Source organism: Salvelinus fontinalis, chromosome 11 (assembly GCF_029448725.1).
Source record: "Salvelinus fontinalis isolate EN_2023a chromosome 11, ASM2944872v1, whole genome shotgun sequence".
In the NCBI taxonomy this organism is placed as follows: domain Eukaryota; kingdom Metazoa; phylum Chordata; class Actinopteri; order Salmoniformes; family Salmonidae; genus Salvelinus; species Salvelinus fontinalis.
Genome location: NC_074675.1, coordinates 33,282,474 through 33,404,369, shown reverse-complemented (window position 1 = coordinate 33,404,369; position 121,896 = coordinate 33,282,474). Strand labels below are relative to the sequence as shown.

General features: G+C 43.2%; 2 protein-coding genes and 1 non-coding gene across 4 annotated transcripts; all 3 read right to left on the bottom strand.

The window, feature by feature from the left end:
* Positions 1 to 24,449: 24,449 nt before the first annotated feature.
* ache (acetylcholinesterase) lies at positions 24,450 to 62,419 on the bottom strand. Of its 2 annotated transcripts, none has more exons than XM_055938474.1 (11): positions 62,058 to 62,419; positions 44,229 to 44,663; positions 39,706 to 39,810; positions 39,172 to 39,385; positions 38,818 to 39,081; positions 38,421 to 38,603; positions 38,100 to 38,198; positions 34,224 to 34,419; positions 33,759 to 33,951; positions 33,410 to 33,588; positions 24,450 to 28,063 (listed from the first exon to the last, which is right to left on the bottom strand). In XM_055938474.1, the coding sequence occupies exons 2-11, from the start codon at positions 44,564 to 44,566 to the stop codon at positions 27,942 to 27,944; spliced, it is 1,893 nt and encodes a 630-aa protein (XP_055794449.1). In that variant the 5' UTR covers positions 44,567 to 44,663; positions 62,058 to 62,419; the 3' UTR covers positions 24,450 to 27,941. The 2 variants fall into 2 exon arrangements, with proteins under 2 accessions (XP_055794449.1, XP_055794450.1); XM_055938475.1 differs by lacking the exon at positions 62,058 to 62,419 and adding an exon at positions 61,804 to 61,960.
* A 28,991-nt stretch (positions 62,420 to 91,410) lies between these two features.
* Positions 91,411 to 95,830, bottom strand: snapc2 (small nuclear RNA activating complex, polypeptide 2). Its single transcript, XM_055938476.1, has 6 exons — positions 95,713 to 95,830; positions 95,085 to 95,323; positions 94,561 to 94,734; positions 93,211 to 93,979; positions 92,652 to 92,740; positions 91,411 to 92,250 (listed from the first exon to the last, which is right to left on the bottom strand). Exons 2-6 carry the CDS (start codon positions 95,313 to 95,315, stop codon positions 91,642 to 91,644), a joined length of 1,872 nt encoding a protein of 623 aa, XP_055794451.1. The 5' UTR covers positions 95,316 to 95,323; positions 95,713 to 95,830; the 3' UTR covers positions 91,411 to 91,641.
* A 153-nt stretch (positions 95,831 to 95,983) lies between these two features.
* trnal-aag (transfer RNA leucine (anticodon AAG)) lies at positions 95,984 to 96,065 on the bottom strand. Its single transcript has one exon. It is a non-coding gene; the product is annotated as a tRNA-Leu (tRNA).
* Between the last annotated feature and the right edge of the window lie 25,831 nt (positions 96,066 to 121,896).

Below are 121,896 nucleotides of genomic sequence, written 5' to 3'. Positions count from 1 at the left end.
TCCGGTTGGAACATTATTGAAGATTTATGTTAAAAGCATCCTAAAGATTGATTCTATACTTACTTTGACATGTTTCTATGACCTGTAATATAACTTTTTGGACTTTTTGTCCGTACTTTCCGCTGGACTTGCACGCCCGTCGTGAGTTTGGATTTGTTTACCAAACGCGCTAACAAAAGGAGGTATTTGGATATAAATGATGAACTTTATGGAACAAATCAAACATTTATTGTGGAACTGGGATTCCTGGGAGTGCATTCTGAGGAAGATCATCAAAGGTAAGAGAATATTTATAATGCTATTTCTGACTTATGTTGACTCCAACATGGCGGATATCTTCTTGGGTCGTGTTGGTCTTTGAGCGCCGTACTCAGATTATTGCATGGTTTGCTTTTTCCGTAAAGTTTTTTTGAAATCTGACACAGCGGTTGCATTAAGGAGAAGCATATCTTTAACCTGTTGGGGATGGGGGCGCTGTTTAGACTATTTATGCTAATGTGGCTAATTTTTTAAACGGCTTCCCACAAAATCCTTGATCGTACAATATGCATATTATTATTATTATTGGATAGAAAACAGTCTATAGTTTCTATAGGAGTTGAAATTTTGTCTCTAAGTGGAACAGAGCCCATTCTACAGCAATTTCCCTGACATGGAGTCAGATTTGAGAAACGTTGGCCACTTTTCTGAAGTCATTTAAACGGGCACTGTCGTTGCTATGACTATACGGACACTTCTTACGTCTTCCCCTGGATGCCTTTACGTGATGACGATTCCAACGGGCTCGATTGCTCGTTCACAGGCCCTACAAATGAAAAAAACCTTTAGCTAGCAAGTCTTTTCTTGCTGCGTAACGCGCGTGGAAGACACCGACCCTCTCCTGTTCCAAGCATTAGTTTAGCCTGTTATATTTCTCCGGTCATCTTTTCACTCGTTATAGGAGTTACAAACATCACAAAGTAGTTAATTTAAAGCGTTTTATAGCAATTTATATCCGTTTAGTGCGATTTTGGGACATTTATTTTTGCAACGATGTGAAAAGTTGGTCACGCTTTTCAGTTCATCCCGAACGTAGTTGACATTTCCACATGGCAAGAGGACAGCTTTCCACCAAAAGACGATTTCTCCCAAGAAAGGATCCTTTGCCCAAGATACTGATGGAAGAACAGCTCAAGGTAGGACATTTTTATTATGATAAATCGTGTTTCTGTCGAAACATTTTAGTGGCTTAGGACGCCATGTTTTTTGACGTAGCTTCGCTTGGCGCAAACTGTATTGAAAAGTAAGGATAAATTAAAAAATGTAATAACGCAATTGTATTAAGAATTAAATTGTCTATCAATCCCTGTCCACCCTATATTTTTTAGTCACGTTTATGAGTATTTATGTATAAGAGTAGATCACTGTCTAAGTGGCGCAAGGACGTTTTCTTTACCAGCTTGTCTACATTTCACATTGTCTAACCATGATTTTGGTGGCTAAATATAAACATTTTCGATCAAACTGTATATGCATGTTGTAATGTGATGTTACAGGAGTGTCATCGGAAGAATTCTGAGAAGGTTAGTGAAAAAATTAATATCTTTTGGCGATGTTGACTTTTATCGCTCACTTTGGCTAGAATCAATGCTGGGCTGCTAATTGCTATGTGCTAAGCTAATATAACGATTTATTGTGTTTTCGCTGTAAGACACTTAGAAAATCTGAAATATTGTCTGTATTCACAGGATCTGTGTCTTTCGATTCGTGTATGCTGTGTATTTTTACGAAATGTTTGATGATTAGTAGTTAGGTAAACACGTTGCTCATTGTAATTATTCTAGTCCATTTGTGATGGTGGGTGCAATTGTAAACTATGCCATCTACCTGAAATATGCACTTTTTTCTAACAAAACCTATCCCATACCATAAATATGTTATCAGACTGTCATCTAATGAGTTTTTTTGTTGGTTAGGGGCTATAAATATCTTAGTTTAGCCGAATTGGTGATGGCTACTGGTGTTGGTGGACAAATAAAAGATGGTGGAATATGCTAATGTGTTTTTAGGTAATAGATGTACATCTTTACATATTGTGTCTTCCCTGTAAAACATTTTAAAAATCGGAAATGTTGACTGGATTCATAAGATCTGTGTCTTTCATTAGCTGTATTGGACTTTAATGTGTGAAAGTTAAATATTTTAAAAAAATATTTTTTTTGAATTTCGCGGCACTGGTTTTTCAGTGGGGGGGGGGGGGGAGTGCCGCTAGCGGCACGCTGATCCTAGACAGGTTAAATCTGTGAATAACACTTGTGTCTTTTATCAATGTTTATTATGAGTATTTCTGTGATTTGATGTGGCTCTGTGCAAATTCACAGGATATTTTTGAGGCAAAGGCAAATGTAAACTGAGGTTTTTGGATATAAATATGAACTTGATCGAACAAAACATACATGTATTGTGTAACATGTTGTCCCGGGAGTGTCATCTAATGAAGAATATCAAAGGTTAGTGATTCATTTTATAAATATTTCAACTTTTTGTGACTCCTCTCTTTGGTTGGAAAATCGCTGTATGCTTTCTGTGACTAGTTTCTGACCTAACATAATGATATGTTCTGCTTTCGCAGAAAAGCTTTTTTGAAATCGGACACTGTGGTTGGATTAACGAGAATGTTATCGTTAAAATGGTGTCTAATACTTGTATGTTTGAGAAAATGTAATTCTGAGATTTCTGTTGATTGAATTTGGCGCCCTGAAATTTCATTGGCGGTGGGCGAGGGGTTCCGCTAGCGGAACACACCAGTCCTAGACAGGTTAAGATTGAATATAATGCAATTACTACAACAAACGGCATGTTGCATACCTATGGCTATAACTGTCCAATGTGACTTTAAGTTCACAGGCACTATCACATGCTCAAAACCTCACCACTTATGAATCGTTCTAGGCGAATTTGGCATAACCTCTTTGCACTCAAAAAACAGACTGTAATTGCTGACTCGTAAAAGATGCAGAGCAATGATTGAAAGTGCTGCTGGGTATTTGAACCAAATCCCCATGAAATAACACCATATTGTAACGGCTTTCTTCCAGTGGTGAAGGAGAGGACCAAAGTGCAGCGCGGCTAGTGTTCAACATGTTTAATTAAAGAACAAGTGAAACACTACAAACAACATACAAAATAACAAATGTGAAAAAACCAAGACAGACCTATCTGGTGCAGACAAAAGACAGAGACAGGAAACAACCACCCTCAATCCCCAATACAAAACAAGCCACCTATATATGATTCTCAATCAGGGACAACGATTGACAGCTGTCTCTGATTGAGAACCGTATTAGGCTGAACACAGAAACAGACGAACTAGACACACAACATAGAATTCCCACCCAGCTCACGTCCTGACCAACACTAAACAAGCAAAACACATAAGAACTCTGGTCAGGACGTTACACATATATAGATTCTACAGACCCTACTGAGTAATCCCAACCCCACTTTTACTTTAGTACATATAAACGTTTTTTGTCTATAAGCCGATATGTAATTTATAGGCCTACGGTGTATTGCACTGGGAACAATGGATTAGGTGTAGCAGAAAGTTATATTAGGTATTTAGACCTCAGTCCACCATGAAATAACACCAATATATATATATATATATATATTGTGGCAAAGAAGGGGGTCGAGTGATAAATGGCAGATATGTGAGAGCAGAACTAATAAACGGGCTCTGCCCGATCACTAAAATGGCCACCCCGATCAGAACTACAGATCACAAAATGGCCGACTGCCAAAACTACAAGTCCCAGAAGCAAGTGGAACCCTCAGAAGGTGGAGCCAACACACGAATAAAGGGTCAAGAAAAACCAGGAAGAGGAAGTGAGGGCTGGAAAGATCTGTGAACCATAGAGAAAGAGACAATAGATATTGGCTGGATTTACTGTGTATGAGCTGGACTGTTTTGGACTTACCTGTTGGCGTTTGGACTTGGACCTACTGAGAACCCGATTCGTGTACCGAACCCTGCTATCCTTGACCTTGCCTACGACCTGGGTGGACCAGGACGGAGAGACAAACACACAGGTACTGTCCTGTTCGAAAGAACTCTCATTCTGGGGTAATTTGGTGACAGTTTCCCACTTAATTTGTGACAAATGCTCATAACCTTGAAGAGGTTTGCCACACGTGGTGGAGAATGTGGGCATATGGACTAACCATTCCGCTGGTTAGGTTAAAAAAAAAAAAATTTTTTTTTAAAAAACACTCCAAAGGGGAGTCAAGTTTTTTTTTTTTGTTGCTTGGTTTGATTAGGAAAGTTTCTCAGGAAAATGAGTATGGAGGGAGTCATACAGGCCTTGTTACAAGCGGCGGCCACCCAACAAGAGGCAACTAGAGCTCAACAAATAGCTCATCAGGATGCAATGCGAATATACCAGGACACGTTACAGGCCCAGCACCGCACCAACCAGCTGCTCAGAGAAGAGCAAGAGAGAAACACCCGGGAGTTAAGAGAAGGCCTAAAGGGGCTAGCGGACCAAATTGGGGCTCAATTACCAGCTGCAAATACCCAGAGGCGGGCCAATAATTTTCTTCAAAAAATGACAGCACAGGATGATGTGGAAGCATATCTCACCACCTTCGAAAGGACTGCAGAGAGGGAGAAGTGGCCGAAAGAAGAATGGGCAGGGCTTCTGGCACCATACCTGGCCGGGGACGCGCAAAAAGCGTATTTCGACCTGGAGTTGAAAGATGCACAGGATTACGATAAACTAAAGGGAGAGATTCTGACTAGACTGGGAGTGACCGATACCGTGAGGGCACACCGCTTCCACCAGTGGTCCTACCGATCTGGACAACCTCCCCGAACACAGATGTTCGACTTGATTCATCTGGCCCGGAAATGGTTGCAACCGGAGACCCGTTCCTCCGCCGAGATTGTCGAGACCATCGTACTCAACCAGTTTCAGAGAGGTCTACCCCAAGAAGTGCGACGATGGGTTGGCCAGAACGAGGTATTTTCCGCCGACCATCTCGTGGGCCTGGTTGAACGGTATTGTACGGCAGGAACAGCTGAGCAGGCACAGGAGGAAAGATTCCCATTCCCCAGGCCTGGGCGAACCAGCGGACAGGGTAAGACTGTCCCAACAGGTGGAGGGGGAAGAGAGCAGCGTGGGGCCATGAGGAAAGAATCAGAATCGGGCCGAGACACTAAGGGAAAAAACGGAAACCGGGACCGGGGGTCGAGGGGGTCTCCCCCCCGAATCCCTATTATCTGTTACAATTGTAATCGACCAGGACATATTGCAGCCTACTGCCCGATTAAAGAAGAGCCAATGCAATGTAACCTCGGTGAAAAAGAAGATGATATGTGGTATGCATGTCCTGTTGTAACCACTGTACTTGAAAGATCAAGAAACAAACATATGTGCAGGGTGACGATTGAAGGGAAAGAGGTTGAAGCACTGCTGGATTCCGGCAGTATGCTAACCCTGGTCGTTGCAAACCTAGTGCCAACTCATAAACTGGATACAAGTCAGGATATCAGTGTTACATGCATTCATGGTGATACCCGTCTGTACCCCACAGCCTTGGTGAGCATACAAACAGAGGACGGTCTGCTGGATTGTGAGGTCGGCGTGGTCCCAAAGATGCCATATGATGTAATATTGGGTAGATACTTTCCTAACTTTGCGCAGTTAGGCCAAAAGAATGGCATATTTGAGAAGCCAACAACCCTGACCAAGCAGGAAGAAGTATGGGGTCTTCAACCAAAGCCAAGAAAAGAGGTCTCTCAGGGGCCAACCTCACAGGTGCTAGTAGGGGAGGATGAGGATGAAGTAGCAACCCTCGTTGATAACGAACAGCCCGGTACTAGTGGGGCTAGGGTCGATCTGAATCCAGAGGATGACGATCTAGAACCAGCAGACCTGGCAGGGTCCTTGACTAATTTCGGGACGGCCCAAAACCAGGATCCAACCCTGCAGCAAGCCAGAGCAGACGTGCAGGTCGTCGATGGTACTCCCATAAATGATGGGATGAGGCCTAATAGTTTTCCCCACTTCATTATGAAAAAGGGTTTGGTGTACAGAGTCTCAAAAATAGGGGTTGATGTGGTTGAACAGTTGTTGGTCCCCACCCGGTACCGGAGGACAGTACTGGATCTAGCTCATGGGCACATTCTGGGTGGACACCTTGGTATCGATAAAACCCGAGACCGGATTGTAAGGAGGTTTTACTGGCCAGGAATTCAGGCTGAAGTGGCTCGTCATTGTGGAGAGTGCCCAGAGTGCCAGTTAACAGCTCCCCGACCAGCTGTTAGAAGCCCGTTAGTGCCACTCCCTATAATCGAAACGCCATTTGAGAGGATAGCGATGGATATAGTGGGCCCACTACCCAAGTCCGCCAGAGGACACCAATACATTCTGGTCATTCTAGATTATGCCACTCGCTACCCAGAAGCCATTCCTCTTCGGACGATGACTTCCAAAAATATTGCCAAGGAATTAGTGCTCTTGTTCACCAGGGTAGGGGTTCCAAAGGAGATCCTTACTGACCAGGGGACCCCCTTTATGTCCCGCCTTATGGCGGACCTTTGTAAATTGTGGCAGGTGAAACAGTTGAGGACATCGGTTTACCATCCTCAGACGGATGGGCTGGTTGAGAGATTCAAAAGGACCCTGAAGTCAATGCTCAGGAAGGTAATCGATAAGGATGGGAAAAACTGGGATTGCATGTTGCCGTATCTGATGTTTGCCATTAGAGAGGTTCCTCAAGCCTCGCTGGGGTTTTCTCCCTTTGAGCTGGTATATGGGAGGCACCCCTGGGGAATCTTAGACATCGCCCGGGAAACCTGGGAGCACCAATCCACCCCGTATACTAGTGTCATAGAGCACGTCACGGCAATGCAAGACAGGATAGCCACAGTCATGCCCATCGTCCGAGAGCACATGAGACAAGCACAAGAGCACCAGCGGCACACTTATAACCGGCAGGCTACCCTGAGGGAATTTCAACCGGGAGATAAGGTGTTAGTGCTGATCCCCACGGTAGAGTGCAAACTACTAGCCACATGGAAAGGACCATATGAAGTACTGGAGAAAATAGGAGAAGTGAATTATCGGATCCGACAGCCAGGTCGACGGCAACAGGAACAGATCTATCACATAAACCTGTTAAAAGCATGGAGAGAGAGAGAAACACTAATGGTCACATACCCTACACACACTCAGGAGGCAGCCGAAGTAAATATTTCACCTACTCTGTCCCCAGCACAAGTACAGGAAGTAAAGACCCTGATCCAGAAAAACAGAGATGTGTTTTCAGAGGTACCCGGCCGAACTGAGGTTACGGCTCACGATATCGTTTCCCTACCAGGGAGAAAAGTGAGCATGAGGCCATATCGGGTACCCGAGGCTCGACAGGCCGCGATTAGAGCAGAGACAGAGAAAATGTTGACAGCTGGAGTGATCGAGGAGTCACATAGTGAGTGGTCTAGCCCAATTGTGATGGTCTCCAAGCCCGATGGGTCTTTGCGGTTTTGTAACGACTTTCGGAAAGTAAATGAAATCTCCAAGTTTGATGCCTACCCCATGCCCCGAGTAGACGAACTACTGGAGAAAATTGGTAAAGCTCGGTACATTACGACCCTGGACCTGACAAAAGGGTACTGGCAAATTCACAGGCGGTGTTAGACGCCCTTAGAAAGGCAGGGCTCACGGCGAACCCTGCCAAGTGTTATGTGGGGTTAGGGGAAACAGAGTATCTGGGATACACCGTGGGAAGAGGGTTAATCAAACCCCAACAGAAGAAGGTGGAGGCAATTAGAGAATGGCCGAAACCAGTAAATAAGAAGCAAGTTCGAGCCTTCCTAGGGCTGACCGGTTACTACCGGAAGTTCATCCCAAGTTATGCCACAGTGGCCGCCCCACTCACCGACATGACTAGAGCCAGAGGGCCAAACATGGTCAAATGGGATGAAAGGGCCACCAAAGCATTTAGGACATTACAGGAGGCTCTCTGCTGTAATCCAGTGCTGGTGGTACCAGACTTTGAGAAAGAGTTTGTGGTTCAGACGGATGCCTCAGAGGTCGGCTTGGGAGCAGTGCTATCCCAAGAGGTAGAAGGGGTGGAACACCCCATCCTGTTTTTAAGCAGGAAGCTGGAACCACGGGAAACCAACTACGCAGTCGTTGAGAAAGAGGCGCTGGCAGTAAAGTGGGCTCTAGAAAGCCTGAAATACTACCTGCTGGGGCGCCACTTCACCCTCATCAGTGACCATGCCCCACTCACCTGGATGCATAGGGCTAAAGAGAAGAACGCTCGGGTGATGCGGTGGTTTTTGAGTCTCCAACCGTTTCACTTTGACTTGAAACACAAAGCAGGGAAGGAAATGGGAAATGTGGATGGGTTATCCCGCATGCACGCATATTTTGCTGCGGTAGCCCGACCTAGGGGGTCGGATCTAGGGGGGGAGATATGTGGCAAAGAAGGGGGTCGAGTGATAAATGGCAGATATGTGAGAGCAGAACTAATAAACGGGCTCTGCCCGATCACTAAAATGGCCACCCCAATCAGAACTACAGATCACAAAATGGCCGACTGCCAAAACTACAAGTCCCAGAAGCAAGTGGAACCCTCAGAAGGTGGAGCCAACACACGAATAAAGGGTCAAGAAAAACCAGGAAGAGGAAGTGAGGGCTGGAAAGATCTGTGAACCATAGAGAAAGAGACAATAGATATTGGCTGGATTTACTGTGTATGAGCTGGACTGTTTTGGACTTACCTGTTGGCGTTTGGACTTGGACCTACTGAGAACCCGATTCGTGTACCGAACCCTGCTATCCTTGACCTTGCCTACGACCTGGGTGGACCAGGACGGAGAGACAAACACACAGGTACTGTCCTGTTCGAAAGAACTCTCATTCTGGGGTAATTTGGTGACAGTTTCCCACTTAATTTGTGACAAATGCTCATAACCTTGAAGAGGTTTGCCACAATATATATATATATATATATATATATATATATATATATATATATATATATATATATATATATATTCTACAGACCCGACTGAATAATCGCAACCCCAACTTTTATGGAGCGGGCGGAGTGAAAAGCCAGAAGCAGGCCGTTCGACACAGTCCCCTTCCAAAACAAACCATATTTGGTTAGTAGAGACCCTACTGAGTATTTGCCACCCCACGTTAGCTGAGACAGGTAGAAACGTTTTCCCTCTACAAGCCAATATGTATCCCATGTACAGCACAGGAGGTTGGTGGCACCTTAATTGGGGAGAACGGGCTGGTGGTAATGACTGGAATGAGTAGGCGGGATGGTAACAAATACATCAAACACATGGTTTCCAGGCGTTTGATGCCATTCCATTTGCTACATTCCGGCCATTATTATGGGCCGTTCTCCCCTCAGCATCCTCCTGTGATGTACAGTCTATTACAGGGTATTGCATTGGGGGACAATGGAGGGTGTGGGGAACAAAGGGGCCCTGTGAAAAGCCAGCAGCAGGCTGTGCGACACAGTCCCTCTCAAAAACGAACCATATTTGGTTCGTAGAGACCATACTGAGTATTTTCCATCCCACTAAGCTGAGACAGGTAAAAAAGTTCTCTCTACAGCCCAATATTCTCAACATACCAGTGTCAACATAGTTTTTTGTCATTATTGGTCTCCCCCCCCCCCCCCCCCAAAAAAAATCTTAACCATATTTTACATTTGTTTTCATACATTACTTATTGCCTTTTCTTATTGACACATTAAAAGTAACCACTTATTAAAATAATATTTATTTTGAATGAGTTATCCACGTTGCAATGTTTTTATTTTGAAGGTTTCTTCATTACCATACAAACATGATGTCATAATTTGTGCTGGTGGCAGAATACTAATCAAGAAGTCACGCCAGAAAGTCCAACAAATTGATAATATGTATTTATTTAACTAGGCAAGTCAGTTAAGAGCAAATTCTTATTTACAATGACAGCATACTCCAGCCATACCACACTAGGCCAATTGTGCGCCGCCCTATGGGACTCCCAATCACAGCCAGATGTAATACAGCCTGGATTTGAACCAGGTACTGTAGTGTCACGTTCCTGACCTTATTTCCTTTGTTTTGTCTTTGTTTAGTATGGTCAGGGCGTGAGTTGGGGTGGGCAGTCTATGTTATTTGTTTCTATGTTTAGGGTTGTTAACTAGCCTGATATGGTTCTCAATCAGGGGCAGGTGTTTTACGTTTCCTCTGATTGAGAACCATATTTAGGTAGGCTGTTCACACTGTTTGTTTGTGGGTGATTGTTCCTGTGTCAGTGTTTGTGCCACACGGGACTGTTTCGTTCGTTCATTCGTGTGTACGTTCCTGTTCGTGCGTTCTTGTTTTATGTTCTCAAGTACAGGTCTGTTCACGTCGTTTTGTTATTTTGTATTTTGTCAAGTGTTCTTCGTGTTCGTCTTTCTTTAATAAATCATTATGTATTCAACCTATGCTGCTTTTTGGTCCGATCTTTGCTCATCCTCAGACGAGGAGGAAGACGAGCATTACATGTAGTGATGACTCTTGCACTGAGATGCAGTGCCTTAGACTGCTGCGCCACTCAATATATGGCAGAGGTACTCCACAACACATTCAGAAAAAATTATTGAAAGCTACAGCTATGGCCTAGGCCTACTGTAGCCCCAAAATAGTTTGACATTTTAGGTAAGCTATTTACTGTAGGCCTACTATTAACAATTACATGCATTGTGAAAGTTTGCCTCCATCTAGTTTTTGAAATTAACCTTCGACCTGCTATGAGTACTCCTTCGAGTCGCTATGCGTTGATACTACAAACATTTTAATTCTTAAGCCCTTACCATGTACAGTGCCTTGCAAAAGTATTCATCCCCTTGGCGTTTTTCCTATTTTGTTGCATTACAACCTGTAATTTAAATCGATATTATTTGGATTTCATGTAATGAACATACACAAAATAGTCCAAATTGGTGAAATGAAAAAAAAAAAATGTTTCCAAAAAATTTAAACAAATTTAAAAACGGAAAAGTGGTGCATGCATATGTATTCACCCCCTTTGCTATGAAGCCCCTACATCAGAGAGGCAACAAAGAGACCAAAGATAACCCTGAAGGAGCTGCAAAGCTCCACAGTGGAGATTGAAGTATCTGTCCATAGGACCACTTTAAGCTCCACAGAGCTGGGCTTTACAGAAGAGTGGTCAGAAAAAAGCCACTGCTTAAAGAAAACAATAAGCAAACGTGTTTGGTGTTTGCCAAAAGGCATGTGGGAGACTCCCCAAACATATGGTCAGATGAGACTAAAATTTAGCTTTTTGGCCATCAAGGAAAATGCTATGTCTGGCGCAAACCCAACAACTCTCATCACCCCGAGAACCCCATCCCCCACAGTGAAGCATGGTGGTGGCAGCATCATGCTGTGGGGATGTTTTATCAGCAGGAACTGGGAAACTGGTCAGAGTTGAAGGAATGATGGATGGCTCTAAATACAGGGAAATTCTTGAGGGAAACCTGTTTCAGTCTTCCAGAGATTTGAGACTGGTACGAAGGTTCACCTTCCAGCAGGACAATGACCCTAAGCATACTGCTAAAGCAACACTCGAGTGGTTTAAGGGGAAACATGTAAATGTCTTGGAATGGCCTAGTCCAGGGGTGTCAAACTCATTCCACGGAGGGCCTAGTGTCTGCAGGTTTTTGGTTTTTCCTTTCAATAAAGCCCTAGACAACCAGGTGTGGGGAGTTCCTAACTAATTAGTGATGTTAATTCATCAATCAAGTACAAGGGAGGAGCGAAAACCCGCAGACACTCGGCCCTCCGTGGAATGAGTTTGACACCTGTGGCCTAGTCAAAGCCCAGACCTTAATCCAATTGAGAATCTGTGGTATGACTTAAAGATTGCTGTACACCAGCGGAACTCATCCAACTTGAAGGAGCTGGAGCAGTTTTGCCTTAAAGAATGTGCAAAAATCCCAGTAGCTAGATGTGCCAAGCTTATAGAGAAATACCCCAAGAGACTTGCAGCTGTAACTGTTGCAAAAGGTGGCTCTGCAAAGTATTGACTTTGGGGGGTGAGAAGTTATGCACGCTCAAGTTTTCAGTTTTTTCCCTTATTTCTTGTTTGTTTCACAATAAAAAATATTTTGCATCTTCAAAGTGGTAGTCATGTGGTGTAAGTCAAACGATACAAACCCCCCAAAAATCCATTCTAATTCCAGGTTGTAAGTCAACAAAATAGGAAAAATGCCAAGGGGAGTGTATACTTTCGCAAGCCACTGTACCTATGTTTGTCCCCCATTGTTGCGTACCTTTCTTTGTTTGCTGAAAAACCATACTTTTTGATAAAACGTTAATCAAATACAACCACCTACTGTTTCCTCATTGCTTTCGCTCTAAGATGGGAATTCAGCGCAAATGCCCCTGTGACAATTGAATCTCAACAAGGAATCAGTCCATGGTTGTATTTGATTAACGTTTTATTAAAAAGTATCCCACTGGGCAAAAACTTCCGTTCAACTTCTAGTTTTGATTTATATTCGGTTGAGTTGTCAACTAACGTGAATTCTACATGAAATCAACAACAAATGTCACCATTTCATTTGATTTAGGTTAAAAGCTGGGTGAGCATTTTTTTAAATGCCCTTATGTTGATTACTTTTTGCAAATCCAATCAGTTGATTTACATCATCGGATAGATTTATTTGGTTGAAATGACGTGGAAACAACGTTGATTCAACCAGTTTTTTCCAGGTGGGATGAATTTCAGAAAACAATTGGGTCAAAATCGAATTAGCATTAAAAAAGATATATAAAAAAAAAGTAAAATAATCTGTCTGTTATATGCCACGTTCACGTGCTCGTAAAAATGTGGGAAATTCAGGGCCTCCCGGGTGGCGCATCACTACAGCCCTGGGTTCAATTCCAGGCTGTGTCACAGCCGACTGTGACTGGGAGACCCATGAAGTGGGTTAGGGAAGCGTTTGGCAGGCCAGGATTTCCTTGTCCCATTGCACTCTAGTGACTCCTTGTGGCAGGCTGGGCACCTGCAATCTGACACCGGTCTCCAGTTGGATGGTGTTTTCTCTGACATTGGATTAAGCAAGCAGTGTGTTAAGAAGCAGTGCGGCTTGGCAGGGTTGTGTTTCGGAGGACACATGGCTCTCGACCTTCGCCTCTCCCGACTCCGTAGGTGAGTTGCAACGATGGGACAAGACTCTTACTACCAATTGGGGAGAAAAAGGGGTAAAAGTATAAAAAATACATTCTGAAATTTCCGACATGCTAACTGGTATGTGGCATGTGTATAACTACAACCAGTTAGAAAGTGTTTCCTAGTTCCGACTAGCACGTGAACACTGCATAAGCTAGAGATATCTGTGTTTTTGCATGGGCTGCATCTCAATCCACTGCATCTGTCAATGTCAAGGTGACAGAGCTACAGCGGTGTTTGTCAGACCAGGAGTCCTCCCGAAAATCGGACTTCTCACAAAAACGTCTGAACGGTTTGGGCTACACACTAATATGACCCATATATGGAAAGATGAGACTCTCACAAACACGATGGTGTTCTGTGTTTTTTTTTCTCCCAAAATTAATTGAGGTGAATAGTGCATTTCTACATCAAAGGTATACGGGGAGTTTTCTTATATCTCTCAGATATAGGACAGACACTTCAAAACATACTTCCTTTTGATACATTTTTTGACTATCTGTTTTTCCACATATGAATCTGTTATTCAAAGCTTTTATATGGGCTTATAGCAGTAAGGCCAAATTCATTGTTTCATCAAATAAATGTGTATATCTGTCCACTAATTAGGACTAGTAAAGCCCCAATGTACTACTTTTTTTGTTGAAATCACGAAAAATAATGAATTGCCTGTGTTATAGACTGCTATATAGGTCACTAATACAGGATTAGTAAAGGCCCAGTGCACTAGCATTGTGAAAGAATTATACAAACTTAAAAATATATATTTTTCAGAGTGTGTTGCACCTCTACTTTCCGTGTATATGGTAGTGGAGATGATTTACGATGATTGGTGTGTGTGTGCACCCACACATGGCACGAGAGGAACACACACAGTGCTGCCCATTTATATGCCTAAAGATATGGGCAATTCCCGAAGTCATATTCAATTCTGTGTGCTTACACTCCACTCTTGTGGCCAAACCAATACACCACAACCTCCTTTAACATTTACTTGTTCTTTTCTCCCGATAAATTATCCTCTGTAAATATATCAATTATTCAATAGAATAGTTAATATAATATACATATAATATGATATGACTCTGTAAGACAGGTAAGAGGGAAAGAGACATAAAGAGAGAGGAGAGAGAGTGAAAGTACGGAAAGGGAGAGAGAGAAGAGAGAGATAAAGGAACACAGAGAGAGAGAGCAACAGAGGGAGAGTGAGTATTATGAATTCCCTTTACCTCACAACCCTTTCAAGTTGCACACTCCAATCCCCATCCCCCAGAAACGGAGCCTGAGATTTTAGGCCAGGGGTACCATAAACCGTCCTCATGTAACGGATGTGAAATGGCTAGCTAGTTAGCGGGTACGCGCCAGTAGCATTTCAATCAGTTACGTCACTTGCTCTGAGACTTAAGTAGTGTTGCCCCTTGCTCTGCAAGGGCCTCGGCCTTTGTGGAGCGATGGGTAACGACCGTGCTTCGTGGGCAACCGTTGTTGATGTGTGCAGAGGGTCCCTGGTTCGCGCCCGTGTCGGGGCGAGGGGACGGTTTAAAGTTATACTGTTACATTGATGCTGTTGACCCGGATCACTGGTTGCTGCGGAAAAGGAGGAGGTTGAAAGGGGGGTGAGTGTAACGGATGTGAAATGGCTAGCTAGTTAGCGGGTACGCGCTAGTAGCATTTCAATCAGTTACGTCACTTGCTCTGAGACTTAAGTAGTGTTGCCCCTTGCTCTGCAAGGGCCGTGGCTTTTGTGGAGCGATGGGTAACGACGCTTCGTGGGTGTCAGTTGCTGATGTGTGCAGAAGGTCCCTGGTTCGCGCCCGTGTCGGGGTGAGGGGACGGTTTAAAGTTATACTGTTACACTCACAATCTGACTTGTGTGAATTTGCTCAAATTGGTTGCTAGGGCAGTTGCTAGGTAAGTTGTTCGGGAGTGTACACCCTACCCGACCTCCCAGGTCACACACTTTTCTGTCTCCTTCAAGCAGTGACAGAGAAAGCTGCAAGCTCCTAAACCTCTGCACTGCCCATCACATCTGGATTTGTATCTCTGGACTAGGATGTTGTGTATGGAAGCATTTTGCTGCCGAAACTCAATTGGAAATCCAAGTGGCCAAATCAAATATCAATAGCATGTTTGCAAATCCTTTCACTAAATGGGAATGCATTTTTTGTGGCAAAATTCTAAATTAAATGCAAAAAATATATAATTTTCATAATTGAATATGCATAAATGTCTGCCAATTTGAAAAATAAATAACTAAGTGTGTTTGATATTTCATTTAAAAATGAAAAACAACTTGATTTCTCAGTTATTGTGTCAAAATTGGAAATGGAATAATGGAAAACAAATAACAACCCCTCATTTAATATTCAAATCAAATCAAAGTTTATTTGTCACGTGCGCCGAATACAACAGGTGTAGTAGACCTTACAGTGAAATGCTTACTTACTTACTAACCAATAGTGCAACAAAGTTATTAGGTGAACAATAGGTAAGTAAAGAAATAAAACAACAGTTAAAAAAACAGTCTGTATACCGTAGCGAGGCTATAAAAGTAGCGAGGCTACATACAGAGGTAGTATGTCCACGTAGATATGGTTAAAGTGACTATGCATATATGATGAATAGAGAGTAGCAGTAGCGTACAAGAGGGGTTGGCTGGTTGTGGGACACAATGCAGATAGCCCGGTTAGCCAATGTGCGGGAGCACTGGTTGGTCGGCCCAATTGAGGTAGTATGTACATTAATGTACTGGGCTTAGGAGTGTGTTTACAGGCTAGGTTGGCAGCTCATAGAAAGGATTAGTCTGTGTGTGACAGGAAGATACAAATACCCATGTTAGCTAAGATGCAGAACTTAATATTGAAGTTAGCATGCCAATAGAACAAACTCAACAACAACTGAATGAAGTTGGCTTGCACTAGCTAGCACTACTAGCTGGCTAGCTAGCACTACTAGCTATTATGGCTAATTGGCTATTATATGTATCTAGCTACCGGTAGGTTAGTAGTTATCTGGCTAGCTGGCGAAGAGGCACTACTGGCTAACATTACTGGCTAACGTTAGCAGTACCAACTGGTACTGTTAGCAGTACCAGCGTTAGCAGTACCAACTGGTACTGGCTAGCATAGCTAGCTAGCTACCTTAGCTAGTTAGCTACCTTCACAACAAGACACCATCGTGGAACACCTTCTTGTAATTTCACATTTGGAAATAACTAACAATTAGCTGGATTACTAGCTTGCATGGTTATAGATAAGCTTGCAAAAAATGATGCTCTAAAGTTACTCTAGTGGGGATCACTAATGGTATGTAGCTATTCAAAAACAAAGGACTTATCTGAAAGCATTTCATCAGACTATATAGTGTAACATCACATGTACAATATAATATTTTGTTTCTTATTTTGGCCAGCTCTCACACTGTGTGTGCATTTCCCCTAAACAATGAGCAAATGTAGGACATGTACAATCCCATATTACTTGGATAGGTAAAGAGGTAACAGTATGCTTGCAACTAACAGTATTCAGTCAAGGAACAGCTTTACTGCTCAAGAAAATATGGTGTCACAGTACTGAAGGGGAAGAGCAGGCAGGTGTGTTTCCTATCTCTTGTGGGGATACCCTGATGGTGCCATGACAAACAGTTGAAATTGAAAGTTTACATGCACTCAGGTTGGAGTCATTAAAACTCGTTTTTCAACCACTCCACAAATGTCTTGTTAACACACTATAGCTTTGGCAAGTCGGTTAGGACATCTACTTTGCGCATGACACAAACTTTTTCCCCAACAATTGTTTACAGACAGATTATTTCACTTATAATTCACTGTATCACAATTCCAGTGGGTCAGAAGTTTACATACACTAAGTTGACTGGGCCTTTAAACAGCTTGGAAAATTCCAGTAAATGATGCCATGGCTTTAGAAGCTTCTGATAGGCTAATTGACATAATTTGAGTCAATTGGGGGTGTACCTGTGGATGTATTTCAAGGCCTACCTTCAAACTCAGTGCCTCTTTGCTTAACATCATGAGAAAATCAAAAGAATCAGCCCAAGATTTGGCCAAGGTGTATGTAAACTTCCGACAACAACTGTATATGACAACCAACAGTTTATATAAAGGCTGTTGGCCAAAGGGTTCCCTCTCCCTCCACACTGTCAAAGGTTGCGTCAATCAAATCTGGTATCAGGATAAAATGTGATTCAAAGTCACCAAATATACTTTAAGTATTTTTATTTAACATAAGCTCAGAATGGTAAATGCAATTTTCGTATATACGGGTTCACTGTATCACCACGCAGGGTAAAGCAGAGAACTGACTGAAATAGTACAGACATCTTCTTTTATACTGTGACAGAGGTAGTTCCAACTTTAGAGTTGGCCTGTCACAGTAGAGGCTTAGCGTGGTTTAAACTTGCTAGCCTATCGGTGGTGCCCAGACACAGCACTCAGGATTCAAATGTCCGGAATGATGTTTGTGAAGATTGAACTGATTTGTTGGTTTCTACACATTCCTCAGTTCCTGTTTTCTTGTTATTCAGCATTTTCCCTACACATTCCTCAATTCCTATTTTCTTGTTATTCAGCATTTTTCCATCTTGTCTCAACCTTGTGGTTTGCACAGTCGACACCCTAGATTAACAACAGCTTTTCTGCAGTCACACTATAAGGCATATATTTATGTTAAAAAAGAACAAAACCATCCTTCACAACACACACAGTCACTGTCATAATAAATATACACTGAATTAGGGCTGGGCGATGAATTAATATCAATAATTATCGAGGTAATTTCTTCCCTCAATAACGATATAAAAACGTGTATATAAATTTTCGATAATGTCGATATGAATAATTAGGTACAGCAGTCTATTTCACCACTGTGACGCAGCAGGAACGCGCGGAGAAGTGACAATATGCACGTGGAGAGGTATATGCCCACTAAAAAACACTTAGCACCTCGAGTGATGGAGTAGCCACTATTAAGCACAAAAATGTGTGATGTAGGCGAAAACAGTGGCAGTGATAGACATGGAGAAGGAGCAGCTTCCAACGAAGAAATTAATGATAAAAATGGTTCAACTGTTTCAGTTATTTGAAGTCCGACAAAGAGCAGAGCAATGTTTGGTGCAAATTATGCCGTAGACAGGTGGCTACCAAGTCTGGTAATACGACAAACTTTTTTCACCATCTGAAGCAAAATCACTCTTTGGAACGTGCAGAATTTTTTAGTTTGCGCCACGGTATTGATAAACGCCCGTCAAGCACCAGCCAATCTAGGGATGTTCGCCCGAAGCAGTCAACACTGACAGCGTTTATTTCCTACAAGCAAACATCAAAAAGACACAAAGACATCATAAATGCTTTGCTAAGGCCATGCTACGACTTAGCACAGTCGAAAAGGAAGGTTTCAAGAGGCTTATCAATTTAATTGACCTCAGGTACTTACTCCCTGGCCACAAACATTTCTCTCACACCGCACTGCCTAAACTCTACACCGAGTGTAGGGGAAAAGTTGAGGAATGGCTCAAGACAGATTTGACGTATTTTGCTACTACTACCGATCTGTGGTCTAGTCGCACATCAGAGCCTTATCAACTATCAGAGCCTCACTATCAACTATATTGACAAAGAGTGGTATCTTCTAAATAAATGCCTTCAAACATCATACTTTCCCGACAACCACACGAGTGAAGCTATAGCAGAGGGGCTCATTGACTCTCTCGCCTCCTGGGGACGCAGTCAAAACAGACACGTCGGCATTACAACAGATAGTGGTGCGAACGTGTTTTGGACATCGTCTGCACTTGGCCAATGGTAAGTAACCTTGTATATTGAAGTGATTGGTTAGATTAAACTAAATGTGCATTTTCTTTCATCAACTGATTAAGTTAAATATTACATTTGTACATAACTAAAGGGATAATTGTTATTTTAACATTTTATTAAAATCTCTTGATTTCTCTTAGAGAGAGTAGGTAGAGACAAACGGGTGGATCGAGCAATTGGAGTGTGTAAGAAAGTGGTAGGTGCCTTTTCCTATTCGTGGAAAAAGATGAGAAACCTGGCAGTTGCTCAAAAAGAACACACAACCTATCCCAGCACAATTTGGTGACAGTCGCCTACCAGGTGAGGATCACGTCAAAAGATGGTGCGAAGAGTAATGGAGCAGGAGATAGCCATTTCACAGGTCTTGTCCAGTGACAAGAAGACCCGGCACTTAGCTCCCGCCTATACTGATATAGATGTTCTTGAGTCCATCAACCAGGCATTGACCCCACTCCTAGAATTCACAGATGCTCTGTCTGCTGAGTCTTATGTCAGTGTGTCTTACCTGAAGCCAGTAATACACCGGTTCAATAGAGGTCATGAAACCTGATGATGGTGAAACAGAGCTCACCCAAACCATCAAAACGGTAGTCATGGACTATCTGAATGAGAAATATGATGACCTAGCCACAGATGACCTGGACATAGCATCGTTGGTCGACACTGGGTTTAAAACACATTACATCATAGAGGAGAAGGTGGGCCACATAAAAGCAAGAGTTGTCTCAGAGGTGGTCAATGAGGGACATGAAAACCCAAGCCCAGCACAGGGAGACGTTGCTGCTGCTTCACCACAACTGCCAGCTAAAAAGAGAAAGTCACTGGGCAGTTTTTTGAAAAGCCATACTCCACCACCACAGGTCTTACTGAAATCCAGCTGGTAGAAAAGGGACTCAGCTGCTACCTTCAGTCTCCTGATGCTGACAGTGAAACCAATCCACTGGACTGGTGGAAGAGCCACCAAAAAAACTTTCCCGAAGTCAGCCACCTGGCAAAGCGCTACCTGTGCATTTCTGCGACCAGCTCCCCCTCAGAGCGTGTTTTTAGCACAGGTGGCAACATAGTGACCTGCCATGGGGCAGCTTTAAAGCCAGAGACCGTAGACAGACTTGTCTTTCTTGCTTGTAACTTGTAAGACAACTACCCCAACATAAACTGTGATGTGCCATTTAGGCTAACATTTATAATGCATATTGACTTGCACTACTTCATTTTTTTTAATTTCTTGCTCATGACTTGTAAGGCTTTACCTTTTAAACATTTGATTAATATCGTGATAATTATCGTTATCGAATGAAAAAATATATACACTGCTCAAAAAAATAAAGGGAACACTTAAACAACACAATGTAACTCCAACTCAATCACACTTCTGTGAAATCAAACTGTCCACTTAGGATGCAACACTGATTGACAATAAATTTCACATGCTGTTGTGCAAATGGAATAGACAAAAGGTGGAAATTATAGGCAATTAGCAAGACACCCCCCAAAACAGGAGTGATTCTGCAGGTGGTGACCACAGACCACTTCTCAGTTCCTATGCTTCCTGGCTGATGTTTTGGTCACTTTTGAAAGCTGGCGGTGCTCTCACTCTAGTGGTAGCATGAGACGGAGTCTACAACCCACACACGTGGCTCAGGTAGTGCAGTTCATCCAGGATGGCACATCAATGCGAACTGTGGCAAAAAGGTTTGCTGTGTCTGTCAGCGTAGTGTCCAGAGCATGGAGGCGCTACCAGGAGACAGGCCAGTACATCAGGAGACGTGGAGGAGGCCGTAGGAGGGCAACAACCCAGCAGCAGGACCGGTACCTTCGCCTTAGTGCAAGGAGGTGCACTGCCAGAGCACTGCAAAATGACCTCCAGCAGGCCACAAATGTGCATGTGTCTGCTCAAACGGTCAGAAACAGACTCCATGAGGGTGGTATGAGGGCCACCCCCAGGTGGTAAGTGTAGGCAACAACACGTCTGCCAAGCTGATCCTTAACACTGGGGCCCCTCAGGGATGTGTACTTAGTCCCCTCCTTTATTCTCTGTTCACCCACGACTGCGTGGCCAAACACGACTCCAACACCATCATTAAGTTTGCTGACAACACAACAGTGGTAGGCCTGATCACCGAGAACGATGAGATGGCCTATAGGGAGGAGGTCAGAGAACTGGCAGTGTGGTGCCAGGACAACAACCTCTCCCTCAATGTGAGCAAGACAAAGGAGCTGATTGTGGACTACAGGAAAAGGCGGGCCGAACAGGCCCCCATTAACATCGATGGGGCTGTAGTGGAGTGGGTCTAGAGTTTCAAGTCCCTTGGTGTCCACATCACCAACGAACTCTCATGGTACAAACATACCAAGACAGTCGTGAAGAGGGCACGACAACACCTTTACCCCCTCAGAAGACTGAAAAGATTTGGCATGGGTCCCCAGATCCTCAAAAGGTTTTGGCGCTCCGGTACCGCTTGTCGTGCGGTAGCAGAGAAAACTGCCCTCTGATTACAATTAAGAGAAAGACGTGCCACTCTGTTCTGGGCTAGCTGCAGCTTAACTAGGTCCTTCCTTGCAGCACTGGACCACACAACTGGACAATAATCAAGATTAGACAAAACTAGAGCCAGTCAGATGTGCAGCCAGACTTATTAGCCACTCCTTTTGCCCCATCTCTTTCAACCATACAGTTTTTCAATTCCTCATAAATCCATGGAGCCTTAACAGTTCTAACAGTCAGTTTCTTAACAGGTGCATGTTTATCAATAATTGGAAGAAGTCATTTCATAAATGCATCAAGTGCAGCGTCTGGATGCTTCTCATTAATCACACCCGACCAACAAATATTTTTAACATCATCCACATAAGTCACATCAAAATCTTTTGTATGATCTCTTATAAGCTATTTTAGGCCCAGCTGTTGGAACTTTGGCTTTCCTGGATATAGCCACTATGTTGTGATCACTGCATCCAATGGGTACAGATACGGCTTTAAAACAAAGTTCTACAGTATTAGTACAAATGTGATCGATACATGTGGATGATCTTGCTCCTGTAGTGTTTGTAAACACCCTGGTAGGTTGAATAATAACCTGAACCAGATTACAGGCACTGGTTACAGTAAGAAGATTCATCTTGAGCAAACAGCTTGATGCAAACCAGTCAATATTCAGGTCCCCAAGAAAGGAGAACTCTCTGTTTACATCACATACACTATCAAGCATTTTGCACCTATTATTTAGATACTGACTGTTAGCATTTGGTGGCCTATAGCAGCACCCCAAAAGAAAAGGCTTTAGTTGTGCCAAGTGAACTTGCAACCACAACACTTCAATACCATGGAGTGCTGCATCAGATGACCTGGCCTCCACATTCACCCGACCTTAACCCAATTGAGATGGTTTGTGATGAGTTGGACCGCAGAGTGAATGAAAAGAAGAAAACAAGTGCTCAGCATATGTGGGAACTCCTTCAAGACTGTTGAAAAGCATTCCAGGTGAAGCTGGTTGAGAGAATCCCGAGTGTGCAATGCGGTCATCAAGGCAAACGGTGGCTACTTTGAAGAATCTCAAATCTAAAATGTATTTTCATTTGTTGGAACACTTTTTTGGTTACAACATGATTCCATATGTGTTATTTCATAGTTTTGATGTTTCACTATTATTCTACAATGTAGAAAATAGTAAAAAATAAAGAAATCCTTGAATGAGTAGGTGTGTCCAAACTTTTGACTGGTACTGTGTGCCATTCAGAGGGTGAATGGGCAAGACAAAAGATGTATGTGCTTTTGAACAGGGTATGGTAGTAGGCGTCAGGCACACCGGGTTGCGTGTGTCAAAAACTTCAAAGCTGCTGTATTTTTCACGCACAACAGTTTCCCGTTTATCAAGAATGGTCCACCACTCAGAGGACATCCAGCCAACTTGACACAACTGTGGGAAGCATTGGAGTAAACATGGGCCAGCATCCCTGTGGAACGCTATAGACACCTTGTAGAGTCCATGCCCCAATGAATTGAGACTGTTCTGAGGGCAAAAGGGGGTGCAACGCAATATTAAGAAAGTGAGGTCAATGGTGACTTGTAAAATATATATTTTTGTATTTCATTTTCAATACATTTGCCAAAATATGTCATTATGGTGTATTATGTGTAGATTTGTGAGAGGATAAAATCTATTTGGTCAATTTTAAATTCAGGCTGTAACACAACAAAATGTGGAATAAGTCAAGGGGTATGAATACTTTCTGAAGGCACTGTAGTACAGCTTCGCCTCTTTCTCTCTGATCCAGATATACTTAAAGAAATTAAGAGTACCGATATTTCTGTCTGAGCATAGCTAGCAAGCCCAGGCAACCTCTTCCGCCTCATGTTACCAAAACCCGGTCCACTGTGTTTGATTGCATTTTCGATATGCTAGACCTGTCAACGGAACAATACATTTTTTAAAAATAGCAAAATGAGGCATTGCGATTGATTTATCTAATTTTAATGAAAAATTGGAATTTCGCCAGTCTTAAGTATGAAAAGCATTGTCAATTGCTAATTGAGAATTATCTTTAGTTTTGTAATAATTCATGCCATTAGAACAAGCAAAGGATTTGGCAAACATTTAAGTCATTTAGCAGACGCTCTTATCCAGAGCGACTTACAAATTGGAAAGTTCATACATATTCATCCTGGTCCCCCCATGGGAATTGAACCCTGGTCCCCCCGTGGGAATTGAACCCACAACCCTGGCGTTGCAAGCGCCATGCTCTACCAACTGAGCCACACGGGACCACAAACATGAGAAGTGATTCTTTCATTTAAGCATTTACTTTTGATTATACACTTTACTATTTATTTTTCAACGTGGCAGACATTATGCATACTCAATCATGAAAATCATAATGCAATATCTTTTTTTGCATTTCAATTCAAATGTTGTCACAAAAATGCATACCCATTTAGGAAAAGGAATTGCAAACATGCTGTTGATTCACCATTTGCCCATTTGCTTTTCCGATTGAAATGTGTATATTGTTCTTCGTACTTTGTTACTATTGCCTATTGTATGTTGCCTCTGTGTTTGCGGTGTTGTGTAATGTGCAGGTAGCATATACATTCATACAGTCCTTCCCTTGTTAATAGCCTTGTTGCTCTACTTGTGCCATCAGTTATTGTATTGTGTACAGTGTATTCTATTACCCGTTTTCTGTTCATTAAGAATCACTAGCATTCCACGTCCTTTCCACATACATCTCCATGCACTGTTCCTGTGTGTGTGAATATAGTTCCCTGTGCGTTGACTCTTGGGCTGCCTTATTCACCTCTAACCGTGGGCGGTGTCAGTGGGTCACAGACCAGCAAACACGTAACCCGTGTTGCGCTTTCAGTAAGGAAAGGAAGAGAGAGAGCAATAGACTCGGTATTAGAGGTAAGCAAGCAAGGTGTCTTTATTTTGTTGCAATTTGACAAACAACAAGCTGGCATTCATGAATACATACTTCTACAAAAGCCATTCTAATGTATTATTTAAAGTACTAGCGACTGTAACAAATGATGCATAAGTAGTAGTACTGTAATAGTACAGTAGTGTTACTAGTATAAACTGTATATACTATATACAGTAGATACTATGCTATATATACCCATAATACTGTACATACTCTATATACTGTTTAGACTAGTATACTGTAGTAATACTGTTGGATTGAAAAAGGAAAAATAAAAATAATAATATAACAATTCAAATAAAAATATGGCACTCTTTATATATATTATATTGCTTTGTCAATCTTCATCGTCATCATCATACAATAAATGTCATATATTTAGTTATCAATGTGTTATATTATTGCTAACATCAACTGCAATTTCAAAGCTATAATAATTGTAATAATAATCAAAATACATATCAGGACATCAGGGGTATTATATTGTTACGGAAAATAACTCATAAATTTGGAGTAGAATACAGAGAGGGGGGAGGGGGGTTGTTGCTCTGAACATGCATAAAGGGATATCATTGGAGGAGCGAGGGTAAGCAGGCCCTCTTATTGGAAAAGAGGTGCTTGAGCAGCTGTCACTCAGTCATCATCGGAACACTCACGCAGCCAATCCATTCATACACACATGCATTCTGTTCATTCAAACAAAGTGGATGCGTCCCAAATGGCAACCCATTCCCTATATAGTGCACAACTTTTGACCAGAGCCCTTTGGGCCCTGATCAAAATTAATGCACTATGTAGGGAATAGTGTGCCATTTGGGACTTAACCAGTATCTAAATAATTACAGATAGTCTTTGACTTTTTTATTTTATATATATATTTTTTTAAAGCTAGACTACTCTACTCCAGTCGTCAAATAGGAGTTGTACATGCCGGTGAATAAACCAACCATAATGATTCGCTGAAAGACCCACTGATCAATCACAAGGCTGATCCTGATCCCTTCCACAATGTCAACAAACGCAAGTTCAAATAAATATGACATTACACATATGACATCACAAAAGTATGACATCATGCAAAAACTGTATAGAGATGGGCAAATGGACACACAGACAAGTAGAGAAACACAAGTAGACAGAGAGACAGAGGTGGACACCGATGGACAAACAAGCCAATAAACGGTAGAATCACAGTGACAGACAATTAGACACACATACAGAGAACACACAAAGACAGATAGACAGACGGACGGATTGATCATGTCAAAGTCCCTACGAGAGCAGCCAAACTCGGAACAATCTCAACAGATACGGAAGTGATCGATAAACACTCCAGACTCCAAACACTTATACTCTGACATCTGTAGTTGGTTTAAACCTGAAGAATGCAACTGCAAAATAAAACACTGAAAAAGAGTAATAGATACCCACACATATTGTACGTATATGTCACATTAATGATAAATAACCTTAGTATAGACAAGATTGGAGTACTTAACCCTGTTTTCTTATTTCCCTCCATCTTCCCCTCTCTTTTTATCTTTACCCTCTCTCTCCTCATTTCCCACTCACCCTTGCTCCATCTCTCATTCCCCTCCCTCTCCATCTCTCCTACCCATGCTCTCCATCTCTCACCCTCCTCCCTCTCTCTCCATCAGCCACTGCAGCAGTGCAGTACAGCCCAGCCAGGCCTGTCAGTCTCATAGCCAGCGAATGGCTGACGCAGCATCCTGTCATTTCACTGGAACACTGAATTACACACACACCGACAGACACACACTGAGTGAATTACTTCAGTCTCCATTAGACTAACGAGAACTGTTCGTCCTCTGGGGACATGGAGAGATGGAGGAGAGAGAGATGGAGGGGAAGGTGGAGAGAGAGATGGATAGGACAAGAGAGAGAGATGGAGGGGAGCGAGACACATCGACCCGTTGGCACGGAGATAATATTAGTAGTATGCACACACACACACCCTCACGCCCACAAAATATAATACTTTACTGCATTCTGACGCTAGAACAAACAACAGTGGGTGTGACTGACATTCACAAGTGCTTGGCTACATATAGGTGATTGACAGAGGTATGTGGATATATACTGACAAGTGCATACAAACACTATCTCTCTCTCACAAGCCGAAACACACACACACACACACACACCGAAACACACAGAGTGGATTGAGAAACGTGCACAGAGTTCAGCGATGAAGTTCAGCGATGAACAAGATAGACATGTGTGACATATAACATGACTACATGTCTATCTTGTTGATCGCTGGACTTGTGAGTATTGGTCCTCCGTGCACGTTTTTCAATCCACTCTGTGTGTTTCGGTGGGTGTGTGTGTTTTGGTGTGTGAGAGAGCGATAGAGTGTTTGTATGAACTTTGTATGCACTTGTCTGTTTATATCCATGTAGTGTAACAGACACACACACACACACACACACAGTCTAATAGTTTTTTTTCAGTGTAGTTCTTTTCTAACCCAGCACACAGGGATTTACATGGCTCCAGATTCCTATAATAAATGATCTGAGGTTTTAGGTTTGGACCCACCCAGAATACATCCCAAATCCCACCCTATTCCATGTACTACTTTCGACCAGAGCTTAGTAGTGCACTATGTAGGGAATAGGGTGTAATTTGAGATGCAAAAGAAGACGCTACACAGACACAGATTGTATTTCTGAATCCCACCCTTTTCCACATGGAGTGCACTACTTTCAACCAGAGCTTAGTAGTGCACTATACAGGGAATAGGGTGTCATTTGAGACACAGGAGAAGACACTACACAGATACAACAACAGATCACCTAACCAATACAGTCAGAGAGAAAGAAAGAAGGATAGAAGAACGGGGGGGAAGGACCGATATACGAGATAGACAAACGACAAGTGAACGGATACATGGTTAGACAGTGGAACAGTGGTCATAATAGCTATTTTAAATAAAGATCATTCAAAATAAGCAGATAGCGAGATTTGTATCAACTGGAAAATAATAAAGTGAAGTAAAAAAAAAAATAAGAGTGATGTGGAACACAGACGTTCAGTCGTACCACACTTCCGCGCACACACATACACGCATGCCCACGGATGCATGCATGCATACACACACACACACTCACACAGTCTTCAGAGGTACTGTAATGACACACCTTTGAAATGTTCACCTTTTCACAGCCTTCATCAATGACCACCTCCTTCCATAATACATTTGATGCTGATAAATTGTCAGCTTATGGATGTGTTTTAGGCAGCCAAACATCTGCAATGGAAACAACAAAAAACCACACAGAAAATATGATTTGTGATACAGTAAATGTGATTTTGTGGGGGAAAGGAATTCACTGTTTGGCCTTCATTGAGTTAAATTGCAAGCCTTTAACAAATCATATCACATGAAGAAATGTAGGAAACTATGGAAGGACAAGGTGTTCATCATCTCTTTCTCTCTCTCCTCAGAGGTCAGTGCAGCGCTCCTGCTTGCTGTAATGGTCGAACTGGCTCTTCCAGTGCATCATGTAGGAGGACCAACGATGGAACTCCACCTTCCACTGACGTTCCGCCTCATCTATGTTATCTGGGGAGGAGAGAGAGAGAAAGAGAGAGAGATTACCACAAGTGAAAGACAGGGTCACCACTGTCACCTACAGATGGAATCACACAATATCACACAAAATCCGAAAGGAACCCGAGAGACAGTGGGGAAGACCCAGGAAGCGACATTATCCCTGTTTATCTGACCAGGGGTCATAGGTCAGGAAACTAACCAGACATGTTTCACACAGACCTCTAACAGTAAAACACAGTGGCTTTTGGGGTTTGGAACATTTCCAATGAAAAGTTGGCATTATACTCATGTTTGGGTTTTTGGTATACAAAGATGGATCACACACACACACACACACACACACACACACACACACACACACACACACACACACACACACACACACACACACACACACACACACACAGTGTCGAGTGGCTATTGACATATGTTCAGTTTCTCACAGCAAAGGCCTTCTGGGAATACTGACAAAGGAGGAGGGAAAGAAGGAGGGATGAAATAGAAGTTTTGTACATAATTATATATATATTTTTTTATATGCAAAATAAAAGGATAAGAAAGTAGAGAGAAAGGGAGTTTTAGAGGCTTCTCACTGCGCCAGCCAAGATTGAGAATGATTTAAAATACCAAAGAGAGGATTGTTTTGTATAAAATAAAATAAAAAATATATATAAATAAAAAAAGTTGTGAGATAAAATGATATTAGCAAAAAGAAGGGAATTCAGATTGAAAGGAGAGTGGATGGTGAAGTCAAAAATAGAAAAAAGGTCTAAGTTTGGAGAGAACAGAGAAAAAGCACGAGGCCCTAGAATGAGCTAAATAAGGCCTGGACAGCGGTGATGTCATAGAAGAGAAATAGAACTAGAGATGGTGTGGAAGGACCAGAGGGGTTCCGTGATTCCCTTCATCCTGCTAACCTTTCTGGCTAAGTCTAACATTTTCTGATCTGATAGTCTACGTATTGATAATTAGCCTGTATTGTACACATTCACAGCTTAAAGCTGAATTGCAGTAAAACGGCAAAATTAGAAAAGGTGATAAAAGTTAGTTCAAGAAGGAAAAAAGTATGGAGAGTGAAGTCTTGACAGGTTCGGATGGTGCCTGTGTGGCCGATGTGAAATGGCTAGCTAGTTAGCGGTGGTGCGCGCGAATAGTGTTTCAATCGGTGACGTCACTCGCTCTGAGACCGAGAAGTAGTTGTTCCGCGGCTTTTGTGGAGCGATGGGTAACGATGCTTCGTGGGTGACTGTTGTTGATGTGTGCAGAGGGTCGGGGCGAGGGGACGGACGTAAAGTTATACTGTTACATTGATGCTGTTGACCCGGATCATTGGTTGCTGTGGAAAAGGAGGAGGTCAAAAGGGGAGTGAGTGTGGCCGATGTGAAATGGCTAGCTAGTTAGCAGTGGTGCGCGCGAATAGTGTTTCAATCGGTGACGTCACTCGCTCTGAGACCTAGAAGTAGTTGTTCCCCTTGCTCTGCAAGGGTCGCTGCTTTTATGGCGCAATGGGTAACGATGCTTCGTGAGTGACTGTGGTTGATGTGTGCAGAGGGTCCCTGGTTCGAGCCCAGGTTGGGGCGAGGAGAGGGACGAAAGCTATACTGTTACACCTGCTCTTCTTGCTGAAGGCCTCTATTCTTGTAGTCGAGTTGAATGGTACTAGGGAGGGACAGGTTTGATAATGGTGATCGTGGTGCTGGAGTTGACTAGATGGTCCTGGCGTTCTCAATCCTCAGCTCTCTGTGGAAACTGGACGACTCCTCCACTAGCAATGTGTAGCACCCACTTGGGTGATGCTTCTTCTGCTGCCGAAAGGGCTCACCACACATCAGTCCAGTGTATAAAGTCACCCTCACTAAGAGGGAGCCTTCTGCCATCTCCACACTTCAGTCCTCTCACTTTGGGTGGTTGAAACTAGAAGCCGGTGCTGAATGATTTTATGCAAGGTGAAGCTTACTGTCTGGCTGCCGCCTTGAGAGTGCCGACCCAACTTTGCTATTTTGTGACTATTTTGGCGTTTATCGTTATCGTCTTGCACTAAATGTATCTGCTATCATTTCATATGATCGACAAAAACTTTTGAACATCAGATCGGAAGTTACTAACCTCAATTTCGGCTTCAACTTTGACTCATCCGCCCTGGGCTCTTTATGTCCCTCCGATCCAATCTTTGGGCTACCCAAGAGGAAACACCAGCGAAAAAGAGGCAAGAGATCGGGTGTCCTGTTGAGACTAAGGGAAAACCGGCCACCACTTCCCTCTATTCTATTGGCCACTTAATAATGAGATGACATCCGATCGTGGATTTGCTATCAACGGGACTCTCGTAACTGCAATATTCTCTGTTTTTCTGAAACATGGCTTTCGGATAAGATACCCCGCATGGCTATCCAACTCGATGGATTCTCCATTCTTCGAGCAGACAGGTCATTGGATTCAGGGAAATCCAGAGGTGGAGGGGTATGTCTCTTCATCAACAACAGATGGTGTGCAGACTCTAGTGCAGTGGAAGTCTACCTATTGTTCACCCATCTTGGTATACCTGATGGTCAAATGCCGACCATTCTACCTCGTAAGAGAGTTATCTGTTATCGTGACTAATGTACATATTCCACCTCAGGACAACAACAACAACAAGCTGGCACTTAATAAACTGTACGAGGCTATAAACAAGCAGGAAACAATGCACCCGGAGGCTGCTTTTCTTGTTGCCAGCGATTTTATTCCACGTCAATGCATTTTATGCACGTGAACTCAATGCATTTTATGCACGCATTGACAAAAACAACACCGATCCGTGCACGAGGGTCCCCGCCGTCCCAGAGGACTGGGCGATTTCGCTCTCCGAGGCTGACGTGAGTAAGGTTTCTGATTCTGATCAACACTTGCAAGGCTGCAGGGCCGAAAGAGATTCCAGGACGAATTCTCAGAGCATGCGCAGACCACCTGGTAGGCACCTTCACGTTTATTTTCGACCTCTTCTTGTCCCAGCCTGTAATCCCCACGTCTCAAGCTGACCACCATCATTCCTGTTCCCAAGAACTCTAAGGCTACCTGCCAATTTGCATACCACCCCAACAGATCTACAGACGATGCAATCTCAATTGAACTTCACACTGCCCTCTACCACCTGCACAAGAGGAATACCTATGTGAGAATTTTTCCACATTTTGTTACGTTACAGCCTTATTCTAATATTGATTTTAATTCCCCTCATCAATCTACACACAATACCCCATAATGACAAAGCGAAAACAGGTTTTATAAATAAATAAATAACTGAACTACCGTATGTACATAAGTATTCAGACGCTTTGCTATGAGATTTGACATTGAGCTCAGGTGCATCCTGTTTCCATTGGTTATCCTTGAGATGCTCCTACAACTTTATTGGAGTCCACCTGTGGTAAATTCAATTGATCGGACATGATTTGGAAAAGCACACACCTGTCTGTATAAGGTCCCAAAGTTGACAGTGCATGTCAGCAAAAACCAAGCCATGAAGTCGAAGGATTTGTCCGTGATCTAGTGAAGGGTACCAAAAAATGTATGCAGCATCGAAGGTCTCCAAGAACATAGTGGCCTCCATCATTCTTAAATGGAAGAAGTTTGGAACCACCAAGACTCTTTCTAGAGCTGGCTGCCCGACCAAACTGAGCAATCAGGGGAGAAGGGCCTTGGTCAGGGAGGTGATCAAGAACTTGATGGTCACTCTGACAGAGCTCCAGAGTTACTCTGTGGAGATGGGAGAACCTTCCAGAAGGACAACCATCTCTGCAGCACTCCACCAATCAGGCCTTTATGGTAGAGTGGCCAGACGAAAGGCACTCCTCAGTAAAAGACACATGAAAACCTGCTTGGAGTATGCCAAAAGGCACCTAAAGGACTCTCAGACCATGAGAAACAAGATTCTCTAGTCTGATGAAACCAAGATTGAACTCTTTGGCCTGAATGTCAAGCGTCACATCTGGAGGAAACCTGGCACCATCCCTACGGTGAAAGCATGGTGGTGCCAGCATTATGCTGTGGAAATGTTTTTCAGAGGCAGGGACTGGGAGTCAGAATCAATGGTAAGATGAATGGAGCAAATTACAGAGATCCTTGATGAAAACCTGCTCCAGAGCGCTCAGGACATCAGACTGGGGCGAAGGTTCACCTTCCAACAGAACAATGACTCTAAGCACACAGCCAAGATAATGCAGGAGTGGCTTCGGGACAAGTCTCTGAATGTCCTTGAGTGGCTCAGCCAGAGCCTGGACTTGAACCCGATCAAACATCTCTGGAGAGACCTGAAAATAGCTTTACAACGACACTCCCCATCCAACCTGACAGAGCTTGAGAGGATCTGCAGAGAAGAATGGGAAAAACTCCCCAAATACAGGTGTGCCAAGCTTGTAGCGTCATACCCAAGAAGACTCAAGGCTGTATTCACTGCCAAAGGTGTTTCAACAAAGTACTGAGTAAAGGGTCTGAATACTTATTTAAATGTGATATCAGTTTTTATTTGAAATAAAATTGCTACATTTACTAAAAACCTGTTTTTGCTTTGTCATTATGGGGTATTGTGTGTAGATTGATGAATAAAAAAACTATTAGCTAGCTAGCTAGTTTAGCAAACTAAACAAATCGATCTGGCATCAATTCTGCCACTCTGTTGGCCAAGGCAACTAGATACTGTATATTAGATAAAAATGTAACGCGCTATCAAACACACCCCAAACAACAACAACACGTAAATCAACTAAATATGCACAATATTTTTCCAGAAGCTCTCAGATAACTCCGCCATTACAGCGCCATGGCTACGGGCCCATGGGCTGTGGTCAAAAGTAAAGCACTATATAAGGAATAGGGTGCCATTTGGGAAGCAACAGTCCTATCCTTCTCCATCCAATCTGACCCTGGGTCAGTTTAGCAGGGACGTGTTGTAGCTACTGTAGTGTGTGCTATGCGCTTTACTGACCATGCACAACTTTCCATTGCAAAACCAAACAAACCACACCATCTCTCTCTCTCTCTCTGTTATTTTTTAAAGTTCAGTCGGTTGATTGAGCCTTTTTCCCTGTAAAAGACTGTAAGCCGCAGCTAACTCTCTCTGAATATTTCCAGCCATTAACCCTCTGTATAAATCATTTAATGTCCAAATAATGAGTAATAATGAATCTCCCTTACAAATAATTGTGATTACAATAACCATATTTGGTTGTAAAATCTAAGCGGAGGGAAGAATATGAGGAAATGATGTTGACAGTATGTTTTTACAGTCACGAGCATTGCTTTGATGTCCTTAATGTGCTGTTAAAGGTCCAGATTGTGTCATTGTAGTGTGTGTGTGTGTGTGTGTAACACTATTACCGGTGATGTTGAGGAGGCGTGGCAGGAAGCGGTTCCAGAATGCACACAGCTGATTCCGCAGGCCCTTGTGGATCTTCAGGGATTCCGTGTTCAGACCCACGTGTTTTTGTTCACTGTTGGTGAACTGGGGCCACTTCCGCCTGCTATCCACACTGCCATCAAAGTTGATATTGGGGTTACTGGAGAGAGAGAGGTGGGAGAGGGTGGGAGACAGAAAGAGAGAGAATAGATTTAATTAGGGTTGGACAGCTTTCAGTGTGCTTCGATAGACACACACACCAACCCATACCCTTTTACAACTCCCCATTTCTCTATCTCCCTCACTCCCCCCTCTCCCCCTCTGTCTTACCCGGTGCGTGCGAAGTTGGCCCAGTATCTCATCATGCGTCGGCTCAGTTTCTCCTCCTCGGCTGTGTAGTTCAGTCTCTTCTCAAGCGGCATGCCGAAGACAAACTCTATCTCGTAACCATGGATAACGCCCATCCACTCCGGCCACGCCAGGTTAGACGCACGGTGGTCAAACAGGTACAGGTACACTCCACCTAGAGAGTTTGGAATAGAGCATAGAATGAAATAGAACATATATCCCCACTCTAGTGGTGTATATATCTCAAACAGGTACACTCCACCTGGGAACAACAGGAGAGACATTGACATGGAACATTGACACAGGACTTTGAGTTAGACTATTTGTTTGAACTACTTGAAACTGGAGTTATTCCTTTGAGCACCTAGTGGAGCAAAGGGCCTTAAGAACCAACCATTGTATGACATGAAATAACATCTTTGAAAAACATTTGTGAACCATTCTTACCTTGTGAGTTCCCATCCTTCGTCGTGGCCCCTGCGTTGCCCGCTTGTTGCCCATTGTTGGCACCCTGGTTAGAGTGAAACTGGGCATAGCTCCTGGCGAAGTGCTGCAGGGGGCAGATGACATTATGGTCTCCGACCACATCGTCCAGGGCATCACGGTTCTTTACCCCGTTGTTCTCATCAAACCAGTCAGTATACTGCAACACAATACAACTGTATTAATCAATCAATCAATCATATTTATTATATACAATCCCTTGTACATCCACGGTTGTCACAAAGTACTGTAGCACAATACATGGTCAGACATTAGCGGTTACCCGATTGCCATCAAGAGGGCATGTAAACTGAACTGCCATGCAAGTGGAGTGTGCTCTGTGCTGTGGTTGCCCTGATTCATAGGCGGAAATCCCAGGGGGGACGGGGGGGACAAGACCCCCCCATCTTGGGAAAAATATGATTTGTCCCCCCCAATATATCACTGTAAACATAACTATGTAATTTCAATAATATTAATAATACGCAATGAAAGCACTTGTGCTGATTATAGACACTTAATAGCGCATATAAATTTCAAAAGATTGCGACCCCCCCCGCCCTTTGCCTCACAATGGTTTGATCCACTGCCAGTTCTTTAGCTGGCAAGGTAATAGAGAGTTCGTATCTACTGTCCGAAAGGGACATGTACGTAACTGACGTGAGGTTAATCCAGTCAATCCATAGCAGGTCCATAGCAATGTTATTTATTTATTTTTATGTTGGCAGGGTTCACACACTAGTTGAATTTGCAGAGCTAGCGCGCAAACTAAAGCAAACATTAACTATCAAGCTAGCTAGTACCTATTCCATTTATGTGGCGTCGTCAAAGATGGAATCTTTGCTATCGTCAGTTTATTCCAAGATCAGCATGCAGCTGTAGTGCTTCGACGTCCCTGTGATAAGGTTAGCAATAAACTGAAGTCCAAACTGAACAGAACAGAACTACACTCTCTTCTACCATTGTCTTAAATATATATAATGGTCTCGTTGCAAAAGATAAATTGTCGATAGTGAACTTTTTTTATTTTATTTTATTTCACCTTTATTTAACCAGGTAGCAAAGATTATAGCAAACACACAGAAACGGAATTGGTGCTCGCTAGCTTTACAAATTCAGCTATTGTTGGAAGCCAGCCAATATGAAACAAACTATTTAAATTACAAAAGGTTGCAGCATGTGTTGTGTAAATGTGTGTGTGTGCAGCTAGGCCAGCCAGCCAGCCAGGTAGAAAAATGGCAGAAAAAAGTAAGAAGACGGACATCAGAGTATTTGTCAGTACACCAAAACGCATAGTAAGAACTCTAGTATCCTAATATCTCAACGACTAGTTGATAAAATGTTCATAAGAAAGAAGTGAAATGCGAATGGAAATGTTTCACAATGATGTCATTAAGCAGAGCAGGCAACAGATGGCACACAGACAGCAGAGTTGGGGACAGATATGCAGGGACAGACTGGCAGACCGGGAGTCTCAGGTAAGTTTGTTGAGTCTTTGTTTGGCAACATTATGAAAGGTTCTCAATTTTTTTGACTTGTAAAATAGGGACATAATTGGAAAATGCCATGGATACCCCCACTCTCAACTTAAACTGGTGACTAAACTAAGATTTGTTTACGGCAATGGTATTGCTGTTGTGATTAATTGTGTAGTTTTGGGTACCGGTAGTTAGGAGTACGGCAAACACCTTATTTATTTTCTAGGAGACAGACTGAGTCAGTTAGGGTGGTAAAAGGGAAAGAGCCAGGGAGAGAGACTTCAGAGGACAGTGTCACAGCCACGGCAGGACCAAGTGTCACCCTTGTTGCCAGCAGCACCAGTATAGGGGACAGTGGCACAGCATTGTCCAGTTACCACAGTGATGGCACAAAACCATATCAGCCACACCCACAATTTATAGAACCGCAAACTCTTGCCAACAGAGTGTTGACGTTTCAAGAGAGATGGTTTCGCGATTTCCCCTGGCTACATTATAATCCATCAATAAAAGGAGTGTTGTGTTTTCACTGTAGCCAAGGGTTTTCAAGCCAGCCATCTTTTGGCCAAAGAGCTGATGCTGCCTTCATTAGTGCAGGATTTAGGAACTGGAGAAAAGGCATTGAAAAATTCACAGCACATCAAAATTGCCAAACCCACCGCTACTTTGTAATTGTAACAGCACACCAGCTAAATCCAATCAGTGTCCAGTTATGTCCAGCGCGTGGGGTAAACAGCTGGATGACGCAAGGCATTGCTTGATGAAAATTGTTAGTTCGGTGCGGCATGTAGTAAGACAGGGACAAGCCTTTAGAGGCCACACGGATGACAGTGGGAATTTATACCAGATTTTGAAACTTAGGGCAGAAGAGGATGATCCCATTTTACTGAAGTGGTTAACAGAGCGTACCACAATGTACACAGGCCCCAAAGCACAGAATGAAATTCTGAACATCATGGCCAATAGTCATTCGAGGCATTGCAGCTGAGATTAGGTCTCTTCCGATTGTACAATTTTCATTAATTGTTGATGGTACTCAAGATGTCTCTGGTGCTGAACAGGAGAATGTCTGTCTGCGTTATGTTGACCATGACCATGTCCCTCACAAGGAGTTTATTGGGCTATACAGGGTGTCGGAGACAACAGGCGAGGGCATTGCGAAAGTGCCAACTGATGTGTTGTTGAGGAAACCCGCAAACATATGCTCGGTTCTTTTGTTCAGTAGTGTGTATAGCAGTGGTTCTCAACCTTTTTGGGGTACTGGAACCCCTGCATATTTTGAGGCAAGGCAGGCAAGGTTTTGAGCGGTCCTCAGGGACCTCCACCCCCTCTATATTATATGTAAACTTACTGGAAACCTTGTGGTACTGACTACATTCATTACACTTTTTTATTTCACGGACCCCTTGCAATTAGTCCATGGACCCCTGTTTGAGAACCCATGGTGTAATTGATAGTTGTTCTTTTGTTTAGTAGTTTTCAGTACACTTACAAATGATTTATTTCATGTTATTTTATTTAAAATTGCATACTTTGTGCGACATACTTGTCCATAGCTGCTGTTTGAAGAGTTGAGACACTGACTGAAGGATATTTTGGTTGATTTATTTGGGTTTTTCATTGAAGTAGTTATTTTGCTTTTAGAACTGTACTTATTTTAAGCTTTTTGTTCTTGCAAAGATATTGTAATAGACTCAGGCCAGGTGGACATATTTAATGACTATATAAATGTATCAGAAAAAGTCAAATTAAAAGGTCAATTCAATACGGAGACCAACTTTGTGATGGTTCTCAATGGAGATTCTTTTAGATGTGATCACACCATGTTCATTGTATTTATGAAAACTACACCCATACAGTGTACAGTACCATTGTCACCTACTGACCTTTCTTGATATTGCTGGTTGTAAGTACGAATACCTGCATACATACTGGACTGGTAAGGAGCACTGCTATAACTATTATTAGTAGTAGAATTATAATGATTTAAACATTTGAACAAGTTGGGAAAACCCTTCAGTTAACTACTGTACCTATCAATTATCCAGTTGTAGGAATTATGGTTCCTCAATATACATTTAACAACGTATGCTATGTGTTACAGCACTACTTTTGGTGTCCCCCTCAGGAATTGCTCTTGAGAAAATTTTATGTAATTGTCCCCTCCAAGGTTGATCTCAGATTTTCGCCCCTGCCCTGATTGATACAACTTTTTTAGTCTATATCACAGCAAACAACTAAAATCTGTCTTCTAGCTTGCCATATCAATTCCCCTTTTCTTTCCAGCAAATGGCCCAACCGGGATTCGAACTGGCCACCTTTCGGCTACAGGTCCACCTCCTTAACCGGCTGGGCTACTTACCTGCAGAACGACAGCCTCCTGGCCGATCTCATTGGCATGCGGAACGCTCAGTTTCACGCTTTCCAGGAAGTCCTCGCGCGAGATCAGTGACTCATTGTCCTATGGGGAGTCAATGGAAGGTTTGTGTGAAATTGTATCAGTGACAGTGGAACACACACACACACACACACACAGGCATGAACGTACAAACACACACACCCATGCTACAAATGCACACACAGAGAAACACACACCAGGCACACACACACAAATGCACATATGTAGCCGCTCCTCCCCGCACCCCCCCCCAAAACACTCCATCCCCTCTCTCTCCTCACGTACCTTGCTGAAGCCGGGGGCTCCATAGAGGAGGAAGAAGGACCCCTCGTCCTGGTTGACCCCCAGCAGGATTTGGGTGTCCTTGAAGTTGCCTGAGCTGAGCATGGCCTCGGGGTTGTCTGGAAGGACCACGCCGTCGATGACGGGCACAAAGGAGAAACGGAAGATGGCAGACCACGGCATGACCTGAGAAGACAAAACAAAATGTATTTATTTCACCTTCATTTAACCAGGTAAATAATTGAAAACACATTCCTTACATTACATGTAAATGCATACGTTAAATGTGAACGTAAAACACAAATGTAAACGGAAATGCTATGGAAATGCACATTTAAATGTCAAACGTAACTATAAAAGTAAACTTAAACCTAAACATAAATGTAATAAATGAATGTACCTGCCACTCCTGGTCAATGAGCTCCTGCGGGGGCTTGTTGCGAAGACAGTCCACCAGCTCCGTATCGTTACCCCCAGAGGGGCAGCCGACGAGCTTCCCCAACATGACGGCCCTCCGGTGGGCTTCAGTTGGCGTAACAGTGGCCCAGGGGCAGTTGGGGGCTCCACTCTGGAGGATGGCTCGGGTGAAGGTGGGTCGACTGTCGGGAGACAGGAGGTGCATCCCAACAGAGACTGCTCCGGCACTCTCCCCAAAGATGGTCACCTACGAGTAGTAGTAGTTAATAACAATAATATTTAATTTATAGAGCGCACAAGCTTGCTGACACACACATTTCCTCTTTATTATCATTACCTGTTTGGGGTTGCCCCCGAAGAAGTGTATGTTATCCTGGACCCACTGGAGGGCCATGCGTTGGTCTAAGAGCCCTACGTTCCCAGGGGCCTCTGAGGAGCCGTGGAGAGCCAGGAACCCAAAGGCCCCGATACGGTAGTTCATGGAGACCACCACCACCTTCTCCGAGTGAGCCAGGTAGCGCCCGTCGTACACGTCCAGGGACGATGATCCGCTGAAGAACAATAGAATACAATACAACTTTATTGTTCATATGTTACAGAGACAATGAAAATGCGTTTTCTGCTCAATACCCCCAGATAGCACCTTCATGCGTACACACAAACTTGAAAGGAGCACAGGGTCCTAGCCGCAGTGCAGCATCCCTGGACGGAGAGCATGTTGTACGGTTAAGTGCTTGTGAAATGCTGCTGGGATGTGAAAGCCTTTCACTTTTCAGATCAATTCCCTCCTTTCTTCCAGCGCCCTGCCTCCATTTCGAACTGGTAACCTTCCGGCTACAGGCCAAGCTCCTTAGCACACTGGACTACCTACCTGTAGAACCCTCCTCCGTAGATCCATACCATCACGGTGAGGTTGTGAGGTCTGGTGGAGGTGGGGACCCAGATATTGAGGTAGAGGCAGTCCTCGCTCATCTCCCTGTTGGAATGAAATCAAACGTTATTTAGTAAACATCTAGCTACCACCTGGTATAACAAAACTTTATTTCAAATGAAATCAAACTTTATTTAACCCCTCTGTGGTGTTCGGGTCTGTGGGACCCATTTTCAATGTTTACTAAACCTGAGACTCATTGGCCTTGGCTTATTAACACATTTTCATTGAGTGCACACTATGCAGCCCCCTACACATTTATAATACATATGTGGTGTTCGGGTCCACTGGACCCGAGGGTAATAAAAGTGTGTGTGTGTGTGAAAACAAGTAAAAATGAAATAAAAAGGTTTGCTGTGTGCCTTCACTCTGTCTTCCTCCTCCCTGGGCCTGCTGTTTCAGCATAGCACCAAGAACCTGTCTGTCTCCTGCTTTTCTTGGACTCTTTACCCTTTGTAGTGTGTGAAACTACACAATATCTTGCGGGAACCTGCACAATGTTATTACAATACATTATTTCAATACATTGTAAAAAAATAAATAAAATAAAAATCCGTATTTTCCCACACTCTACCCCAGCCAGGTGCAAATTGGGGGAGGGACACAACAAATAAATAGCTTTGCATGTGTGGCTCATTACCACAATCAATCAGTATGACAAAAAAGATCTCTGCTCAACTAGTGTGGAAGGAGCGTCTTCCACTTTGGAAGATGAAGAATTTTCAGAATATGAGGATCATGTCTCTGTCAATTCGGAGTCTGACAGTGAGTTGGAAGAAGAGGATGAGATTGACCCTCAGCCAGCCCCAGGACCAGCCCGTCAGCAGCCAGCTCATCAGCAGCCTGCAGGAGGAGAAATATGGATGTTCAAAAAAATCTTGCCCAAGGAATGAGCCACCCCGCATGGCTGCAAATGTGATAAGGATGCAACCAGGGCCGACGCAGATGGCGGTTACTCATGTGCAGGACGTAAAGTCTTCTTTTGAACTATTCATCTCAGACACCATCCAGAAAATAATTCTGGACTGCACTAATTTGGAGGGAAGGCGTGTTTTTGGAAAGAGATGGACCAAATTAATTTACATGTATAGTTTGGGGTTCTTATCCTTGCTGGTATTTTCAGATCCAATGGGGAATCCACAGAATCCCTGTGGGATGCAGAAACTGGCAGAGAACTTTTCCTGGCAACAATGTCTCTGGAAAACCAAATTATTTCCGGTATTATCCGCTTCGATAACCGTGACACCAGACCAGCTCGGCAGCAGAGAGACAAGCTAGGTGCAATCAGGTCAGTGTGGGACAAGTGGGTGGACCGCCTTCCCCTGTCTTACAATCCTGGGCCCAACATTTCTGTTGATGAGCAGTTTATGCCATTTAGGGGCCGTTGCCCATTCAGGCAGTACATACCATCTAAACCTGCAAAATATGGAATCAAGATCTGGGCTGCCTGTGATGCTGCTTCATCATATGCGTGGAACTTGCAAGTGTATACGGGGAAGCCAGATGGAGAAGCCCCTGAGAATAACCAAGGGATGCGGGTTGTCCTGGACGTAACACAGGGACTCCGTGGCCACAACATCAAATGCAATAACTTTTTTACTTGGCACAAGCTGGGACAGGAGCTCCTCAAGAGGAAGCTGACGATGGTAGGAACAGTACGAAAAAACAAGCCAGAGCTCCCACCTCAGCTGTTGAATACACTGAACAGGCCTATCAATTCCTCTAAGTTTGTGTTCACGGCCGACATGTCCCTAGTGTCCTATGTGCCAAAGAAAGACAAAAATGTGGTACTCATGAGTACGCTGCATAGGGGTGGGAGAATCTGTGGCCAGGAACATCAAAAACCAAAAATGATAATGGATTACAATGCCACAAAAGGAGGGGTGGAGAATTATTTTTTTAAATTGATTTATTTTTCCCTTTTTCTCCCCAATTTCATGGTATCCAATTGGTAGTGTCTACTGTCTTGTCTCGTCGCTGCAACTCCCGTATGGACTCAGGAGAGGCGAAGGTCGAGAGCCATGCGTCCTTCGAAACACAACCCAACCTAGCCGCACTGCTTCTTAACACGGAAGCCAGCCGCACCAATGTGTCAGAGGAAACACCGTACACCTAGCGACCTGGTCAGCGTGCACTGCACCCGGCCCGCCACAGGAGTCGCTAGTGCACGATGAGACAAGGATATCCCTGCCGGCCAAACCCTCCCTAACCCGGATGACGCTGGGCCAATTGTGCGCCACCCCATGCGCCTCCCGGTCGAGGCCGGCTGCGGCAGAGCCTGGGCTCAAACCGAGAATCTCTGGTGGCACAACTAGCACTGCGATGCAGTGCCTTAGAACACTGCGCCACCCAGGAGGCCCTCGGGCGTGGAGAATTTAGACAAGCTGGTGACTGACTTCAGCTGCAAAAGAAGAACCATATGCTGGCCACTTACGATATTATTCAACATCTTGTACATCTTGGAGTACAATGCGTTTGTCATCTGGATGGCGTTGAACCCAGATTGGAACAGAGGGAAGCTCCAGAGGAGACGGCTCTTTCTCGAGGAAGGAATTGGTAAGACCTCAAATCCAGAGGGGGCAACATATCCCAAGGACCCCAGCTTCTGCAGCCACTGTGAGGATTCAGGAGGAGGATGCTGGTGCCCCATCCGCCCGACCCACAGTACTAACAACTCCAATACCGGAAGTAAGTGTGAGTGATGTTATTGCATGTGTGTGGGTCTGACTCTCCTACCTGGCCTGCTGTAACTATACATGTGAGTGAGTGAGATGTTAGCAAAATTCTTGAACTAAGTGTTTCCATCATTGTAGATTGCAGCCGGTAGCAACAAGAAGAAGCGCTGCAATGTGTGTGGACCCAAGAAGGACAGGAAGACGCAGTACACATGCATCAAGTGCAAGAGATACATTTGCAACACACACACAGTAAAACTCTGCCCCTCATGTGGTGTGTAGACCGGCCTTCATTTGTGTTGAATAGGACTCATTTATCATTCCATACAATAATGTATGGAAAATGTGTCTTTTCAATTTGTTTCAATAGTCATGAAAACCTTGTTTCATTTATATTTGTTCAAGATAAACATGATTTATTCCACCCATAACACTTTTATTGATAACTGTGATCTAGCAGAGGTAAATGGCAAATATTAACCATGTATGCTCTCTATATTGCTTGTAATTTGGTATAAGTCAACATCTAAGTATTTTTACGTAAATAGTTATGGCTGTATTGTTTTAAAAACCCTATAATGTTGTGGGTCCATCAGACCCGCGAACATTGGGTGAATAACAAAAACATGAACACCCCACAAGGGTTAAAGTGCATTTAAGGGATAAAGTGCATTTAAAATCGCAAACATACTTTAAAGTAAAATAAGGAAACTAAGTAAGAGCAAACAAGTAGCAATAAAATAGAATAATAATGCAACATTTAAATAAAATGCATCCTAAATGGCACCCTATTCCCTATTTAGTGCACTACTTTTGACCAGAGGATTATACTACAAATCAGGTTTGAGGAGTTAGCAAGGTAACTTTAGTCAACTCTGAGTTTAATTTAGGATAACCCGTACCACGAAAGTGACTCACCTTTTAGCGAGGTCGTTTTCAACGGCAACAAATCCTTCTGAACTAACCTGCTCCAGGGCAGGCTAACTCAGGGCTAACTTAATTTATCCCGAATGAAGTAACTGAGCCACGAATTGAGGACCAATGAAATCAGGTTTCCTCCCTCTCGCAAAGATTGCATCATCATCCCCTTCATTTGAGAAAGATGACTAATTCAATATTGTATTCATCAAAGGTTTTTTTGTGTGTAAAAAATTGGCATGAATCACATTGCACGTTTTGTAATGACAGAATGCTTTTGAAACGTCACGCATGACTTAATACAGTAAATGTATAATAGGTGGGGGAAAAAAGATTCTAGTGTATTGAGAAGCACACCAAATACGGCCTTAACAATAGGTTATAACAGAAAGACAGCACTTATAAAAGTCTATTTCACACCGTAGCCTGCGGAATAACTTTTCTTTCATTTTGATTTTGGCACAAATGAATGTGTCCCTCACTCGCCCGTGGATTGATGTTTCAGCATTTTCTCAATTGAAGAGTTGGGCTTTCGATTAGCCAACTGTGACATGAAAGCACAGTTACAAACCTAGCTTGAGCAGGCTCAAGTAAGCAGTGGGTTGCGCCATCAATATCCACCTTCGTCGTAAGGATATAGCCTGATCTTTAATGTGACGCTAACGGAAGCTGGCTAGCTTTATAAAAACCTGACTAGATCTAGCTTGCTTCAGAGTGTCCCCCTCATTTGGAATCTGGTTGAAAGTAGTGCACCTTGTAGGGAATAGAGCGCAATTTGGAACTCAAACAAAGGATGTCTAAAACAATAGATCTCTTAAGAGTTTCGCATCTCGGAAACCTGGAAAATGTAAACGTAAAATAAATGTAAACCTGTTGGGGTTCCACATCTCGGTTCCCTGGAACCCGGGGAAAGAGGTGTCAATGAACTGGTAGCAGGCGTTGGGGTAGGAGCTAGCTTCGAACAAGTCCGACCATGGCTTCTTGGGCTCCGCCTTTCGGAAGCGCTTCTTGCCCAGTGGGGGCTCCGCGAATGGGATTCCGAGGAAAGCGGTCACGTGACTCCGGTCCGGCGTCGGTAGGCGGACACCGCGGACACGTCCTGCCCGCATGGTGACAATGAGTTCCGGAGAGTCACTCTGGGAAGAAGAAGAGGAGGCGAGGAGAGAGAGGAGGAAGAAGGGGAGGAGGAAGACGATGGAGGTATGCATGGCGCTGTTGTTGTTGTTTGCTGATTGTTTACTTCTTGGTTCTGACGTTAGGTAGTCGGAGGTGTGTGTTCTCTGTTCTGTCTGGAGTCCCTCAGATCTGTAGGAGAGAGGAGCAGAGGGAGAGAGAGGAAACGTGATTAGGAGAAAGAGAGTGACAGAGAACAGATGACACAAAGGAGAGAGGGAGATCGAGAGAGAGGAAAAGGGATATAAATACAAGCAGATATATATGGAGAAAGGGAGTTGCGTGTTTTTAAGAGGGAGAGCTTGGGAAAAAAACAGTGGGGCTTGATAGTATTTACTAAGCAGGTATTTACTAAGCAGGTATTTACTAAGCAACGGCGCGAGGTCGGGTTTAGAGAAAGAGGACAAGAGGCGAAGGAAAGGAAAGAACTTAAGCAATATTAAATATTGAAGGAAACTCTACACCACAAGGCACCCTATAGTCGGAGGAATCTGATAAATCAAACCAACTGTGTTGATATGACTGTAAGGATCTCTAAAACGCACACACGCAGCCATGCAAGCGCTAACATGCAATCACGCACACACAAACCTGTGAGGTTGTAAGTTGTTGTTTTTGTTTTGCCGATGCGTGGTTGCCATAGCGACGGGATTAGTTTGGGAGTCACAGTTGGGGATAGGGGGTACATGACTTTCACTGCAGCTGTGTGTGTGTGTGTGTGTGTGTGTGTGTGTGTGTGTGTGTGTGTGTTTGTGTGTGTGTGTGTGTGTACTATTTCGGTTCTCTTTCTCTTCGCTGTATGTTGTTCTATTTTTGGTGGTGTCACATCTCTCCCGATCCCATCACACACACACACACACACACACACACAGTCACAGACACACACACTGCATCCTCTTCTCATGCAGGCCAACTGTACGCTTATATGGCATCATCAGATACAGTCAGGTCCAAAATGATTGGCACCCTTGATAAAGATGAGCAAAAAAAGACTGTATAAAGTAAATAATACAAGTACTGAGCTATATTTTGCACTCAAAACATTGGGAAATGGTATACTTTTTTACTAATACATTTAATCAGAGAAATAGATTTTGTTTAATTAAGTAAAAATGATATACACTACCGTTCAAAAGTTTGGGGTCACTTAGAAATGTCCTTGTTTTTTGAAAGACAGGCACATTTTTTTGTCCATTAAAATAACATCAAATTGATCAGAAATACAGTGTAGACATTGTTAATGTTGTAAATGACTATTGCAGCTGGAAATGGGAGATTTTTAATGGAATATCTACATAGGCGTATGGACGCCCATTATCAGCAACCATCACTCCTGTGTTCCAATGGCACGTTGTGTTAGCTAACCCAAGTTTATTATTTTAAAAGGCTAATTGATCATTAGAAAACACTTTTGCAATTATGTTAGCACAGCTGAAAAATGTTGTTCTGATTAAAGAAGCAATAAAACTGGCCTTCTTTAGACTAGTTGAGTATCTGGAGCATCAGCATTTGTGGGTTTGATTACAGGCTCAAAATGGACAGAAACAAATCATTTTCTTCTGAAACTCGTCAGTCTATTCTTGTTCTGAGAAATGAAGGCTATTCCATGCGAGAAATTGCCAAGAAACTGAAGATCTCGTACAACGCTGTGTACTACTCCTTTCACAGAACAGCGCAAACTAGCTCTAACCAGAATGGAAAGAGGAGTGGGAGGCCCCGGTGCACAACTGAGCAAGAGGACAAGTACATTAAAGTGTCAAGTTTGAGAAACAGACGCCTCACAAGTCCTCAACTGGCAGCTTCCATAAATAGTACCCACAAAACACCAGTCTCAACGTCAACAGTGAAGAGGCGACCCCGGGATGCTGGCCTTCTAGGCAAAGTTCCTCTGTCCTGTGTCAGTGTTCTTTTGCCCATCTTAATCTTTTCTTTTTATTGGCCAGTCTGAGATATGGCTTTTTCTTTGCAACTCTGCCTAGAAGGCCAGCATCCCGGAGTCGCCTCTTCACTGTTGACAATTTTATGTTATTTAATGGACGGAAAATGTGCTTTTCTTTCAAAAACAAGGACATTTCTAAGTCACCCCAAACTTTTGAACAGTAGTGTATATTACAAAAATAGCAGTCAAAATTATTGCCACCCCTGCTTTCAATAATCTAGCACCCTTTCATTGTGAGGATAACGACTTTTATGAGGTTGGAGAACACGTTGGGAGGGATCCTAGACCATTCCTCCATACAGAATCTTTCCAAACCACAGGTTTTCAATGGGGTTCAAGTCTGGAGACTGAGATGGCCATTGCAAAAATGTAGATTTTTGTGATCAATTAACCATTTCTTTGTGAATTTTGATTAGTACTTGGTTCTTTCTCTAAAATGTCCAGGTACTTTAACAAGGACCCCAGGATCAGTGGAAGCAAATTAGCCCCATAACATCAAAGATCCACCACTATATTTTACGGTAGGTATGAGCTACTTTTCGGCTTATGCTTTTGTTTTCCAACGCCAAACCCACCACTAGTGTGCATGGCCAAAAAGCTCTATTTTCATGTCATATGACCATATCACTGGTTACAATCCAACGCCCAATGCAGTTTATCAAACGACCTGTCTGCAACTGCCTGCCAATGGCAGAGATGAAAAGACAGGAAAGGACCCACTCCCCTTCCCCACCACGTTCAGGAATTTAAAAATGACACTCCCTATCGCCACTAAACGGCGGGACATTGGAAATAATCAATTTCAAGGGACTCCCGCCAACCTGCAACAAACAGAGCTGGGACTTTATGACTAACGAGAACACTTTTCGGAAGTATAATCATTACATGAGTATCTAGTGTGGAAGGCGAGAACATGGACTGATGCTATGCTTATTGTGTTGTAGAAATGTTTAAATGATGCGTGTATCCATTGATCTCAGTGGATGAAAACTGATTGTCACGTTCGTCGTTTGGATGAAGAGAGGAGGACCAAGGCGCAGCGTAAAAAGAATACATTCTTCTATTTATTTAACGAAACGAAGAACACTTAAACAAACTATGCAAAACAACAAACGAACGTGAAGCTATATATTAAACAAGTGCAGACACAGGCAACTTACATATAGACAATAACCCACGAAATACCCAACGGAATATGGCTGCCTAAATATGGTTCCCAATCAGAGACAACGATAAACAGCTGCTTCTAATTGAGAATAAATCTAGGCAACCATAGACATACAAACACCTAGACTAGTAAACACCCCATAAACATACAAAACCCCTAGACAAGACAAAACACATACATCCCCCATGCCACACCTTGACCTAACCAAAATAATAAAGAAAACAAAGATGCGTGACACAGGGCGTGACACTGATATTCCCTTGTGCATTATTACATTTACATTTACATTTAAGTCATTTAGCAGACGCTCTTATCCAGAGCGACTTACAAATTGGTGCATTCACCTTATGATATCCAGTGGAACAACCACTTTACAATAGTGCATCTAACTCTTTTAAGGGGGGGGGGGGGGTTAGAAGGATTACTTTATCCTATCCTAGGTATTCCTTAAAGAGGTGGGGTTTCAGGTGTCTCCGGAAGGTGGTGATTGACTCCGCTGACCTGGCGTCGTGAGGGAGTTTGTTCCACCATTGGGGTGCCAGAGCAGCGAACAGTTTTGACTGGGCTGAGCGGGAACTGTACTTCCTCAGAGGTAGGGAGGCGAGCAGGCCAGAGGTGGATGAACGCAGTGCCCTTGTTTGGGTGTAGGGCCTGATCAGAGCCTGAAGGTACGGAGGTGCCGTTCCCCTCACAGCTCCGTAGGCAAGCACCATGGTCTTGTAGCGGATGCGAGCTTCAACTGGAAGCCAGTAGAGAGAGCGGAGGAGCGGGGTGACGTGAGAGAACTTGGGAAAGTTGAACACCAGACGGGCTGCGGCGTTCTGGATGAGTTGTAGGGGTTTAATGGCACAGGCAGGGAGCCCAGCCAACAGCGAGTTGCAGTAATCCAGACGGGAGATGACAAGTGCCTGGATTAGGACCTGCGCCGCTTCCTGCGTGAGGCAGGGTCGTACTCTGCGAATGTTGTAGAGCATGAACCTACAGGAACGGGTCACCGCCTTGATGTTAGTTGAGAACGACAGGGTGTTGTCCAGGATCACGCCAAGGTTCTTAGCACTCTAGGAGGAGGACACAATGGAGTTGTCAACCGTGATGGCGAGATCATGGAACGGGCAGTCCTTCCCCGGGAGGAAGAGCAGCTCCGTCTTGCCGAGGTTCAGCTTGAGGTGGTGATCCGTCATCCACACTGATATGTCTGCCAGACATGCAGAGATGCGATTCACCACCTGGTTATCAGAGGGGGGAAAGGAGAAGATTAATTGTGTGTCGTCTGCATAGCAATGATAGGAGAGACCATGTGAGGATATGACAGAGCCAAGTGACTTGGTGTATAGCGAGAATAGGAGAGGGCCTAGAACAGAGCCCTGGGGGACACCAGTGGTGAGAGCACGTGGTGCGGAGACAGATTCTCGCCACGCCACCTGGTAGGAGCGACCTGTCAGGTAGGACGCAATCCAAGCGTGGGCCGCGCCGGAGATGCCCAGCTCGGAGAGGGTGGAGAGGAGGATCTGATGGTTCACAGTATCAAAGGCAGCCGATAGGTCTAGAAGGATGAGAGCAGAGGAGAGAGAGTTAGCTTTAGCAGTGCGGAGCGCCTCCGTGACACAGAGAAGAGCAGTCTCAGTTGAATGACTAGTCTTGAAACCTGACTGATTTGGATCAAGAAGGTCATTCTGAGAGAGATAGCAGGAGAGCTGGCCAAGGACGGCACGTTCAAGAGTTTTGGAGAGAAAAGAAAGAAGGGATACTGGTCTGTAGTTGTTGACATCGGAGGGATCGAGTGTAGGTTTTTTCAGAAGGGGTGCAACTCTCGCTCTCTTGAAGACGGAAGGGACGTAGCCAGCGGTCAAGGATGAATTTATTATGATTATTGGATATTATTAGTGCACGAAAGGACATTTTAGGACCTCGACCCGGAGCCACTGCAGAATTTACATAAGCTGCATTCACTGTTGTCTTTTTCATCCCTAGAATCAATGCTTGGTTTGAGTGTGTAAATCTGTGTGTACTTCCGTAGATAGATTTCAGATAGGAAGTTAAGTGGAACAACTGCACATTTTGGGAGGAAGGAGAGATAATTGGGACATAGCCCATGTTCAGTCTTGAAGGAAACTCAACTACCTCAATATATACATTACAGTATATACAGTACACTGAGTATACCAAACATTAGGAACACCTTCCCTTCCCCTGTTGACCTCAGAACAGCCTCAATTCATCGGGGCATAGTCTCTGCAAGGTGTCGAAGGCGGTCCTCAGGCCCATGTCGACTCCAATGCTTCCCACAGATGTGTCAACTTGGCTGGATGTCCTTTGGTAAGTGGACCATTCTTGATACATACGGGAAACTGTTGAGCATGAAAACCCAGCACCGTTGCAGTTCTTGACACAAACCGGTGCTCCTGGCACCTGGTACCATACCCCGTTCAAATACACTTAAATATTTTGTCTTGCATGGCACACAGACACAATCCATGTCTCAATTGACTCGAGGCTTAAAAATCCTTCCTTAACCTTGTCTCCTCCCCTTCAACTACACTGATTGAATTGGATTTAACAAGAGACATCAATCAGGGATCATAGCTTTCACCTGGTCAGTCTGTCATTGAAAGGGCAAGTGTTCTTAATGTTTTGTATACTCAGTGTATAATACTGTAGTAGGCCATAGGAGAACCACGTTGAGGGAATCCATTGTTACGCACGTAACCATTTCATGATATTGACATTAGAATGAGACCACACACAGCAAACAATACAGGCCTTAGTGACTGTGCGTGCGTGCATGCGTGTGTCAGGGATGGGCATTTGACATTAATATCATGAAAAAAAATTGATATTCAGATAGTTAAAATATTAAAGAAATCTTGACTCTTGACCAATCGGTAGTTTTGGCTAAAAGCAACAGTGATATATTTGAAATGTCATGGTGTTTTGAATGTCATGGTGTGTCCTTGTAGGTAACAATGTCACAAGGATCATCTAATTCAATTTATAAACAACGCTTTTTCATCGTCAAAATAGACACCGACTCAAGTAATCGAATGCCAATGTCCGTTCGGATATTAGATGAACCGTGTCCCTCCCTAGTGTGTGTGTGTGTGTGTGTGTGTGTGTGTGTGTGTGTGTGTGTGTGTGTGTGTGGTCACTGGTCAGGCTACAGTACACTCATGATGTCTAGTCAGTAGACTGGACACCCTATACTCTTCTCAAATGTAGGATGAGCTAAGTGAGGACTGACTTAAGGGGGGGGGGGGGGGGGTGAAGGAGTGAGAGAGAGAGAGTGTGTGTGTGTGTGTGTTTGATTTATGTGTGTGTAAGACTGTGTGTGTGTGTGTGTGTTTGAGAATGCATCTGTGTCTGGGTAGATACTAGGGAGTGCCAAAGAAAGACTACAGGATGCAGGTTGGCTAGTCTGGGGCTGCTTCCCCAATTGCATCATATTCCCTATTTTTGCGCTAGTTGTACCTGCACCAAAACGTTTCCTTCATAGCTTGTTCTCCATCTTTTTTAAAAAATAGGGAGCCCATTTTTTTCCCAGCACTTTTATTTCCATGACTGATCAAAACTAATTTTATCATGGCTCCCTCTTTTCTCTGCAGCAGACAAATGATGAGCAATATGTTTGGAACATCGAATCGCGATAAAAACCCAGTATCGAATCGCAATACATATAGAATCGTGAGACTCGCAATAATTATCGTATCGGCACCCAAGTATCATGATAATATCGTGAGGTCCCTGGCAATTCCCAGCCCTTCTATTTAGTACACTATGTTTCATTAGAACTCAATAGGGCTCTAGTGAAAAGTAGGGGAATAGGGTGCTATTTGGGATACAACCTGGGTGTCTCAATTGAGTTATTAATATCTGAAAGGACAGCTGAGGGGCGGAAGTGGGGGAGGGAGGGGTGAGGAGGAGGAGGGGGGAGTGAAGGGGGAGAGGGGACTGAGAGGGGTGTCCGTTCTAGAATTAGCTCCTGGAATCTGTGTATGAAGTTCACAGGGGGATATGTTTCAGTGTGGGGTTTTACACCGCCGTCATATATACGTTATGCGTACGCGCTCTTCTCTCTCAGGCGTCTGTCTATCTCTTTCTCTCCTTCCGTCTCTCCGTCACTCCCTTTCTCTCGCTCTCTCGCTCTTGCCATCTCTCTCCCTCTCGTTCTCTGCCTGAGCCTCAGTGTGAACTCTGGCTTGGTTGCTGTGGAAACGCTGGGCCCACACCACCTACTGCATCCTCTCTGTCCATCTCTTTACCTCCTCCTCCTCTCTTCCTCCCTTTTTCTCCCTCTCGCCCTCCTCTGCCGCGGCCTCTTTCTCTTTTCACTCACCATCTCTTCACCTCCTCCCTCTCTCTCTTTCTCTCTTCCCTCACCATGTCCATCTCTCACTCTCTCTCTCATCTCTGATTCTCTCTTCATCTCCCACTAGCACTCTCTCTTCCTTACTATCTTCTCCTTTTTCTCGCTGTCCATCGCTCTTTCTGCTAATGCAAACTCCCTGTTTGACCTATGAATCCTCTCTCCATTCTATACCGACACTTCTGTCTCTCCAACTTTCTCTTTCCTCCCCCCGTCTCTCCTTTATCTCTATCCATCTCTTTCTGCTCCATTATGTGTTCTTAGAGCTTTTCCTGTATGTCTTCCTTCATGCGATCTTAATTCAACCCCACACACACACTGTCACAGTATATATCCCTAAGGGACTGAATACATTCCAATTCCATCCATCCATCCTCCCGACACACACACACACACACACACACACACACACACACACACACACACACACACACACACACACACACACACACACACGAGAGATCAAGTGCCACTAGCAGCAATGGCACTGGTGACATAACCGTACAGTCATCGTACAGTTCCACTGTCTTGCTTTTGAGAGACGGTGGATAGGCCCATATTGGCCTACTAGTATACTATCCTGTAAAGTACAAGTTAGGCAATAGAGCTACTGTATAAGCCTTATAGCGAGAGACAGTGGCCTAGTACTTCTGTACTGTAATGTAGATCTAGGATCATTTCAGCTTTGTTCATTTGTAATGAATGACCATGCTGATGTTGATCTATATCAGGGATGGGTAACTTTGACGGGGGCCACTAAAATCTGAACTCCACATGATGGGCTGCAATTGCTCGCGGGTCTGCGTACTCACACACACACACATACTCAAACGCACGCACACACTCGCTCACGCACACACAAACACACACACAGTCATCTTTGCCTTTCGTGAGGAACACGCCCCAATCTGTCACTCTGGGTGACATGGAAGATGAGCGGCACAGGAATCGCTGGAATTTTCCATTTCGTGATTCGCACGGCTAATATTTCACCCACCAGACTCTTTACACACAGACACACACACAAACACAAACCGGTATTGGAGGTAGGCAACCATGCATTATACTGTACAAAGAGTCTATTGGCTATCCAATATAGGCCTATTTCGTTGAAGATAAAACTGGTTATGGGATCAGATGGATCAGAGTAGAGAGAGTAGAGTAGATTAGAATAAAATAGAATCTGAATATGAGCTTGCCTACTCATCACAACAATACTAGACTACTAGACATGGGCAGCAGGGTCCTGGGCGGCGCACAATCAGGAAAATACCATTAGGCCCAACCACCTCTCCAGGGAGTACAGTGGTTGCTACAGCAAATGACAGAGTGGGCTTATCTAGATTGTATCAACATGTAGTAGAATGATTGAAGATAGATTTGGGTCTGTGGGGGCCTGGGGAACAGAACCAGCGTGATGTTCTACAAATAAGCATGCTTCCCAAAACAAACTAACGACAACTGTTGACCCTGGGGCTATAAAATAGTTCCGTTTTAGCCCAATGGATGATGTCATCTTTTGATGACAATTTCCAATATGAAACTGTAGGCCTGTAAGCGATTAAACAATGTAAAGACTATTCAAGTTTAGTTAAAATTTTTACGCCCAGTAAAGTTGAATAGTCTATACCACAGCCAACCGCGCTAACTAACATTGGGATATTTTCAGTTTTCACGTTAGTCTGTGATGTTTTCTGGGGTGTGACTTTTAGAGATTCTAGGGGAAATACATGGACAGTTGTTGCGCGCGACCCCCTCACGCTTTTAATCAAAAGTATAGATATATCTATCAATCAATCTAGGCCTATCTATCGATCAATCTGTCTGTCTTTCTCAATGGAGTAGCCTACGGGCATTTCCATGTAAAAGGACCCATGAGCACCAACATGTGAAGTTCATATGAGCATGTCAAATTGGGTGTCAAATGAAAGATAAGAGTCTATGTTTTGGGCATAGATACATTTTTCAACCTTTTTCCATCTTAAAAGTGCGGCATAAGTAAAGGCTTTGATTTCTGGGTAAACAGATAGAAAAGGGGTCTTCGGAAACATCTACTAGAAAAAGCCTTCAAACGTATCAGAAATACATCAAAACAATCACGTTAAATGTAAAGACCCCTGCCAACTAATATCAACGCATATTTAGTTCGGGAGAAATTGTTTACCTTCTGTAAGTCTAAGAAATATTGGCTTGTAATTCTGTTACCAAAAACCCACGTATCTTTATGTGGAGGGAGGATAATGAAAGTTTAGAGTAGTAACAAGTAATGGTAGACCTAACAATTAATTATAGTGATTTTACTTATATAAATTTTGTTTATAAATTATTAAGTGATTAAAACTTGTAATTATGTTACAAAATTGGTAATGGAATTACGTAAAAATCAGTAACGGAATTACTGCAGCTGAATTTGGCTACAATGGGAAATCTTAATAGTCACAAACCACAAGTTGGGTCACCTGCTACTGTCCTCCGTTCCACTGGCATACTGTTATGTTCAGCACATAACTGTTTTCTTTCTCTTTCTGTCGTCTTGTGGTTAAACCAAGAGTGCTAAAACAGTCTGAGTCTGGACAACCCCTCCCTCTCTATCTCTGCCTTTCTCTCTCATTCTCCAGTGAAGGTCACCTCTCCCAGCTCTTACTGCCACCTACCCATGAACCCCCTCTCTTTCCATTTACTGTAACCAGCATCCTCACCCACCGAGCACCGACCGACGCCGGACGTCCATGGACGTTGAAAATTTGTTGAAATTTGGTCAGTCAACCCTGGACTTGATGTTAACATCCACAGACAAACTGGACTGGACCAAATCTGAACCTATCATAGACGTACAGAACCAGTCAAAAGTTTGGACACACATACAGTGCCTTGCAAAAATATTAATCTCCCTTGGTGTTTTTCCTATTTTGTTGCATTACAACCTGTAATTTAAATTGATATTTTGGGGATTTCATGTAACGGACATAAACAAAATAGTCCAAATTGGTGAAGTGAAATGAAAAAAATAACTTGTTTCAAAAACTTCTAAAAGATTTAAAACGGAAAAGTGGTGCGTGCATATGTATTCACCCCCTTTGCTATGAAGCCCCTAAATAAGATCTGGTGCAACCAATTACCTTCAGAAGTCACATAATTAGTTAAATAAAGTCCACCTGTGTGCAATCTAAGTGTCACATGATCTGTCACATGATCTCAGTATATATACACCTGTTCTGAAAGGCCAAAGAGTCTGCAACACCACTAAGCAAGGGGCACCACCAAGCAAGCGGCACTATGAAGACCAAGCAGCTCTCCAAACAGGTCAGGGACAAAGTTGCAGAGAAGTACAGATCAGGGTTGGGTTATAAAAAATATCCAAAACTTTGAACATCCCACGGAGCACCATTAAATCAATGATTAAAAAATGTAAAGAATATGACACCACAACAAACCTGCCAAGAGACTAAAACTCATAGACCAGGCAAGGAAAGACAACAAACAAAGAGGCTGCAAAGCTCCACACGGGAGATTGGAGTATCTGTCCATAGGACCACTTTAAGCCGTCCACTCCACAGAGCTGGGCTTTACGGGAGAGTAGCCAGAAAAAGCCATTGCTTAAAGACAAAAATAAGCAAACACGTTTGGTGTTTGCCAAAAGGCACGTGGGAGACTCCCCAAACATATGGAAGATGGTACTCTGGTCAGATGAGACTAAAATGTAGCGTTTTGGCCATCAAGGAAAATGCTATGTCTGGCGCAAACCCAACACCTCTCATCACCCTGAGAACACCATGCCCAGTGAAGCATGGTGTTGGCAGCATCATGCTGTGGGGATGTTTTTCCATCGGCAGGGACTGGGAAACTGGTCAGAATTGAAGGAATGATGGAGGGTGCTAAATACAGAGAAATTCTTGAGGGAAACCTGTTTCAGTCTTCCAGAGATTTGAGACTGGGACGGAGGTTCACCTTCCAGCAGGACAATGACCCTAAGCATACTGCTAAAGCAACAATCGAGTGGTTTAAGGGGAAACATTTAAATGTCTTAGAATGGCCTAGTCAAAGCCCAGACATCAATCCAATTGAGAATCTGTGGTATGACTTAAAGATTGCTCTACACCAGATCAAATCAAATTTTATTGGTCACATACACAAGGTTAGCAGATGTTAATGCGAGTGTAAATGCTTGTGCTTCTAGTTCCGACCGTGCAGGAATATCTAACAAGTAATCTAACAATTTCACAATAGCTACCTTATACACACAAGTGTAAAGGAATGAATAAGAATATGTACATATAAATATATGGATGAGTGATGGCTGTGCGGCATAGGCAAGATGCAGTAGATGGTATAGAGTACAGTATATACATCTGAGATAAGTCTTTTAAGGTATGTAAACATTATACACTGCTCAAAAAAATAAAGGGAACACTAAAATAACACATCCTAGATCTGAATGAATGAAATATTCTTATTAAATACTTTTTTCTTTACATAGTTGAATGTGCTGACAACAAAATCACGCAAAAATTATCAATGGAAATCAAATTTATCAACCCATGGAGGTCTGGATTTGGAGTCACACTCAAAATGAAAGTGGAAAACCACAGGCTGATCCAAACCACAGGCTGATCCAACTTTGATGTAATGTTGGTGGATGGAGCGAGACATGATGTCCCAGATGTGCTCAATTGGATTCAGGTCTGGGGAACGGGCGGTCCATAGCATCAATGCCTTCCTCTTGCAGGAACTGCTGACACACTCCAGCCACATGAGGTCTAGCATTGTCTTGCATTAGGAGGTACCCAGGGCTAACCGCACCAGCATATGCTCTCACAAGGGGTCTGAGGATCTCATCTCGGTACCTAATGGCAGTCAGGCTACCTCTGGTGAGCACATGGAGGGCTGTGCGGCCCCCCAAAGAAATGCCACCCCACACCATGACTGACCCACCGCCAAACCGGTCATGCTGGAGGATGTTGCAGGCAGCAGACGTTCTCCACGGCGTCTCCAGACTCTGTCACGTCTGTCACATGTGCTCAGTGTGAACCTGCTTTCATCTGTGACGAGCACAGGGTGCCAGTGACGAATTTGCCAATCTTGGTGTTCTCTGGCAAATGCCAAACGTACTGCACGGTGTTGGGCTGTAAGCACAACCCCCACCTGTGGACGTTGGGCCCTCATACCACCCTCATGGAGTCTGTTTCTGACCGTTTGAGCAGACACATGCACATTTGTGGCCTGCTGGAGGTCATTTTGCAGGGCTCTGGCAGTGCTCCTCCTGCTCCTCCTTGCACAAAGGCGGAGGTAGCGGTCCTGCTGCTGGGTTGTTGCCCTCCTACGGCCTCCTCCATGTCTCCTGATGTACTGGCCTGTCTCCTGGTAGCGCCTCCATGCTCTGGACACTACGCTGACAGACACAGCAAACCTTCTTGCCACAGCTCGCATTGATGTGCCATCCTGGATGAGCTGCACTACCTGAGCCACTTGTGTGGGTCGTAGACTCCGTCTCATGCTACCACTAGAGTGAGAGCACCGCCAGCATTCAAAAGTGACCAAACATCAGCCAGGAAGCATAGGAACTGAGAAGTGGTCTGTGGTCACCACCTGCAGAACCACTCCTTTATTGGGGGTGTCTTGCTAATTGCCTATAATTTCCACCTGTTGTCTATTCCATTTGCACAACAGCATGTGAAATTTATTGTCAATCAGTGTTGCTTCCTAAGTGGACAGTTTGATTTCATAGAAGTGTGATTGACTTGGAGTTACATTGTGTTGTTTAAGTGTTCCCTTTATTTTTTTGAGCAGTGTATAAAGTGGCATTGTTTAAAGTGACTAGTAATACATTTATTACATCCAATTTTTTATTATTAAAGTGGCTAGAGATTTGAGTCAGTATGTTGGCAGCAGCCACTCAATGTTAGTGATGGCTGTTTAACAGTCTGATGGCCTTGAGATAGAAGCTGTTTTTCAGTCTCTCGGTCCCTGCTTTGATGCACCTGTACTGACCTCGCCTTCTGGATGATAGCGGGTTGAACAGGCAGTGGCTGTTCACCAGTGGAACCCATCCAGCTTGAAGGAGCTGGAGCAGTTTTGCCTTGAAGAATGGGCAAAAATCCCCATGGCTAGATGTGCCAAGCTTGTAGAGACATACCCCAAGAGACTTGCAGCTGTAATTGCTGCAAAAGATGGCTCTACAAAGTATTAATTTTGGGGGGTGAATAGTTACGCAAGCTCAAGTTTCAGTTTTTTGTCTTACTTCTTGTTTGTTTCACAATAAAAAAGATTTTGCATCTTCAAAGTGGTAGGCATGTTGTGTAAATCAAATTATACAAATCTATTTTAATTCCAGGTTGTAAGGCAACAAAATAGGAAAAATGCCAAGGGGCGTGAATACTTTCGCAAGTCACTATACTAATTCAAGGGTTTTTCTTTACTTTACTATTTTCTACATTGTAGACAAATAGTGAAGGCATCAAAACTATGGAATAACACATATGGAATCATGTAGTAACGAGAAAAGTGTGAAGCAAATAGAAAATTAGATTTTAGATTCTTCAAAGTAGCCACCATTTGCCTTGATGACAGCTTTGCACACTCTCAACCAGCTTCATGAGGTAGTCACTTGGAATACATTTCAATTAACAGGTGTGCCTTGTTAAAAATGAATTTGTGGAATTCCTTTCCTTAATGCATATGAGCCAATCAGTTGTGTTGTGACAAGGTAGGGGTGGTATACAGAAGATATCCCTATTTGGTAAAAGACCAAATCCATATTATGGCAGCTCAAATAAGCAAAGAGAAACAACAGTCCATCATTACTTTAAGACATGAAGGTCAGTCAATCCGGGAAAACTTCTAAAACGTTGAAAGTTTCTTCAAGTGCAGTCACAAAAACCATCAAGCGCTGATGAAACTGGCTCTCATGAGGACCGCCACAGGAATGGAAGACCCAGAGTTACCTCTGCTACAGAGTACAAGTTCATTGGAGTTAACTGCACCTCAGACGGCAGCCCAAATAAATGCTTCACAGAGTTCAAGTTACAGACACATCTCAACATCAACTGTTCAGAGGAGACTGCGTGAATCAGGCCTTCGTGTTTGAATTACTGCAAAGAAACCACTACCAAAGGACACCAATAAGATGAAGAGACTTGCTTGGGCCAAGAAACACGAGCAATGGACATTAGACCGCTGGAAATCTATCCTTTGGTCTGATGAGTTCAAATTTGAGATTTTTGTTTCCAACCAACGTATCTTTGTGAGACGCATAGTAGGTGAATGGATGACCTCTGCATGTGTGGTTCCCACTGTGAAGCATGGAAGAGGAGGTGTGATGGTGCGGGGGTGCTTTGCTGGTGACACCGTCAGTGATTTATTTAGAATTCAAGGCACACTTAACCAGCATGGCTACCACAGCATTCTGCAGCGATACGCCATCCCATCTGGTTTGTGCTTAGTGGGACTATTATTTGTTTTTCAACAGGAGAATGACCCAAAACACACCTCCAGGCTGTGTAAGGGCTATTTGACCAAGAAGGAGAGTGATGGTGCTGCATCAGATGACCTGGCCTTCACAATCACCCGACCTCAACTCAATTGAGATGGTTTGGGTTGAGTTGGACCACAGAGTGAAGGAAAAGCAGCCAACAAGTACTTAGCATATGTGCGAACTCCTTCAAGACTGTTGGAAAAGCATTCCTCATGAAGCTGGTTGAGAGAATACCAAGAATGTGCAAAGCTGTCATCAAGGCAAAGGGTGGCGACTTTGTGAATCTCAAATATAAAATAGATTTTGATTTGTTAAACACTTTTTTGGTTACAACTTTATTCCATGTGTTATTTCATCGTTTTGATGTCTTAACTATTATTATACAATGTAGAAAATATTAAAAATAAAGAAAAATCCTTGAATGAGTAGGTGTGTCCAAACTTTTGACTGGTACTGTAAGTTTGGATAGCACAGTACAGTACAGTGAGTAGAGCTCAGTCAAGAACAGTACAAGACAATACAGTGGTACAGTAACAGTACAATAAAGTAGAGTAAAGAAAATGTAGCAAAGTACAGTAGAGTACAGTATATTGTATTGTACTCTACTTATACTGCTATACTCTACTATACTGTACTCTTCTACTGCACTGAACTCTACCCTACTCTGCTGTGCTGTATTGTACTGCACTGTACTCTGCTGTGCTGTATTGTACTGCACTGTACTCTGCTGTGCTGTATTGTACTGCACTGTACTCTGCTGTGCTGTATTGTACTGCACTGTACTCTGCTGTGCTGTATTGTACTGCACTGTGATGTCCAAACGTGTGAAACATGATTATGCATTTCTGTTTAGTACAGATCCGGGACCCATGATGTAAACCATTTCCATAATTCTGTCACCGGGTGTAAAGCCACTTCACTTACTATAGTTCAGTAACCAAATTATATTTTTTTAAAGTCAAGGTGCCGTGTCATAGCTGACATCCCATTCTTTCTGCAGACATCTTTGAATTGGGGCGACATGTAGCCTAGTGGTTTGAGTGTTGGGCCAGTAACCGAAAGGTTGCTAGATCAAATCCCTGAGCTGAAAAGGTAAAAATCTGTCGTTCTACCCCTGAACAAGGCAGTTAACCCACAATTCCTAGACCGTCATTGTAAATAAGAATTTGTTCGTAATTATCTGACTTGCCTAGTTAAATAAAATAATTTAAAAAAACATATTTGAATCTTAATTCGGAGCAGATATTTAACAGTTTTTGAAAAATGTGGTCGCATAGAATCCTAAGGGAGATTTCACCGTAATTCCGTTACCGAAGTTTGCATCTGCACAGTTCTTCCACTAAATTTGTTTGTGCAAATGTTTCAGTGGAAATGTTTAAAAGTAGTCCTTGTGCATAGAGTTGTAAGGTTTGTTCTACTTTGAAATCAATGGTTTTTGTTTGGCATACATTTTAAAGTGAAAAAACTGAGTCAAAGCATAATTCCGTTACCGTGGAATTGCCCAATACATTATCTGGTAATAAGGCTATAACATGATTCCGGCACATAGGTAGACTAGATGTATAGTCTAGTCTGAAGATGATATGGCATTGTGGCAGGAAACCATGTCATCTTATTTTGACAGCAGTGCCACAGACAGTCGTTATGCAACATCAAGGAGCATCTCTCTCTCACACACACAAGCACACACACACACACACACACACACAGGATGGCTCTGGTAACGGTTATCAAGCTAACCCAACCAGCCAGCTGAAGTAAACAGACCTCAGACATTTGTGACATGGCCAGTTCAGGAAATCTCTCTCTCGCTATCTGTGAGTGTTGATCCGTCCAACATGGCACAAGATCACAGCGATTAAGCTATTAGGTCTAGGATATGAAATTGGCTGCCATAGTCGCGTAATAATGCAAGTACAATAATAACAATAACAATAATACATTATAATTAATAATAATAATAGACCTATAATAAACACTGATTAGGCCTACAAATGCCATGTTTCTCATCAAACTGGTTTCATCCGATTTGCAACAATTGGCATTTGGACCATAATAATAACGCTGGCTCATAATTTGTTGCGTTTCCAATGCAGCGTCGATGTTCGTGTAAACACCACGTCGTCCACTGTACTGTCTATGAAATCTATTAAAAACACGATATACGAGACATCCGCTACCTTCTGCGGTCCCCAACCAAACAGATGTGCGCGAGGCGAGGAACACCAACAAACACACATGCGTCTCGCTCAGTGGTCTCGCCATGGAAGGCGCGTCACACACGCAACAGCATCAGCACAGTAGTCTACACCCCACCACCACAGATATACGCACCGTCAACCACTATACCTCACCATGTCCAATTGCATGGTCATGATGCCTGGGTGAATTTAATTCATATCCCGATTCGAATGTTCCAATTCAATTTCACTCACTGACGGGACTGACAGAGGCGCGAGACTAAATCGAGACATTTCGAGCAAAATTTCTATAAAAGGACAGACACACCAGCCTGCTGATGCACGCACGGACGGAGCTCGAGAGGAGCGGAGCGCGTGGCTGGGTTCATGCTGTGCGTTTTACCTTACCCAGCTAGTTACTGGTGGGTCCTCCAGTGGTCAAAACCAAATCAACCCTGCTTCAGCTGCTGCTTCGCTGAATCCCCCGGAAGGCAACCTTCCCTCCTCGCCCTGTCACCGTCTTTAGAGGACGTTAAACCCCGTGTCACCGGCACCGTTCATGGGGTGAGGAGGGTTTCTAGTTGGGGAGCGAAGACGCGCGGTTTAAATTACGGTCTTCGCTGCCTCGATGTCAGACACAGATGCCTTCTGTTTATTGTGCCCCTCTCTCTCTCGGTATTGAGTGTAGGTAGTGTCAGAGCCGTATTATGCTGTTATGACGACAGGGGGAGACTGCCACTGATAAAGCTCTTCCACGAATGGGGGAAAAAAGGAAAAGGGGTGGGCTACTCAAAGAAACTCTCGCGAGAAGAAACGCAGCTATCCCATACGCATCTATTCTTCATGGATCAACAAGGGTTTGCTTGCCAATACACTTGCCAGTACACTGACCACACTTGGTATGTAGGCTGATATGATGTTCTGATATTTGTATTTCATTTTTTTTTTTTTTATCTGTCTCTCTTTCAAAATCGAATTGCTTTATTCACATGACATACTATTAGTAGTAATAAGTGGGCAGTAGGCCTGATAAATGATGATGAAACAGCCTATAGGGAGGAGTTCAGAGACAACAACCTCTCCCTCAATGTCAGCAAGACAGAGGAGCTGATCATGGACTACAGGAAACGGAGGGCCCGAGTACGCCCCGATACACATCAACAGGGCTGTAGTGGAGGGGGTCGAGAGCTTCAAAGTTCCTCGGTTTCCAGTCACTAAGGATCTATCATGGTCAACACACACCAACACAGTCGCGAAGAGGGCACAACAACGCCTCTTCCCCCTCAGAAGGCTGAAAAGATTTGGCACGTGCCCTCAGATGCTCAAAAAGTTCCACAGCTGCACCATTGTGCGCATCTTGACTGGCTGCATCGCCGCTTGGCATGGCAACTGCTTGGCATCCGACCGGAAAGCCCTACAGAGGATAGTGCGTACAGCCCCAGTACATCACTGGGGCAGAGCTGCTTGCCATTCAGGACCTCTACACCAGGCGGTGTCAGAGGAATGCTCTAAAAATTGTCCGACTCCAGCCACCCAAGTCATAGACTGTTCTTTCTGCCACCGCAAGGCAAGCGGTACCTTTGCACCAACTTTGGAAACAACAGGGCCCTGAACAACTTCTACCACCAAGCCATAAGACTGCTAAATAGTTAGCAAAATAACTACCCGGACTATCTGCATTGACCCATTTTGCACTGTTTTGACTTCATCACACACGCTGCTGCTACTGTTTATTATCTGTTACTTTATTCCTAGTTATATGTATATATGCTACCTCAATTACCTCATACCCCTGCACATCAACTTGGTACTGGTACCGTTACTCATTGTGTATTTATTAATACGTGTTTTACTTTTCTAGTATTTCTCTATTTTCTTTCTCTCAGCATCGTTGGGAAGGGCCCGTGAGTAAGCGTTTCACTGTTAGTCTACACCTGTTGTTTACGAAGCATGTGACGAATAAAATTAGATTTGATTGAAATATTGTCAAAGTATCAATGGTACTGTAGGCCTACAGCTGCAACTGAGTCATACTATACAGTACCAGTCAAAAGTTTGGACACACCTACTCATTCAAGGGTTTTTCTTTATTTCGACTGTTTTCTACATTCTAGAATAATAGTGAAGACATCAAAACGATGAAAAAACACATATGGAATCATGTAGTAACCAAAAAAGTGTTAAACAAATCAAAGTCAACAGGAGTGGTATGATGCTGATTTCGTGTGTGTCAACAGCGCAAAGGGAGAAAGCTCTTTGGCCCAGCAAGATTTCCACATATGAGGTGGAAAGCTATGACTTTCAGAGTAGGGCACCGGTTAAAGGTGTCATCTCTGGCGTTTCGTTGGACATTATGACTGTGTGGCTTAGGGATAACATTCCAGCAGTGGTAGACGCACGTCGATCGAATCGAATGATAGACAGAAGGAATCGTTTTTTTACTGTCGTTAGGTGACGCGGTTCTCCCAACTTATGTAAAACTTGTGTAGGTGAGATATGCGGTGAGATCGTATGTACAGAACCCGTTGCATTGTTACAATTGTAAAAAGTTTGGGACACGAGGCAAGTGTTTGTCGAAGGAATAAATATGTAGTAGTTGAAGAGTCAGATGAAGCATGTTGTTGTAATTGTGACGGGAATCACGTTCCCAAGTTCCCGGAGTGCTCTGTATGGATGAAGGAGGTCGCGGTAGCTAGGAGCAGGGCTATCCAGCAGGTCTCCAATGTGGAGACAGTGAGAATAGCTGAAGAGTGAGTAGAGATGAGCTGGTAGTGGATGTCCCCACAGTCTGCAGTGAATGACACGCGGGAGAAGTACCCTGACATACTGATAGTGAAGAAGGTGGCGTTTATAGTGCAAGTGATTACATTCCACTAGTCAAACGAATAAAAAAACAAAAGAAGCTAGACATCATTGTGAAGGCGGCAAATACATTTCTGGATCTCCAGAACTTTACAGCTGAAATGTTACAGGGAGTACTGAATGAAGAGGTCCCCTCCCTCCCAGGTTGGAAATTCAGGGTAGTGGCATGAATTTTATTGATGTGTTAATAGATTTTTTTCATCCAAACCATTTTTTGTGTGTGTGTGGGGGGGGGGGGGGGGGGGGGTGTAGTCTGCCAATAAACCTCAGAGAAGAAGAACTCTGGGGTGGCTACTGGAGGAGGAAGATTGCCGCCATTGCCATCACCAGGACCACGGCACACCCAGCCACTGGTGACCTGCAGCCAGAGGAGGGCCAAGCATGTGTAAGTGTGGTCCAATACTTTTGTTCAGAATGGCTCCTTGCTCATGCATGTTTTCCTCTCCGCCCTCTGTGGCCTGCACTAGACTGTTACTGATTGTTACTGTCAGTAAGAATAGGAGTAGTATCTCTCACAATCTCTTCCCACACACACTCACACTCACACTCACACTCACACTCACACTCACACTCACACACACACACACACACACACACACACACACACACACACACACACACACACACTCACACTCACACTCACACTCACACTCACACTCACACTCACACACACACACACACACACACACACACACACACAAAGACACATTCTCGCCTGCCCAGCCTCTCCTTTCTCCTGAGGGCACATCGTGAAACACGTCGCTAAAACACTTTGACATTCTTGTCCTTCAGAGACACACACACATGCACACACACCCTTGCACGGGCTCAGACACACACACACACACACACACACAAGCACAAACACACATCTCACACCAACTGGCTAGATACACATTATAAACATGGCAAGAGAGGGCTATAACTGGTCCTCAATACATTTCCTTTCAGCCAAATCACCAACTGAAAAGGCTACATTTTAATATCATTATTTTATTTTACTGACTCTGCGCTCTCTCTTATTTCACACTGCTTTGCTCTGCCCTTACTGTACAGTATTGTATGACATCATCAGTATGGGACTGAGCCTGCACCAAGGCTGAATCCTCAATGGTACCCTATCCCGCATAGGGCTCTGGTCAAAAGCAGTGCACTAAAAGGGAATAGGGTGCCATTTGGGAGGTAACCTATAAATGCCAGCGGCGGCACCAGTGGAGATAATTTATTCCCGGTCGGATCAATTGTGTAATAAAACATTACTGGCTGTTTGTCTGTTTAATGGACACGAGGGGAAATTAAACCCTGCCTTTCCTCTCATACTGCAGAAATGCTACTGCTACTAGGGCCAGGAGTTTTACCTGACAATGCTGTGACCTGAACAGGAAAAACTCCTCTGGACAAAGGCTTTACACTTGTTGTATTTGGCGCATGTGACAAATAATAATAATATTAATATATTTATGTATATATTTTTTTTAACACTTGGTAATCCACATTCCAGAACTTTGTAATCTGGAAGGTTCTGTTGGGACATTGAAGGTTTGATGTGGCTGCTGGCAATGATAGAGACGTAGAGGTTTGTGCAGAAGGATAACAGCGCAAGGTGGATGACTGCGTGTGTGTGTGTGTGTGTGTAATATGTACTACACTCACTGACCAGTTGATTAGGTACACCACCCTGTTCACAAAAATGGATCGAGGCATTCGGTTACTGTTCGGTTAAACGTTAGAAGGGCAAAACGAGTGACCTAAACGACTTTGAGCATGGTGTGGTTGTCAGTGCCAGGCGCGCTGCATCCAGTATCCCAGAAACGGCTGCCCTCCTGGGCTTTTCACACACAACAGTGTCTAGGGTTTACCGAGAATGGTGCGACAAACAAAAAACATCCAGTCAGCGGCAGTTCTTTGGGCGAAAACAGTTTGTTGATGAGAGAAGTCGAAGGAGAATGGCAAAAACCGTGCAAGCTAACATGCTGGCAACAAACAGGCAAATAATGGTGCAGTACAACAGTGGTGTGTAGAAGTGCATCTCGGAACGCGCAACTCGTCGGTCCTTGTCACGGATGGCCTGTTGCAGCAGACGACCACACCGGGTTCCACTCCTATCAGCTAAAAAGTGGCTCCAGTGTGCACTCGATCACCAACACTGGACAAGATTGAAGATTGGAAAAACATCACCTGGTCCAACGAATCCCGGTTCCTGTTGCGTCATGCTGATGGCAGAGTCAGGAGTTGGCGTAAACAGCATGAGTCCATGGACCCATCCTGCATGTTACAGACTGGTAGCGGTGGTGTACTGGTGTGGGGAATGCTTTCCTGGCACACGTTAGGTCCCTTGATACCAATTGAACAATGAACGTTTCCGACACTTTGTAGAATCCATACCCCGAAATATTCAGGCTGTTCTGGAGGCAAAGGGGTCTGGCCCAGTACTAGATGGGTGTACTTAATAAACTGGCCGGTGTGTATGTCTATGCGTGTAAGCGGTAGAGCAAAAGGGAAGCCGTGCAAGGTGAACGGCCGTCAATGCTTCCTGGGTTTTTCTAATGCAGTTGTCATTGATTATCTGTCTCCTTGGAGGCTGAAATATACAGCCTCTCCCACAGCCCAGCTATTAATTCAGCCTAACTCAATCACAACTATTACCCATTACACAAACACAGACAGAGAGGAGGAGACATTCAGGTTGGAGAGGAATAGGCAACAGAGATGGAGTCTGTACAGATAAAGAAAGGGGGAGAGGCAGAATGGAAGGGAGGAGAGAGAGAGAGAGAGAGAGAGAGAGAGAGAGAGAGAGAGAGAGAGAGAGAGAGAGAGAGAGAGATTCAGGTTGGTGAGAAGTATACGTAATGCATTAGAGGTGGAGAGGGCAGGGATAAAAGGAGGGAGGGAAAAGTGCGGAAAAGAGGGAAGGGAAAAGAGAGCAGTGAAAGTGGGAGGGAGAGGTTGGAGAGGAGTAGGAAACAGAAATTGAGAAATTGAGGGTAGAGAAAGGGAAAGAGGGGAAAAAGTGAGAGAAATTATAAGATGAGTGTCCATGCATGTGTGTGTCCTCACATCCTACTGTGTGTGTGTGTGTGTGTGTGTGTGTGTGTGTGTGTGTGTGTGTGTGTGTGTGTGTGTGTGTGTGTGTGTGTGTGTGTGTGTGTGTGTGTGTGTGTGTGTGTGTGTGTGTGTGTGTGTGTGTGTGTGTGTGTGTGTGTGTGAGAGAGAGAGAGTGTGTGATTTTGGAAATGACCATCCTCCATCCTACTCTCCAGCCGTCTGGCTTTGTACTGCTGACCTAGGCGGGCTGTTTTGTATCCCACGGAAGGACACACTGACCATGTCACACAGCTGTTAGTATTCAGCTCCACAGAACACACAACAGAAGGTCCTGTTACACTGTCTGTAATGTCATTGTCATTGTGACTAGCTGCATTGCCTGGCTACACACAGTAACAGTGCAACTGAGATGAGAAACGAAATAATGAAAATGGACCTTAGAAACCACCAACAAAACTCTATGCATACTCTCTCATACAAGACAGGCTACATACAGTAACAGGACAAACGAGCCAAGGTAAATCAACAATAAAACGGACCGTCAAATAATCATTTTCTACGATTAGTAGAGCTGGAGATGGGACCACCTCGGCCACCGCTCACCTTAAACACCATCAAAAGGTCTACTAAAAAAACATAATACCCGAAGCCAATTTCACCCATGTATGGAATCAGTAGGTTAGGCTCTGTAGCCCCACATGAACCCACAAGGAGGCCCTATTACTGCTCTCTCTCTCCCAGGGAGAGAAAAACCCTGGCTTAGAAAGAGGAAGGGAAGGCATTATTTGGATAAAGAGGCCCTATTTCTGCCCTCTGTGTCCCAGGGAGAGAACTACTCTGGCTGAACGTTGAGTGGTTCTGTCCTAATAAGCGAGCTTCCCCATGGCCCCATCAGCACCATGGGATCCATATATCTACAGCCCTTAGCTAGCTCTTAGAGTGGTGGCCTGGAGCGAGAGAGTGAGGGATGGAGGGAGAGAGTAGGGAAAGAGACAGAAAAAGAGCTCCTTTAGGCTGAAGAGGGAAAGAGAGAACAAGGCTGGGAGAGAAAGAGCCTTACCAGAGGCAGGGAGAGAGGAAGAGGAAGGGATGGAAGGATGGAGGGTGGGAGGGAGGGAGAGGAGGGGGAGAGAGAGAAAGGCCGGGAGAGAAAGAGCCTTACCAGAGGCAGGGAGAGAGGAAGAGGAAGGGATGGAAGGATGGAGGGTGGGAAGTAGAGGAGGGGGAGAGAGAGAAAGAGCTTTCTCAGGCTAATCTATAATGGGGCGGTTAAAAGCATCAGTGTGCTGATTCAGAGCTATTATCTAATTGCTGCTGCATTGCTGATTGGCTGAACACATCAATCTCTCTCGCTGGCTCCTGCTGGCTGGCTCACCCATCTCCCGATGTTGCACTCTCTCTCTCTCGCGCTCTCTCTCTCTCTCTCTCTCTCTAAAAGATATGGGAGTTTATCGAAATTGGATTTGTTTTTGAATTATTTCTGGGTCTGTGTAATCTGAGGAACATATGGGTCTTCGTGGCCACCCAGTTTTCCCTCCCCTTCTCACTGCTACAGCACCACTTGTCTTCCTGTCTCCTCTTTGTTTGTTCTTGACAAAACTACTGCAAATGAAGGATGATGATGTTGCCTTGTTATGGGGGACCTGGGAATCTTATGGCATAAAATCACTATAGCGAGTCAGAAGGAGGAGAGATAGGTGGGTAAATGAACAGCACCCGGTGTCACAGGAAGGCCAAGAAGATCATCAAGGAACTCAGCCATCTGAGCCACGGCCTGTTCACCCCGCTACCATCTAGAAGGCCTGGAGACAGTACAGGTGCATCAAAACTGGGACTCAAGAGACTGAAAAACAGCTTCTATCTCCAGGCCATCAGACTGTTAAACAGTCACCACTAGCCGGCCTCCGCCCAGTACCCCGCCCTGAACTTTAGTCATTGTTACTATCCGGCTACCACCCGGTACTCAACCCTGCACCTTAGACTGTTGCCCTACATATGTAGTCATTGAACACTGGTCACTTTAATAATGTTTGCATGCTGTTTTACCCACTTCATATGTGTATATACGGTATTCAAGGCTCATCCTATATAACTACTGCTGTACATACAGTGGCAAGACAAAGTATGTGAACCCTTTGGAATTACCTGGATTTCTGCATAAATAGGTCATAACATTTGTTCTGATCTTCATCTAAGTCACAACTATAGACAAACACAGTCTTCTTAAACTAATAACACACAAACAATTATACGTTTTCATGTCTTTATTGAACACACTGTTTAAACATTCACAGTACAGGTTGGAAAAAGTATGTGAACCCTTGAATTTAATAACTGGTTGACCCTCCTTTGGCAGCAATAACCCCAACCAAACGTTTTCTGTAGTTGCGGATCAGACCTGCACAACGGTCAGAAGGAATTTTGGACCATTCCTCTTTACAAAACTGTTTCAGTTCAGCAATATTGTTGGGATGTCTGGTGTGAACTGCTCTCTTGAGTTTATGCCACAGCATCTCAATCGGGTTGAGGTCAGGACTCTGATTGAGCCACTCCAGAAGGCATATTTTCTTCTGTTGAAGCCATTCTGTTGTTGATTTACTTCTGTGTTTTGGGTTGTTGTCCTGTTGCATCACCCAACTTCTGTTGAGCTTCAATTGGCGGACAGATAGCCTAACATTCTCCTGCAAAATGTCTTGAAAAACTTGGGAATTCATTTTTTGGTCGATGATAGCAAGCTGTCCAGGCCCTGAGGCAGCAAAGCAGCCCCAAACCATGATGCTTCCTTCATCATACTTTACAGTTGGGATGAGGTTTTGATGTGCTGTGCCTTTTTTTTCTCCACACATAGTGTTGTGTGTTCCTTCCAAACAACTCAATTGTAGTTTAATCTGTCCACAGAATATTTAGCCAGTGGCGCAGGTGCTCTTTTGCTAACTTCAGACGTGCAGCGATGTTTTTTTTGGACAGCAATGGGTTCTTCCGTGGTGTCCTCCCATGAACACCATTCTTGTTTAGTGTTTTTCGTATCGTAGACTTCTCAACAGAGATGTTAGCATGTTCCAGAGATTTCCTTAAGTCTTTAGCTGACACTCTAGGATTCTTCTTAACCTCATTGAGCATTCTGCGCTGTGCTCTTGCAGTCATCTTCGCAGGACGGCTACTCCAAGGGAGAGTAGCAACAGTGCTGAATTTTCTCCATTTACAGACAATTTGTCTTTCCGTGGACTGATGAACATCAAGGCTTTTAGAGATACTTTTGTAACCCTTTCCAGCTTTATGCAAGTCAACAATTCTTAATCTTAGGTCTTCTGAGATCTCTTTTGTTCGAGGCATGGTTCACATCATGCAGTGCTTCTTGTGAATAGCAAACTCAAATTTTGTGATTGTTTTTTTATGGGGCAGGGCAGCTCTAACCAACATCTCCAATCTCATCTCATTAATTGGACTCCAGGTTAGCTGACTCCTGACTCCAATTAGCTTTTGGAGAAGTCATTAGCCTAGGGGTTCACATACTTTCCCCAACCTGCACTGTGAATGTTTAAATGATGTATTCAAAATAGACAAGAAAAATACAATAAGTTGTGTGTTATTAGTTTAAGCACACTGTGTTTGTCCATTGTTGTGACTTAGATCAAGATCAGATCAAATTTTATGACAAATGTATGAAGAAATCCAGGTTATTCCAAAGGTTTCACATACTTTTTGTTTTCACTCTAACTCTTCTATTCCTTTACTTATATACAGACCATCATATACATATATATTTATATTCCAGACTCTGACTTTCTAATATTTCTTAATTCCTTTCTTTCTTTTTTTTAGATTCGAGTGTATTGTTTTGTATTGTTAGGTATTACTACACTTTTGGAGCTAGGAACATAAGCATTTCACTACACCCGCGATAACATCTGCTAAATATGTCTACGCGACCAATAAGATTTAGATAGAGGCATAGAGAAATAATGAGAGATAAACACAACAATAGTCTACAGAAATTGATACATCGCTACATAGACTTCACATAACGTCTGCCTTTCAATTCGGGCAGACATTTTTAGCATCATTCTACCTTCCTCTAACACTCCAAGCTTTTATATTGGTATCTTATATTGTAGCTCAGCAGCCGCGCGTGCAGTGAACATCTGTGGCTGGTTGTAGAGCCTGGAGTGGAATCTACTGTACTGTATGTTGCACTCTGTGGTACAATACTGTAATATTAACAGCGTTACACTGCCACCCTATGGCCAATAGTTGATGGTGCACCCAGCAGCCTACATCCAGAGGTAAGGTCAGGAGCTTTTTCTAACCATGTCACGTGACCTATCCTCTCTCTCCATCCCTCTCTTCCTCCATCCAACATCATTCCCCACCCGATATCATTCCCTCCATCACATATTGCTCCTAGCCAACAAACAAATCCTGTCTGTCACCAGCAGCTGTTATAGTGTTAAGGGTCATGAAATAGTGTGTGGATGAAGGACGGGCGGGTTGAACATAGAGAAAACAATGCATACAAATGCATAGATGTATATTTCTTGTGCAATTCATATCTATAGGCTATTGCCACATTGAGGTTTTTCTTTCATCATTTTTATCTGGCGTTAGAGCATAAGCCTAAGCATTTAAATCCAGGCTGCATCACATCCGGACATGATTGGGAGTCCCATAGGGCGGTGCACAACTGGCCCAGCGTCATCCGGGTTTTGCCGGGGTAGGCCGTCATTGTAAATAAGAATTTGTTCTTAACTGACTTGCCTAGTTAAATAAAGGTTAAATATATATATTTTAATTATAAGCCTAACTGTACGCACCCAAATTGCCCAATGCTTTTGGGAACTACGGCAGAAAAAGTTAATGTTGATCCCCCGAATCAAAAAGGTTTAATTCATTAAGAGAAAAGCTGTGAAATGCAGAGTTGAAGAGAAAGAGAAGGGAGGGCCAGAACAGTAGCCTAATGTTTGGGAAAGACGTGTGATTATTGTGAGGCGCAATACAAATTCGACAGTCACAACACGGGACGTCAAGGGAACTGTACCGTCAGAGTTAATTGGAATAGTAACTGAAATCTGGACACTGACTGTAGGTATATAACCTCTCACATAGCCTAATATAATATGAACTCCTACAGAATTAAGCAGTTCTTGCTGTAAAATGATACACCAAATCAAATGTAAATTCTGACCGGGGAACAGGAGTGGAGAAATATGATTTACTTCTTTCAGCATCTTGAGAGAATAAATGTGCAGTTAGGGACCGTCTGTAAAGGTGCTATCTTTATCAGCATCATAAAAGCTGATAGTATTTCAACCACAAAATATGTATCCAAGCAGAACTGAAATCTTATCGAAAAATCTTTCAAATCTTTTTTTTTTTGTTATTGAATTTTCTCTCCGGTCCCTAAGCAGAGATGAAAGAGATCGTTACCTATGTCAACTAGACTGAAGCGTTTATTCTATACATGTATGAGATATATTCTGGTGAGCAAGGGTTTATTTTGTCTTCTAGGGCAACAAGTAATGACAGAAGAGTAGCTGCATGTATCTATACTGAACCAAAATATAAACGCAACATGCAACAATTTCAAAGATTTTACTGAGTTACAGCTCATATAAGAAAATCAGTCAATTTAATTAAATTCATTAGGCCCATTACGCCCTAATCTATAGACGTCACGACTGGGATACAGATACCTTAAAAAAAAAAAATGGTTCTCACAATGGGCCTCAGGATCTTGTTGCGGTATTTTTGTCTATTCAAATTAACAATCGATAAAATGCAATTGTGTCCGTAGCTTATGACTGCCCATACCATAACCACACCGGCACCTTGTGGCACTCTGTTCACAATGTTGACATCAGCAAACCGCTCGCCCACACGACGCCATACACAGTCTGCAGTTGTGAGGCCAGTTGGGCATACTGCCAAATTCTCTAAAATGACGTTGGAGGCGGCTTATGGTAGAGAAATGAACATCAAATTCTCTGCCAACAGCTCTGGTGGACATTCCTGCAATCAGCATGCCAATTGCACACTCCCTCAACTTGAGACATCTGTTGCATTGTCTTGAGTGACAAAACATTTTAGAGTGGCCTTTTACTGTCCCCAGCACAAAGTGCACCTGTGTAATGGGTCATGCTGTATAATCAGCTTATTGATATGCCGCACCTGTCAGGTGGATGGATTTTCTTGGCAAAGTAGAAATGCTCACTAACAGGGATGTAAACAAATTTGTGCACAAAATTTGAGAGAAATAAGCTTTTTGTGCGTATGGATCATTTCTGGGATCTTTTATTTCAGCTCGTGAAACATGGGACCAACACTTTACATGTTGCGTTTATATTTTTGTTCAGTGTAATTATAGACAAGTTGACTAACAAATAGCCTACCAAAATGTCTGAAATTATATGCAGAAACATAGGCCTATCTACATGAGGCTTTAAAAAAATCATGGGCCTTAGATTTTCACTTTATGGGTTATTAGCAATTGCAGCCACAACAAACGGCTGACCCACGCATCACTAGTGACCACACACCACACCTCAATCGGCTAAGGCCCTGAAGAGCAGCCGATTAGCAGCATCCGGTGTGTTTGAGCAGGGTTGGAACGAAAACTTGCAAGCCCAGTACACCAGCTTTGACCCTGTATTCAGATGCCTGTATGATGTTATCAGCTGGGGACAGCTGCTGTTATTCTGGCTGTGTTTCAAACTCAAAGTAAACAGCCCTCAGCCCTTGGGGAATCCCTGCAGCCATATTTGTCGTCAGTCCTAATGATTAGCCAAGCAAGGGAAGTTTGCATGTAACCCCCTCAGCCCTCGTTTTTAATGGAGTTTGCGAGTGTACAATTATGTTCACTTCGGGGCCTGAAATGCCCCATAATTAAATTCGCAATGATTGTACATCCGCTAAGAAAAGTCCACCAAAACTTAAAACCTCAACAACTTACATCAAGTGTAAGTAAAAACGAATGTAAATAAGTTAGAAATTGTGCTACTAATGCATAAACACGTCTCATAAAAGGAATTATGTTTTTGTTTGGTTAGCTTTTGGAAATTGTAAAAATAAAACATTTTCCTTCTTCAGAAGTAGCTAGTTAGCTAGCTATCATACAGTAGGCGTATATTGATAATTATGTAGTTAATATAAGTAGACATGCAATTATAATTGACTGTAGCGCATATAAAGCACCCACCTGCCGGTGGTTGAAAACACAATCATTGCAAGATGAACGAGTGACGAATTTCCGGGCAAGGACGGTCCATTTAAAAATCATTCCTTCCTCCCTCGCCCATTGCCCTGCAAGTGTATACTCGTCAGACGTCCTGATAAGTCATCAGAAGTGTCCACTTAATTTGAGGGCTGAGGGGATAGGGCGTGTCTTTTAAGTGGTTGGAATGCAGGCTTCGTGTCTCTTGTGGTGGTTAAGTTCTTTACTATCAAATGAGAAGAGACAAACTTATCACACAAGTCAAAGTTAAACTTAAACTAAATCTTTAATCACTTATTAATAAGAGAGCAGGTCAATACAACGCACACATATAAAGTGAATCATTTGACTGCTCTACGATAATGATGGCTGGTCATGGCTGATTCATGCTCAGATGATTCGTTGAGAGCCCCGAGACAAAAGTACAAAGGTCTTTTATAGCCAAGATACACCCCTTTCAACCTACATGACGAACAACAGATATATAGAACGGGTCACAAGGTTAAGATCTGTATGAAAGATACCCAATTGTCACGTCTGCTCCCGCTCTTCCCTCCCCCTGGCGCTTGAGGGCGCCAGGTTGCCCTGCATCACGCACTCCTGCCATCCATTACGCACACCTGCCTTCCCTCGTCACACGCATCAGCGATATTGGACTCTATATATTGGACTCTACCTGGACTCACTTGTCACCTGTTTATTTCCTCCCCTATATTTCCACGCAATAGCTGGCTCGAGAGGTTTCCTTGCCCCAGTTGGCTCGGATGGCGCCCATCCCAAGTCGGGCCTCAGCCGGATCGGCAGTTCTTGTTCGCCCAGCCTGCCCAGGAGTTTTTTGTTTGTTTGTTTTTTTGGTGACGTCGGGGTGGATTCCGCCGCCGATGGAACCGGGGGTGCCTAAGCCAGCCGGTTGGACTTCCACGCCCTGGCTGGCTCGAGAGGTTTCCTTGCCTCGGGTGGCTCGGCGGCTTCCCATTCCACGTCACTCTCCACCGGATCATCGGGATGACTCTCTGCAGCGGGATCGCCAGGCGTCTTGCCTCAGCCGGATCGTCAGGCTCCCATGCCTCAGCCGGCTCGCCAGGCTCTTACCCTCCTGCCGGTTCGTCTGGCTTCCACGCCCAAACCGGCTTGTCCAGCGCCCATGTCTCGGCCGGTTCGCCCAGGTGGGTCGCCGGGTGGTGCCCCAAGAGGGGGGGGGGGGGGTACTGTCACGTCTGCTCCCGCTCTTCCCTCCCCCTGGCGCTTGATTGCGCCAGGTTGCCCTGCATCACGCACTCCTGCCATCCATTACGCACACCTGCCTTCACTCGTCACGCGCATCAGCGATATTGGACTCACTATTCACCTGTTTATTTCCTCCCCTATATTTGTCAGTTCCCCAGCTCTGTTCCCTGCTGCTGCATTAATTGTTTTTTTCTGTGTTATTAGTTTGCTGACGCTGTTCCTGTCTCGTGCCATGTCCGTTCTTTATTAAATGTTTTACTCCGCATACCTGCTTCGTCTCTCCAGTGTCCTCCATGTGACACCTATAATACATAGCAGACAGTATCTGATGTGTCAACAGTTTTCATTGTGTAGAGACCAGTGTCTGGCCCTCCGACTCCAAACTGGAACCATCTCGGCCTGGTACGGTATAAAACAGAAACATTCATTCATGCTCTGGAATGCTCTTTAGGTTTTATCACCCAAAAGACATCGTACATCTCCTGTCACTGTTATTTCCCAGAGGCCCATCCTCAGTAGAACACCAACACAATAGTTAACAGAATACTGTATTCTGTTGAATAAAACAACCATTTGATGCAATAAAAGTATTATAGCATAATCTTACAATTTTTCCACCATACACTCAAACCCCAGCTGATGGTGCTTCCGTTTGGTGTGTGTGTGTTTCTGATGGTGCTTCCAGGTGCACACTAAAATATTAACGAAAGGTAGGTGGCATCAGAGTTGGCCTCATTCATAATTCAGGACACACACACACAGTGGAGGCCCCTCAGAGGAGGAAGGGGAGGACCATCCTACTCAGCGAATTTCATACAAATTAAAAAAGTGAAATATTAAAGTTTATTTTTAGATACAACTATAGTAAATATATTCACGTCACCAAATAACTGATTAAAACACACTGTTTTGCAATGAAGGTCTACAGTAGCCTCAACAGCTATTTTCAAAAACATAGGAGGCTTATTGTTCTCACCCCTTTCCATAGACTTACACAGTAATTATGACTACTTCTGGAGGACGCCCACCAACCTATCAGCTCTTGCAGAATGAACTGACATGTTGTCCATCCAATCACAGGATCAGAGAATTAATCTAGTACTGAAAGCACAAGGTACAGCTAGCTAGCACTGCAGTGCACAAAGTGTGGTGAGTAGTTGACTCAAAGAGAGAGAAAGACAATAGTTGAACAGTTTAAAACATCATTTTTTTCTGAAATTAAGGAGAAGCAGCAGAGATATATTTTGTTGTATTTTATTTATTTTTGTATACCTTTCACGCTAACTAATGCAGCTAATTTAGCCTACTCGACAACCTGACTCAGAGAGGACTGCTATTTATGTTAGCTAGCTGGCCAAGGCTATCCGACACTGCAATTAATTTATTGCCACTGAGGACTGCCGGTGTAACTGCTAAACTGCTTTTTGTACATTGTACTGTGTGATTGTACACATGGATTGGATTGTGGGTTTACTAAAGTGTTAGTTCTGGTAGCTATGTTGACTATGACGTTAGCTAATACGGTGACAACGATGTAGGCTGTGTATCGGTTATGGTATGAAGGTTTGGCTCTGAGAGTTTTTTTTCGCATGGTCACAGACAGCTGTTGTGTTGTGTACTGAAGTCCACAAGCAGAGAGAAAAGATGAGAGGAGGAGAGCACATACAGTGCCTTCGGAAAGTATTCAGACCCCTTTACTTTTTCCACATTTGTTACGTTACAGCCTTATTATAAAATTGATTAAATAAATAAAAAATCCTCAGCAATCTACACACAATACCCCATAATGACAAATCAAAAACAGGTTTTTAGACATTTTTGCAAATGTATAAAACATTTCTAACAGAAATACCTTATTTACATAAGTATTCAGACCCTTTGCTATGAGACCCGAAATTGAGCTCAGGTACATCCTTTTTCCATTGATCATCCTTGAGATGATTCTACAACTTGACTGGAGTCCACCTGTGGTAAATTCAATTGATTTGACATGATTTGGAAAGGCACACATCTGTCTATATAAGGTCCCACAGTTGACAGTGCATGTTAGAGCAAAAACCAAGCCATGAGGTTGAAGGAATTGTCAGTAGAGCTCTGAGACAGGATTGTGTCGAGGCAACAGACCTGGGGAAGGGTACCAAAAAATGTCTGCAGCATTGAAGGTCCCCAAGAACACAGTGGCCTCCATCATTCTTAAATGGAAGAAATTTGGAACCACCAAAACTCTTCCTAGAGCTGGCCGCCCGGCCAAACTCAGCAATCAGGGAGGTGACCATGAACCCGATGATCACTCTGACAGAGCTCTAGAGTTCCTCTGTGGTGATGGGAGAACCCTCCAGAAGGACAACCATCTCTGCAGCACTCCACTAATCAGGTCTTTATGATAGAGTGGCCAGACAGAAGCCACTCCTCAGTAAAAAGCACATGACATTCCCCTTGGAGTTTGCCAAAAAGCACTTAAAGACTCTCAGACCATGAGAAACAAGATTCTCTGGTCTGATGAAACCAAGATTGAACTTGTTGGCCTGAATGCCAAGCGTCACGTCTGGAGGAAACCTGGCAATATCCCTACAGTGAAGCATGGTGGTGCCAGCATCATGCTGTGGGGATGTTTTTCAGCAGCAGGGACTGGGAGACTAGTCAGGATCGATTCAAAGATGACCGGCGCAAAGTAGAGAGAGATCCTTGATGAAAACCTGCTCCAGAACGCTCAGGACCTCAGACTGGGGCGAAGGTTCACCTTCAAACAGGACAATGACCCTGAGCACACAGCCAAAACAATGCAGGAGTGGCTTTGGGACAAGTCTCTGAATGTCCTTAAGTGGCCCAGCCAGAGCCCGGACTTGAACCCAATCGAACATCTCTGGAGAGACCCAAGAAGACTCGAGGCTGCAATCGCTGCCAATCGTTCAACAAAGTACTGAGTAAGGGTCTGAATATTAATTTAATGTGATATTTCAGGTTTTATTTGAAATAAAATTGCAAAACATTTTTTTTACCTGTTTTTGCTTCGTTATTATGGGTTATTGTGTGTAGATTAATGAGGGGAAAAAATAAATATTTAATCCATTTTAGAATAAGGCTGTAACCTAACAAAATGTGGAAAAAGTCAAGGGGTCTGAATGTAGATGAGAGAAGGAACGAGCACAGTGATGATGGTGTATGTGTTTGCTATGAAAGTGAACTTTGTGTGAGGGTGATCAGGGGTGTATTCATCCTGCCGATTCTGTTGCAAAACGTTTCTTAAACAGAAGCAAACGGAACCAAACAGGGATGTACCTACCTGAATTTGTCCAATAAAAACTCTAGTTTATGTACTAATGATTACACACCAGATCAGCTAGATGCAGTCAAAAGTGTGCAAGGCGGTACACACAGGGCAAAAACTGGTTGAATCAACATGGTTTCCACCAAAACATCTGTGATGACGCTGAATCAACGCGGGAAACTCATTAGATTTGCAAAAAGTCATCAACGCCAGGGCATTTCATATTTTTTTCACCTAACCTCCCGATTTTGTAGATATCCAACTGGTAGTGTCAGTCTCGTCCCATCGCTGCAACTCCCATGCTTGCTTAACCCGGAAGCCAGCCGCACCAATGTGTCGGAGGAAGCTGGTGCCCGGCCGCCACAAGGAATCACTAGAGCGTGATGGGACAAGGACATCCCAGCCGGCCAAACTCTCCCCTAAGCCGGACGACGCTGGGACAATTGTGCGCTGCCTAATGGGTCCCCCAGTAGCGAACGGCTGCAACACAGCATCGAACCCAGATCTGTAGTGACGCGATGCAGTGCCTCAGAACGCTGCGCCACTCGGGAGGCAACGTTAGCTATTCTCTGTCAGTTTCCCAAGCTAATTCCCTACTTTTCACAGACACAGTAATAAACAGCTCTAACCTTACAGGTTTCATTGTCATGGTGCATAGTAGACGTCTGCACAGGACCGATTTCTTCATCCTGCTCCTGTCACACCCGCTACAGCAAGAACTGGTCCCAAACCCAACTGCAGTGTCATTTTAGGCGTGTGTGATGCAGCCCACTTGCCAGCCATGGTTCCAACAATTTTGCTAGATGTAGTTTGAAGAGAGAAAAGTTGGAGAAACTTGCACTTTCTCTAAATCTAAGTTTATAGATTTTCAGATGGAGAATTGTGGGTGATCAATATGTAGGCCCATTTCTAGGCAATGTAGGAAATTATAGCCTAATCATAGGCCGATTTAGGAAGTACATTTCCTGGGAAAGATTACTGCCCCGTGCTTCTCAGCCCATGGATAGGCTATAGCCTACTATTTAATTGAGACCACATGTGCACCTGATCTCGCAGGTACAGTGGTTCCTCCTTTAAAAGTTGCGAGCTTACACCACGGGATTTAGGGGTACCCAGTGTCACGGCTTCATTGCTCTAGACCACCACAAGAGAGAGTTAGAGCACTCATTATGCATTTGGGTCCCAAGGTTTTTATATGACCAATCAAATCGAGTGGTTCCAATGACGAATTTGACGTGAGCCACCCGTCCCTGGTGACTTTCCTCAGCAAAGATGGCTGACAAAACATTACGGGGGAAGCAAATGTAACAAATGTAATTATAATGTCATAACGAGTCAAACAACAAAATGTACAATTGAGAGGAATATGTTAGTTAATGTAGAGACAAACGTTTGTGCATTTTTTTGTCATAAAGTTAATTTACGAAAATCGCAATTTAGCAAGTTAACTGACTAGCTAACATTAGCCAGCTAGCTAGCTAGCTGGTGTTATGACACAAGTACAGAATGACCTTGTAATTCATGTTGTTCAATGTTTTAGGGACACCTGAGAACCAGCAAACCAGGCTGTTGTCTGGGAAATAGTGGATGTAAAGAATCTAGCTAGCTAAAGCATTTACTGCAAATTGAATGTACAATTGTGTAAGCTTGCTGTGCAATGCAGCTGAAGTAACATAGCTAGCTAACTATTTAACTTAACGTTACTTGCGTATTGTGTAGTGGAGGATACAAATAACTGTATGCCTATGGATGTGTAGCTAGCTACAGTATGTAGCCGATCTGTGTATGTAGATGGATCTGGCAAAGGACGGCTTGCAGTAACTACAAGATCAACAGAAGTCACAGTGAACTTTCTCATGGACACTAAACAAATTCACAGCTGATTCCACTCAATTACTGGGAAACCGTTGATAAAAATTAAGTTAATTTATAAGGGAGTATAAATGTGTTGGATTGCATTGGAACCCTCTTGTTCTGTAGTGTTGCAGAGTCATATACAGTCAGGTCCATAATTATTGGCACCCTTGATAAAAAATAAAGAATACAAATACTGAGCTATATTCTATGCTAATTATACTAATACAATTGCTCAGAGAAAGAGATGTTTAACAAGTAATACAAAAAATGTCCCAGGAAGATAGGGGTCAAAATGTTCAATACGCTAACAACACTGAGTCTTTTCTTTAAATGTTTCATGAGATTGGAGAACCCATTGGGATGGATCTTACACCATTCCTTATGGACTGCCCTCTTCAATTCAAACCACAGGTTTTCAATGGGTTTCAAGCCTGGAAACTGAGATGGCCATTGCGAAATGTTGATTATGTGGTCAATTAACCATTTTTTTGGTGGATTTTGATTAGTGCTTGGGGTCATTGTCTTGCTGGAAACCTTGAATCCAAAACAAGACACATTCGTCCGTTCATTCATTCATTCATCCACGCATTCATTAATACGTTTGTCCATCCATTCCAGTGTAAACAAACAAGGTATAGCTTCAAAGCATGGTTAAAACAATCATGTGGTTGTCATGGATTGTCAGTCCTTGCATCTAGTGTTGGTTGGTTAAAGAGAATTAAGAAAGTATGAAGAACATTTATTGCCGCATGTGAAATGACAAGCTATATAATTTACAACCCTTTGTTATCTTCTACAATGACAACTCCATTGGAGCTACATATCTCTTATTTCTTGCCTTGCCGTGCCTTCGCATCACTTCCGGTGCCCTCCTGTCATCACACCAAGGCTATAATAAATCCTATTTCGAGCTCAAAGAGAGGTGACGGTTATATATTGAACCAACTTAACAGCTCGTTTGACACAGACCACCTCCCTTTAGTCACTTCTAAGTCCTTGTATATACAGCATAATATGCATCTCAGCTCTTGTTGAATGTCATTTTAACATAACGGTTGCCCCTGAGCAATCATGGGTCTCAAGGGAACCCATGCTATGGATATACTATGGTGTGTTCTACTATTGGTGGCTTTTATAGGTAAGATCCCATACTGAATGCATTTGAATGGAAAATGCTTTTCCTTTTCTATGCTTTGTGGGATTTTAAATGACATTTAACCCAAAAAGTGCAAACATATTTTGAGCTTAAAAGTCCAATACAGACGTTTTTGGGTAACAGTTAAGTACATTACTGTGTGCCCCCCCCCCCCCCCCCGCCCCAATTAGAATGGTGAAAAAGAAACAAAAATAGCTTCTTAGCAAAGAGCAATTTCTCAAGCAAGAATTTTGCTAGGACTGCCTGGGAGTTGGTCTGAGTGGGTAGGGGAAAATTTGCTATTTGGAACTCTCTTTCTTATTGGTCTATTAACTAACCAACTCATTTGTAATTGTATCTGAAAGATGAGACTCTCAACTTGGTATAAATACATTGACTAGAAGCTAAATATGTACAGTGCCTTTAGAAAGTATTCACACCCCTTGAACATGTTCCACATTTTGTTGTGTTACAGCCTGAATTTAAAATGGATTTAATTTAGATTTTTTGTCACTGGCCTACAGACAATAACCCATCATGTCAAAGTTGAATTATGTTTTTTAAAATGTTTACAAATTAATTAAAACATTTTTAAATCTGAAATATCTTGAGTCAATAAATACAGTATTCAACCCCTTTGGTATGGCAAGCCTAAATAAGTTCAAGAGTCAAAATTTGCTTAACAAGTCACATAATAAGTTGAATGGACTCACCCTGTGTGCAATAATAGTGTATAACATGATTTTAAAAAATTAATAACCCATCTCTGTACCCCACACATACAATTATCTGTAAAGTCCCTCAGTCGAGCAGTGAATTTAAAACACAGATTCAACCACAAAGACCAGGCAGGTTTTCCAATGCCTCGCAAAGAAGGGCACCTATTGGTAGATGGGTACAAAAAAAGCAGACATTGAATATCCCTTTGAGCATGGTGAGGTTATTAATTACACTTTGGATGGTGTATCAATACAGCTGTCCTTAACTGAGTTGCCGGAGAGCAAGGAAACAGTTTTAAAGATTTCACAATAAGGCCACAGGTGACTTTTTAAAACAGTTACAGAGTTTAATTGCTGTGGTAGGAGAAAACAGAGGATGGATCAACAACATTGTAGTTACTCCACAACACTAACCTAATTGACAGAGTGAAAAGAAGGAAGCCTATACAGAATGAAAATATTCCAAAACATGCATCCTGTTTGCAACAAGGCACTAAAGAAATACTGCAAAAAATGTGGCAAAGCATAATAAATTCTTGTCCTGAATACAAAGTGTTATGTTTAGGGAAAATCCAATACAACACATTACTGAGTACCACTCTCCATATTTTCAAGCATAGTGGTGGACGCATCATTTTATGGGTTATGCTTGTAATCGTTAAGGACTGGGACATTTTTTTCAGGATAAAAAAAAAAAATGGAATGGAGCTAAGCACAGGCTAAATGCTACAGGAAAATCGTATTCAGTCTGCTGTCCACCAGACACTGGGAGATTAATTCACCTTTCAGCAGGACAATAACCTAAAACACAAGGCCAAATCTACACTGGAGTTGCTTCCAAGAAGATCGTGAATGATCCTGAGTGGCAGAGTTCCAGTTTTTACTTAAATCTACTTGAAAATATATGGAAAGACTTGAAAATGGTTGTCTAGCAATGATCAACAACCAATTTGACAGTGCTTAAAGAATTTGCAAAAGAATAATGGGCAAATATTGTACAATCCAGGTGTGCAAAGCTCTTAGAGACTTGCCCAGAAAGACCAAAGGTGATTCTAACATGTATTGACTCAGGGGTGTGAATACTTATGTAAATTAGATATTTCTGTATTTCATTTTCAATAAATTTACTAAAATGTCAAAAAAAATGTTTTCACTTTGTTATTATCGGGTATTGTGTGTAGATAGGTGAGAAAAAATAATATTTAATCCATTTTGAATTCAGGCTGTAATGCAAAAAAATGTGGAATAAGTCAAGGGATATGAATACTTGTAGTTATTTTTTAGTTATAGCGGCTGCCATGCCCTCAAGGGGCCTAATCTGGGGTGGCTCCATATCTATATATTTTCAGGGTACATACATCTACCTCTGTGCCAAATTCGGTGCTATAATCACAAAGTTTACTATTTGTGATGGTAAACACAGAAATCATGTTAAATAGATTTTTTTGTTGGTAATCATTGTAAAAAAAATACAATAAAATTGGTAACTAGCTGCTTGACAAAGTTCCAAAATTTCAGAAGGATAAAAAAAAAAACTGGTAAAACTGACCTCTATTGCCTCTGTTAGGGTTAACAGCTGGTAACTTAAGTTAGTGTTAGTCATCAGCAATACTGTAACGCTTGTTCTCCTCCTCTTCGTCCGAAGAGGAGGAGTAGGGATCAGACCAAAATGCAGCGGGTTTTGAGAACATAATGAATTTATTCAACCACGAAGACGAACACGAAACAACACTTGGAATAATTACAAAATAACAAAACGAACGAAGACAGACCTGAAATAGAGAACTTACATATAACACGAAGAACTCACGAACAGGAATAGACTACAAACAAAACGCTACAGTCCCGTGTGGTACGAACATACAATACAGACACGGAAGACAACCACCCACAAACAAACAGTGTGAACACCCTACCTTTATATGGTTCCCAATCAGAGGAAACGACAAACACCTGTCTCTGATTGAGAACCATATAAGGCTAATTACCAATGGCCTAAACATAGAAACACAAAACATAGAATGCCCACCCCAACTCACGCCCTGACCAACTAAACACATACAAAAATAACAGACAACAGGTCAGGAACGTGACAAATACAATACACGTTCTATGGCTGTTATAGGTATACTTAATGGATAGGCTAATTAAGTTTCATGGAAAATGTATTAGATTCTCTAATGATTGGTGTGGTTTTAAACTGCATTTGGCTGCTATAGTCAGCAATACAATATACTGTACTACCTTTGAGGATTTTATCAGGCAATTTTTTTAACCTCCGGTGGCACTGATTGAACCTTTGAAAACACACAAAAATGCATGCATTATATTAATTACGAATTTTAAAAGTATCAGTGAGTGAACTGGGAAATTATGGCAATGATAATATGACCTGAGAACTTGGGGAAACTTTCTATGTGTATAATCAAATTGTAGTCATACTACTGTATAGTCAAACTCGGAGCTTAATTCAAACTGGATCCAAGATCCGGCACCTCTCTGTTTTGGACTGTTTTATTCCGGAACCTATTTTCCCGGACCCGGTACCTCTCATGGCATGAACAATTATTTGCACTCTTTGCAATGTAAAAAATAGAATAAAAGCAATAAAACTGAATTTAAGTTGCCGCTTCATTAATTTCCTACCCCTTCAAAACACGTAATGTGATAAAGTAGATTTTCAGCCCACGCCTGATATGCTAAGAATATATTTGGGGTGAATCGGCCGGTTTATTGCTTTGCGCTACATTGTAAACTAATGCGCGGCTTCTGCTGTGGTGAGTGAGGGATGCACGTCTGTATCTCTACCAGAACTAGAATGAGATTCACTTGCTATCTCTCTCCCTCTCTCTGCTCTGATAGACATGAGCCTGCAACACTCATCTCTCCAGCGTTGCAGTTAATCATTTATTTCCTTATAGAATCATAGCCGTAGGAAGGGTGCTGGCCTGATAAATGTAAATACATTTACCAAAGTTATAGAATTACTGCTGTCTGTTCAGAAAGAAATGAAATAATTCAGAATAGCCTATTACACCATCAGTAGCTATTTTTATAGCCTAGTTATGGATGTGTGTACCGTCGAAAACTTGCCGAACAGCATGCAGACAAAACGGGCCTTTCGCAATATTTCAAACACAATCTTGGGAAAACACAGGTTGGAAAGCAAAGGGCTCCTGCGGAAAACAGAAGACTCTAATCTATCTAATGTAGGCTACCAAAATATTTGATCAACTTCCAAATAGGCCTATTGAGCGAACATTGTTTAACAAAGCAAAACAAGAGAGAGATAGCCTTTTGGCAAAAGCGCATTGGACGTCGGCAGCGAGTGAGATGCGAATCATTGGGTGAGCCAGTGAAACTGGATAGCTTTTTAGGACTATAATTTCCTCTCCATATTGTACAATATGTGTGTCTCTACACACCTATGCCTAGGCTATTGATGGATTCAAGACAAGGTCGTTTTAATTGATCTCAAATTATCAGTGTCAAAGTAGCCTGTCATTTAGATAATTTGTGTGTCTCCAGTCATGTCAAATTACGTACAATTGCATGAAATTTAAAAATGTTTTCCCATCCTTGCAACTTCTGTAAGCACCTCAACTCTACTGCATTACCGCCACTGACCTTGTTCGTCTTTCAGTCACCCACGTGGGTATAACCAATAAGGAGATGGCACGTGGGTACCTGCTTCTACAAACCAATGAGGAGATGGGAGAGGTAGGACTTGCACTTGCAGTGCGATCTGAGTCAGAAATAGAACTGATTTCTATTTTAGGCCTTGGCAACGCAGACGCTCGTTGGCAGCACGAGCAGTGTGGGTACAATAAATTAATAACATAGATTTCTAAATATATTTTGCAATGTGGTCAGCCTATTACTATTAGTTGGTTGTGTTGTACTTACCAGTAGCCAGTGTTCGCGGGGTCCGACATGCCAATCAACCTGCTATCTGCCAATCACGGGAATGCCTAGAATGTTCTGATGCCCGGGCATCCTGGTGGTTGGCGGAGTGGCATGGAGGGGGGGATGGAGCATTGGAAGTTAAGACCAGGTTTAGCCATTGTTCTCGCTCTTACGTCTGACCTTCACAAATGCATGCAAATGCATCCCACTTCTGACACCAATGTAATGAAACAGCAGGTAGCAGGTCGAGGTAGCCCGAAGTCCAGTGCGCTATCGACTGTGCCGCAAAAGCATGCTTGTGCGGCAGAGTCGACATCCGCGCTTATAAACCCAGGCTCGTTACACTATGAATGTTAATTTAATACTTACTTTAAAAGCTACGTTGAACCTCTTTTTGAATGTGGAATCTCTTTTTGGAACATATCCCCCCTCTATTAGAAAGGGCAGTGTCGTGGTGGAGCATTAAGTTTTACTGCGTGTAGAGAATGTTCCCAACTAATGAACCTAACTAATGACATCACTGAGTCAGAAGAACAGATCAAGGACATTCTCGATGAGGCCAAAAAACTGCACAACAGGTCAGTAACAGACACTTACGTGATCAGAAACCAGTTATTGAAAAAGCCTATAAGCCTGTTTCCAGACTATCAATACATCACGAGTCAAATAATTTGTTTTTGATAAAACACTGTTCTGTTGCATCCACAGGTCAAGAAGGCTGCCTTGGAGTGACCATCATTGGAGATATCATAGTCCAAAATGCTACGTTTGATAAAGAATGTACGTATACTATAGTCTATATTTGGGATCATTTACTTCAAACTGGAAAAACATTGGATATAGAGAATTTAAATATCCTCACTGAAAATGAATGACCGTTTTCAATTATTGAATTGTAACTCCAATTAATATCCTGCATTGACTTAACTTTTAACTGAATTGTTAACTTCAATTACCACTATCTTCGTGTAGCTTTATGCAACCAGGCCGGACTTGACAAGAACTTGAAGGTATACTACCATGCAGCTGAAATAGATGGGCGACTCGTCTGTGTCTCTCCCTGTGCCTCTGGCCACAACAGAACAAAACACTGGAACACCGGCACCTGTAGTATGTCACGGGCCGGACCAGTCTGCAGTTAAGACTATTACATCTTAAGACTTCTTATAAAATAACATGACATAGCATAACATAACACATGTAACAGAGTTAGGATCATACTGGTAAGCTCACTCCAAAGTGTGAAGGATGGTTTTGTTCTCTTTTAACATAAATATATATGCCTTATAGAAAAAGGACATGTTAATCACAAAACATAGCGTGACTGCAGAAAAGCTGTTGTTAATCTAGGGTGTCGACTGTGCAAACCACAAGGTTGAGACAAGATGGAAAAATGCTGAATAACAAGAAGATAGAAACTGAGGAATGTGTAGGAAAAATGCTGAATAACAAGAAAACAGGAACTGAGGAATGTGTAGAAACGAACAAATCAGTTCAATCTTCACAAACACCATTCCGGACATTTGAATCCTGAGTGCTGTGTCTGGGCACCACCGATAGGCTAGCAAGTTTAAACCACGCTAAGCCTCTACTGTGACAGGCCAACTCTAAAGTTGGAACTACCTCTGTCACAATATAAAAGAAGATGTCTGTACTATTTCAGTCAGTTCTCTGCTTTACCCTGCGTGTTGATACAGTGAACCCGTATATACGAAAATTGCATTTACCATTTATCACTTGTGTTAAATAAATATAATTAAAGTATATTCGGTGACTCAATCACATTTGATCGTGATACCAGATTTGATTGACGCAACCTTTTACAAAAGCTTAAAATGTCTTCACTTGGTGGCCGAATTGCTAGCTTTTCGGTGACGCAACTGGCTAATAGCATAACATAACATGCAGTATGTACCATATAGCTAGCTCGATGACTCCACCTAACCAGAAACCCCTCTGTGTCGGATCCACTATCCACACAGTTGTAACAAGGACTACTGGTACCTAGACTCTTGACTGTTACGGCCCCATCCTGAAGCGAGACATCTTTGCTGCGTTACTGACCCTGGTCTACCTGCTCTAGCATAGACGACAATCCCGCAGGTGAGACACGACTCAATTCAACACAGCAGCTAAAAATACAGGGACAAAACAGAGAATGAAGTGTATGTTTACCTTTTTGAGTGCAATGTACAGGAGTAGACTCCCAACCATCTAGTCATAGAGAGGTTGTGATCATATAAAACTCCGGCATAGACGACAAGCACGCAGGTGAGAAATACTAAAGTTCAACACAGCACTCAAAGCTCCTAGCTACATACCTGTAGCTAAATGAGTTTGTCCAGGTACTATGAATATTTTCTATAACGTGTCCATCCTACAAATATTCATGACTATCAGTAAAATACTCATGAACTAAGTTCCCACTCTCCCCTTTCCTTCATATCAGGGCTAAAGACATCCACAGTGAACCAGTGGCTGGAGGACGACTTTGAGTGGCCCGACAGGCCAACTACGAGTGGCGACTGGTGGGTTCATGTAGTACCACAGTCCTAACAGGTAAACTGTCGAAAGCTTGCTCTGCTATCATAGGTTGTTGCTATAAATGTGTTTTAACCCCCTGGAGTCAAATTATTTGACGAAACATTGAATTTGACTCAATGCTATTAGCCCCTAGAAATGTATTGAATAACAGATTCATACATGGAAAAACAGATAGTCAACTATTAATTTTTTTTTTTTGAGACATAATATATATATCTGAGAAACATAAGATCAGGATGTTTTTTTAATGTAACACCTTTGTTTTGCCACTAAACTATTTCCATATACACAGTGTACAAAACATTAGGAACAGCTGATTTTTCCATGACATAGACTGACCAGGTGAAAGCTATGATTCCCTAATTGATATCACTTGTTAAATCCACTTCAACCAGTGTTGATGAAAGGGAGGAGACAGGTTAAATAAGGATTTTTAAGCCTTGAAACTTGGATTACATATGTGTGCCATTCAGAAGGTGACTGGGCAAGACAAAATATGTATGTGCCTTTAAACAGGGTATGGTAGTAGGTGCCAGGCTCACCGGTTTGAATGTGTCAAGAACTTCAACGCTGCTGGGTTTTTCACGCTTAACAGTTTTCCGTGTGTCAAGAATGGTCCACCACCCAAAAGACATCCAGCCAACTTGACACAACTGTGGGAAGCATTGAAGTCAACATGGGCCAGCAGTCCTGTGGAATGTTGACACCTTGTAGAGTCCATGCCCTGACGAATTGAGGCTGTTCTGAGAGCAAAAGGGGCATTCCTTTTTATAAACTCGTACCGGGCTACTTTCAGACGAGTCTTGTGAGTGTCCTAGACCAACATGTACGTGTTCATGAGTCTCACCTTTCCAAAGAGGGTTCATATTAGTGTGTAGCCCAAACTGTTCGGACGCTACAGACAGAAGTTGGCAGATTGGCAGTACCGAATTCAGACGAGTCTGACGCTTGTGGGGGTCGTAGAGCAAAATGGAGAACACCATCGTGTTTGTGAGTCTCATCTTTCCATAGAGGGGTCATAAAGGGGGTCTCATCTTTCCATAGAGGGGGTTGAGATGCAGCCCATGCAACAAAAAAAAGATATCTCTAGCTTAGACAGATTTTTATGTGTATTTTCTTTTAAATAATTCTAATTATATCCTGTGGGGGCTCATATATCGACTCTAGTTAAAAGGATAATATGCCTTTGTTATACAAAGTCTTTGACTTTAAAAGTGTGGCATTACACCTCCCCCTTCCCCCAAAGTTTTTTAAATTATCTTTATCAGTAGAGTACCTTGGTCTGGTTTAAAACATGATTAGCTTGGGGGACCATTTGTACATATATTTTTTGTCCCCTATCAGAGAATGACCCTAACCCACCTTATGGTGGCTGAGTGGGCTTGCAGTACGAGGCAGACTCCTCCACGTCTCCCTGCCATGGAACACAGGCACAGGTGGGGATTCTATTCAAGCTATACTAGATGCCATCTCCTGCCATTGTGCCCCTTGAGCAAGTCACTTAAACACTTTCTCAAGGGGTTAAAAAGCAATAAAAACATGATAAATCAAATTGGACAGTAAAGCTTTGTTCTTACTCTTTCTTCTCCTATAAAAAGGTGTTCAGGGAGAGGTTTGAGACCATCTACCACGACTACAGTTCCTGGGGTGCTGATAGGGACACCATACAAGACATAGACACCTGAACCGACCTCTTCGGGGCAACGTTTTACATTGAGTGACCCTGGCAGCCAATCGAAGGTGGGTAGAAGGACAGAATGCCGCATTTAAAATGTACTGTATTTCTTTGTCGTCAAAATTTGAAATGTATTGTCAATCAGTTTTGCTTCCTAAGTGGACAGTTTGATTTCACAGAAGTGTGATTGACTTGGAGTTACATTGTGTTGTTTAAGTGTTCCCTTTATTTTTTTGAGCAGTGTATATATATAACATGGCCTAACAACGTGTCTGTATATAGAGAACAGATATTAAAACACTCAAAACATCTGAAATGTGTAATAAAAGCAAAGATTTATTTCCTGACTCATTTTTGTAAACTGCATAATATCAAAGCAACAAAAAAAATGACAAACCACAATCAAATGAACCATGAATGAAGGTTAAAGTGAGACATTTCTGATAAAATAACTTAAGTACTGCTGTACTAATCCAAGGCTTTAGAACATTCTATGAAATCCTCAAGTTGTCAGCTATTTCGTCTCAAAATATAAACAAAATGGAGGCTACTGTAACACCACCTCTTCCACCGACTGGATCTGTTGCCGTGCCAACAGTTTCAAAGGCACCATGAAGGGGTTAAGGGGACAGAGTCCCGCCTTCTCCCAGTCAGATTTTCTTTGCGTAGCCGTCCCTGACGCGTCCTTTGTCGAGGGCGTTTGTCCCTGGGCTTGTCCATTGTCCTGTGAAGGCGCGAAAGTCTCAGTTCCCGCTCTTTCCTCTGTACTCCCCTGCAACGGCACAGCTCCATCCTTAGGAATGGAATTGGAACACCCGGCGACCAGGTTAACAGGCACCACCGTTGCAGCCACACCCTGATTGGTTGAGGTGCATTCCATCCCATCACTTCCCCGACCATCTGGGATTCCACTAATAGCCCCACCTCTTCCTCCTTCTACCTGACTCTCCTGTTGTATTTGAAGTGGGGCCCCCACCTTGTCGCCAGCATCTGGACTTGAGGGCGTTGTCACAGCAACAAGTATTGCTCCTCCATCTTGTTTTCTTTGATCTCCTGCTTTCGTTCCTTCTCCTCCCGACGCCGAGGACCAGGGCCTCCCAGTACCGGTGCCCTCCCGGGACACCTTGGGAACCGGGGCTGAGAACCGTTCATGGACCTAGGAGTGAGAAGAAAAGAGTAATGTTGTCAAATATATCTCAAAAGGCAGAGATGGTAGAAAGAATATATTAAAAAGAGAAAACGTAAGATGGTGGAGAGGTCTGACTAGCAAAAGGGCAAACTCCCTCACACAGAAATAAGTGAGGTGGAGATCTATGACCCATCCGTAATTCTAGGCCTGGGCCCGTACTCACAAAGGGTCTCAAAGTTGGAGTGCTGATCTAGGATCAGGTCCCAACTCTTATTCCTTGCTAAATTAAAAAGCAAAACTGATCCTAGATCTACACTAATACTTTGTGGATAAAGTTCCAGGTCTCATTCATTATGAATTAAAAAGCTAAACTGATCCTAGATCAGCTGGGCAATCTGATCTTAGATCTGTAGTTGAGTGTACGGTACCTGGAGCAGGTGGTGCTGCAGTCTGGCACAATCCAGGAGGGGGAGCTCTTCAGGCAGAGACATCAGCAGGTCCAGTATTATAGCACTTTCTGTGGAAAAATAAGTAAAAGAAGAACAGGAACAAGAAGAAGATTATGATGAGGAAATGGGACAGACTGGCCAATCTTTTTGCAACATATGAATGTGACAGAGCATGTTGACCACATTGGAAATAGCCTAGTGCTCTAATGTGTTATCCTCTTGACTCAAATGCATCTTTACAAGCAGTTGGTTGTATAACAAGCAGGGTTGGGGTCAATTCCATTTCAATCCCGGTAAATTCTAGAACTACACAGAAATTCCAATTATCTTCAACGCTTTTCAAACGGGAATATGAACAATTGGAATTTGGTTAACTTTCTGAATTGACTGGAATTTAAAATGGAATTGACCCCAACCCTGGTAAGACATGTAGAATAAAGAAACCAGATTATCGACTGTCATAAGGTAAAAAGTGTGTCATAAGGTAAAAAGTGTGTAACTGATACAGCCCCCACCCCAACAATAGCTATCATCTCACCCATAGAAGTCAGTCTGAAACATTCACTCTGCACGTGGACCGTACTTAAGAACCGATAGATCTTCTCAAAGTCCACAATGCTCCCCAGGCCTGTGTATCTAGGTGTGTTCTCATCCGCATGTTTACTTTTCCTTGGCCCAGCCCCGGGATGCTGAGGCTGCGGCCTAATAGAGGAGGCTGCAGCAGAGGGCTGTTGTTGTTTTGACACATCGACAGGGGCAGGAGAGGACATCACTGGCTGCTGAGTGGAAAGGACGTTGGACATGGTCTGCCCGTGCGCACCACCTTGTGGCACCGACTGGGACTGCAGTGATGTAGTAGCACCAGACGATGAGAAAGAAAGGGACTGTACAGGCATCGGTACTGTAAGCAGAGTGGAAATGGCAGACCCTTCTTGATTCTGACTGAGGATGCTGGAGTTAGAGCCACCAGCCTGGGGTAGGGCTCCAACTGTAGAGGCTGGTGTAGTGGTCCTGCCACTCTGTTTGGACGCGCCAGAACCGGGGTTCATTGTGGGCGGCTGGGTGGTGGGAACACCAGAGACTGGTACAGAGACTGCAGGTGGTGGTTGGGGTGTAGAAGCAATGTTAAACACTATAGGGCTGTTAGATACCCCTGAGGGGGCTGGGTTTTTGGGGGAGATAGGGGTGGGTATGGGTCTAGGTGGGATGGTCTTGAAGTTGGAGCGTTGTTGCTTAGGGAGGTAGTCTTCTCGAGGTGGGTCCGAGTTGGTCAGGCTGCCGGGCTCTGTGGCTGAGATGACTAGCATCTGAAGAGAGGATTGAGGGAGAAGGGAAGAGAGCGATAGAGGGGAGATGTGAGAGAGAGGGAGAGTTTGTAACTTTCAATCTTGAATACATCTAGACTATCATATAAATATTTAAGCCTAGTCAAATTGTATTGGTCATTTACACATTTTTAGCAGATGTTATTGTGGGTGTAGCGAAATGCTTGTGTTCCTAGCTCCAACAGTGCAGTAGTATCTTACAATTCACAAAAATACACACAAATCTAAAAGTAAAATAATGGAATTAAGAAATATATAAATATTAGGACGAGCAATGTCAGAGTGGCATTGACAGTAGAATCGAATACAGTATATACATATGAAATGAGTAAAGCACTATCTAAACATTATTAAAGTGTCCAGTGATTCCATGTCCATGTATATAGGGCAGCAGCCTCCAAGGTGCAGGGTTGAGTAACCAGGTGGTAGCCGGCTAGTGATGTTGTAGTCCATATGTTTGCATTGTTTTCTAACATAATTGCCACTTTTGAGATACTTTCCCCTTCCCTTGAAAGTCATGGTATTGTGTAATTTTATATATATAGATAAATAACTGAACAGACCTGAGCGAAGGCTGAGGTAATGGGTTCCTCCAGAGCTCCAGCCATATCATTGGCCAGTTCAGCCCACAGCTGGATGGGCTTTAGGGCTGCCTTCAGCTCAGACCTCTGCCTCTTCACCTGGCCCACCACCGCTCTTAGCACACGCATCATCAGAGACTCCAACTGGGACTGGATCTGGGAGGGAGAGTGGATGGAAGAGAAACACTAATTGGTGTGTTATGTATGAACATATTGTACAGAACTGGACACACACACAGTCTTGCGCAGCTAACCTTGTGAGGGCATACAATTCAGTCCCATTCAAACAGCCTATTTTCCATAACCCAAAAACCTAACCTAAACCCCCCTAGAAATAGCATTTGACCGTATGGGAACCAACAAAATGTCCCCAGTTGGTAAAATGTTTGTTTGATTACTATTCTTGTGGGGACTTCTGGTCGACAGACACAGACGAAAATACATCTCTCACATGCACAATAAATGAGCGTGACCTCAATTTGAAATGCACTTTCTAGCTAACTTACTTCTTCTCTGGACTGCTTGGGAAGTTTCTCGTGCAGGGCCTCTATGTCTATTGCCCCGTGGATCCCGCCAGTCATCTTGCTCTGCTTGTTGAGGCACCGCAGCAGGACCTGTTGCTCCGTCCGACTCCATCCCGCGCACGCGAACGTTGATTTTCGCTTCGAGACAGTCTTTTCGGTCTTCTTGTTCACATAGCGCGTCGGTTGTATTCGAGAACGAGAGGGCGGCTTCATTGTGTTAGCTAGGTAGCAACGTTTAGTTGGATGGAAGACAAACAATTAGACAGGAGCTATCGTAGCTAGCTCTGGTCCATGCGCATGCGTCGGATTTTTAAATAGCGTCTCGCGATGACGTATTCGCGTGGACCAGAGCTAGTCGGGAGGTATACAAAGTGCTCAAGTCGTTTTCCTATTTTGAAGTAATGGCACACTGTACAGACAGAGACAAGTTATCCAGCAACACATTTGCTTTGATGAAAGGATATAGTAAAATGGAACGCGACAAAGAGTGCAGAGGCAACTCGTTTTCGTCGCGCGAAAGACCAGAGTTAGCTTGCTAACTACAAAGCTATCCTTGTCCCAGTCCCTAAATTATAGTTTGTTATCGACGTGATAAAGTGCAAGTAGATACCTGTAAATGTTGACTTTTATCCGGAAAGAGTGAATCCTGTTCTGTTTCTATACCTAACCTTGACAACACGTTTTCTGCTGAAATCAATACACTACGGACTGCCGCAGGTCCACTCGAGAAACGTGTACCACACGAGAAACGCGTTCTGGAAATACAAACTACATTTTGTAATGATGTGAGTGACTTTTGCACATTAAAGGAAATATATCATAGATTATAGTCGTATATGAAAAATAATTCTTTATGAAAATTTCAACAAAGAAAGAAATATTGGCAGCGGTGGGATTCGAACCCACGCCCCCGAAGAGACTGGAGCCTTAATCCAGCGCCTTAGACCGCTCGGCCACGCTACCATTGCACACAGCATGAAGTGTATAAATTTACGTTTCATTTCGTTAAATTCGTCTGACTTTTGCTAATGGAGACCAGTAGACATATTCCACCATTTACACTACATAACCAAATGTATGTGGACACCTTTGCTGCTATAACAACCTCCACTCTTCTGGGAACGCTTTCCACTAGATGTTGGAACATTACTGCAGGAACTTGTTTCCATTCAGCCATCAAGAGCGTTAGTGAGGTCGGGCACTGATGTTGGACGATTAGGCCTGGCAGCCAGTCGACGTTCCAATTCATCCCAAAGGTGTTCAATGGGGTTGAGGTCAGGGTTCTATGCAGGCCAGTCAAGTTCTTCCACACCAATCTGCACAAACCATTTCTGTATTTTTCTCACTTTGTGCACCAGGCAGTAGTTGTGTGTGGGTAAAATCACTGGGGAAGCCCCCCCCCCCCCCCCCCATATTACTTGCTATGTGTTATAATAGATCAATAATTAATTAATATGCCTTGGAATGTGATATATAGGCATAAAGGCAGAGACAATAAGAAGACACAGTGGCAGAATAAATTCACCACACCTTTATTTGATCACAAAGCATATTGCATGTGGGTGATTTTGCAAATACGGGGCTTTATGTGTCTCAGGGTTAGATCTTTAATATAACATTTTCATTTAGATTTGTTTATTTCACATTAAGTAGAGACTAAAATAACCTTACATTTTTCAGCTTTCAAAATGTTTTTTCTTTCATTTTCTAAAGTATTTCATGTCTGGATTTCCCTGTTTTGCACTATTTTTGTCCTGTCTCACACACAGAACATTTTACATTCTGTATGTACTACACTTATAAAAGTCTTCGTAATTACAACATTTTTAATGCACTTGTTTGTAGTTAGGATCGGACCATTTTTTTCAATTTTCGCCTAAAATGATACATTTAAAAAAAGAGTCAAATAAATGGAAACTACGTATATATTAGATATGCATAAGCCATTTGATACTTTTTTTTACACAAAATACAGTCATCTCTAAGTATTGTGTCATCACCACAACAAGCAAATTACATGATAATAACCTAATTTCAACATTTTGTGTACTTGGTTACCATGGATATGAATAGTGACAGTGGAGCACATGGATATCATGGAGGTGAATTTCAATTTAGATGCCAGGAAATTATAGATAATAAAGGTAAATATGAATTTTTACGTCATTACCAAATAGGCTATAATTTCATCAAATTATGTTACATTTTTGAAATAAGGTTTTCATTATGTGTATTTAGGATACATTGTATGCTAGCTGTTCAACTGGAGTTAGCATTCTAGAATCCCTGCTATTTACAGTATGACCAAATACTGTAAAGATGTCATTCCCACCACACGTCATTACCACCATATAACTGTGATGGTAAGGACCGAATGTAGTGGTAATGAGTGGTGATAATGGTGGTAATGAGTTCATACATTTTACTTACCTTAAGACCTGAAAAGACAAACAAATTACATATATGATTATGGTTAAGTTGAAATTGGACACCTATTTGCAAAATAAGACCATTACATGTTGTATTAGGATAGGATGATTGAGTGATTTTGATGTCTATTTATGTGACCTACTATGGTATTATAATTTTTTAATTAATATAATACATTTTTATTTAATTGAATTATTTAAATAAAAAAATAATATTTTAAAATTATTTATAAAAATGTTTCTGTAAGATGCCCTCTAAATCAACCAAGGAGAGGACAAGGACGTACGCTATATATACATAGGTATGTGGACACACCTTCAAATAAGTGGATCAAATTAGTGGATTCGGCTTTTTCAGCCACACCTGTTGCTGAAAGGTGTATAAAATTGAGCACACAGCCGTGCAATCTCTATAGACAAACATTGGCAGTAGAATAGTCCATAATGAAGAGCTCAGTGACTTTCAACGCGGCACCGTCATACTGTAGGATGCCACCTTTCCTTCAAGTCAGTTTGTCAAATTTCTGCCCTGCTAGAGCTGCCCTGATCAACTGTAAGTGCTGTTATTGTGAAGTGGAAATGTCTAGGAGCAACAACGGCTCATTCGCGAAGTGGTAGGCCACACAAGCTCACAGGACGAACCCGCCAAGTGCTGAAGTTCGTAGCGCGTAAAAATCATCTCTCCTACAATGTAACACTCACTACAGAGTTCCAAACTGCCTCTGGAAGCAACGTCAGCAAAATAACTGTTCGTCGGGAGCTTCATGAAATAGGTTTCCATAGACAAGCAACCGCACACAAGCATAAGATCAACATACACAATCACACTTCACCATCTGGCAGTCCGACGGACGAATCTGGGTTTGGCGGATGCCAGGAGAATGCTACCTGCCCCAATGCAGAGTGCCAACTGTAAAGTTTGGTGGAGGAGGAATAATGGTCTGAGGACGTTTTTCATGCGTTGGGCTAGGCCCCTTAGTTGCAGTGAAGGGAAATCTTAACGCTACAGCATGCAATGACATTCTAGATGATTCTGTGCTTCCAACTTTGTGGCAACAGTTTTGGGGAAGGCCCTTTCCTGTTTCAGCATGACAATGCCCCTTTGCACAAAGCGAGGTGCATACAGAAATGGTTTGTTGAGATCCGTGTGGAAGAAATTGACTGGCCTGCACAGAGCCCTGACCTCAATCCCATCAAACACCTTTGGGTGAATTGGAACAAATAGTCTGGTCTATATCTTCAATAAAATGAAACACGTACAACTGTGACATTAAAATGTTAAACGTAATTTTTTTGTCAGTTGTTTTATATGAAATGTCATTTCCACCACACTGTCATTACCACAATGCTAAGTCATTACCATCACACCAAATATTTTAGAGGCAAAGGTGTATTAAATTACAATTGATATCGATGATTTTTCCCATATATGAACCTTATACTGTATGCTTGTTCTTAAGATAATTTCTAAAGTAATGTAAAATTTTAAGATATTGATGTGGTAAATACATGTTTCTGGGTATCATCAAGGCATATATGGACATTTAGACATGACAATGATGAATACATGTAATTAAGAAGAAATACAATTCACGTGAAATGTTACCTTAGGCACAATTTCTGTAAATTTCTTTTCAACTAAAATACCACATTTTATGACGCGGTGGTTATGACATTTCCCCTTGGGTATTTGGGGAAACCGATAAAAATCTTAAATAGTATATTCTCAGCCACTATTAGATATTTTTTCCAGACAGAGTGAAGAAAATATTCAGATAGATAAAAAGCAGTTTCAAGAGGTTTCATTTTCCAAACCCTTTTACATCCAAAAGTGCCTGTATTAGCAAAATCAACCACGTACAGTAACAGACAGTTACATGACCTACAGCATGGTCAAGCAAGTTTATGTTTCCCAACATTTTCGGACCACAAAACAACTATTGATTTAGAACCAAAGAGAGTTTCCGCAAGTTGCAAAGAAAACAGGAGCTGCCTCCACTATTCCAGCACCATTTCAACTTCAACATCATCAAATCTTAACAAAGGGTTGCAGTTAGTTTCAGAATGGGTGGCAAGGAATACGTTCATTCTAAATACTTCAAAAACTAAAGCATTGTATTTGGGACAAATCATTCACTAAATCCTAAACTTCGACTAAATATTGTAATGAATAGGCCCTAATGTGGAAATTGAGCAAGTTGAGGTGACTAAACAGCTTGGAGTAACCCTGGATTGTAAACTGTCATGGTCAAAACATATTGAGACAACAGTAGCTAAGATAGGGACAAATCTGTCCATAATAAAGCGCTGCCCTGCTTTTTTAACAGCACTATCAACAAGGCAGGTACTACATGCCCTAGTTTTGTCGCACCTGGACTACTGTTCAGTCGTGTGGTCAGGTGCCTCCAAAGAGGGACTTAGGAAAATTGCAATTGGCTCAGAACAGGGCAGCACAGCTGGCCCTCGGATGTACACAGAGAGCTAACATTAATAATATGTATGTCTATCTCTCCTGGCTCAAAGTGGAGGACAGATGGACTTCATCACTACTTGTATTTGTGAGAGGTATTGACATGTTGAATGCACCGAGCTGTCTGTTTGAACTACTGGCACACAGCTCGGACACACATGCATACCCCACAAGACATGCCACCGGAGGTCTCTTCACAATCCCCAAGTCCAGAACAGACTATGGGAGGCACACAGTACTACATAGAGCCATGACTACTTGGAACTCTATTCCACATCAAGTAACTCAGGCAAGCAGTAAAATTTGATTTAAATACCAGATCAAAATACAACTTATGGAACAGCAGGGGCTTTGAAGTGACACACACACAAGCACTGACACATGCATACACACACACGCTATACACACACATACACATGGATTTTGTGTTGTAAATATGTGGTAGTGGAGTAGGGGTCCGAGGGCACACACTTGGTGTATTGTGAAATCTGTTGTAAATGTGCTTTGAAATCTGTTGTGAATGTGTTGTAATGTTTTTTAAATGGTATAACTGCCTTCAATTTGCTGAAAGAGTAGCTACTGCCTTGGCAGCAGCTAATGGGGATCCTTAATAAATACAAAATCACCTCTGCTTAGTCTAATACAGTGACAACTAAAAGATACCAAAAACAATTTAGTCCAATCAACGTAAGCTAAATATGATGTGGCTGTCCATGGTTCTGATTTCTGTGTGTGCCTGTCAGTGTGTGTGTGTGTGTGCAAGTAGAAAAACATGTTGACTCACCCTACTTGTAGAGAAACGCCAATGCCATCCTCCTCTCTTTCATGTTGACAAAACTGTCATACAGTACACACTTTTATTTTTTGTTGTATCTATCTGGCTAAAATGCTTGCTTGCTAGCCTAATTTCCATTCATGGGCAAAGTTAGCTTGTTAACATTAGCCTTCTGCATCTAGCTACATATTGAACTTCCTTCCTCTCAGGCCAAGGGCACAACAATGTATGAATTAATTGTTGGATCATAATTTCCGTTATAATCATTGGTCAGTACGGAGAATTAAGTAAAACCAAAAGGCCATATCTCTATCTCCATCCATGGCTAATTTAGGAAAGGGCCCATTTTAGCTAGGTAGCTAGCTAGCCACTGGAGGACAACAATACAACCAGATGCAACAATTCAAATTTCTCTGTCAGTGATGAATGCTCTCAATGGGATTTGATAGGAGTGATGTCAGAATCAAAGCTGGCTTCTCTTGAGATTTCTTTTGGTGCACCAGGACCATTCACAGTTGAGCTCGCTCAGTTCAGCTCAATGCTGATTGGCTAACTGTTATATATTTTTTTTATCAAGGGAGGCCAAATGCTCGCTGGCTTCCCTTGCCTTCAATGTTATGTGCGGCAAAAATGGCATACTCGTTTGGACCAGACAGCCACGGATAGATGGCCTACATGTAGAGAGACAGAGGGGCACTGTTTTGCTCGCTCAGATGTTTTCTCCTTTGAGATACATTCAGCCTCTTGCGAATTGAAGGAAAATTATGAAACACAGAGAGACAAAATATAAATAGTTTTATGTTTTTTTGGGGGGGGGGGTCTGGCTTCCCTTGGCAGCCATGAATACACGCCACTGGCACGGGGGCATTGTCATGCTGAAACAGGAAAGGGCCTTCCCAAACTGTTGCCACAAAGTTGGAAGCACAGAATCAAGCACAGAATCAACACCACTCCAGCCGACGTTTGGCACTGCACATGGTAATCTTAGGCCTGTGTGCGGCTGTTCAGCCTTCATGAAGTTCCCAACAAACAGTTATTGTGCTGATGTTGCTTCTAGAGATGACAGATTATTTTTACGTGCTACACGCTTCAGCACTCAGCGGTTCCATTCTGTGAGCTCGTGTGGCCTACCAGTTCATGGCTGAGCTGTTGTTGCTCCTAGACATTTCCACTTCACAATAACTGCACTTACAGTTGACCGGGTCAGCTCTAGCAGGGCAAAAATTTGATGAACTGACTTGTTGGATAAGTGGCATCCTATGACGGTGCCACGTTAAAAGTCACTGAGGCCTTCAGTAAGGCCATTCTACAGCCACTGTTTGTCTATGGAGATTGCATGGCTGTGTGCACAATTTTATACACCTGTCAGGAACAGGTGTGGCTGCAACAGCAGAATCCACTGATTTGAAGGTTTGTCCACATACTTTTGTATAGATAGTGTATCTCCCTATTGTAGCCTAGTGGTTAGTGCGTTGGGCCAGTAACCAAAAGGTTGCTGAATTGAATCCCCGAGCTGACAAGGTAAAGATCTTTTGTTCTGCCCCTGAGCAAGGCAAAGCACCCACTGTTCCCCGGGTGCCAAAGATGTGGATCTTGGCAGTGTTGATTCAGAGCATTGGTGCCACAGCCGTGTACAACAGTACCCCCTACTGGTTGTAGAGTGCAATAACTATTACACTTGGACAAGGTCATCTTTTTTTATTTAACCAGGCAAGTCAGTTAAGAACAAATTCTTATGTACAATGACAGCCTAGGAACAGTGGGTTAACTGCATTGTTCAGGAGTAGAACAACAGATTTTTACCTTGTCGTCTAAGGGATCTAGCGATCTTTTTGTTACCGGCCGAACGCTCTAACCACTAGGCTACCTGCCGCCCCACTTGGACAACTTGATGATGTCCAAGTGTATTTTATTCAAGTTATCTCTTATTTCCCAAACAAAGACGATGTCAACTAACAACACAACAACTCCGATTTAGGAAAACAAGATCGTTTTATCTGCAGCATGAACAGATAATATGATACTGATGTAGTAGTTGTGATGAAATGTTTGTGACACAATACGTTTGTATTACAATTAGGATAAACATAATGCTTTCTCTGCAGCCTGAGCCTACGATTGTGCACAATGATGTTGCCTAGTTGTGATTTGTGCCATTGTCACTCAGTCGTGACTGTCTCAACTTCTCTCTATCTGCACAGCTACAGCAGATAGTGGTGAATTTCTGCTGTAAATGGAGAGATAAGGGAGTTTTAATCCCGAAGCCTATCCTGTCCGGAAGTCTTACAGACTGCCTGTTATGATAAGCACAGTTATATTTAAATAGCTAATCCTTTCTTCTTTTCCTCCTCACTACAACCTCTACCCCCCCCCCCCCCCTCTCTTCTCCATACCACCACCCCCTGCCCCGCGTCTATATTTAGCCCACACAGCCTCCCTACTGTGTATCCAAAATAACTTCAATGACACACATTAGGGCACTGAAGCCTCTCCTTTCAGGCCAGAGAGTCCTGTCGAGGATGTAAAAGCAAATATGTTACAGACATGGTAAGAAACACTTTGATAAAGAGATTACTTTAGTAAATAACATAGGTTATGTGTGAACGACTAGGTCGTATGGAATGACAAATCGAAGAATATATTGTCAAGAAGTAATGGAGAGAATGATAGAGGGGAGGGAGAGATGAAAAGAGAGAATGATAGAGGGGAGGGAGAGATGAAAAGAGAGAAAGAGAGAGGGGGGGTGGGGAGATTGAGTGGTTCACAGTTTTCATTTGGACAGGATTATTTTTGGAGTGCCTTGCTCCCCGAGTTTAAGCTTGACCTCAACAGGGTCAAGGTTTGGGGTCAAAGGTCAGGGGTGACAGCTGAAGAAGAATGTCACGCCCTGGCCTTAGTATTCTTTGTTTTCTTTATTATTTTAGTTAGGTCAGGGTGTGACATGGGGAATGTTTGTGTTTTATCGGTTTTGGGTGGTTATATGGTAAAGGGGGTGTTGGGTGTAGTGTATGGGTTTGTGTTGAGTGTATGTGTCTAGCTGTGTCTATGTTGGTGTAGTTGTCTAGGAGAGTCTATGGTTGCCTGAATGGGTTCCCAATTAGAGACAGCTGATTTCTGTTGTCTCTGATTGGGAGCCATATTTAGGGTAGCCATAGGCTTTCGTTTGATGTGGGTAATTGTCTATGTTATACGTTTGTAGCATGTGTGTACTACGTTTTATTAGCTTCACGGTCGTTTATTGTTTTGGTTAGTTCGTAAGTGTTTTTGTTTCGTTTTGCCTTATTCTAAAATAAAAGAGATGGCTTATTTTCCTAATGCTGCGTTTTGGTCCGTCAATCCTCCACACGATCGTGACAAAGAAGAAACAGAATATCTCAGGGAAGATAAATATGTCACAACATCATATCAGGCTGTGTCCCAACTGGCATCCTATTCCCTATACAGTACACTACATTTGACCAGGGCGGTGACATGACTGATGAAGGTATAGCCTAAACAAACGGTTAAAGGCCAGGTCCGCAAGTAGCTTAGTTTTAGAACGGCCCATGAATGTATGATAGAATGAAAAAAACGTAGCGATGGTATTATGGGTCATATCATTTGAATGATAAGGGCTATAATCAAGCTGTTTTCTCTGAGGAAAAAAATGATGGAGACTTGGCTACGATGGCTACAGAACCTGGCTATGAAATGCAGTGGTGACAGTGGGAGGGTTGAGCGAGACTACAAATTCAAAGACAGCCTACTTTTCTATGCTCAAGGGAGAGAAAAACTTAGTTAAGCTGTTGTTTTACTATTAAACTCAATGCTGCTATTGTTTAAAATTTCGTAAAGCAGCTTGTGACTCTTAACTGGCTGGTGATGACTGGTTAGCTACAGGGAAGCAAGAGAGTCGCCTGCGCGATTTGTATAATCGGAGGCGGAGCCTGAGCCGGAGCCTGTCTGCCTGCCTGCCCACACTCCTTGCTTGCTCCCCCGCAGCTCACCAGCTTATGTAGGCTGGCTGTGTGTGCTGGCGTGTCCTTCCCACTGCTGAACAGATATTAATTGTGCTTATCACTGAAAAGCTCTAAATCGCTCCAAAATCTCTTGTCCAGTCCACTTAGTAGTCAGATTTTAGTCAGAGAGATAATTTCGTCTCATCTCGCTTTAGTCAACTGAAATGAAAAATATTTTTTGTTTACTTATAGTCTCATCAATTGCCACTGAAAAATAGGTGTTTGATGAATATTTTAGTCACTAATTTGGGTTAGGTTTAAGATTAGGGTTAGGATCGAAATCAGATTTTAAGAAGATACATTTTAGAAATATGCAGGGTTTAACCATTTGTATCTGTGGTAACTAGTGATGACCTTGAGCCACTGCTGCATGAAGAGCCTACAGATGTAGGATCTAAATTTGATCACCATGTTGCAGGATAACTTTCCTACAATGCATGAAATGTTAAACTTGTTTTGTTTTATAGGTTTAAAAAAGCTTCTGAAGTTTGTAATTTCCACTTTGAAATTTCAAACTTGATTTTCCCTTACAAAAATGTATCAACACCCACAAAAAATGTCCAACAATTATAATCCACATTACAATAAACATTTTGTGTTGCTGCAGGATTATTTTCCTGCCGTAGCAAACTGGCTCAAATTAAGATCCTACATATGTATATACAGTTCACGCAAACATTCCCCCACGTAGGTTGGTGTCATAATTTATTCATTTGGATTTATTCAATGGGAGGGGAGTTATTTTAAAGTGAGGAAATGGAATTTGCTGAATTTAAAATAAAACACAACATGGGGTGAAGAAGAATTTGATAACCTCATTGGGGATATCATGACATCCAATACTGTTTCCGACACACTACATGACAAAAAGTATGTGGACACGTGCTTGTCGAACATCTCATTCCAAAATGAATTTAGAGTTGGCACTGATGTTGGGCGATTAGGCCTGGCAGCCAGTCAGCGTTCCAATTCATCCCAAAGGTGTTCAATGGGGTTGAGGTCAGGGCTCTGGTGCAGGCCAGTCAAGTTCTTCCACACTGATCCCCACAAACCATTTCTGTATGGGCCTCGCTTTGTGCACAGGGGCATTGTCATGCTGAAACAGGAAAGGGCCTTCCCCAAACTTTTTCCATAAATTTCATAACATAGATTTCCCTTCACTGGAACTAAGGGGCTAGCCCGAACCTTGAAAAACAACCCCAGACCATTATTCCTCCTCCACCAAACTTTACAGTTGGCACTACCCATTGGGACAGGTAGCTTCTTCCTGGCATCCGCCAACCCCAGATTTGTCTGTCGGACTGCCAGATGGTGAAGCGTGATTCATCACTCCAGAGAATGTGTTTTCACTGCTCCAAAGTCCAATGGCAGCAAGCTTTACACCACTCCAGCCAACGCATGGTGATCTTAGGCTTGTGTGGATGCTCGGCAATGACAAACTGACTTGTTGGAAAGGTGGCCTCATATGGCGGTGCCACAGTGCCCCCCCCCCACACACACACACAGTCACAAACATGCACATATTGGTTTGATGATCTGAGGGGCACTTTGGTTACAAAGGTTCACTCTGTACTACTTCGGTTAGATAGGCCTAACTGCTCATCCCAAATGACTCTGACAGCCTATTAGGTAGCCTGCAGATATAGGATTTCAATTTTAGACAGTTTACTACAGCAGGAAAATAATCCTGCGGCAACATAACATTTATTATTATGTGGATTATAATTAATGGACATTTTTGTAGGGGGTTATAGAGAGAGGTAACATCGAAGTGGAAATTACAAACTTCAAATACAGTGCGAGTTCTTTATTTCCTGCGTTGCAGGAAAGTTATCCTGCAACAGGGTGATCAAATTAAGATCCTACATCTCTAGATTAACAGCCACACTGGTGTAGGCTATGGGTGGATAGGGTATTCATTTAATCTGTTTGATCACTTCATAGTCCAGTGGTCACCAACTCTTGCCCAGGACTAAAGGGTGTAGACTTTAGTTCCAGACAGATTGTAATAGAACACACTCGACTTGTTCTATTAATGCTGGCATGGACTAAAAGCCTGCACTGCTTTGACCAGGATCAGGGTTGGTAAATAGGCTACTGCTATATCCCACTCCACTGTTTGAAAGCATTAATCTGTATCTATCACATATGGTGTCATGAGAGACAAAATATGGGACAATATTCAGTTACTTATACTGTGACTGTGAACGACCAAGACTGACCCCATTTCCCATTCCCCATTTCAATAAAAACCTCACTTTAATCTTGTCTAACTAGAACATGCTGTATTTTAGGGACAGCGGAAACGAGATGACTTCCCGAAAGCTCAGAAGATAAAAGAGATTTCTGGCCCCCTGCATCCCAAATACCTAATCCCAAATGGCACCCTACTACCTATATAGTGCACTACTTCTGACTAGAGCTCTATGGGTCTGGTCAAATATACTGCACATTTGGAGCGCTACCTGGGATAGCTGCTGCAGTCTGCTTGATACCCTCCCTCACTGTGACAGCTGTTATCCTCACTACTTCCAAGACGAGTCGCTCTTATCCGCCCTGTAGCAATGGTTAATGTAATAACACCGATTATTGTAATAACTTTTCTAAATGTAATAACCTTTTAGATTTTTTTATGTAATAAAGCCGGTTAATGTAATAACTTGGAAGATAACGCAATAAAATGTTGAAAGGGTAACATAATAATTTTTTCCACTTAAAGGGAACTTCTTCTGGCTGCAAGCCCGACGTCGGTACACTTATGACAACAGCCAGCTCAAGTGCAGGGCGCGAAGTTCAAAATATATATTTTTAAAATATTTCACTTTCACACATTAACAAGTCCAACACAGCAAATGAAAGGTACACATCTTGTGAATCCAGCCAACATGTCCGATTTTTAAAATGTTTTACAGCGAAAAGAGCACGTATATTTATGTTAGCTCACCACCAAATACAAAAAAGGACAGACATTTTTCACAGCACAGGTAGCATGCACAAAGCCAACCTAACTAACCAAGAACCAACCAAACTAACCAACAAACAACTTCATCAGATGACAGTCTTATAACATGTTATACAATAAATCTATGTTTTGTTCGAAAAATGTGCATATTTCAGGTATAAATCATAGTTTACATTGCAGCTACAATCAGAAATTGCACCGAAAGCAGCCATAATAATTACAGACACCAATGTCAAATACCTAATTACTCATCATAAAACATTTCTGAAAAATACATAGTGTACAGCAAATGAAAGACAGGCATCTTGTGATTCCAGCCAATATTTCCGATTTATTAAGTGTTTTACAGCGAAAACACCATATAGCGTTATATTAGCTTACCACAATATCCAGAAACACAAGCCATTTCCCAGTAGCAAAAGGTTAGCGATCGTAACAAACCAGTAAAAGATATCTAATTTTTGACAAACCTTGATATTCTTCATCAGATGACAGTCCTATAACATCAGGTTATACATACACTTATGTTTTGTTCGAAAATGTGCATATTTAGAGCTGAAATCAGTGGTTATACATTGTGCTAACGTAGCTACTATTTCCCACAACGTTCGGATATTTTTCTGACACTTTTTCTGACACACATGTTCTGACCAAATAGCTATTCATAAACATAACTAAAAAATACATGCTGTATAGGAAATGATAGATCCATTAGTTCTTAATGAAATCGCCGTGTTAGAATTCTAAAAAATAACTTCATTACGACATCCAGCTTCGGTATAGCTAGAGTACCCAAAAGTTGGGCGCCGACGACTAGTTCACATGTACGACAGATATATGAAATAGCATCATAAAATGTTTCTTACTTTTGCTGATCTTTCATCAGAATGTTGGACAAGGGGTCCTTTGTCGGGAACAATCGTTGTTTGGATTTAGAACGGCCTCTTTCCCTCTTGAATTAGCAAGCACACTTGCCAAGTGGCGCGAATCTCTCCATCGTCAACAAAGTCAGAGAACGGAACACGGAAAAACTCCCGAAAAAATTTCAATAATCTGATTAAACTATATTGAAAAAACATACTTTACGATGATATGGTCACATGTATCAAATAAAATCAAAGCCGGAGATAGTAGTCGCCTATAATGGCAGCTAAACAGAAGGCAAATCCAGGTACCTCCTCGCGCTCTCCAGAAAACAGGAAATGGGGGACACGTCATACAAAGAGCTTGTATTCCACTTCAGACCAAGATAAACACTAAATTTCTTCTCTCACCGCCTCTTGAAATCCAGGGGAAGGTCTATGAAGTGCATGTATACTAATACGTATCATGCCCATTTATAGGCAGGAAGTAGAACAGAGCCTTGATTTCAGACTTTCCACTTCCTGGTCAGGAAGTTTGTGCCAAATGAGTTCTGTTTGACTCACAGATATAATTCAAACGGTTTTAGAAACTAAAGAGTGTTTTCTATCCAATAGTAATAATAATATGCATATTGTACGAGCAAGAATTGAGTACGAGGCCGTTTGAAATGGGCACCTTTTATCTGGCTACTCAATACTGCCCCTGCAGCCCAAACAGGTTAAAGGGATCGTTCACCCAAATTACAAAATGCACATTGGTTTCCTTACACTGTAAGCAGTCTATGGACAAGGTATGACAGCAATCGATGCTTTGGTTTAGTTTCCCTGGCATGGTTTCCACATACACATTTTTTAGCATTTGTGGCACAAATCCCATAATAGTCATGGGACGGATTTTAGCGTTTTATTCTCATCATGTTCAAAACATCTATAAGGGACTTTGTTGAGCTTCACAATCCATTTTAAATACTTTCCGAGGATTTGGACATGATGCGGACTAACACTCTTAGTTGTTAGTCTGTTGTTTCTTATTCTGAGCATTTGAATACATTAACAATTTTTTTTATTGATTTTCAGTTTGCCTTAGATTACATTCAGTCTCTCTGTGTAGGAGAGCAACAGTAGCTTCCATGTTCCTCAGTTCTTCCACCTGACGCTTCGCAGATGTCAGTCTGGCTTCCGTGGCTCCTAGTTCTATCAGAAGGTTACACATGTCTGGCTGGCAGCTACTGTTTGTCTTGTCTAGGGCAGGACTCTCTTGTACTTGGTTCTGTCGTGACATGACTTTCATTAATGTGATGATTGTTATTTATCAAATCAACTAACTATGTTTAACTGTTACTCAATTAAATTAATCATGTAACAATTAACTCATTAGGATTTGGGGCACCATGGAAGAAGTTGTTTAACGAGTTACCATCTCCTGAATTAAACACTAGATGATATATACATAAGATACATCGATAACAGTCATTTATTAATCATTACCTCATATCAGTCTCATTTTGAACATAGCAGACCTCTTGAATCTGCAAGAACCCGTCTTTTCTGATTATTCAGCTCTGCACAAATTGATTGAATTATGAGTTTAATAACTAACTAAATAATAACAAAGAATACACATACGCACTTACATGAGACAAAAGTCCCTAGTGGACTGACAAGATATGACGGCTTATTACGCAGAGATGAAGAAGGGGTGGGAAAAATAGAGAGATAGGGAAAAAGGGACGTTTATCATATATTTGGAAACTACGCTCACAATAACCATATATCTCGCACATGAGCTGCCTCCCGTTTGTGTAAGACACGCAATGTATTTACATGTAGATGTCTTTGTTCGTCGTCTCTCTGTTGAAACCAATCAATCCTTCTATGGGGAATGGCTCGATGGGTGTAAGGCTCTGGTTGTCCACTTGAGGTCACAATGTCCTTCTTCTTAGTTGTCCTGTCTCCAATGACCGTATCCTCACAGCAGCTACATAGCTGTACAAGTGACTGTCTGAAGTGAGCTTATCGCCTCTTTTCTTCCTCGGGTAGATAGTCAAAGTTCCAAATCACTTTACACATGCAGCTGCAGACTGGCGTTGTTTCTGGTCTGGTAAGTTTATTACATTTACATTTACATTTAAGTCATTTAGCAGACGCTCTTATCCAGAGCGACTTACAAATTGGTGCATTCACCTTATGACATCCAGTGGAACAGCCACTTTACAATAGTGCATCTAGATCTTTTAAGGGGGGGGGGGGGGGGGGGGGCATGGTTTATCTTCTTCACCTCATGTAGAGATTGAGAGTTCAGAGTTTCCAACCATTTCAATGTGTGGACCACGGTCACACATCTTCTGGCATAAAGGAATTATTCAGGGTTCAGCTCCCGACCATTTTACACGCCAGCAGCAACCCAGCAATGTTTTGGTCTCACCATTTTCAGCCGTGTAGCCACCACGCCACGCTTTCTGGTCTGAATATGTTCAATCTTAACAAGTCCTTTTAAGCACTTGAAAAGGGTGGTTCCACCACACTGACACACTCTTCTGACCTCATTCGGGGCAGGCTTAGTTAATGTGCAAAGGACATAAAAAACCATTATCTCATTAGAAAACCAAAATCACATTCCTATCATAACAACAATAGTTTCATCGTTCTTCATATTACATAGACAACATATTGGATAGACACTTGACATAAACATTGTGTTTACTTTTCAGGTTACAGTATTTTCGTTATACATTTTTATACATATTGTTCCATTATCCAGAGTTTTTGGGTGGGCAACAGTCTTCTTGAGACAAAGGCATTCCTTTGGTTGATACTGAAGATTCCCCTCCTGCCTAATTTATGACAGAGTTTTAAGGTGTCAACCCCCCCCCCCCCCTCTCTTCTTCTGTGGGTGTGAGGGGGTCTGGCTATTGTCAGCCATTTGCCAAGCTGATTTGATGATTCTGCATGTTGCAACCCACCATAAAAACAACCACAGGATGTCGGTTGTGGATCATCGTTGCTGTTTACCCTGGTAGGATTTCTGCAAGCTGCAGACCACCACAAGAATGGCCAGGGGATGTCCTGGTTGTGGATCGCCGTTCTGGACCAGTAATCCGGTTTTCCAGGTTGGTAGATCTAGGCAGTAACTTAGGCAGATGTTAACAATGCACACCACTCATGAAATAAATCATTACATTTCTTCCCCAAATGAGTGCTGTTGTGGCACTAACTGGTGGCTGTATGGGGAACTTGTTTGTGGCTCTATCACTTCCTAAGTGTCAAAGAAAATGGAACAAAAATGAACAAAACCACAAACAAAAGATATACAAAATATAGTTACCACACCTTAATCATCTAATTGGACTGTATTCTATATACGTCCACGGTCTTGGCTAAATGACTCTATCATGGCATTTTGTCTAATGTAATATCTAGGGCGTTCTTACTTAGCGGTGTGTTGCTTAGGGCACTATCCTAAGTTGATAACTACATGATAAGTCTACAGCTGTAAGGCACTAGCTCCGGACTGTCTACAGGGATGACCTTTTGGACCTCTGGGGAGAAACTGGTGATTAATGTAGCTGTAGAGTCAAAGGCCTCAGGATAAATTTCCAAGTTTACCAAGGCTGGTAATTCGCTTGGACCCTTTAGTGATCCTAGCATAAGTCCTCATTAAATATTCCACTGTACATGTGTGTTTAAATGACCGCTTACACAAGTGCACATGCAAATGAAAAGAACAAGTAAAGTATCATGGTAGGCTGCAACCTGTTCAGAATGAGTGTGACTTCATCAGATAATTTCCATGTCAATGACTGGAGGTCAGTAAGAATTCATGTCAATCTCAAGACATATGTTAAGGGGACCTGTAGTGGTTTTACTTCAAGTCAATGTGTCTTACACCATTGTAGTGGCGGTAGGTATGAAGGAGTCTATTTCATAGCTATGTTATCCATGGAGGAGCTAACCTCACGACGGAAATACTCTATAAGCACTGAACCAGTCGTATACCCTTTGTGATCATGGTAGTGGTGTGATCATGGTTCATGACTTCTAATAACTTTCCTCCTGAATGAAGGGTTCTGTTTACAGTGGTTCTTCCTTTAAAAGTTTTGAGCTTATGCCGTGACCGTTTGTGGTAGATGGTGGCAGATTGTGGTAAATTGCGTCATTCTGGCACCTTTTTAAAAAACTTTTAAAAGAAGAACCACTGTATTTGTGGCATGTGTGTTAACCACAGTCAGAAGATTCCCTTCCCCGTGTTGCAATCTGCGTGACTACTAACTCCTCTGTAGCTGTTATCAATGGCATTTCGAATTGTTAGGTCTCTAACCTTCTTACTGATTGTGGCTGGACTGACTGTTACTGGCATTGGTACTAGTACCCAAGGGGACCAGCTACCCTACCAATTCATTCCAAAATGTTATCCTACCGGAACACATGATTAGAGCATTTCACTAGCTGCATTCTAGTTGAGACTACACATGGCAAGGAATGATTATTGTTACCATTTTCTTCTGGAGTTGGAAAGTCCACTGGACTTCTTTTACAACCAGTGTTGTACACCTTAGGGATATCTCAGATGAATTCTAAGGTTATCCCTGTCGAGGGGCTTGTCCGCTCCTCACTGTTGTCGTGGGGAAGTTTACAACTAGATTTGTTTCCTGCTCGGGCAACCTCGCACAGTGTTGCACGTAGTCTCAACCCCCTCCCCGCCCAAAGACCTCGAGGAGACTCATCATGGGCATGGGCTAGTATTCCCCCCGTTGTGTCTCGGGAACCCCACCAGTGTGTGTCCGAGGCACAAACGAAAAGGTTGGACCCTTTGTATGAGTTGTCAGTAGCCGTGTTGTTATTAGATTGGCTGTATCCTTTCTACCAAATCTCCAGCTTATTGAAGCTTTTATTCCTGAAATGGACGCAGTGCTTGCGGAAGTGTCCGACGGACAAGAGAAGTTGATCTCAGCTACAGTATCGCATGACTTCAAGGAGAAAGGAAGTTGCTCATTCACAGAGACTGCTGGCTCGAAATCATGAAAATAATGGTCAATCAGGTTTGCTGATTGAATGTGACGAGATATCGTAATATCTCCTTGGGTCAGATTCTGCACCAAGAGGTTTCGAAACATATTTTTCCCAAGGGGTTCTGTCGACAGATACCCCTTGTGGATGACTGTGTTGCAGCTAGCGTTAGGAGAAGACAGTGTGGTCAGTGGAGACAGCACGATTACCTGTGACCATACTTGATTGCTTTTCCAATCCATTAGAGGGATCAAACTATCCATCAAGTCTGTTCTGAGCAGTAGTGGTACAGTTTCAAGGCTGGTAACACACAGGGTGAACAAGCGATACATCCTGGAAGTGTAGTTTCAGCATGAGTCTCAATATGAGAGATGAGGTTGTCACGTTCCTGACCTGTTTTCTGTTGTTTTGTATGTGTTTAGTTGGTCAGGGCGTGAGTTGGGGTGGGTATTCTATGTTGTGTGTCTAGTTCGTCTGTTTCTGTGTTCAGCCTAATATGGTTCTCAATCAGAGACAGCTGTCTATCGTTGTCCCTGATTGAGAATCATATAAAGGTGGCTTGTTTTGTGTTGGGGATTGTGGGTGGTTGTTTCCTGTCTCTGTGTTTATGTTCTGCACCAGATAGGACTGTCTCGGCTTTCACGTTTGTTGTTTTGTTATTTGTTAATGTTCATTGTTTATTTTTTAATTAAACATGTTGAACACTAACTGCGCTGCATTTTGGTCCTCTCCTTCATCCCAGGAAGAAAGCCGTTACAGAACCACCCACCTAACCCGGACCAAGCGGCGTGGCAACGGGCAGCAACGACAGCAGCAGTGGTACAAGGAGGAATGGACATGGGAGGAGATTCTGGAAGGAGAAGGACCCTGGGCAGAGCCAGAGGAGTGTCGCCGCCCCAAAGCGGAGCTGGAGGCATCTAAAGCGGAGAGGCGGCATTATGAGGCGCTAGCAAGGCAGAGCGGCTGGAAGCCCGAGAGGCTCACCCAAACATTTCTTGGGGGGGGGGGGGGGGGGATAAAGGGTAGTGTGGCAAAGGCAGGTAGGAAACCTGCGCCCACTTCCCATGCTTACCGTGGAGAGCGGGAGTACGGGCAGACACCGTGTTATGCGGAAGAGCGTACGGTGTCTCCTGTACGTGTGCATAGCCCGGTGCGGGTTATTCCACCTCCCTGCACTGGGCGGGCTAGATTGAGCATTGAGCCAAGTGCCATGAAGCCGGCTCAACATATCTGGCCTCCAGTACGTCTCCTCGGGCCGGTGTACATGGCACCAGCCTTACGAATGGTGTCCCCGGTTCGCCTACACAGCCCAGTGCGGGTTATTCCACCTCCCCGCATTGGACGGGCTACGGGGAGCATTCAACCAGGTAATGTTGGGCAGGCTCAGTGCTCAAGGGAGCCAGTATGCCTGCACGGTCCGGTATATACGGCGCCACTTTCCCGCCCCAGCCCAGTACCACCAGTGCCTACACCATGCACCAGGCTTTCAGTGCGTCTACAGAGCCCTGTTCCTCCTCCACACACTCTCCCTGTGGTGCGTGTCTCCAGCCCAGTACCTCCAGTTCCGGCACCACGCACCAGGCCTTTAGTGCGCATCGAGAGTCCAGTGTGCCCTGTTCCTGCTCCCCGCACTAGCTTTGAGGTGCGTGTCTCCAGTCCGGTACCACCAGTTCCGGCACCACGCACCAGGCCTACTGTGCGCCTCAGCAGGTCAGAGTCGGCCGTCTGCTCAATGCCGCCTGCACTGCTCGTCTGTCCAGCGCCGTCTGAGCTGCCTGCCTGCCCAGCGCCGTCTGAACTACCTGCACTGCTCGTCTGCTCAACGCCGCCTGCACTGCTCGTCTGTCCAGCGCCGTCTGAGCTGCCTGCCTGCCCAGCGCCGTCTGAACTGCCTGCACTGCTCGTCTGCTCAACGCCGCCTGCACTGCTCGTCTGCCCAGCGCCGTCTGAGCTGCCTGCACTGCCTGCCTGCCCAGCGCCGTCTGAACTGCCTGCCTGCCCAGCACCATCTGAGCCATCCGTCTGCCCAGCGCCGTCTGAGCCATCCGTCTGCCCAGCGCCATCTGAGCCATCCGTCTGCCCAGCGCCGTCTGAGCCATCCGTCTGCCCAGCGCCATCTGAGCCATCCGTCTGCCCAGCGCCATCTGAGCCATCCGTCTGCCACGAGCCTTCAGAGCCGCCCGTCTGTCCCGAGCCATTAGAGCCGTCCTCCAGTCAGGAGCCGCTAGAGCCGTCCGTCAGTCAGGAGCTGCCAGAGCCGTCCGTCAGTCAGGAGCTGCCAGAGCCGCCAGCCAGTCAGGAGCTGCCAGAGCCGCCAGCCAGTCAGGAGCTGCCAGAGCCGCCAGCCAGTCAGGAGCTGCCAGAGCCGCCAGCCAGTCAGGAGCTGCCAGAGCCGCCAGCCAGTCAGGAGCTGCCAGAGCCGCCAGACAGTCAGGAGCTGCCAGAGCCGCCAGACAGTCATGAGCTGCCCTACAGTCATGAGCTGCCCTACAGTCATGAGCTGCCCTCCAGTCATGAGCTGCCCTCCAGTCATGAGCTGCCCTTCAGTCATGAGCTGCCCTTCAGTCATGAGCTGCCCTTCAGTCATGAGCTGCCCTTCAGTCATGAGCTGCCCTTCACTCCGGAGCTGCCACTCAGTCATGAGCTGCCACCCGGTCCGGAGCTGCCACCCAGTCCGGAGCTGCCACCCAGTCCGGAGCTGCCACTCAGTCCGGAGCTGCCACTCAGTCCGGAGCTGCCATTAGTCCAGAGTTGTCCCTCTGTCCTAAGCTACCTCTCTGTCCGGAGCGATTTCTCTGTCCTGAGCTACCTCTCTGTCCTGAGCTACCTCTCTGTCCTGAGCTACCTCTCTGTCCTGAGCTACCTCTCGGTCCTGAGTTGTCTCCTCTATTTAGGAGAGGCCTTGGTGAAGGTTCCTGGACCATGGTTGGGGGCGAGGGTCGCCACTCAAAGGACGCTAAGGAGGGGGACAAAGACAGTGGTGGAGTGGTGTCCTCGTCCACCGCCGGAGCCGCCACCGCGGACAGATGCCCACCCAGACCCTCCCCTTGAGTTTTAGGGGTGCGCCCGGAGTTCGCACCTTGAGGGGGGGGGGGTTCTGTCACGTTCCTGACCTGTTTTCTGTTGTTTTGTATGTGTTTAGTTGGTCAGGGCGTGAGTTGGGGTGGGTATTCTATGTTGTGTGTCTAGTTCGTCTGTTTCTGTGTTCAGCCTAATATGGTTATCAATCAGAGACAGCTGTCAATTGTTGTCCCTGATTGAGAATCATATAAAGGTGGCTTGTTTTGTGTTGGGGATTGTGGGTGGTTGTTTCCTGTCTCTGTGTTTGTGTTCTGCATCAGATAGGACTGTCTCGGCTTTCACGTTTGTTATTTTGTTATTTGTTAATGTTCATTGTTTATTGTTTAATTAAACATGTTGAACACTAACTGCGCTGCATTTTGGTCCTCTCCTTCATCCCAGGAAGAAAGCCGTTACAGAGGTAGTCTCAGTGAAACCTCGAAGGGTAGTGTCTCTGGGTTCAAAGCCCTTTTGAGATCATTGAACAACGTTTGAGAGATGAGCAATATTGTCGAGTCTGAATCAATTAGCGCATCACAGACTAAGCAGTCCTCCAGGACTGTTTCCAGGTATGGCCTTTTTGAGTTGCGTTTTGTGGACATATTTCCCACAACGTGGAGTGGTTGTTTGCAACGACGTGATGTGTCTTTTGTGTTCATGGTGAAGACAAATTGACTAATCGGGGTTTGAGTGGATTTGGCTATTGTGATGTTTTTGACCTTTTGCTTTGCAACATTTGTATCAGAGCCTATAGACAAAGCCTGTGGACTTGTTTCTTGATCGAGCGAGCCCTGGATAGGGTCTTGAGTAAGAGCAGGACTGATTTGATTGTTTCCGTCCTTGCTAATGGTGTTAATTCCGATGGACATGTTTTCCGGCAATTCCACGTCTAGTCATAGTGACTGATCTTTTTCCCCTTTCCCAAATTTTCCTCGCATTTGTACTTCTCTTAGCAAAGCTTCTAGAGAGTAATGGTCTAGGTTTCGGTCGTCATTGGACCTTTTGTTACCCTTGTTACCCTTGTGCCTTGACACTTTTGTGTGGTTTAGGTGCAGGAACATAGCAATCAGGTTGATAGTAGCGGTAGTCGTTTCGCTGGCGACGTACTTTACAGGTATTTCGACTGCGGTGGGTATTGGTATCGTGGTTTCGTGGTAGAAACCGTTGTTGTGCATCATCTCTCAACACTCCAATACTTGATAACACATCCTCTAACTGGAGTGAGTGCCCCTGTTCAATTTTCAAACCCGAGATGTCAGGACTCTTAACGTTGCGCACTTTTGATGCCTCAAAAGCTGCGCTCGCAAGTTCTCTGAGTTCTGACATTGGCAAACCAATGTGGGCTGTAGGGCCCAAGTAGTTAATGAAGTGAGGATACATGTTCGACAGAAACATTTGTTTGAATGGTAATAGCTCTTCCATTCTTGTTTCAGTGAGTAGGCCAAAGTAGGCTGAACGAAGCCGATGATAGTAAGCTTGTGGGTGTTCATTCCTAGCTTGTTTTACAGCGTTATCCAGCGAGCTGTCGTGTTTGCGAGTCGCAGAACCACTGAATTCTGTTTTCAAAGCCATGGAAAGTTTAGTGTAGTCGTTTTGCACGTTTTGCTGTTGTAAACGAATGAACCTCGTCACGTGTCATTTCGACGTTCGCTTCAACAGGTAAAGCCTGTCAGAACCCGTAGCATTCGGGTAGCCATCCAAGGCGTCCTCTATGTCTGCTAAGTACGTCTCAGTGTCGTTTGGCTTCCCTGGAACGGGGTCAAAGATGTGGACGTTTTTTGACAATTTCGTCAAGGCATTCCGTGCAAAGTGTGTGGAGAGGGTTGGTTTCATCCTGTGGGGAAATTGGGGCCGAAAGGCCAAGAGAAGAAGCCAAGCTTTGGCTTTGTAGGCGAGGAGGCACCAAATTACTCTGTGCCAAATGGCCAAGAGGAGAAAACTGAGGGACCCCTGAGAGAGGCAAAGTCTGAAAACTTCTGTCATCTTCACTCCTTTGTGTACCGAGTTCCGGTTGCGAGCTAGGTTGCTTGGTGTGGTATTCTGCTGCATAGCAGCGTCCACTTGGGGGCTTAGAGTACTTATTTTAGACACATGAGTGTCACACTTGCTCCGTTCGGCCTCATACTTATCTGTCACGGTTTGCAGGTAGAGGTCTTGAGTGCGGAGCGAGAGATTCAGTGATGAGATTTCCTCCGCTTGCTTAGAAATCAATATTTCCATCTTCATCACCTGATTTCTCTCATCATTCATTTGGTCAGCGACTTCAGTGAGGGCCACTGATTTGTCATCCAATTTGGCCATTGTGTTCATTAGCTGATCGTCTTTGGCCTGCAGCATTTGTACTAGAACAGTGTCCCTTTATATCAGCTGTTTCTTGCATGTGCTTCTGCTGTGTACTGCGGTACTGGACCGATGCCAATCTCTGATGGTGATACATCATGGCTAAACTGCAGAGAACCTATACAAGTCCTGTGCCCAATGGTTTAATTTGGAGGGAGTTTGTCGCAATATCTGCTGGTTTTCCGCTAATGGCATAGTTAGGTTTGATATCGCTGCTGAGGTCAGTGATCAATCCTTTTATGAGTGAGAGTTCACTAATTAGCGGGGGAATGGGGACATCTCAATAAACAGGTGTGCCTTGTTAAAAGTACATTTGTAGGATTTCTTTCCTTCTTAATGCGTTTGAGCCAATCAGTTGTGTTGTGACAAGTTAGGGGTGCTATACAGAAGATAGCCCTATTTGGTAAAAGACCAAGTCCCTATTATGGCAAGAACAGCTTAAATAAGCAAAGAGAAACGAAAGTCCATCATTACTTTAAGACATGAAGGTCAGTCAATCATTAAAATGTCAAGAACCTTTAACATTTCTTCAAGTGCAGTCGCAAAAACCATCAAGCGCTATGATGAAACTGGCTCTCACGAGGACCGCCAGAGGAAAGGAAGACCCAGAGATACCTTTTCTGCAGAGGATAAGTTCATTAGATTTAACTGCACCTCAGATTGCATCCCAAATAAATGCTTCACAGAGTTCAAGTAACAGACACATCTCAACATCAACTGTTCAGAGGAATCAGGCCTTCATGATCGAATTGCTACAAAGAAACCCCTACTAAAGGACACCAATTAGAATAAGATACTGGCTTGGGCCAAGAAACACAAGCAATGGACATTCAACAAAATTCATTTGTTTTTCAACAGGACAATGACCCAACACATCTCCAGGCTGTGTAAGGGGTATTTGACCAAGAAGTAGAGGGATTGAGTGCTGCGTCAGATGACCTGGCCTCCACAATCACCCAACCTCAATCCAATTGAGATGGTTTGGGATGATTTAGACTGCAGACTGAAGGAAAACCAGCCAACAAGTGCTTAGCATATGTTGGAACTCCTTCAAGACTGTTGGAAACGCATTCCAGGTGAAGCTGGTTGAGAGAATTTCAAGAGTGTGCAAAGCTATCATCAAGGCAAATAGTGGCTACTTTGAAGAATCTCAATAATAAAATATATTTTGAGTTGTTTAACACTTTTTTGGTTACTACCTGATTCCAATTGTTATTTTGTCACATGATTTATTTTGTGTACGGTTTCCTAGAAACACTGGGTGGCACAACTAACCCTTTGGCACAACTTACCCCACTTTCCCCTACTCTGAAATATATAGGTTTTTAGTTTTAGTGTAATAGTCATTTAGTTAAATAGTAATATATTTTAAATTATTTATTTGTAATTTAATATTGTAGATTAAATGTGATATGTTTTTATTTATACATGTAATAGGACCAATATATATGATTGGGAATAAGAAAATGAAGGATTTTTCCCAACTTGGTAATAAAGGATTTCTCACTTCATTAGAATTTTTGTTTTGTTTCCTGTCAAAGACCAGAATATTGGGTGCTTATTTTGAGTTGTGATCCTTCGCAAAGAATATTAACGCTGCAACGTGTTCAGTTGAATTTGTACAGTGGAGGATAAAAGGGTGTGTTATCATTTAAAACCACTAGAGAGACAGTTGTAGTTTGAGTCAAAGTAATCTGAGCAGCAAGGAACGTGCCAACCAACCTACAGTATGCAGACGATGTGTTTCTCTCTGTCACAGGATGAGGGCGCTGTTTCTTTACAGGTATGGAGTTTGATTGAGAGTGATTGATGAAAATGTCTGACTTAGATGTTGCAGATTCAAGATGACATCTACATCGATTTAAAATGAATATATACACAGAGTCTACAATACATTAAACACTTGTGCTTTCCATGACATAGACTGTATGGGTGGTCCCAGGAATCAAACACACTACCCTGGTACTTGAGCTACCAAGGACAACAACCCTGGAGCAATTATCGTTAACTGATAGCAAAAATAGTCAATTGTTTGTACATGTCTGCTGTGTGTTAGATTGTAAACTATTGTGTGCAAAGGAATCTTGTAGTAGCGGAAGGTAAATTTGTGTCGTAATGTTGTTCTTCCCTGCCAATGTGGGTCAAGGATATGACTAAGTCACCCAACTACGGTAAGTTGTGATACGATTCAACATTTGATACTTCATTACCGTACCAAATTAAATTGTTAGGGATTTGATTTAGTGCAGCTCAGTAAATACAGGGACAAAAATACACACATTTACATACCAATACAGGGATTGACATTAAAGGGGTTGCCACATCCATTTTTGGAATGAGAACTTAAGGATGTACCTGTTGATTCTTGAAAAATATAACTTAGAAATGCCTCATGTACTTAGTTCAACTGTCATACCCCATCAGAACTCAAAATATAAGCTTGTTTGTAACGGCTTTCTTCCTGGGATGAAGGAGAGGACCAAAATGCAGCGCAGTTAGTGTTCAACATGTTTAATTAAACAATAAACGATGAACATTAACAAACATTACAAAACAACAACCGTGAAAGCCGAGACAGTCCTATCTGGTGCAGACCATAAACACAGAGACAGGAAACAACCACCCACAATCCCCAACACAAAACAAGCCACCTATATATGATTCTCAATCAGGGACAACGATTGACAGCTGTCTCTGATTGAGAACCATATTAGGCTGAACACAGAAACAGACGAACTAGACACACAACATAGAATACCCACCTCAACTCACGCCCTGACCAACTAAACACATACAAAACAACAGAAAACAGGTCAGGAACGTGACATTGTTTGACTCCAATATTTGTAAACAAACACTATTATAGCCTCAAAACATGGTAAAAACTATA

What these genes read in the sequence shown, in the direction of transcription:
- ache (XM_055938474.1), bottom strand. Translation starts at nt 44,566, where the DNA reads ATGCATACCTCCATCGTCTTCCTCCTCCCCTTCTTCCTCCTCTCTCTC. An exon ending in TCATTGACCAGGAGTGGCAG is followed by an intron (nt 38,604 to 38,817) that starts GTACATTCATTT and finishes TTGTCTTCTCAG; the next exon opens with GTCATGCCGTGGTCTGCCAT. An exon ending in GAAGGATGGGAACTCACAAG is followed by an intron (nt 33,952 to 34,223) that starts GTAAGAATGGTT and finishes CAAACTCTCTAG; the next exon opens with GTGGAGTGTACCTGTACCTG.
- snapc2 (XM_055938476.1), bottom strand. Translation starts at nt 95,315, where the DNA reads ATGAAGCCGCCCTCTCGTTCTCGAATACAACCGACGCGCTATGTGAAC. An exon ending in CCAAGCAGTCCAGAGAAGAA is followed by an intron (nt 94,735 to 95,084) that starts GTAAGTTAGCTA and finishes TCTCCCTCCCAG; the next exon opens with ATCCAGTCCCAGTTGGAGTC. An exon ending in TTACCTCAGCCTTCGCTCAG is followed by an intron (nt 93,980 to 94,560) that starts GTCTGTTCAGTT and finishes TCCTCTCTTCAG; the next exon opens with ATGCTAGTCATCTCAGCCAC.